The sequence below is a fragment of the Pocillopora verrucosa genome, chromosome 2 (genome assembly GCF_036669915.1).
Source record: "Pocillopora verrucosa isolate sample1 chromosome 2, ASM3666991v2, whole genome shotgun sequence".
In the NCBI taxonomy this organism is placed as follows: Eukaryota; Metazoa; Cnidaria; class Anthozoa; order Scleractinia; family Pocilloporidae; genus Pocillopora; species Pocillopora verrucosa.
Window position 1 is genome coordinate 15,164,756 of NC_089313.1, and position 113,414 is coordinate 15,278,169.

General features: G+C 38.1%; 11 protein-coding genes, 2 long non-coding RNA genes, 1 other non-coding gene and 1 pseudogene across 20 annotated transcripts in view; 6 read left to right on the forward strand and 9 right to left on the reverse strand.

Annotated features, from left to right (window-relative positions):
* LOC136279197 (uncharacterized) overlaps nucleotides 1-1,014 on the forward strand; it is a 1,896-nt gene extending 882 nt beyond the window's left edge. Inside the window, exons 2-3 of the mRNA XM_066162769.1 lie at nucleotides 1-3; nucleotides 844-1,014. The exon at nucleotides 1-3 is cut by the window's left edge and continues 105 nt beyond it. Coding sequence (XP_066018866.1) covers nucleotides 1-3; nucleotides 844-969 — 129 coding nt within the window. The 3' untranslated portion in view covers nucleotides 970-1,014. The remainder of the gene's footprint in view (nucleotides 4-843) is intronic.
* Nucleotides 1,015-16,832: 15,818 nt separating this feature from the next.
* Nucleotides 16,833-18,053, forward strand: LOC131798633 (uncharacterized). Its single transcript, XM_059116332.2, has 3 exons — nucleotides 16,833-17,002; nucleotides 17,383-17,499; nucleotides 17,758-18,053. Exons 1-3 carry the CDS (start codon nucleotides 16,877-16,879, stop codon nucleotides 17,911-17,913), a joined length of 399 nt encoding a protein of 132 aa, XP_058972315.2. The 5' UTR covers nucleotides 16,833-16,876; the 3' UTR covers nucleotides 17,914-18,053.
* Nucleotides 18,054-18,931: 878 nt separating this feature from the next.
* Nucleotides 18,932-20,470, forward strand: LOC131798634 (uncharacterized). Its single transcript, XM_059116333.2, has 3 exons — nucleotides 18,932-19,175; nucleotides 19,410-19,517; nucleotides 20,206-20,470. The coding sequence occupies exons 1-3, from the start codon at nucleotides 19,086-19,088 to the stop codon at nucleotides 20,362-20,364; spliced, it is 357 nt and encodes a 118-aa protein (XP_058972316.1). The 5' UTR covers nucleotides 18,932-19,085; the 3' UTR covers nucleotides 20,365-20,470.
* A 3,134-nt stretch (nucleotides 20,471-23,604) lies between these two features.
* Nucleotides 23,605-24,752, reverse strand: LOC131798622 (neuropeptide FF receptor 1-like). Its single transcript, XM_059116318.2, has one exon. It carries the CDS (start codon nucleotides 24,592-24,594, stop codon nucleotides 23,671-23,673), a length of 924 nt encoding a protein of 307 aa, XP_058972301.2. The 5' UTR covers nucleotides 24,595-24,752; the 3' UTR covers nucleotides 23,605-23,670.
* A 1,938-nt stretch (nucleotides 24,753-26,690) lies between these two features.
* LOC131798524 (uncharacterized) lies at nucleotides 26,691-57,405 on the forward strand. Of its 7 annotated transcripts, none has more exons than XR_010716719.1 (10): nucleotides 26,691-27,041; nucleotides 27,848-27,899; nucleotides 28,296-28,350; nucleotides 28,517-28,655; nucleotides 29,010-30,118; nucleotides 43,226-43,633; nucleotides 44,884-44,941; nucleotides 47,965-48,361; nucleotides 48,949-49,013; nucleotides 57,192-57,405. XR_010716719.1 is itself a non-coding variant. In XM_066162538.1 (5 exons), the coding sequence occupies exons 1-5, from the start codon at nucleotides 26,700-26,702 to the stop codon at nucleotides 29,490-29,492; spliced, it is 1,071 nt and encodes a 356-aa protein (XP_066018635.1). In that variant the 5' UTR covers nucleotides 26,691-26,699; the 3' UTR covers nucleotides 29,493-30,783. The 7 variants fall into 7 exon arrangements, 1 of the variants encoding a protein (XP_066018635.1); XR_010716718.1 differs by having other exon boundaries at nucleotides 47,965-48,230; XR_010716723.1 differs by having other exon boundaries at nucleotides 26,691-26,919; nucleotides 27,807-27,899; nucleotides 47,965-48,230.
* Nucleotides 33,806-36,720, forward strand: LOC131769959 (tripartite motif-containing protein 3-like). The gene has a single exon (XM_059085712.2). The coding sequence runs from the start codon at nucleotides 33,913-33,915 to the stop codon at nucleotides 36,220-36,222; it is 2,310 nt and encodes a 769-aa protein (XP_058941695.2). The 5' UTR covers nucleotides 33,806-33,912; the 3' UTR covers nucleotides 36,223-36,720.
* LOC131769859 (uncharacterized skeletal organic matrix protein 5-like) lies at nucleotides 56,915-61,366 on the reverse strand. Its single transcript, XM_066162539.1, has 5 exons — nucleotides 61,014-61,366; nucleotides 60,259-60,328; nucleotides 59,725-59,776; nucleotides 59,317-59,440; nucleotides 56,915-57,612 (listed from the first exon to the last, which is right to left on the reverse strand). The coding sequence occupies exons 1-5, from the start codon at nucleotides 61,101-61,103 to the stop codon at nucleotides 57,088-57,090; spliced, it is 861 nt and encodes a 286-aa protein (XP_066018636.1). The 5' UTR covers nucleotides 61,104-61,366; the 3' UTR covers nucleotides 56,915-57,087.
* A 2,470-nt stretch (nucleotides 61,367-63,836) lies between these two features.
* Nucleotides 63,837-65,014, reverse strand: LOC131798648 (uncharacterized). Its single transcript, XM_066162540.1, has 2 exons — nucleotides 64,889-65,014; nucleotides 63,837-64,352 (listed from the first exon to the last, which is right to left on the reverse strand). Exons 1-2 carry the CDS (start codon nucleotides 64,952-64,954, stop codon nucleotides 63,837-63,839), a joined length of 582 nt encoding a protein of 193 aa, XP_066018637.1. The 5' UTR covers nucleotides 64,955-65,014.
* Nucleotides 65,015-65,395: 381 nt separating this feature from the next.
* Nucleotides 65,396-66,799, reverse strand: LOC136279257 (uncharacterized). Its single transcript, XM_066162868.1, has 3 exons — nucleotides 66,449-66,799; nucleotides 65,779-65,863; nucleotides 65,396-65,460 (listed from the first exon to the last, which is right to left on the reverse strand). The coding sequence occupies exons 1-3, from the start codon at nucleotides 66,761-66,763 to the stop codon at nucleotides 65,396-65,398; spliced, it is 465 nt and encodes a 154-aa protein (XP_066018965.1). The 5' UTR covers nucleotides 66,764-66,799.
* A 608-nt stretch (nucleotides 66,800-67,407) lies between these two features.
* Nucleotides 67,408-74,494, reverse strand: LOC136279258 (uncharacterized). The gene is made up of 5 exons (XM_066162869.1): nucleotides 74,186-74,494; nucleotides 73,497-73,560; nucleotides 73,202-73,253; nucleotides 72,752-72,881; nucleotides 67,408-68,070 (listed from the first exon to the last, which is right to left on the reverse strand). Exons 1-5 carry the CDS (start codon nucleotides 74,492-74,494, stop codon nucleotides 67,576-67,578), a joined length of 1,050 nt encoding a protein of 349 aa, XP_066018966.1. The 3' UTR covers nucleotides 67,408-67,575.
* A 1,757-nt stretch (nucleotides 74,495-76,251) lies between these two features.
* LOC136279099 (uncharacterized) lies at nucleotides 76,252-79,015 on the reverse strand. The gene is made up of 5 exons (XR_010716725.1): nucleotides 78,954-79,015; nucleotides 78,487-78,538; nucleotides 78,086-78,209; nucleotides 76,863-77,101; nucleotides 76,252-76,356 (listed from the first exon to the last, which is right to left on the reverse strand). It is a non-coding gene; the product is annotated as an uncharacterized lncRNA (long non-coding RNA).
* Nucleotides 77,873-85,519, forward strand: LOC136279100 (uncharacterized). Its single transcript, XR_010716726.1, has 4 exons — nucleotides 77,873-77,950; nucleotides 78,458-78,565; nucleotides 82,672-83,089; nucleotides 85,329-85,519. It is a non-coding gene; the product is annotated as an uncharacterized lncRNA (long non-coding RNA).
* On the reverse strand, nucleotides 82,393-83,844 carry LOC131798552 (uncharacterized). Its single transcript, XR_010716724.1, has 2 exons — nucleotides 83,719-83,844; nucleotides 82,393-83,082 (listed from the first exon to the last, which is right to left on the reverse strand). It is a non-coding gene; the product is annotated as an uncharacterized protein (transcript).
* Nucleotides 85,520-86,389: 870 nt separating the features above from the next.
* On the reverse strand, nucleotides 86,390-95,599 carry LOC131798615 (uncharacterized; annotated as a pseudogene).
* Nucleotides 95,600-107,633: 12,034 nt separating this feature from the next.
* LOC131798583 (protein spire homolog 1) lies at nucleotides 107,634-110,637 on the reverse strand. The gene has a single exon (XM_059116247.2). It carries the CDS (start codon nucleotides 110,551-110,553, stop codon nucleotides 108,655-108,657), a length of 1,899 nt encoding a protein of 632 aa, XP_058972230.1. The 5' UTR covers nucleotides 110,554-110,637; the 3' UTR covers nucleotides 107,634-108,654.
* Nucleotides 110,638-113,414: the final 2,777 nt, after the last annotated feature.

Genomic DNA, 113,414 nt, shown 5'->3' on the forward strand with positions numbered 1-113,414 from the left:
TCTGTAAGTAGTGTTCGACTCCTTCAAGCCTAAATAGTCTTGCGGTGGTAGAGTTTGAAGTTCATCAGCTTTTGAATTTCCGATTTAGTGGTGCAGACTGTGTTTACGTCCCAGATATTTTATTTTCGAAATGACTGTTTATAGATTGAAATCTTAAAACTTGCCGCATATTGTAACTAGTCAAAACTGATAACAATAATCCACCTACAACACTTTACTATACCCCATCGAAATACGCTCTAAAACACACCTTAACCCTTTAACCCCTAAGAGTGACCAGCATCTAATTTCTCCTTACAATATCACCCCTGAATCAGACATTAGGGTCATGAGAAAAAGGAAAATGATCATCAACTAAAAGAAGCTCTTGATCGTGAAAAAAATTATCCTTGTCAACACTTAAGGAAATGTCTGGAGAACAGTATGGAGAATATACATTCTGATGTTACGGTGAAAGGGTCAAGAACAATGCCACCTTCCCGAAAAAAGGTTTTATGCTATTGGTGCTGATATGTTCAAATAAGCACCATAAACCGGTGTGCACCAATAAAATCAGACCCTACCCTCTCAGGCCTATTTAACACATTGGGTTGGTTACACGAGGTTCAATACAAACTGTGGTTTTACGCAAGCGGTGGACCTTATTTATTCTCTGTAAAAGGGTTGTTTTCATTTAAAAAATGTCCTTCGGCTGCCAGCTTTTGGCACTCTGAACACTGTTAACAAAAATATATGTTCAAATAAAAGATTCAGCTAGATTGAAGATAGTTTAGAACGCCATTTTGTTAAATAACGTCTAAACTTTGTTTGAATAACAAACTCAATTGTTTTACCTTGAAACAGAACTGCTTTTGGAAATGCCAGGAAGGATTGGAATGTAAAAAGAGTTTTGGAATTGGTCAGTTCAGTGTCTACAAATGCGCTCAACCAGAGGGTGCAGGTCCTGATCCTGATGATGTGGATATGTGAATTAACCATAGTGAAGAGAAACACGATTTTTGACTGTTCAAGAGATTGTAAGTTGTTCAGCGTTCATTAAACAGTCATGAATGCATGAATTGTGTACCTTCTCTTTATTCAAAAGGGCCGCACACGCAATACCGTGTGAGAAATTCATATCAGTGAGAATTGATTTGTGTCATTTCTCCTCGCCCTCAAAAAAGAATTCATGTCAGCTACGCATGCCATTCAAGTTTTGTAATGGCAATACGCATGCAGTCAACCCTCTGGAATTGGGCGTGTATAAATGGTAAATAAAATAGGGACATTTGTCAGTGATAGCAGCAAGTGATTCTGCCAATTTAACTTATTATCTTGGTATCTTTTAGTGCATCTTTCTGAATTGCTTATTCAATTCGAAACTCTTACATGGGAACTCTATAAACTGACAAGGTGACAACCAGTAAATTTGAGCAATACCAAGTGTTTGTTCACCTGCAAACATTGAATTCATTTTTGGTGGAATTTTTTTCAATATAACATGAAAAACAATATCGAGCAGGAAATGAAAGGTGCAATATGAACCGTTTGTTCTTTTTAGAGTTACCAATCTTTGGGGAAGAAATATGAAAAATTATATCCATTTAAAAGTGTAGAAACGGAAATGAAATCTACAATGCGAAATTACCTTGTGAATTTCTTACCGCCAAATGCGTCAGCCATCCAAATTAACTAAGACTATATCAGCAGCTGCAGCTATTCGTTTGCTGCTTTTGTTCTCAGGGGTGAAAGTCATCAACACAATTTCAATACATCATCACAGCACTGATGCGTTAAGCGTCGACAAAGTTATCTTGATATAAATTAAATTCTCTTTACCTACTTTCAAGGATTTGTGTATGACCAAGAGGGGAGAATCAATAGTTAGATAATTCGGGTTATGACATGCATTTGTAGAAATAAAGGCAAGGTAAGACCAAACCATATTTAAAAGAACTGAACTGAGACTTTGCATCCAAACTATGGACCCCGATCGCATGAACTCGCGATCAAATCAAAATCAATGACATGGTTGCTATCTCATAAAAGCTTTTCTTTGATCGGGAGTCTTGTAATAAGGGAAGAGCCAGATGACACGTCGTTTTTGTTCGTTGGTGTTTCATTGCGGGTGCGTCGTTTGGAGAGAGGTATCACATCATTTCTTCATCTATAGTGATCTCGTGTCAGAAACGATGACTTGAAATTTGACTTGTTTTTGCTTCTGTGCCCAGCGTTTGCCTCCTTAGTTTATTCGTCTGCGGAAGAAAACTTTCTGGAAGACGAGGTTCAAAATTATAGGCGCTTTTGATCTTTTAAAAAGAAGGTAAGTGCCCTCTGTTGGCAAAGTTTGACTGTAAAAGTAACTAACTAAAAGGTTTCGCTTCGGCTTGGTAACAAGAAGACAAATAATTTTTGTAACCATAGTCATATTTAAAAGTAAGTAAACTTGTCCTCTTAAGGAGGTTTTACACTCTGGATCACTTCTCAGCACAGTAATAAACTGTCATTTTCAACTCCTTCCAGTTGACGTCAAAGGTTTTGTGTTGATATAAAGAATTATCTTAAAACTACAAGGCCAACTCTTTATTAACCACAAAATTTAAACAGTGAAACTGTCCTAAGATATTGCTTGATATTCTAACCAACAAATACAGAGTTTCTAATAAAATTAACTATGTTAAATCCTACTCTTTCTAAATATGTGCTATTTACGAAAGCGATTTCATTACATGGTCTACATTGTGACTGGTGTATCGCCACCTGCTTCTGTTTATTGCATGGACATCATCCAGGACTAAACATGTCCTTGAATCTATTCTACTGTTTAATTTCCAGTGATGCAGACTGTTAGAAAGGGTGCTGTTTGAAAAGCTAGGTTTCTCCTGGTGCAGAGATAAGAAGAAAGAGGGCAGCCTCTGTCATCCTCGCTCTGTAAGTACAACTAAACCTTTGCAAACTTACATAATAAGTCAAGAGTGCGCACTACCGCGAACCAGTACTGTCGTACACACGTTATGTCTGAAGTGGATTCCGCCAGGAAAGAAAATCAAGAAGTTGAAGCATTGAACTGGTTTGACCAACAACAAGATATAGGAACCGATCACAATTTGGTGGTTGAGGTTTACAAAATAATCAATCGATAAGTGCGCCTTTTACTTTAATTATCCGGCAAGTCGAAGGTCACTCTACACGTCGCATGATAGGACTAAAATATGGTACATATGTTTTACTTTGCTTAGGGTTAGGGTTGGGGTTTCACTGGAAAACACGATTTTTATAATCAGTTGTGGGAAATACTTGTTGAAGAGACTTTGTGCGTGATTTTTTCTTCTTTTCCCTTAACCCAATGCTGTCTTTACGTGTAATTTATGTAAGTGTCGTATGTTCGTAATTACGCAGTAACACGTCAGAGTTTGTGAATTTTGCAAAAACTAACAGAATTTATTAGTTTCGTCAGTTTCAGTCTTTGTTAATCTACTTCAATCTTAGTCCTCTAGAGTGACAAGCATCTTATTTCTTCTTACAAACTCACTCCTGAATCACACATTGTGGTCAGGAGAGCAGAGATATCAATCCCCAACTTAAGATACTCTTACGAATTATTCTCGTCAGCATCCAAGGAATTGCATAGAGGACAGTTTGGAGAATATGCATTCTGATATATTGGTGCAAAGGGTCAGCCATCTTCGTTCCCTATTGGTTTATTTTTACTTCTCTTGTTTTCGTCTCAATTAGGAAAAGTGTTTTAGCCCTTTACACCCTATCATCATTATGCATTTTATCTTTACTGTTCTCTATACATTTCCCAAGGTGCTGACAAGGAGAATTTGTTGAACAATCAGGAGCTTCTTTAGTTGGTGATCATTTCCTTTATTCCCACGACCTCAATGTGTGATTCAAGGGGTGATATTGTAAGGAGAAATTAGACGCTAGTCGTTCTTAGTGGTTATAGGGTTAAGGTGTCCTTTTCAAAAGCAATAGCCTATTGCTCAAAACTTCGTGAGCTCACTTAGTAGAACTCATCACGCCTAATATCCTCAGAATTTTTCTAGGGGGAAAGGAAATTGATTTTACCCCTTCTGCATCATGTGCACCGGACATTCAAATGAAAAAGCGCAATAATAGGGTGTGTGTATATATGCTTGCAGTTGCAGATGACAGGCACTCGTCTAGTCGTGAGATAGGATTTAAAAGCTATCTTGAGGGAGCTGGAACAAAGCGAACTAACATTTTTTCCTAGCCCTAACAGTTCTACAAAATAGAACTGTGATACGACCGTGTTATTTTGTCTAAAAAAAAAGAGGATCTTTATGACTAGACGGAAATCTAGATAAATTTAAGGCCGGTAAAGAAAGATCTTTCGACGCCACATGCCCTGTTATTGGCCTTGGATGCGCCATTGCACATTGCATCAGTGAGGCAACCGCAACGTCATCCCTAACATGAATAAGATTTTGAAGAAAAGAAAAACGCCCTCAGCTGGCTCAGATGTGAATGCAACCTTTAAATATTATGAACACGTGAACAAAAACATATTGCCTTTTTCTGCTACAGGGATCGACTGCGAGTAGAATGATTCGGGAAGCGCTTTCTTAAATAGAACAGTGTGCTTTTTATACAGCTGATCAATTATAAAACAGAAATTCATTTTTGAGAAAAGGCAGTGGCTCGGCATCACTAAGGTGTAAGAACTATGTGCTGTACGACTAATTTGAAGAGTAGGGCTTGTCGTTATCTAGGAGGATTGATTAAGGAATAGCATTGATGAGAAAGCAAATATAGTAAACACTTTCCTTTATTACGTTTGATTTGAGCGAGTTGACATGGTAGGGGCCAGCTTAGACAGCTGTTGTTGCAATGAGTTGTTCAAGGTTAACTGCTCTTTGTTGTTTTCAATACAGTTTGGTTTATCAAGAAATCTGTATCTTTCCTCAGTCCCCGACGATCCCTAAATGAAAGTTTTCTGATGATTTTAACCTCAAGATGCGAAAAGTAAACAAGCAGTAGCAGCTGTCGCAGTCTCAGTCAATTCGGATGGGTAAGGCATCTTCTAATGTCGTGAAATGTTTACGTAACATTCGTGGGAAATTAAAGTAAACTAAAACATTCTATCCACTTGTTTATATTCCCATGGCTCACAAGAGAGGATATACTTTTAAATTTAGAGCTTGCAGGTGATTAAACATCCATTGAATGTTACTCTGTCTGGTCCATGAAGAAAATTGATGAGACGTGAGTGAATTGAGGCTTCATAACTTAAAAATAGTTTGCATGATCTTTGCAGAAACCGAACATAAACATCTAAGTCAAAACGACCGACGGTAAAGTCATAGTGTGGGTAGCGATAAAACTTTTGGAACTATCACAATGAAGAATTCTAGCTTGATCTTTTCTTTCCGGAGTATATTATTTTTATATTTCTGAGACATTAAAGGCAAGAAAAATAAAGCTCAAAATGAAAGTGGCTTCAGTCAAAGGGCTTTCATTAACAGGTCTGTAAATTTTATTCTATTGGGTGTCGACAGGTCTCTGGTTGATGTGCTCGAAAAAAATTCAAGGAGAACACATTCAAATGAATTAAAATTTGACAAAAATCTCCAAGAATCAACAACCTCCTAAAGTCTACGGCACGGCATGTAAGCAAAAAGTACCTGTACTTAAAACGAAAACTGGCGAATTGGAATCAGCTTTTTAAAAGGAACTCGAGTTCGAATAATATTCGTGGAAATATGAAATAAGCTGTAGTGATGCAAAATCTGATAGAGGCCTTAAGATTGGTTTAAGTCGCCCTTTTTCATTTTGAAATAATAATAAAAAGAACAATTACTGCTGGCAAATGCAAATCGTTTGTTACGCCTTCTGAATTGTGGCCAAACGAAAAATAAATTCGTTATTAATCTAACCGTGCCATGTTTACTTGCACATAAATCTTGATTTAGATAGGGCAGTTTAGGTAACAGCTAGTCTCCTTAAATAAGGCAAATATGATCTGATAAGTCAACAACAGCAAATTTAAATTTTATTCTGGAATTGTTATTTTTCTTCGGGTTAGAACTTAGGTCTGATCTGCTTGAAAAGTTCAGCATTTTTTAGTAATTTTTATCTCACCAACGTAAATGTTAGTGAATTAATTCAACTGGGTAGAGTGCAACAAATGACTTAGATATATTCAGCCATTCAATCCTCTGTAAAGAAAGGATCAAGCAGAAGTCATCCTCTTTAATAATTCCATCGAATAGCTTCGCCACGCACTAGGATTGAAACATCTATCATTTTGACTATGATTTCTCAAATCGTCTGTTGTTGCAAAGAGCATGCGATCTGTTATTATCTAAAAAAATTGTCCAAAACCGATTACAACTCTCTACAGGCTCCTCTATCGTCTAAGCTTTACTCGTGCTGAGTACCGTTTTTCCAGACGATCTCACAGGCTTAAAGTCAAACATGAGAGTTAAAAAACACCATTTGGTTATTTACTGGAGAACGATATTTGGCGTTTGGTAACCCTCAAACACTGAAATTAATTTCTAACAACTGACGACAAAGAAACTGAATTGCATTGATAAAATGGTTTGATTCTTTTTTTTTATTTGTAACCTTGTCTCTTGAATTTGTTACCACCTGAGTGCAATAGCTATCCAAAATAACTCGGGCTTTTCTATCGTTTTCCATGTTTATTTATTCGCTTTTCTTTACCACCGATCTAAAGCAGCTTAAAATACTTAACGGGCCGGTTTTAATTAAGTGATAATATGCATTTCGTGATCGGATCACATCTATAAGATAAGGGTTTTCCGCATCCCGGCCCTTATCGTTAAACTCTTTATCAAATAAAACTTAATTTAAGAGCGCTCCTGTCATATTTACTTTTTCATAAAACTATTCCTTGGCTGATCCTCATGAATAAAGGGAAAGTCAATAATTCAAAATTAATTGAAATAGCATTGATGAGAAAGCAAACATAGTAAACACTTTCCTTTATCACGTCTGATTTGAGCGAGTTGACATGGCAGGAGCCAGCTTAGACAGCTGTTGTTGCAATGAGGGGTTCAAGGTTAACTGCTCTTTGTTGTTTTTAATACAGTTTGGTTTATCAAGAAATCTGTACCTTTCCTCAGTCCCCAGCGATCCCTAAATTCAAGTTTTATGATGATTTTAACCTCAAGATGCGAAAAGTAAACAAGCCGTAGTAGCTGCCGCAGTCTCAGTCAATTCGGATGGGTAACGCATCTACTGATGTCGTGAAATATTTACGTGACATTAGTGATAAATTAAAGTAAACTTAAACATTCTATCCACTTGTTTATATTCCCATGGCTCACAAGAGAGGATATACTTTTAAATTTAGAGTTTTCAGGTGATTTAACATCCATTGAATGTTACTCTGTCTGGTCCATGAAGAAAATTGCTAAGACGTGTGTGAATTAAGGCTTCATAACTTAAAAATAGTTTGCATGGTCTTTGCAGAAACCGAACATAAACATCTAAGTCAAAACGACCGACGGTAAAGTCATAGTGTGGGTAGCGATAAAACTTTTGGAACTATCACAATGAAGAATTCTAGCTTGATCTTTTCTTTCCGGAGTATATTATTTTTATATTTCTGAGCCATTAAAGGCAAGAAAAATAAAGCTCAAAATGAAAGTGGCTTCAGTCAAAGGGCTTTCATTAACAGGTCTGTAAATTTTATCCTATTGGGTGTCGACAGGTCTCTGGTTGATGTGCTCCAAAAAAATTCAAGGAGAACACATTCAAATGAATTAAAATTTGACAAAAATCTCTAAGAATCAACAACCTCCTAAAATCTACGGCACGGCATGTAAGCAAAAAAGTACCTGTACTTAAAACGAAAACTGGCGAATTGGAATCAGCTTTTTTAAAAGGAACTTGAGTTCTAATAATATTCGTGGAAATATGAAATAAGCTGTAGTGATGCAAAATCTGATAGAGGCCTTAAGATTGGTTTAAGTCGCCCGTTTTTATTTTGAAATAATAATAAAAAGAACAATAACTGCTGGCAAATGCAAATCGTTTGTTACGCCTTCTGAATTGTGGCCAAACGAAAAATAAATTCGTTATTAATCTAACCGTGCCATGTTTGCTTGCACATAAATCTAGATTTAGATAGGGCACTTTAGGTAACAGCTAGTCTCCTTAAATAAGGGAAATATGATCTGATAAGTCAACAACAGCAAATTTAAATTTTATTCTGGAATTGTTATTTTTCTTCGGGTCAGAATTTAGGTCTGATCTGCTTGAAAAGTTCAGCATTTTTTATTAATTTTTATCTCACCAACGTAAATGTTAGTGAATTAATTCAACTGGGTAGAGTGCAACAAATGACTTAGATATATTCAGCCATTCAATCCTCTGTAAAGAAAGGATCAAGCAGAAGTCATCCTCTTTAATAATTCCATCGAATAGCTTCGCCACGCACTAGGATTGAAACATCTAGCATTTTGACTATGATTTCTCAAATCGTCTGTTGTTGCAAAGAGCATGCGATCTGTTATTATCTAAAAAAATTGTCCAAAACCGATTACTACTCTCTACAGGCTCCTCTATCGTCTAGGCTTTACTCGTGCCGAGTATCGTTTTTCCAGACGATCTCACAGGCTTAAAGTCAAACATGAGAGTTAAAAAACACCATTTGGTTATTTACTGGAGAACGATATTTGGCGTTTGGTAACCCTCAAACACTGAAATTAATTTCTAACAACTGACGACAAAGAAACTGAATTGCATTGATAAAATGGTTTGATTCTTTTTTTTTATTTGTAACCTTGTCTCTTGAATTTGTTACCACCTGAGTGCAATAGCTATCCAAAATAACTCGGGCTTTTCTATCGTTTTCCATGTTTATTTATTCGCTTTTCTTTACCACCGATCTAAAGCAGCTTAAAATACTTAACGGGCCGGTTTTAATTAAGTGATAATATGCATTTCGTGATCGGATCACATCTATAGGATAAGGGTTTTCCGCATCCCGGCCCTTATCGTTAAACTCTTAATCAAATAAAACTTAATTTAAGAGCGCTCCTGTCATATTTACTTTTTCATAAAACTATTCCTCGGCTGATCCTCGTGAATAAAGGGAAAGTCAATAATTCAAAATTAATTGAAATAGCATTGATGAGAAAGCAAACATAGTAAACACTTTCCTTTATCACGTCTGATTTGAGCGAGTTGACATGGCAGGAGCCAGCTTAGACAGCTGTTGTTGCAATGAGGGGTTCAAGGTTAACTGCCCTTTGTTGTTTTTAATACAGTTTGGTTTATCAAGAAATCTGTACCTTTCCTCAGTCCCCGACGATCCCTAAATTCAAGTTTTATGATGATTTTAACCTCAAGATGCGAAAAGTAAACAAGCCGTAGTAGCTGCCGCAGTCTCAGTCAATTCGGATGGGTAACGCATCTACTGGTGTCGTGAAATATTTACGTGACATTCGTGGTAAATTAAAGAAAACTAAAACATATGGTCCACTTGTTTATATTCCCATGGCTCACAAGAGAGGATATACTTTTAAATTTAGAGTTTTCAGGTGATTAAACATCCATTGAATGTTACTCTGTCTGGTCCATGAAGAAAATTGCTAAGACGTGTGTGAATTAAGGCTTCATAACTTAAAAATAGTTTGCATGGTCTTTGCAGAAACCGAACATAAACATCTAAGTCAAAACGACCGACGGTAAAGTCATAGTGTGGGTAGCGATAAAACTTTTGGAACTATCACAATGAAGAATTCTAGCTTGATCTTTTCTTTCCGGAGTATATTATTTTTATATTTCTGAGCCATTAAAGGCAAGAAAAATAAAGCTCAAAATGAAAGTGGCTTCAGTCAAAGGGCTTTCATTAACAGGTCTGTAAATTTTATTCTATTGGGTGTCGACAGGTCTCTGGTTGATGTGCTCCAAAAAAATTCAAAGAGAACACATTCAAATGAATTAAAATTTGACAAAAATCTCCAAGAATCAACAACCTCCTAAAGTCTACGGCACGGCATGTAAGCAAAAAGTACCTGTACTTAAAACGAAAACTGGCGAATTGGAATCAGCTTTTTTAAAAGGAACTCGAGTTCGAATAATATTCGTGGAAATATGAAATAAGCTGTAGTGATGCAAAATCTGATAGAGGCCTTAAGATTGGTTTAAGTCGCCCGTTTTTATTTTGAAATAATAATAAAAAGAACAATAACTGCCGGCAAATGCAAATCGTTTGTTACGCCTTCTGAATTGTGGCCAAACGAAAAATAAATTCGTTATTAATCTAAACGTGCCACATTTACTTGCACATAAATCTTGATTTAGATAGGGCAGTTTAGGTAACAGCTAGTCTCCTTAAATAAGGCAAATATGATCTGATAAGTCAACAACAGCAAATTTAAATTTTATTCTGGAATTGTTATTTTTCTTCGGGTTAGAACTTAGGTCTGATCTGCTTGAAAAGTTCAGCATTTTTTAGTAATTTTTATCTCACCAACGTAAATGTTAGTGAATTAATTCAACTGGGTAGAGTGCCACAAATGACTTAGATATATTCAGCCATTCAATCCTCTGTAAAGAAAGGATCAAGCAGAAGTCATCCTCTTTAATAATTCCATCGAATAGCTTCGCCACGCACTAGGATTGAAACATCTATCATTTTGACTATGATTTCTCAAATCGTCTGTTGTTGCAAAGAGCATGCGATCTGTTATTATCTAAAAAAATTGTCCAAAACCGATTACAACTCTCTACAGGCTCCTCTATCGTCTAAGCTTTACTCGTGCTGAGTACCGTTTTTCCAGACGATCTCACAGGCTTAAAGTCAAACATGAGAGTTAAAAAACACCATTTGGTTATTTACTGGAGAACGATATTTTGCGTTTGGTAACCCTCAAACACTGAAATTAATTTCTAACAACTGACGACAAAGAAACTGAATTGCATTGATAAAATGGTTTGATTCTTTTTTTTTATTTGTAACCTTGTCTCTTGAATTTGTTACCACCTGAGTGCAATAGCTATCCAAAATAACTCGGGCTTTTCTATCGTTTTCCATGTTTATTTATTCGCTTTTCTTTACTACCGATCTAAAGCAGCTTAAAATACTTAACGGGCCGGTTTTTATTAAGTGATAATATGCATTTCGTGATCGGATCACGTCTATAAGATAAGGGTTTTCCGCATCCCGGCCCTTATCGTTAAACTCTTTATCAAATAAAACTTAATTTAAGAGCGCTCCTGTCATACTCACTTTTTCATAAAACTATTCCTTGGCTGATCCTCATGAATAAAGGGAAAGTCAACAATTCAAAATTAATTGCATAACACATCGTTTTGACACATCGGTGATACCAAGCCACTTCATATTTCGTTAATGGTTTTTCGATTTCCAATTGATCAGCTGTGAAACAATAGAATATCAATAGTTGATATTCTCTTGCTTTAAAGGCAGTCAGGTCTATTTAAGGAAGGGCTTCGCACAATACCCTCACTCACAGTGATTCCTGCAACAGCAACTGAAAGCAACATGAAGCTCGCTTTGTCCTTGGTTCTTTGCCTGGCATTTGCATTCGTGGTTAATTCCTTGAGAGATGAAGATTTAAGTTTTCTGGAGGACGACTTTTTGAAAGATGAATCTGAAAATAACAAACGCTTTCTTTTCAAGGGGGTAAGTGTTATCTGTGAGCAACGTTCACTCTAGCAAGTCCAGGTAACATGTTATTAATTAGGTTAAAAAAGCGGGTGAAAGTTTTTTGAAAAGAAAAAAACGTTTATCACATCACATATAGACATATATGTTGAGGAGACTGCAGCAAGTTTTTTCAAGGTAGTTTACACAGTAACCATGGTAAACCCAGGCTAAACAGCCTTCTTTTGTCTTCTTGATATAAAGACTTGTGAGTTACAAAATTTAAAATGAACAAACGAGAAATTTGAGGGCCTCTGATAGGTGACTCGCTATTATAGTCCTTCAGCCTGAATGAAATAAAACGCCTCCTCCCATTAAGTATTTACTTCCCTTGAAAGGAAACCCGCTTGTTATTTTTGTTGATTCTCGTCGGTCTACAAGTTTTATAATACCCGCGAAAGCACGACAACTAACACAAGCTTTTCTTCGTTCAGCTTTTGTTTTCGCTTTTCGCTGTATGGAAAGTATTGTCTCAGTCAATATTTTTAAGAGCTGTGCCAGCTCCTGCTAATTATAATAACCCTCATAAAACCCTTGACGTCTGTTGATTTTTAGTGTTCCAAAGATGCAGACTGTTCGTCTGGTCAGTGCTGTTTCAAAAAGAGATTCGGTTCCAACAAGTGCTTGGGAAAAAAGGGACTGGGCAGGATCTGTCATCCATACTCTGTAAGTAGTGTTCGACTCCTTCAAGCCTAAATAGTCTTGCGGTGGTAGAGTTTGAAGTTCATCAGCTTTTGAATTTCCGATTTAGTGGTGCAGACTGTGTTTCGTCCCAGAGATTTTATTTTCGAAATGATTGTTTGTAGATTGAAATCTTAAAACTTGCCGCATATTGTAACTAGTCAAAACTGATAGTAATAATTCACCTACAACACTTTATTATACCCCATCGAAATGCGCTCTAAAACACACCTTAACCCTTTAACCCCTAAGATTGACCAGCATCTAATTTCTCCTTACAATATCACCCCTGAATCACACATTAAGGTCATGAGAAAAAGGAAAATGATCATCAACTAAAAAAGCTCTTGATCGTGAAAAAAATTCTCCTTGTCACCACCTAAGGAAATGTTTGGAGAACAGTATGGAGAATATGCATTCTGATGTTAGGGTGAAAAGGGTCAAGAACAATGCCACCTTCCCGAAAAAATTTTTATGCTATTGGTGCTGATATGTTCAAATAAGCACCATAAACCGGTGTGCACCTATAAAATCAGACCCTACCCTCTCAGGCCTATTTAACGCATTGGGCTGGTTACACGAGGTCTAATACAAACTGTGGTTTTACGCAAGCGGTGGGCCTTACTTATTCTCTGTAAGAGGGTTGTTTTCATTTAAAAAATGTCCTTTGGCTGCCAGCTTTTGGCGTTCTGAACACTGTTAACAAAAATATATGTTCAAATAAAAAATTCAGCTAAATTGAAGATAGTTTAGAACGCCATTTTGTTAAATAACGTCTAAACTTTGTTTGAATAACTGACTCAATTGTTTTACCTTGAAACAGAACTGCTCTTGGAAATGCCTGGAAGGATTGGTATGTAAAAAGAGTTTTGGAATTGGTCACTTCAATTTCTACAAATGCGCTCAACCATAGGGCAGGTCGTGATCCTGATGATGTGGATATGTGAATTAACCATAGTGAAGAGAAACACGACTTTTGACTGTTCAAGAGATTGTAAGTTGTTCAGCGTTAAATAAACAGTCATGAATGCATGAATTGTGTACCTTCTCTTTATTCAAAAGGGCCGCACACGCAATACCGTGTGGGAAATTCATGTCAGTGAGAATTGATTTGTGTCATTTCTCCTTGACCTCAAAAAAGAATTCATGTCAAGGTGACAACCAGTAAATTTAAGCAATACCAAGTGTTTGTTCACCTGCAAATTTTTTTTCAATATAACATGAAAACAATATCGAGCAGGAAATGAAAGGTGCAATATGAACCGTTTGTTCTTTTAAGAGTTACCAATCTTTGGGGAAGAAATATGAAAAAATATATCCATTTAAAAGTGTAGAAACGGAAATGAAATTTAAATGCGAAATTACCTTGTGAATTTCTTACCGCCAAATGCGTCAGCCATCCAAATTAACTGAGACTATATCAGCAGCTGTAGCTATTCGTTTGCTGCTTTTGTTCTCAGGGGTGAAAGTCATCAACACAATCTCAATACATCATCACAGCACTGATGCGTTAAGCGTCGACAAAGTTATCTTGATATAAATTAAATTCTCTTTACCTACTTACAAGGATTTGTGTATAACCAAGAGGGGGGAGTCAGTAGTTAAATATTTCGGGTTACACGGGTGCGAAGACCATGAAATACTTCAGGGATCTAGGAACCTTGGTATGCATTTGTCAAAATAAAGGCAAGGTAAGACCATATGATATTTGAAAGAACTGAACTGAGACTTTGCATCCAAACTATGGACCCCGATCGCATGAACTCGCGATCAAATCAAAATCAACGACATGGTTGCTATCTCATAAAAGCTGTTCTTTGATCGGGAGTCTTGTAATAAGGGAAGAGCCAGATGACAAGTCGTTTTTGCTCGTTAGTGTTTCATCGCGAGTGCGTCAGTTGGAGAGCGGTTTCGTGTCAGAAGCGACGACACGAAATTTGACTTGTTTTTGCTTCTGTGCCCAGCGTTTGCCTTCTTAGTTTATTTGTGTGCGGAAGAAAACTTTCTGGAAGACGAGGTTCAAAATTGTAAGCGCTTTTGATCTTTTAAAAAGAAGGTAAGTGCCCTCTGTTGGCAAAGTTTGGCTGTAAAAGTAACTAACTTAAAGGTTTCGCTTCGGCTTGGTAACAAGAAGACAAATAATTTTTGTAACCATAGTCATATTTAAAAGTAAGTAAACTTGTCCTCTTAAGGAGGTTTTACACTCTGGATCACTTCTCAGCACAGTAATAAACTGTCATTTTCAACTCCTTCCAGTTGACGTCAAAGGTTTTGTGTTGATATAAAGAATTATCTTAAAACTACAAGGCCGACTTTTTATTAACCACAAAATTTAAACAGTGAAACTGACCCAAGATATTGCTTGATATTCTAACCAACAAATACAGAGCTTCTAATAAAATTAACTATGTTAAATCCTACTCTTTTTATATATGTGCTATTTACGAAAGCGATTTCATTACATGGTCTACATTGTGACTGGTGTATCGCCACCTGCTTCTGTTTATTGCATGGACATCATCCAGGACTAAACATGTCCTTGAATCTATTCTACTGTTTAATTTCCAGCGATGTTCCAGCAATGCAGACTGTTAAAAAGGGTGCTGTTTTGAAAAGCTAGGTTTCTCCTGGTGCAGAGATAAGAAGAAAGAGACCAGCCTCTGTCATCCTCGCTCTGTAAGTACAACTAGACCCTTGCAAACTTCTATAATAAGTCAAGAGTACGCACTAACGCAAACCAGTACTGTCGTACACGCGTTATGTCTGAAGTGGATTCCGCCAGGAAAGAAAATCAAGAAGTTGAAGCATTGAACTGGTTTGACCAACAACAAGATATAGGAACCGATCACAATTTGGTGGTTGAGGTTTACAAAACAATCAATCGATAAGTGCGCCTTTTACTTTAATTATCCGGCAAGTCGAAGGTCACTCTGCACGTCGCATGATAGGACTAAAATATAGTACATATGTTTTACTTTGCTTAGGGTTTGGGTTTGGGTTTCGTGATTTTTATAATCAGTTGTGGGAAATACTCGTTGAAGAGACTTTGTGCGTGATTTTTTCTTCTTTTCCCTTAACCCAATGCTGTCTTTACGTGTGATTTATGTAAGTGTCGTATGTTCGTAATTACGCAGTAACACGTCAGAGTTTGTGAATTTTGCAAAAACTAACAGAATTTATTAGTTTCGTCAGTTTCAGTCCTTGTTAATCTACTTCAATCTAAATCCTCTAGAGTGACAGGCATCTTATTTCTTCTTAAAAACTCACTCCTGAATCACACATTGTGGTCAGGAGAGCAGAGATATCGATCACCAACTTAAGATACTCTTACGAATTCTCGTCATCAGCATCCAAGGAAATGCATAGAGGACAGTTTGGAGAATATGCATTCTGATATATTGGTGCAAAGGGTCAACCATCTTCGTTCCCTATTGGTTTATTTTTACTTCTCTTGTTTTCGTCTCAATTAGCAAAAGTGTTTTAGCCCTTTACACCCTATCATCATTATGCATTATCTCTTTACTGTTCTCAATACATTTTCTCAGGTGCTAACAAGGAGAATTTGTTGAACAATCAGGAGCTTCTTTAGTTGGTGATCATTTCCTTTATTCCCACGACCTCAATGTGTGATTCAAGGGGTGATATTGTAAGGAGAAATTAGACGCTGGTCATTCTTAGGGGTTATAGGGTTAAGGTGTCCTTTTCAAAAGCAATAGCCTATTGCTCAAAACCTCGTGAGCTCACTTAGTAGAGCTCATCACGCCTAATAACCTCAGAATTTTTCTAGGGGGAAAGGAAATTGATTTTACCCCTTCTGAATCATGTGCTTCCTCTGAAATTCGACCGTGTTATTTTGTCTAAAAGAAAAAAGAGAATCTTTATGACTAGACGGAAATCTAGATAAATTTAAGGCCGGTAAAGAAAGATCTTTCGACGCCACATGCCCTGTTATTGGCCTTGGATGCGCCATTGCACATTGCATCAGTGAGGCAACCGCAACGTCATCCCTAACATGAATAAGATTTTGAAGAAAAGAAAAACACCCTCAGCTGGCTCAGATGTGAATCCAACCTTTAAATATTCTGAACACGTGAACAAAAACACTTTTGTGCCCCTACGGGTCAGCTGATTAAAGGTCTTTTATAAAGTACTGAATTGAAGACGAAATCGAGAGGACAGCAAGCTTTTTTGAAATGCAACCGATGACATGATGTTACCTTTCTGGAGTACGTTCTCAAATTCTAACATAAATGAAATGCTGTGCATAATTTAAAATGGCTGTGCTCCTCTTTTTAATTCCGTTTTCCTCTATAATGATTCCGTTTTAATTAACTTTTTCAGTTAGATAAAACTAATGTTTGGCAGTGTTTGAATAAGATTGACGCTTCACTGTTTTGACAACTGGCTCTTTCTTTGCGAGCCAAGACGTTTGTTGTCTTTTTATTTGCGTTTGTGATAAAACAGCTTTAATCGAAGAAATAAAAACACACAGCTTAGTTTTAGGGTCTAACAGAAGCTTGTGATCCTTAACACGCTAACAACATGAAACTGTTGTTATTCTTAACGCTTTGCATGACTATCGTCTTTGTTGCAGCTGAACCCAGTTTTGTAGAAGATGAATATTTAGAAGACGCAGAGGAAAATTATGCGCGTCATCATTTGCGCCGCGTAAGTCATCAACTTAAAATGTACCAATCATTTTTTTCGTGCTTAATGCGATAAGCTATATATAACTCTTTGAAAAATGGAGGTGGAAAACAGATTTCTTTTTTTCATGTTCTTGTTACTTTGAGCGCATATCTCTTTGCCCTCAAGGCTTTTCGAACACCACTTTTCTCAAAAGTACACATCAAAACGAACTGTGAATACAATGATCATATTTATTTGGGACAGTCCAGTTCAAGTTCACTTGAAGCAAATGCACGAGTTCTCAAATTTACAAAGTATGGACCAGGTTCAATAGTTGCGAACCCTTCAATATATCGTTTCCAGTAAGCGAGTATGAAGTAGGTGTCACTAAGGGCCTAATGCCTTTCCTCCATATTCAGTGCCAAAAAAATGAAGACTGCAAAGCTGGAGAATGTTGCAGATTGTACTGGTACTGGTTTTGGAAACGCAGGTGCTTTAAACAGAGGACAGAAAATCAAACATGCCTTCTGAAAACTGTAAGTGTGTTTCACTTTTTTCGTCGATCATGATTGAAAGCTAATACTTCCACTACCAAATTTTTCTAACAGTCGATGAAAACACTTAGAACAAAAGAAATCTGAGGCAATAACAACAAAAATAAAATCCTTAAATGATTTTCCATTGCACTTGCAGCAAAGTAAATCATAGAAACTCTCTCAAGTTTCATAAAGACAACCAAATAAATATCACATAGTTTAATTCATTTCTGGCATCTTATTTTCCTTTTTCTTCAGTCTAGCGGAAACTGTCATTACGGTTGTGCAGATGGTCTGGAGTGTGTAAAATGTGGAGACCCTGATTTTCGTCATCCTCATCACTATAATTGGGGCAAGTGTATTCGTCCGCTCCCACCCACTGAGGAACCAGGCTCTGGGGATGTAGACGACTAAGGGAAGAATACCAGAAAATGCATGTGACACATGTTGTAATACAAGTCGAAATGATATAATTACAATTGAACATGTAGATTAGTAAACTGTCCGGACGATCAATAAAAAGTGTGTGAACTGACAAATGATGCATGGTGCTTGACATGATTGCGATGCGTGATATGATTTGCGAAATGTGTGAAGTGCGACTTTTGATTGTGCTTTTGAGGAATTTGTTCTAGAATGTGATTCCTGAAAACTGGAGTCCCAAACAAAGAAAGCATGACTCCGATTACACGTACCCAGGAATTCTCGCCCGCTCCATAAGCGAATCGATCTATTTATACTAGACTCACAATAACAAACAGTTACTGCACACGTTCATATCGCCCTCATTGGTATGCTTCCATTCAAAGAAGCTGTTTAACGACAGCAATTCAATAAAAAAGTACAGAGAAACTTTAGGAACATGTTTTCATCATTTACTCATGAAACAATACCGAAGAATATGAAGAACGCTTTGCATTGTCCAAGGCGAGATGCACGATGGTGAGATTTGATATGACAGAGAATAAGAATGAACTCAACGAATTTGCTAGCGTCATTAACTAATCAAAAGCCAGAAATCGAAAAGAAGCTTGTATCCACACCTGCCTCAGGTGCCAGTTTATCCATGAATAAAACAAAGGGCATGTTTAGACGTCTCTCAAAAATAGAACAAATCAGACTTTTGAAGAATGATTGAAGCAAAAATCTGAGATAATCACGCTAAATAATAAGCCAATACCAAAGTAGAGTGAGATGACAGTCAACCTACACAGACACTAAATTGCTCACAATGAACTTTTATTCAGTCGTCAGCTGTTTAAAGACCTTTAGAGCCCATTGAATGACCCTTAGTATTCTGTAGAAAGGGAAAGGGAGAAACAAATCTTTTTTTTGAATCAACAATCTAAATTAATAAACTTCTTGGAAGCACCAATGCCATTGTAGTTGTAAAATGGATCATTTGATTCAAATCATGACAGATATTTTGAATACTCCAAAGCCACCCTCCAAAGCTATTCTTTCTTTTCCATCAGTTTTGTTGAAAAGCTAAAGAGCTGGACTTAAATAGGAAATGCTATTGAGAATTGTTCTATCCTAGACAAAAACGTCAGTGTATCGACTCAGGATCCTGCCGTTTAAGCGAAATGAAGTCGGCAGTGTTGTTTGGTTTTTGTCTGGTGGTCGCTTTAGTTGTAGAATCTTTTGGAGAAGAAAATGACTATCGAATGCGCAAGGTATTTTTCAATTTTTTTAATTACGTTGTAAACATATTTTTGTCTATGATGAGGTAGTAAAACTCGAAAATTAAACGTAAAAATATACATAAGCCCTATGAGGGAAAAATGCTCGGAAAAAGTTTTATTCGATGAAGATTTCCAAATTGGAAAAAAAAGTTGTCGGAAGAATCTCTGTTCTAGATTGAAATCTCTCATAATTTACACTGACGACACAATGTTCTCACATCACAGTGTAAGAAAAAGTGTAAAGTTGGAGAATGCTGCAGGATAGTATGGTATTGGTATGAATGCTTTCAACAGAGAGGACTGGGACAGCCTTGTCGCAAGAAGCCGCCTGCTGTGAGTTCACGTATTTGTGCTCTTATTAAACGAAAGACCTTTACAATTTTCTCTAACCCTCAGCTACTATCTTCACGAGTTGAAAACAAAAACAACTATTTCTAGATTCTTTTTCATGCTTTTTTGTTTCTTTGATTGTGGCAACTAATTATATATAAGCGGGTTTGATCAAGAAAACTTCGCTGACCAACCCGAGTATAGCTGCTCCCAAGGGCTTCTTCCGGTTTTCTTGAAATGTAAATTTGATATTTAAGGCGTAAGACGAACAAAAGAGTAGCGACACCTTTCTTAGCCTAAGAGTTGATTTTTGGCTTTCTTATCCTCCCCGACTCATACCAATGTCCTCCGGTCTTTTGTCAGCAAATTAATGATCATTACAACAAAAGAAACAAACGAGCACATAATACTGGAAGAGGGTCTGAGGGAGAGGAGCAATTCTTTTTATGACGCAACGTACGCGTGTGGCTTAAAATTGTTACAGGCTAGGGGCAAACATAATACGGTAATGGTCATCTGGGTTTGTTGACAACGGGGCCGAATTTAAGATTAGTTTTTGAGATCTCCGTTACGAGGGTTCACCAAATCAAACAAATTAAACATGAAATTGGCAACAGCGATCAACTTTACGGCAATAACTTTGAGTGTGCGTCAGTACAACATGTTGTTGACATTGTATCTTCTATAATAGTATCTCTGTCACCACGGTTGTCGAGATGGACTGGTGTGTAAACGCGTCGGCCGTCCCACCCCGGCAGGGGAAAGACATCCTCATCACCGCAGGCGCTTCAAATGTGTCCGTCCACCTCCACCTACAGAGGAGCCTGGTTCTGGAGACCTTTACATGTAGTCTTACATAATGTACTCACATGAACGTCAGCCCAATCGGGCACCTTGAACCAACTTTTGTTGTTCGGAATCTGTCAAGATATTTAATAAAGGGTATTCAATACGAAGATATATTCTGAATTATTTATTCAATACCTTTTCACTGCGATGCAGTGATTTGATCCGCAGCTGTCATTGAGTTCCCGTTAAACAATTCGTGTCATTCGATGGCAGTTACATAAATCAGCCAGGGGTCTGAAGGAAAGAAGTCTCTTAGATTTTTTGTCCAAGATGAAGACCTGTTGATTATTGATGTTATTGACAATTCCCTTTATTTGCGTATTGTTTTTGCGTGAAACTGTCACTCATACATTCACATGGGAATAACTTAAACACGCTTATCACACTCTTCGCGTGGAAACGCAGGTTTTCTTTATTGTCAATTTTTCCTTCTACAAATATGAATCAATAAAAGGATCGTGGGGACCCATTCTGTGTTTGTAGGCTGTTGTAATGACCAGCCGGATCAATATCAGTATCTGGGCAACTGCCCACCTACCCACCCCCTCCCCTAACTCAACATTAATCTTAACTTGTTGTCAATTAACTGTTGTTTAGTTAGGGGGGGAGTGGGTAGGTGGGCAGTTGCCCAGATACTGATATTGACCCGACCAGCGTTTAGACTAAACATTTCGCTTTTCGCAAACACCTTGAAAACATTTCAGTACTAAATTAATGATGCAGACCTCTGTGACCGCAGAGGACTGTGTTTGTTTGGGTAAGTATTACAAATTCAATTTCTTAATTGAAATAATCATAAAAATATGAAACAACTTCACCTAAAAGATCCCCGTGTCAAGCAGAGACGAACAGTCACATTGCTACGATTTTTCTTCTATATAGGAATAAACCCCAGTGTATTGTTATTAACTATTTTACGATATAGGTACTTGCAAACGGCAAAACTGAACGAGATACAAAAGCGAGTGATAGAAATATATCGATCTATTTCATTGCAATCAAATATATAGGAGCTATTCACATTCTACTAGCATTCAACGATTTGGTCGATTCCCACGCAGCGTTAGTTTCCTCCAAAAACCGACTTCATTCGGGAAAAAATGCTCAGATTATTCCAGATAGTGTTCTTCCCTAATGTTATACACATTGCGACTAAAGCTGAGGAATATATATATTTGAAAATTGGGAAAATATGACACTTAAATGCTTCGTTTAAGCGACCAATTGTTGAAATGTTTTATAAAATGGTTTCTTTGTCTTCCGCTTTATTCAGACTTACCACCTGGTTAAATATATTTACAAAAGATGGGCGACAATCCACTTTGGAATACATGATGGTTGCGTTTTGTTTTTGTATGATAGCAATTGACGCAAAAGCGTTAATTTCATATAAATATTGGTTAGAGAAGCCTCTGCTGTTAAAGCTGACAAATTCACTTTATAAAACGCGTGTTTATCGTCATACACTATGATTTCGATAGAAAAGGAAAGTTCTACCTTAACGGAATGAGTTGAAATTTTTGGGCACGAACTGGAGGAGGTGGGTGAACATGTTTCATTTCAAAGGGTTATCTTGCCACTGAGGTGGAGAGGAATGAATTTGAAATGAAGCGAAGACTCCATCAACCTCCTTAAGAAACAATGATCATGAAGCGATACTTAAGCAGCACATACCTCTCACCAAACAAGCTTAAGGTTTGTACAAATAGTCACAGACGGACGGTTAGTTTCTTTATAGAGACGCACTTGCCCCCGCAAAAAGTGTAGGATGTGCAGATGTTGCTACGACATATGGTATTTAGAGGGGGCTGTGACAAGAAACTCCTGAAAAACTAAGACCAAGTCCCAAAACTAGTACAACATGTTATCATTGGCTCAGTATCCCTTTGTAGGATTGCTTCTTTCACCCAAGTTTTTGCGCAAACTATTTTCCTTCAATTGGGACATCGCTTGGATGAATATTGCTTGTTGCGAGCAACCCGTTGAGAAGTTTCTGAGCAATTTTCGCGTTTTTTCGATCACTGTCTTTTTTTAAGCGTTCTCCCTTCAATAGCGTTTATATTTTCCCATTCCTTTGTTTCCTTTAGACGATATTAAAGAGAGAATAACACTAAGGAAATAACTCAGAAAGCAGCTGATTCGAATGAATTCGCCTTCCACCCCTTTTTCCTTCTTCGTATTTTTTTCTGGAGAGAAGAATTTATTTTGAACTTCTACAAAATTAGGTTGAATCGAGGCTTTCAGTTGGACTTGAATGTAAGATTGGATGCATAAAAGCCATACCTGGCAAATCATTATGAATTTGCTTCATGTCAGAACAAGAACTGCTTTTCGTGACTGTGTGTTTAGATAATTTTATTATCCTATTGAATTTCCATATTTTCCTTGACGCTTGAATCATGCAATAAAGATCCGTCTATTTACATTGCTTAGTCCTGAGCTTGTCTTATTGAGAGTAACTAACACAAACGGTTCTTCTTTTACACTAATGGATTAATCAATCCTTAATAATTAGAGGAAACAAGAAAACTTCTCAACAAGAGTAAAGCACCTCTCTCAATCTTAAAGGCTTGTTTTTTACCTTTGCTGAAATGCGGTTGTAAAGTTTGGAAGATAGATACATTTATGTTACGACTGTTTTCTATTAACCGACGATAGCCTCGGAAGATTGTTGTTTTTGCTTAGAAACGGATCCTTTTTACGGACCATTTATGAAAAATAAACCTTAGCTAATAGCTAAATGTGTACACAGCTTCTCTTACTAGCTAAAGCTTTTTTAATGGCTAACTTTCAGCAACATTTTTGTTTGCAAATAGCCTATAGAGGATAGACCGTGAGCGAGTACCTATGACGCTTAGCGTACAATCAATTTTCACCACGTCAAAATTACGTATATTAAAGGTATAGCTTGGTAATAAATGCCGTGAAAATTTAATTTCAGCATCCTGTGTGCCGAGTGATCTCTGTCAAAAACGCATTATCCGCGTTTTTCTTTAATTCAAATTTGAATATTCAGCTGGCTAGCTCAAGAGGAACGTGCATTTTTAAATAGCGTACTTGTTATTTTTTTGAGGGCCTTTAACTTATAATTTTTTTTTTTTTTACACCTCCGTAAATTTTATTTGTCAAAACAGCGTAACGACATGTAAAAAAGCATTACACTATGCAGTTGTTCTTAAAAAGAGAGGTTTTTAATCTCGCCCTTTACTTTTTTTTATCTCGTTTTTTCACCTTTCATTCAAATTTTTTCCTTGTTTGTTTATACGATTAGACTTGGTTTAAACCTTCCCCTAGGTCTGATGTCCTGCTAATTTCCCCCACTTTTACGAAATAAATAAAGCAAACATCTGAAATATTCCTTGCGATACCGCGTGCTTAACAGGCAATAAATAATGGGATTGACGCAGGCGTGGAAATTATCCAGCACGTCTGAGAAATTAAGAAGAGTATCGATAGCCTTTTCCTGACTTTTTCCACCGTTGCCAAAGTCTGACAACAGCCAGGCTATTTGCCCAGGAAAAAAGCAAATGGCGAACAAAATGACAACGGCTGCTAATGTCCTGATGGCCTGATTTCTTCTCTTAATCCTTCTTGCCTCCGCCGCGCGCTGTTCCTCGGTTGCAAAACTATCGTTGCGCCTGAAGTCACCAAAATGAAGTAGGGAAAGTGCGATTCTAGCATACACGATGGTAATGATCACTAAGGGTATTAAATACTGTAAGAGGAAAAGTGCTAGGGTGTATGCCTGTCTGTGACGAGAGCTCGGCCAGTTTTCGTGGCATTTACCAGGTGGGACAGACGTTGTCACGATAGCAAGGGGTAAGACGATAATGAACGCTGCAAACCAAATGGCGGCCACCCAAGCAAACGCCTTTTGTTGCCTCAGTTTCGGCCGGTGAGGGAAGACAATCGAACGACAACGTTGAAGCGCCATGGAGGTGATAGTAAATATGCTCAGGAGGTAGAAGATTGTGTACATTGGCCAAAGAAATCGGCAGTAAACCTCGGACTTTGCGATAACCCCAAACAATTCGTAGGTTGTCAAAGGTAGAAGGGAGGCAAGGAAAAGAAAGTCTGATATCGCCAAGTTCAGGACTAATATCTGATATGCGGACATGTTCTGTCTCCGACGAATAATAACAATAATAGTAAGCAAGTTACCCAAAAATCCCACGATGAAAATCGCTGCATAGACTGCCACTCTGATATAAGTTTTGGCCTGCATTTCCATCGTCAGATATCAGGTCGTAACTAAGGCGGGTTGGCATAACCTCAGTAAAATCACATCTACACTCTCCTTCCAACGTTTGCGGATTAACTTAAGTGACTTTATTTTCTCGTCGTCTCTTCTCTACTTTTGTCGACCGACATTAGTTATTTTCAATTATAATCGTGCTGAGAAAAATTAAATTTTTGAGTGAAGGCTGATCAACAATTGTAAGAATATTCATTTTGAGAAACCTGATCTGTCATCTCACGTCAGTTGTCAAACCATGGCCACCGAACCAATAAGCACAAATTGAACTCGTATAATTCACGGAAAATAAATATTTTTCTTATACGCGAACCTATAACGCGGGCATAAGGTAACAATCAATAATTCTATGTGCAATGTTCCCGCCCAGGTAATTAGCCCTGGGGAGGCATTATACTCCCTCTTTTTAATTCCAAACAAGGGTCTGTTTGATGACGATGCGAAATACAAGCTTTCGTCATACAGACGTGGGAAGACCTTTTAATCGTATTCGAAGATCATGAACGCAGCAGGTTTTTATTTCTTTAAATATCCGAGGGTTTGTTGTATTTAAAATGATTTCTGATTGATACAGAATTTTCAGTGGCAAGTTGTTTACTTGACAAATGCTTCGCGCGCGCGACATTACAGTTTTTCACGTAAACTTGCGCTTCCGCGAAACCACCGATAGTTTTACGCCAAATTCAGAATTTCATCGGTGTTTAGAAAAATTTAATGAAAAAACGAGACTTTCCTTTGTTTACAAGGATTGGTGATTAGCATTTGTACAAGGTAATTACAAACAAAAATCTAAATGTCAGTTTGGCAGGTAAAACTCTTTGTTGTCGAGTAACTAATTAAAGAGAAATAAAACGAAACAGGCAAGCGACATTTCATATTAGGGGATGTCTAATTATTGAACAGAGTCAAGCATCTCTGAAATAAAGAGAACAAAACGTTCTTGTTCTTTTGCCACAATTCGATTCTCGACATCGTAATTTACCCTAAAAAAGAGATTAATTAGTCTGAATCTAAATCTTAATAAAATGAAAATCTTTGTTTGGTTTAAGGGAAAATAACCCATGTTCTCTATATCAATATCCTGACACGAATTTTATGTCTATAGTTCTACATCTAATAAGATTACTTTTCTTCCTTTCGAATATTTTTCGGAATAGCAGGAGGCTCAAAAACAGGAAGCCCAAAAGTTTTCTTTATGTAAATATGTTACGTGGAGAATTGTGCTTTTTCCTTCTCGGTGATCAGCAACTTTAACGCCTCTTCTGAGCACCTACAAGAAAGTAAGTTCTCCTCCTCAAGACCAAGAATCACTGAATGACGGTCACAATCCCGAAAAGTATATCACGTGGATAATCATCCGTGATTGGTACTTAGTGCGCTGACCGAGCTCAATCATTTTCCACTTCGCATGATAATCTTATACGCGATAACAAAAAGGTAAAAATCTTTCACTCAGTTATTGATATTAAAGCTATTAACTTCTCCACTTTGAGTGACACAAAAGCAATTACTTTAAAAGTGCCGAGTTTCCAATTACTCGGAAAAACGACGATAATCTTCACTTATTGGCATAAAGTCAGCAGAATGTCTAAAACCCTTTCAAATTGGAGAAAATTTGTACAATAATGCTTTAACTCAAAAAATGCTGTCAGAAATTTGAAATTAAAAATGACTTTGAACAAAACGGACGAGAATGAATCGCAGTTTTAGCCAAGGACTGGAATGTCTATCTCGTTGTTGTGCTATTCGATAAAATGCCATTTATTCGTCCACTTTCAATACTTTATCTTGTTTTATCCTTTCTGGCTTTATCTCTTCTTGTTCATATTCTTCACGCTATTAGAATACATTTCTTGGAAGGACTGTGCGATTAGTCTTTAAAAGGAAAACAGACATCAGAATTGTATCTACAACGAAATGTTTTTTTTTTACTTGTAGAAAAAGAGAACTGGGATGAGAAACCTTGTGCAAAAGCGATTAGACAGATATATAGTAATGATAAGATTCATAGGTTTCCCCAGGCAAACTGAAACTTGTTGGTTCAAAGAAGGATTCAAGTGGAAACAAAAAAATCGGCTAAGATGTCTGGAAATCCTCCGAAAACAACGATTGTTCACTTTCTTTTTGTTTACGTTTTCCTCATAACTTCGTTGGCGCTTGAAAGTAATCTGGAAGGAACTTCTTCGTATTTCTCGATAATCAGTGAAGCTTCTAAAGTAGACAGGTCACTCGAAGTGCATAGTTCTGTAGATGAGACGGAATGCATGGCTCTCTGTAACAGACGACGCGGCTGCTTGAAAGGTATTTATAACCAACAGAGTGGATCTTGCTTCTTAGAGATTGACGATTGCAGTCATAGCATAGTGAACAAACACCACGAAGATGTTATCCCAGGAGAAGGAAATTCTGTCTTTTTTACTAAGGTATACCGTAAAAATCTCTAATGCATGTCATTTTATGAAAGGGCTTTCTATGTGGGTTCGTTTTTTTTTTAGTCGTAAGTTTATGAATGAAACACATCCCCACGAGATGAAAACTCAGCTCTATGACAGCTAAGCTATAAGTATATTGATAGTAAGAAATTCACTTCTTATTTACTTTCTTTGACCTACAAGCTAGAATAATTTTGACCAAAGGTAGTGTCAGTTTTTTTCCTTCCGTAAATCAATCCTGAATTAAAGATATAACTGCGTTGTTAAAAATTTTTCTGACTGCATAATCAAAAATGAAGCAGGTAGAATCCTTTATTTCAACATTATGGAAACAAATGATAACAGGCTGATTTCCATCGAAGGGGATGCGTTGGTCTTTCTTCTAGAGAATTATTCACAGGGAAATGTGGTTTCTAAAAAGTTAAGGACAATCTAAAACAATTGTTGAGAAAGTGCAATACCCAAAAGAGTATTTCAAACGTCCTACAAAAACACAGACAGCCATTTTGTTCCATTCGACGGAATCCTCCCCCACAATTACCAAAGGAAGAAAAGCGGGGGGGGGGGGTCCAATCGTGAGAGGAAACTCCCTCTAGTATGACAATAATTGATAATGTAGATACCTCCCTGTGGCCCACTCCTTTCACTTACGCCCTAATGCCGTATGCAACTACAAGTACTTTGATTAACCGTAAAGAAACATTATATTATGTCGTTAGGAAAACTTCTTGCCTTGAATTTTTTTTCTTACAATAGTTATACAGCAAACATCTTATGACGTTTTCCTGATGTTTCAGCTTAGCCACAATTTCAATTTTGATGAACGAAAATTTGAAGAGGAACCCGCTGGTAAGCGTAACCTGTTTGAAAGGGTAATGTGGAAAGTGCCTACGCTATTTCAACGATCGTACCTCACCGAAATATGACTAAATTGTTTCCAAAAATGAGAACCATATGTAATAACCGTTTGTTTATTGGAAATCAGTTTGGGAAATGTCAAAAATTATGATAAAATAAGATATAAACCAAAGAATGGAAGTTAAATATTAGTATGTTTCACTAAATAAGTGCATCGTTTTACATCTAATTTTTTTGTCCTGTTAACGCCCTTTGCCGGAAAAATTTCAACCAGCTGGGTCTAGTAAAAACTTATGTAAATTAGTTTTAAGTCGACTGATTGATAAGTGAATAGTGTGTGTCTCAGAAGCTCTAAATTTGAAAATGTATTGGAAATTTACATTTCAGGCACATTCTATTACCCGCCTCCTCTTTCTTGCAAAGAAATCTACAACACTGGAAGGTAACACGATAAAAATATAGGTTGATAATGATTGTAGAGTATTCATCCAAGATTGCAATATACCATCTGCGCTAAGGTAAGAGTTTGACCAATGTCACATGCATTTAACGGCCTGTAGCTTGTAATCAGTTTAACTGTTTTTATCAGTACCTATCCTGTGCCATAGGTTGACGAAAAATGGCCGTTACTCCATTTTTCCGTTCGGAGAGACTGGCGCAGGCGAGGAGGTCTATTGTCATATGTCTGAAATTCCTACATGTGGAGTTGGGGGCTGGACACTAGTAATGAAGATTGATGGCACTAAGGTGATATAGAAGTATAAAAACACGCGAATAAACAGAAAACAGACAAGCAAACAAACAAACAAATGGGGAAAGGGAACTCTATTTCTGTTTTCTCAAACATCCTAGAAAAGGATTTTTGCTTTATACCTACATAGCATTGAGCCCTCAGAGGGGAAAAAAACGGACGAGTACCCCATTTAAGAAAAGAAGAAATTCTTTTACGATTGTGTCATATTAAAAAGTGATCATGCATCACAGCTGCCACATTGATCTCTCATCTAGACTCAGATCCTTCTCTCCTCATCGATTTTGAAGACAAAATTAATGGTTGTTCAAGTATTTTGTTAATAATTAAAAAATGATTTTGCCGCACAGGACACTTTCCGTTATGACTCTCCTTACTGGAGTAGTGTAAATTCATACGAACCGTCCTCAGCTCTTCAAGGACTGGATACCAATGAAGCTTTATCCTCAGCTTATTGGACCACTTCACTGACCAAGTTGTGTTTGGGCATGAAGACAGGAAAAGCAATAAGCTGGGTACTAGTTTATACCGGGCACGTGCATAGCCTCCACAGCTTGATCGCTGATGGTCAACCCAGGCACACGAACCTTACCCTAGAGAAGTGGCTGTCGTTGATGCCGAATTCGTCTCTGGAAAAATTTTGTCCGAAACAAGGATTCAATCCTAGCATAGGAAACCAAAGAGTCAGGGTCGGAGTGGTAGCAGGAAACTCATCGCTTTCAAGTCTAATCGGATTTGGTTCCACTGGAAATTATACATGTGGAAATTATAAAGGAAACGGTGTATTTGGAATAAAGTATCTTTCAGCATTTGGTTACATCTTTGTGCAGTGAAACAAGGGTGTAATCGAGAAGGAGTGGTTTGGGGTGGCGCCAAAGGTGCATGTGCATGTGCATTGTGTGGAAACGTTGTTATTGCTATAGGTGTAACATCCAAGCAAGTTCCTAAAATTCTAGTAAGACGCTATTGTAAGAATCCCCTGATAAAAATTATGTCGCAGTGCACATACCTTTATAAATGGTAGAATGATTCTAAGAAACGGTTTGGTCAGTCTGGTCACTCGCTCTCGCTATCTTCTTTGACAGCGAGTCACTCAGACCGTCTAACAGACAGAAGACGAAGGAGACTGGTACCATTTTTCGAACTCTTATCAACGTATCGAAGCCTTAGTCTTACATAACTATTTTGCAATTGTTACCTTCAAATTTGGTATTGATTTATTGCAAAAAGGGTTACTGTGACTTTTTTGCGTAACCCCGATCCCAGTCGCTCGGTAAATGAGATGTAAGAAAGGAACTAGGTCCGACAACATTACGCTGACCAATTGCATTACGCAGTCGCATTTCCTCTTCAGTCATTTGAAAAATGGCGCTCATGTGTTCTGGTAGAAAACAAGCTTGAGTTTCAAATAATCCCTTAGGAGCCGATCAAACAAGCCAGTGATCATCATTTCAGATAGGTATGTCGTACTTTTAAAATTATCTCCGTGTTATGATAGATCTCTTCCTTCCTTACACAAGACCTCATATTTTAAAATAGTGACGAGCACCACAAAATAGGTATTAAACACGTTGTAATGGGTTTATCTGTTTCAAACACATAGACGATTGTTAAAAGATTAACTATCATTTGTATTCATAACTTACTCGTTGACTCTATCGACAACTTTAGGAAAACGTTGCACAATTTTTCATGTGTCTCATTTGTATGGCTAGCCAATCACAATGCCAAAAAAGTCAGCTTAACAAATGATGAAGAAAAAAGCATGCAGATGATGTAATGAATGTCGATTAAATGCGTAATACGTATGACTAGCAAGCATATAATGAATTGTAACTAGACCTTTGACTGATCTTTTATTGGTACCTGTAATTTAGTTACAGTGTATTAGTTTTGCTTTTGGCATGTCTGCAAGAAATCCAAATTAGAGTCATGAGGAATATTAATCAATTATGATGACTATATGGTTTACAAGTGGGTATATGCATGGAATGTCTGTGATATGTATGCATGTGATCTTGAGTAATTAAAAAATGAGAGAATATCTTATCTTGAACTCCTGCTGCAACTCAGGAATATAAAATATGATAATGACAGTCTTATTAGTATTCTCTCCTGCCTTGCTGTTACTACATTGAGTGATTAAAAAGAGAGAGAATATCTTATCATGATTTCCTGCTGCAACTCAGGAACATAATATATGATATTGACAGTCTCATTAGTTTTCTCTTCTGCCTAGCTGTTACTGCATTGAGTGATTAAAAAGAGAGAGAATATCTTATCATGGTTTCCTGCTGCAACTCAGGAACATAATATATGATATTGACAGTCTCATTAGTTTTCTCTTCTGCCTAGCTGTTACTGAATATTCACAGTGGATTAATATGTATGTTAAAATAAGTAGATTGGGAGATGACTTGTTGACTAATTTATTTTTCAAAATTTAGTCTTATAGTATAAAAATAGTTTTTTTAATCTCTCTTGTGATATAAATGATGAATAGTTGATTATAGAGTTCTCACAATATATACTGGTGAGTAAGTAACTATTCAGAGCACCTTGTGATAGCTGGTTAAAAAATTTGTAAAGGATTTTTTTCCAGGAGTTCACATTTATCATAGTAGTAAAGAGTTCAAGATTTCTGTAGCTAGGAAAATTTTTTTGTAGAAATATGGTTGTTATTGATTGTGATTATATAGATAAATGAATGTTTTGATTGTCTTTCTCTTATATAGAGTCAAGCAATCAATTCGATTGATTGCAAGATTTTGTCTGCTCTTCTGCATTGAAAGGCAACAATGTTGAAAGTTTATGTGTTGCTATATATAGCACCTTAATTTGATTTGTTTTGGTGCACTGTCATCATTATTTCTTCATGGGTCTGTTTTCTCACCGATGGGCTGTTGGGCTCTTTGATTGTAGGCATCCATGCTTTGGGAATTGTAATTCTGCTGTCTCTATTGATGTTATTAAGATGAGGTGTTTCATGAAAGTTTTATAAGGTTTTTTGTTTTTGATGGTTGAATGTCAAGTTTGATTTTAATGGTCTACACATAGTGAATGTAAATTTGGTCCAAAAATTACTGTGGGTGATACTGACCATAATCGGTTGAAGCAAAAAGTAGTAAACCAAAGACATTTTTTTTGCTCTTGTAATTTCTTTATTCCAGGTAAATAAAAATTACAGAGAAAATCTGGCAAGAAGAGGTGATCTTGTTTGCTGTTTGCATGATTAATGCTTTGCACTTGCCTGCAAAACCCTCTCTTAAGGCCTAGTCACTATGGCTGACTGCAGCTTATTTTAATTAGGAAGATGTGTCTATTGAGAAACTGTTGCCAACATGTTATAAAAACTTACACAAAGAAATAAATGTGTTGTAGAACAGATGAAACATTCAGTTCATTGATATTATAACATAGTCATTACTCATACAGTTGCTGGCTGGAAGATGTAGCCTTGCAACACATACATTTCTGTTTGCTCACATGCATATGTTTTAAGTCACAAGTAAAGTTATTGATAGAATCTTGCGCTGTTTTATTACAAATTATATATATTGGGATATTGGTTTTGAGATATAATTCACTCCATCACTTCAAGTGGGTGACTAGAAATAAATTTCTCCAAACAATAGACTTATATTTTCAAGAAGGAAGGTGGTAAGAAGAAATTCAATGCTAAGTTATTAGAGCTAAATTATGTTTAAAGATATGTATGGCATATTATTCCAAAACTTCTTGTAGCAGTACAATGTTACAATTGTATTGGACACACGAAGTTGCCTTTTCTTTTTCATCTCTCAAACATTTTAAATTTTTCTCAATTTTTTTGTCTGCTTGCATAGCAGTAAGTGCTTGTAGAGAGTGCCTCTTTTCTAGCAATACAGTACGTGTACTACATTCATTTTTTTTTATATGATGTTGAAAGAATTCTGTTCATAATTCCCAGTTGCAAGAAATGTCAAAGGTTTGAACCTTTTCATCATTTTGATCTAACCCTGGTCAAGTTTTTTAAATGCAAGAAAATGATATGGCTCGTCTTTGCTTATGTGGTGTAAACTGTTTTTCTGGAAACAAGCACGAACATTTGCCAATTCATTTTCAAATAAGATTAGCTTGAGGTCAATCGGTGAACTCGATAAAATACCTGAGGGGGAGGTGTTGACTCGCAATTATTTTCCATCCCCCGTACCCCCTTGCACTGAACTGGTGGCTCTCTTTTCGCAACCAGTTTCCTCACGGTTCACTCTTCATGATAATCGATAATAAACTGGGAGATTTGAAAAACTGTGAACATCATTTACTGTCAGAACCATTCAATCTTAGGCTATTGTTTTTCTTTTGGAAGAAAGGAATGGCGGTTTTAAGCGTGGTTTACCTCGCGTGATTTCTTGGTTATGAATGTTCGTGACGGGAAATACTCGTCCAACATCTCACCCTTAATTGTTTTTTGATCGATATCTTTGCCGTGAGAAAAATGGCACTTCGTTAGTGCACTTTTCATTGTTTTCACTTTACGCTTGAGCAAGCCAGCTATTTAAGTAGATTTTGTTTTGTCTTGGGTTAATCGTGTGCGGAATTCAATAAAGCTAATCATTTCTGGAACGTTAAGAGTGGAAAGAGATTAGCATGTTGTCTGTTAAATGTCAACTTGGCGCCGCTCCAGTTTAGAAAACGCAAATTCAGCCCTGCCAAAAATAGATTATTTTTGTAAATATAAAAAAACTGTTTATGGCTGTTAGTTCGAGTGCAATGTTAGCTGACCACCCAAGGCGTTCTTGGCATTCGAGATGTTTCAACATCTTATCAAAATACGATTTGCTTCTTACTTTACACGACTTTTAAGTGATCATCTAAAATATTTGACAGCGGGACTGGCTTTAAACTGAATCAATCGATAATATACGAGGAAAATACAGTAAAATATTCATAATGTTATAGCTGTAAAATACCTCGCGGCAGTTTAACTAATATCGAACGTTTGTCGTAATGACTGGGGCGTGATAAAATTAGAAGTTCTCGTTTTGTTTTGTTTCATTACGTAAAATGTCGTTCAATGGAATATTATTTTTCTAAGGACATTTAAGTTTCCATTTTTATCAACAAAACCACCTTGACTGGTGCCAGAATGTCGAAAATAGACCACTCAAGATATGCAAAACCCCCAATAGCGCCTTATTCAAATGAACCATTTGTAAACTCAAGGCTTTTCCACTGTACTATTTACATAACACTGCATGTAGATTGCTTATAATGGCCTCGACAACATTAAGCGATTTCCTCTTGAATCTCAGAGGAAAGTTCACCTGTAATTATTGCAAGGGGTCGCTGAACAATCCAAAGATTTTACCATGTCTACATTCTATCTGCTGCGGTTGCCTCCGAAGGCTCGAGATGGAAAGCCTTGGGGTGGAACGAGCTAGTTGTCCTTCGTGCAGAGCCGAAATCGAGCTGCCGGAAGGATCTAATATTGAGAGTCTTCCTTCTCCGCTCTACCTGAATCGACTACAAGAAATGATCAGAATTCGAAACAACAACCCCGAGTTAGCTTGTGGGAGCTGTGATCGAAAAGCAGCTGCGGTGTCCTATTGTTTCGGTTGTAGATGCCTCGTTTGTGTCGGTTGTATTGAGGTACACGCACGAATAAAAGTGATGAAGTCTCACCGCATTGCCGAGCTGAAGGAGTTCTCATCGAAAGATCTCCCTGTGTTAATTCAAGCCCCGTTGTTGTGCCTTGAAGATGGACATAAGCATGAAGCGCTTGATCAATTCTGCAAGGATTGTGAGAGGCAAGTTTGTGAGAAGTGTATTAATTCCTCACATAAGGGCCACAAACTACTGCCGATCAGCCAAGCGAGTAGAGAAAGTAAGAAGCGTATTTTACATGCCATGGATGGTTTGCAGGACAAAATGTTGTCATGTCGAGGAGAGATAAAGCGAGTCGATCAGAGCTACAAAACTGTGGAAAGGAGGGTAATTACAGCACGGCAAGAAGTGTTGAAAAAAATTGAAGACTTGATCACTTTATTGCGAAAGCACGGAGATGAAATGCTAGCTGAACTAGAGAGTGTTTATAAAGATCAACAGCTTTCCATTATTAAACAGCGGAAGGAGCTTGAATTACAAATGGGGCAATTGCAAAAAACTCATGAATTTGCTAATGAAATGCTAGAGAGAGATATCGGGGGCGAGATTTTAGACATGGAAAGATCGATGAAAAGACGATTTCAGCAGCTTATAACCATGAATACCAAACCAGAGCCACATGCACAGAAAAGTATAAACGTTGATTATATTCCAGATCCAGAAGTACAGAAAACTCTCTCGCAGTCAGGTCTCGGGCGAATTTTTGTGAGTTTTACAGACCCCGCGACCTCGATCGCTGAGGGAAAACAAATGACCCAACTTCTCACAGGAACCGGCGAACGAATCGAATTCACGATTCAAACGAAAGATTCCGATCAGAAACCGAGTTACTCTGAGAACGATCGTGTTTCGGTCCGTATTCAATCAACCAAAGGTACGGTGATTCCCGCGAGAATCGACGACAGGAAAGACGGAAGTTACCTCGTCTCCTACACCCCGTTGAAACCGGGTGTGTACCAAATCGACGCAAGGGTTCGTGGCGAACCAATCAAAGGAAGCCCGTTCACAGTGCACGTGACTACTCGCGCAGAGTATCTTAAGGCGAGCCGGATAAGCTTGGAAAATGCTTCTAAACCCGACCAATATAAACCTGTCTCATATTTCGGCTGCGCTGCTCATGAAAAGTTCCAGATCAAAAGGCCTTGTGGTCTTGCAGTCAGTTCCTCGGGAGAGGTCGTCGTCGCAGACTCGTGGAATCGTCGGCTTCTGATCTTTCGTCAACGGAGCAAAGAGAAATTGCAGTTTGAGAGTAGAGTTCTGGAGGGTAGCGTGGATTTGACGAATCCAGTGGGAGTTGGGTTCAATTCTGAAGGAAACATCATAGTATCCGACAGTGACAACCAAATGATTCACGTGATCGATCGATGTGGCGTGACCATCAAGACATTCGGAAGTGACATTCTCGAATGCCCGTGGGGAGTTTGCGTGACGCGCGAGGGCAGAATTACCGTGTGTGACTGGGGGAGTGCTACTGTCAAAGAATTTTCCCAACAAGGAAAACTTCTCAAAGAGTTCGCCAGTCGATCCTCCGCCAAACCTTACTACATCGTTCATCACCATGAAAAATACTTCGTAACCTTTGATTCACACTGTGTTGAAGTGTTCGATAATGGAGGTAACTTCCTGTATAAAATTGGCGAGAAGGGTTCCGGTGAAGGTCAGCTAAGGGACCCGAGAGGAATGGCGATTGACAGCAAAGAAAATCTTGTCGTGTGTGATAGTGGGAATCATCGTCTCCAGCTATTCAGCACAGACGGAAGGGCTTTTGCGTTTGGAAGTCAGGGCAAAGAGGCGGGTCGATTTGACAAGCCTCAAGATGTTGTTGTCTCATCCAATGGCAGGTTATTTGTGACTGATTATTGTAATAATCGTGTGCAGGTACTGCAAAGGAGCAACAGTGAAGCGCTGATTAATTAGAATACGCAATAAAACCGCAGAGACAATGATTTATTGTTGAAAAGTACAAATGGTACTTCAGTTTTGAGTGTCCAAGAAATGTTGGCTCTGAACTCATACATTGACTTATTTGCACCACCATGGATTATAAATGATTCTTAGCGAACTGTCTCATTTATTCGCTTTTTGCTAAGTCGGTCATGATATTTTAACCATATTTACATCAGAGTTGCGATCACGTGAAAACTTGTCAAAATTATCTCTTATAGTTGTATTTCAAACAAAAATCCATAATCTCTTGATTTCAAAGAAATTATCTTCGATAAAAACTGTAGGGTTACTAGAATAAGTTCAAAGAGATTCAGTTGAAATGAATAAAGAAATGTATCTCTAGGATATACTTAGTCATACAATGGTCCGCTAAGCGGTTGAATTATTAATGTAAATAAAAGTATGTCTCCGAAGTATAGTGAACTCTATTATTCAAAGAAAATTGTCAACTTCAAAAGTTTTCATATCACTGCTCAAGTATTAAATACCTTTGCTAAAAACATTGTTTCACTCAGGGCTTCTAGGTTTAATTACGTTGTCCGAAGAATATTTATACTGCTTATCTGAGGCTTCTTTCTAGTTGACGTAATTAATTGTGTAAAGCGCATCAGTTATTGAACATAGACTGCGCAGGTAGCTGGGAATACTTTTTTGCTAAGGTCCTTATTCACATGTATTTCACCACAACTCACATCAGAATATCCCTGCAGACCAATACCAACGCCTCGCACTATATAAGGCGAGTTACAATTCGTGGTTTGGGACTGCACTCCAATCCGTGATTTCATAATCCCCTGTTGAGTGTCCCGGATGTTGAAGCCGCGGACCAAACAACTTGTGTTGATGTTTTGTGGGGTCCAAGGTTTGATGACAAAAGGACTTCCTGTCAAAGTTTTGCTAACACCCCCGTGCAACAGCGAGTAAAGCGAATTTGCACTGATGTTGACTTTCATGAGCATATTTATCTTGGCTCCTGTTTGAAACTTCATGGAAACGCAGAGTTTTCTGAAAGGATTGAGCCAATATCCAGGAAGTTTGTAATCTGTTCTATCTCCAATCACTTGGTAGGGAGTTTTTCTGTCCCACTGAGGAGAATCGTAAGTAAACGTGTTCTGAGAGTGAAGGAAAAAAATCTTTAGTCGAGTCAACTTGATCCTCATCGTGTCCTTAAGATTTTGACTAAAATGTGAACTAATTATCGTGAAAACCATTTCTCACATGTACAGTAGTATTTAAGTTAAGTGCGGGCCGCTGATGAAATTCACACGAGTATATATTCATATCCTAACTAGAAAGGAAATTGATGACAAACATTTCTCGCACAAAGTTGTTTTTTCCTGGGAGCTGCTCCCTTGTCATGGGAACTTAAGAACATTAAACGTCGACTCCAAGCCGATTTCGTTGTTGTGATGATTTTTCGCTCTATCTTTTTAGCACGTTCGTAAAGCATTGTTCATGCCATTTGAACAAATGTAGTTCAACTACATTTGCTCAAAATAAATATTTCGCACCGTCGAGTAATTTCTTATGTGTTGCAATCAAGAGAAGATCAAAAGTTGATAATTTCTTGGTTGCAATAAAATGCATCCTATTAATGCGCATTTTCTTTTGTCAGGAACAAGGAAATGCTGATTGTTTTAGCAAAGAGTTGATAGGTAAAACGGAGATAAAATTTTCATCGCTTGTTTTACGTAATAACCTAGAAAAGTTATTAAGCTGATTCACTTTTTCCTTTCGCCAGATCATGCGGTTTCTTTTGAAAAGTGTACCTTAGTCCTATGTACTTTCATCACCAGTGTCCAGGCTCTTTCTCCGCAGTCTTCTATACCGGTCATTCTACATCTTGTTCTCCACGTGTCATTACCAACAGTTATGTGGTAGAATCCGCTAGGGGCTTGACTATAAAGAAATAATAATAACAGGTCTTACTTCAGGTTAATTGTCTTATCTGTTGGGCCTGGATATCTCTCCTATCAAATACAAGCACAGTTTACATTGCTGGGCTGTGCTCTAACGAAGCTTAGATGCGACAGGCGACTAACTTATGCGTTTGGGAGACTTGAGTAACTTTCATTTTATTAAAGCCTTTAAGAGTTGGGTACCCTGGATTTCTGAGTTAAGAGACATGACTCAATTAGTGATTCGTTGATGAGCACAGTTTTGATTGCATTTCTTGTTTTTCCATGTAGAGTTACAACTTATTGCTCATCTTCATCATCACATGTGCCTGCAAAGTATTTTAACTAAACAAACTGCTTTTTTCGGAAAAACCTAATGTTAATCATGACGCTAGTGCAATTCAATGATATATATATCATTGAGGAGTTCATTTGGCGATGTAGTTTATGTAAGAAAATTTTTCAGTGGTTCCTGGTTACAGGACTTGCATGTCATGAAAGGCAACTTGTTATACACTACATTTTTTAACCTCTTGGCTCTATAAGGTAAACAGATGAGGGTTGCCAGTCTGTGCCCCACTAGAACAGAAAATCTAACTGTCAATTTTCACCGCCCTTATGTTGCGTTGAGCGGCTTAGAAATTCCGCAAGCCTCCATGTCCGCTAAATACCTGAAGGCTGCGGGTTTGTTACAAACTAATGTGGACTTTTGGAGAGGAATTAAGACCCGACTTAACCGGAAATGTATGTAAAATATTGTTTATTTTATACGTACTGAGATTTTCACTTCGAAATCTGTTGTCTCAAAACCCAGTTCACAGCTGTTTACAGCCAATCAAATCAGAGAAAAGACAATTTCACGTGTAGAGAAAACGTTTGGTCCAATCACGAAGAACCTTTCAGAAGTACTGGCTTTTCGCGCCTTCTCCTCTCTGCCCCGTCAGTTTACGTGAAACTTAGCTTCGTCGTTGGTTGTGTTAACATTTTGAAAAGGGGTTTGGAGTTCTGGGAGGGAAGGGCAACAAGCCAAACGCAGCAGAGACCATAACAGACGAGGAGGTCAGCATTCTATACATGAAAAACCTGCTTGGAATCACGAGTGCTGAGGCGTTGTTGAACACGTTGTGGTTTATGAACTCCATTCATTTCGCTCTATGAGAGGCTGCGACGAGCATCGACAAATGACTTGGGGAGATGTTCAACTTATCAGAGATGTGGACGGAACTGATTGTTTTGAATATTCCAAACGACAGACCAAAACACGAACTGGAGCGGAAATTCGAAATATCAGATCAGTCAAGCCTAAAGCTTTCGCTACTCAAGACGGGCCAGATGAGAGAAACCCCGTGTTTTTTTACAAAATTTATCGCGAGATAAAACCAAACTCAAGGCTGACCATCGGGGCCCCTTTCTATCTTAGTATCAACTATTCAAAGAATTCTTGTAGATGTTGTTTTAAGGCAAGTGCAATGGGGTAAACAAATTTAATTCGTTAATGAAAACTATGGTAAACAAAGCTGGACTCGACGAGAAGCGACAACTCACGAACCACAGCGCAAAAAAACGATGATACAGAAACTTAACGACAACAAAGTTCCCCCCACTCACATCACGCAGCTTTCAGGTCAGCGTAATATGCAAAGTGTAAACAACTACAGCTCTGTTTCTAAAGAGCAACAGAAGAATATGTCATTGATACTGAGCTCAAAGCCTTCAACATGCAACACCGCGAGCGACGCAAACAACAATGCTTCACGCACTGCTCAACTACCACTTTGACGACCGAAGCGGAGGCTTCGTCCATAAAAACCTCGATGGTTCCTGCAGCTGGTCCTGTCAGTGGAGCCGTAGTCCATGGTGGATGATTCAACATGAAGTAATCTATATATCTCGCACAGTAATTAGTCACCTACCTGTTCTTGAGTTGAATGTCGCCACAAGACGCTGGTTTGATAGAATTTAAAAAAAAAAAGGCAAAAGAGGGTTTCTCAGAGTGATAACAAGTTAATTATATGGACTTGTTTATGTCCCTTGGCGGGTTGCAAACACTTCAATTATGTGTTACCATAGCTGCTAGTAGCAGTATTATCTTAGTTCTCTGTTATTCTTCGTTTTTATTCGTTAAAAATACCAGAAAGTTAAAAAATAGTCGATTGACCAGAATACCTTCGACGGTGAGCCTCCTTCAAGTGAACAGCTAGTAAGTTATAAGTTACGTTAAATTTAGAACTAAAAGTTGCACGCTTTCTAGTTTAATAAGCTAGTTTTTCGCAATCTGTAGAAACTGTTTTTTTATTGCTGATAGCTTACCTTGGAAATTGCACTTGTTCGGTGAAGTACAGTGCGGATTGCTAACCTGAAAATAGGAAATGCGATCTCGTATAAATGGTCATGCAAACATAATATTTATGTGAGAAACTTCCGAAAAATGACGAATGTATTCCAGAAACTGGACGTCCGTCCTTTGAGAATAAGCACGTTTCCACCTTCGGTTTTTGTTTTCGAGTGCAACTCAGTCGTTCAGTATGAGCGGAGACTCTTGCATTTGGTAGCTAAGCTATTTAACTAGAACAGACACTCTGTATTCTGCATGATAAATTGGTTTAGTCAAGTGAGTCGCTCATGTAATTTTGCCACTTTAAAATGTTTCTCAAGCTGACGTTTCTTTTGCGGGTCAAAGGAATATCTGTGTATTTTTATATACATATTCGAAAATAAATTAAATTATGAAAGTGAAAAGTCTCCAGAGCGAACGTATTCTGCAAGGATTCACGAATGTGAAATGGTGTTGGTGATGTTGGTAGATTAAGCCTTAAAAACTTTTGCAGTAATTGACTCTGACATCTCCAGAGAAAGATTCATCTTTTAAAGGTGATCGCATGGTAGGAAATGGTCACTCTACCTTTTCCAGAATTACTGATGCGGTCTCAGTCTCTTGCTCGTGTTGGCTGTTTGGTTTGGCCTTTGTTCTTACTAGAGAACACTTTTTAGAAATGCCATCAAACACTGCATAACGACATCTTCTAGTAGAGCCGCACAGTGAAGCGCAACTATATTCATCATGAGCGTGCTCGACAGTAGAAATGTCTTGCTCCGTAAGCGTATCTGTTTGAGGTGAAATTTTGAAGTAGGATGACCGAAACAAGTGTATTTGGACGCACGGAGCTGCCACCAAAAAGATGACTTGAATTCGGATCAAAAATGACATTCTCAGTTTTAAACGGGACTTTCAAAATGAGCTCGAAGTGATGCTGAAAAAAAAATATGCCGAAATATTCATTATACCGGCTATGCAAACAGTAACTCGACGTATCATTGCGTATTGTTGACTTTAATTTACGAAGATATTGGCAACGCTCTATACTTGTTTACGTAGGGCCTGATGCAAGCAATGGAAAAGGTTAAAGATAATTATAAAAAATTTTGAGCCCTTTTCTCATCTCAACTTTCCCTTGTGTTTAAGCCGGTAAATGTAAATACAATGGCCATTTTATTTTTCATTGATATTTTTGTCATATGTATCGTCAAGAATAGCATGCTCCAAGGAGTTTAGTGGCCATATGTTTACACACTCATTTGATCACACTTAGAGTAAACAGGATTGCTAATGAAGGGAGACTTTAACGATTGCAAATAACGAATTTTGATTAGGTCTGGCTTCCCTTTGGAAACTTGTGTGTTATAGAACCATTCTCGAATGAAGAAGAGGCGAAATGACCTCACCCCTCTATTCTTTTACCCCCCCTCCCCCTCCTCCCCCCACAGGATCTCCCTATTAGAAGGGTCCACGCGTTCGCATTCTTTGTGGGCTCCGGTACAAAATGGACGCAGCCCAGATAAAATGGGAAGACAGCATATATATTTTGAGCGGGGGCATTTGAATGGCGTTGCTTAGCAGATGGTTTTATTCATGGCACGATACCACTGAACTTTTGCGTCTTTCTGCTGGTTTGCATAATACGTGTAAGCCGTGAGTCAGCCTTCTTTTTTCAAAACGCATGCTCAAGCGAGAAGCTAAAGAGACAAAATAAAGGTAGATTGGTTCTGAATATCAGCATTAATCGTCGAAGTTAGCTATCAAAAAAGCAGTACAATAAATCAGCTCAGTCGGGCCGGCCAGACGGTCATTTCTTTTGTCAGGCTGTTTGTTTGTTTTTTCGTCTGTCTGGTTTTCAGGGCGTCTATCTGTCTGTTTGTCTGAGTGTCTGGGCTTTGGCTGTGTGTGTGAATAAGATATTGGGCTGATATATGGTAGCACGAGTAATATATTTTCATGGTACTATAGTTATACCTTAAGTATAGGCACCGCACGAACTTAATATGATGAATTTATTGTTTTAAGGACTCGAATTTTAATCTTCAATATCGCCTTATGTAGATTGTGTGAAAAAGAAAGTCTCATATCCATTGTAAAACGTAGGTGTGACTAATGAATGTCTTTGCAGCCTGCATTTGGGCGCTCAAGAAGTGCCATTTGTTGGATGATTTGAAAACTGGAACAGAAGAAATGAACTTGCGGAAATAAATTCAAATAATATTTCCATCTAAAGAGACTTGAGTAAATGTCGAAGCAGCTGTTGTGTCAATAAAAAATTAATTTTTACTTGACTTTTTGGAATAGAGCAATAAATGCAACCAGCAAATGCATTTAATTTTTTCCATCATTCGACAGTTGAGCAGTTCTTCAATAGGCTGAAGATCTGTCAGATACGTAGCAAGCTTTATTATGTTGACAGCAATGAAATAAGAGGATTTTTCAAAATACACTCAAATTCATCCGAAAACTTTAAGAAGGTCCATGGTCTTTTTTTTCTTTTTAATGGTGGGCCGGGATGTTAAATGTGCAGTTGGCTTAGTATTAAAATAGAAAACGTTGTTTGAAAGTGTGCGATATGAAAACGATCAAGGATACTTGATATAAACGAACATTTTAATTACTCCACAAAAGCCGAGACCAGGTTGAGAATGTTTATTGCTACTGTATGTATATTCTGCAGAAACCTGGATATGTTTCAAAGGTCATTTGATTTTTAATAATGATATCACCGCATGTTATTGGCTTTCTGTCTTTATAGCTGATACCAAGACCACGCACCAGATATGGTAAGGAGCACTCCGGGGAGGACTGGGATACCAATCCAACGCGTGACTTGATCTGCCATGGGTGTGGTCCAAGCGTGTTGAGGCCTTTCACTAAGCAACGTTTGTTGATATTGGGTTGAGTCGTGATGTTGGACAAATCCGCTGGCCATGTCACATTAATTCCTCTGTGAAGGGCGCAGTAAAGAGACTGTGCAGGGTAATCCAACAAAATAGCTGTGTAGTTTGGGGCATACAGGTTCCCATGGTGATGGTCACACATATCTTGGTGGAATTACGGAGCCAATATCCAGGCAGTTTGAGTTCACCTCTTAAGTCTGTTTTTCCATAAGGAGCTTGGCTTGTCCATTCGTTGGAACTATAAAAAAAACTTGCTCTAAAAGGTGAAATGGATGATGTCAATTGTATCCTCTGCTCAGGCGGAAAACTCTTAAATGTAACTCTACGTGTCATTCCACATTCCACATTCCGACGGATTTGATAAAAAAAATGTTGGTTCCTTACCTAAACTTTTACACGAAGACACACCGACATGTTTTTGATAATTCAGGATATTTAAACAAAAAACTGCCCCGCTAAGGCGAAACTCTGCGCGTCATTTGACATTCTGACCGATGACCAAAATTCTGCCACGAAGACACAAATCATAAGCCAAGATATCCAAGGAAAAACTGCTCCATCAAAGTGAATCACTTAGATTTAAGGCCGGTTCAGGGTCCTGCAATTTCTTATCTTTATAATTGAATTCCGGATTTCTCAAACTTGGGGCAACTTTTTGGCGCTTCTGGTAACCGGCGATACCTTTCCTGTGTAATCCCGAATCCCGAACAATTCGAGATAGCCAGATTCCGCAGTTAAAGCCTCATTTGGATTTGTTGAAACACTGAATGATTACTTAATCAACTATTTCACCAACATTAGTTAAAAAATCCGGCATACCTTTCTGCCTTTGATCCTTATTATTAATTCCCATGGTCCCCTTCCGCATCCAGGAATACTTTTCATCCTACACCGTGTCTTCCACGTGATGTTACCAATTGTCATGCTGTAAAGGCCCCCGTGGCTTGAGCTGTGGTGGCAGGAAATGACATTGAGATCATATTTCGCTACAGATTCGACTTCAGAGAGTTTCATTATTAATCCACAAAAACCGTAAAATAGATCGTAAAAAGAAAAACAAAACCGTGATAGATCGTGATTATTCTTAGGGGAATGTAACGAAAACGAACCCTCGTCGAATTTACATCAATTGTTTAATTCACGATCCATTGGGCAAACAGTCGAGAAAGGAAGCAGTTACCATTGCACGTGTGAGGATCGAGGCCACATGCGTTATGTTAATGTATATAAAGACCTAATACACCAAATTTAACGAAAGTAGATAGAGTCTATTTTCCTTCCCATTATCTGGATATTGATAGGCCGATATACGACGGAAATAACAAAAGCGAAATTGAAGCATCGTTTTCATAATTGGAAGTAAGTCATGTCCGATCTCTGATGATAATAGAGTTAATGTGTATTGCGTCCGCTATAATAGGAATGGGGCTGTTCCTTTCTTTCAAAAGATAAGTTTCAGTGGCATTTATTTATTAGATGCTGTTGCAAGTAACAAATACCTGTTTCTTTTTAGGATGTCAGCACAGGAGGTTGGTGTGGTGTTCATTTGACCTTTTGCAATTAAAACGTGGGTAAGTAACTGAATGTATGATTGGTATAAAACGTCTCAGTTCAGTGAAGGAATCTTCACTTTAAAGATGGTGACAATTTGACTTTTAAAAATGCATGCTTTTCAGTTTTGTCAGACCGCCTTGATAAATAGTTAAGTAACTTTCGGCTGCTCTTCTGATCTAAGTGGATAATGGGAATCGGATGTGAAAAATGAGTATAGATTGAAACGGATACATTTTTCCGTTTGTCTTACAAAGATCGATGCCGTCAATTTTTTCTTCAAAAAATTAGGCGCATTTAGCTGTCAAAATGTTCGTTGCCGTTGTCAATTACCTGTTTTATCCTTTCCCTCGTCACCGTTTGACTCAGTGTGTAAACCAGGTTTGCTTTTTGACGACGTGGCCACCTATCCCAAAGAAAACCATACCACTATTTTTCCATTTGTTGCAAAAAACCATATTACAATTTCAACCATTTACCATGTGGGCTTCCTAATGGAATGGGTTATGGAATCTACGAGCTGCTTTCCTCACCCTATTTTTTTCCTGATTAAAACTCTGATTCTGCACCCTTTAACCCTTTAATCCCCCAAGACCTCATGGGTAATTCTCGTAATTGTCTGCCATATAATTCTTGTGATGTTAGTTCGGAGCATTTGGTAATGGATTAACTAATAATCCCGTGATTGATATTTTTTCCTTGCTCTCGTTACTCAGTTGTCTGCTTGATACTCTCTTGATATTGTAAGGAGAAATTCTGTCTTGGTCATTCATGGGAGTTAAAGGGTTAAGCGAGCTAAACTGAGTGACAGCTGCGTGTACATTAACGAATTTCCTTCAATAATTCTTTGTTTACTATCAGTCAGAAATTGAAAAAATAGTAGATAGACCACCATTACAAATTTTGAAAAGCTGAGGCTATGAGCCCGATGTCGAAACTCTAAACTTGAGCTCGAAACCTCTGTTTTCTTTTTGATTCGTCACGGCGGTCTATTTGCCCTTGTGAACCACTAGTTGGTGAGTGCAGAAAAATCTATATTCGTTACCTTTGTCTAATAGCGGATCGCAGGACTTGTCGAAGCAAAATTGTCAAGGCTGAAACCTGAATTGGGACACTTGGGGAGGATACTTGTCATGGGAAATTGTATAGGATTTGAGATGAATCCTTCTTTAGTTTGTTTTCCTCGACAATTTTCGCTAAAGTTTATTTGCTTAGGTATATTGCCAATAAGTTTTCATCAAGACGTTTACTTGTGAACAAAAACTTTCCATTTTGAACAAAGATTACTTTTTGCAGAAATATTGACAACGTTTCGTGCATGATAGATTAAGCTACAAAAAACGTACCTTTTCTAGAAATAGTTTCCTCTCGCTTTCGGTCTCGGACCCATGAGTGATTTGGTGGTTCAGTTTTGCGTTCTCTTTCAGTAAAGAACACTTCTTCAAATCTTTGTCAAACACCGCAAAATGACACTCTGAATTGGTGTTACAGGTGAGGGCGCAATGAAACCCATCGCGAACGCTTTTTGTGATGAAGACATCTTTCTCGGTGTGTAAATCTTTTTTAAGGAAAATTTTGAAAAAAGATGATCCAGACGTGTGAGTATGAACAAAATGAAGGCTTGCAAAGATAACAATATGGATTCGGATGAACGGATACATGGTAACCCAAGTTTTAAAGTAATCCTTGAACATAGGTCAGAGGAGGGGAGAGGTTGTGTGTCAGCTCGCTTCTCCTCAGGTATCGTTTAAGAATCACAAAAGGGCTGTCAAGGCGGTTACATTAGCACGTGTTTAGCAAGAATTTACATTTTAATAATCGCAGAACTGGTTGAAATAATAAAGTGTATCATTTACAATGATGCTTTTCACAAACTTCAAACACGAGGTCGTTGCGATGTTCTTAAACCTCACTTAGATCTCCAGAGTCATGAATCAACTCCAGAATAGCAGTCACTGATACCATTTCTTGTATTCTAGTGCCCAAAATTGTTTATAGCAATATTCTATAGACGCATATTTCCGCCGTTGCGTAAAAACCAGCTGGCTTTGGCGTGCCTGATAGAGAAAGAGACTCTGCCTGATTTGGTGAAACAAATCGATCCCGGAAAGGAGCAGCCTGTTAAGGACTCTGTACTATGCATTTGGGCTCTGAATTTAATATGTGGGTTGTACTCGGGTTTTCTGTGCGAACTCAATTTGGTTTTTTTTCTTGACATTTTTCTACTTCAGAACTGAATGCAAACCCATATCCTACCACAAGGGAGACGAAATTTGTATGACTCCATATAGCTAAGTTTTTTTCAACGTTTTCAGAGCACAAAGTTTAGCGTTGAAATTTTAAATTAAAGTAGACCCACTTATTGAGCTCAATTATAATTGGCAAGGACTGGCATATGAAAATCTAGATAACCAAACAGGTATAAGCTTAACACCGGGCTATATTTAGGAGAAGACAAAGATGAAAGGTCCATCTTAAATTGTATTGAATTAACTTTTCCTAGTACCGTCTCTATAAAATCAGGAAACACAAGAGACGCACAAAGCATGTGGCAGAGCTAGATGTGCACGATTTTTAGCCATATAACTTAATTTGCTCATGATATGTAAATCTCCTCTGAGTGACGTTATGGGATGAAATACCACGTGCACATTTCGCACTCCTCTCGAGCAGGGAAAGGAACTGAATTAGTGCGTCACAAAGAAAACTGTTTAATAAAAAGAACTCGCGGTGAGATTTACTAAAGAAACCATGTCACTGTTCTCCTAGATTTTCTTTTAACCTTTTCTCATAACAAATTCTTAATTGACTATTTAGATCACAGTATCACAACGTGCTGTTGGATGTCTTTAATACATACCACATTCGATCTTAGACTACGATTGAATGTAACTTTACAGCACTGCTTTCTGTAGCTCTTATTGCTTGAGATGTTACATTTACTGAATGTAGATTCTACAAAGAGAAGGAGACGTTTGTAGCGAATACTGGGGGGGTGGATTATTGTTTTTGCTTATGATCATATCACCACAACTGATTTCAGAGTGAAAACCAACACCACGCACTAAATATGGCAAGGAGCAGTTTGGAGACGATATGGACTCCAATCCAACTCGTGACATGATCTCCCATGACGGTGGGCCTTGCATGTTGAGACCTGGAACCAGGCAACTTTTGTCGATACCGGATGGAGTCGCGATGTGAGAAGAACCTATTGGCCGAGTCATCTTAATCCCCTGGTGCAGAGCGGAGTAAAGCGACTCCGCAGTGTAGTTCACCAGAATAGTTTTGTCAGGCTCTGCCCCAAAGGTGACACATATCTTGGTGAAATTTCTGAGCCAATATCCGGGAGTTTTGAGTTCGTATCCGTTTTCTATTGATCCATAGGAAGCTTGGCTGGTCCAGTGAGGAGAATTATATCTGAAAGTACTCTATAACGGGTACGAAATTTTTCCGTAAGAACACAAAACACTCATTGTCACAATGATTCAATACAAACACTAACATTTCTTCAAAGTGATTAATCCATGACTTAACTACCCTTGGACCTTTGATTCTCATAAGTAGTTCCCAGGTTCCATTTCCGCATCCGGGAATGCCTCTCATAGAACACCTTGTCTCCCACGTGATATTACCGAGTGTTATGTTGTAACGCTCACTTGGGCTCGAGCTGTAATGATAGGAAATGCATTTGTTATACGTTGTAATTTTTTTCAGTTGAAAACAAATTCTAAATGAAACCCGTTTAGAACTTTGCTTGATTCATGGACCTGGACTCGAAATGACTAAATGATCAGGGAGAGAGTTCACAAAGGTTTCTAAGAAGTGTAACGTAACTCCCTCCCCCCCTCCCTTCCTCCGCAGGTAAATCGAAAGGGTGGGGAGGGGGTGGGTGGAAGGGGAGTGGCTCTAATTGTTTTGGTAACCGAGACCATTACAGGGACACTTGCGGGGCCTTTCTTATTTTTCACTTAGATGCTTATATGAATGTTTTTTTTTTTTTTAATGTATACCTATTTCTTTGCAGGATGTCATGACAAGACTTCCAGACATTGACGTTTTGACCTTTTATGCAAGCAAAGAAAATAGAAGGTTAGTGATCTGTTTCGCAGTAAAAATTGTCGAATATTGATTTTCATCTACTGATGAAATTAAATTTGTACTTGACGAAGGGAGAGGATAACAGAGAATGAAATGAGGCGACAAGGTTAATCAATTGTCAATTAAGTCTTTCTTATGTCTCTTTTTTTTATATAATCATCAGACCGCCAAAAATAATCTGGAAAGCGAGGCACTTGACTGTACACCCTCTCCTTGATCGATACTGTTCTGTATTTTTTTCCTTCAACCACTTCCTTAAACCTGACCTGAGGAGAGCTGAAAAGAAGGATTCTGATTAATTAGGACCGTTATTTCCCTAGGTAATTTGGTTCTTCTATCAAATGAGTTGATAATGTAAATTGGCCACCGTAAAGAGTTGCAAAGCTGACGTTTCGGGCATTAGCCCTTCGTTAGAACTAATGGAGGAATTGTATGGAGCGAATCGCTCTGACGAAGGACTTACGCTAAAAACGTCAGCTTTGAAACTCTTTACGGTGGCCAATTTGCATCATGAAGTCAAGTTATCTGTTATACTCCTCCACCGACGCAGCACCACAGTTTCTTTAGAAAAGTACCCCCTTTATTGACCTAGTTACCGGTAGTCGTCTTATGTCCCCTCTTACCTCTAACAGCAGTTGTGTTCCCATTACTCTCGTTAGCGGCAGAATTATCGGATGACCCATGCTTGGTGTTCGCAACAATGGCCGCCTACATGAATACAGGAGCCGGGTTATTATTTTTTTCCTGAGAAAAATGGATGATATTGTTTCTCAAATATAATCTGTTTGCTTCTGATGAAATGAAGCTGTTCATTTTCCATGATCTCAATGCTTGTGGCAGCTGTCGCTCAAGCCAGTTACACTTACAGCCGTGCCACAGTTTTTATTTTTTTGCCTTTAAACCATGAGCGAGAGACAGAGATATTATTTTTCAAAGAAAAATGATTGCCAAACTGCCTTATACCATAATTTCAATTACAAACGTGAAGGCAGAATCTTCACAACATACGTTTTTATTATCTAATGCGATTCTACTCAAGTTACAGTATTTTATCTTGATTTTTCTCTATTTCTATATAGATACGTTGTTTTTTTATGTAGAAAATGTATGAAGTGCCTTAAAGCTGTAACTTGTTCCGAAATGGTGGCGATCTGCGATTTCATCTCACTCAGCTGGATGTAAACGATGTTAGAATTTGCAGGTGATTACACGAAAATAATGCAAACTTTCAGCTCACCTTTTCCAGAAGTATTTTCTCTCTTGGCTCAACGGTGTCCTGACTCTGAAAGTGCTCTTTTGCTCTCAGTAGAGAACACTTCTTTGAAATCCTGTCAAACAGCGCAGAATGACAATGGGTATTAGCATTGCATGTCGAAGCGCAACTTGTCTCATCTTGCACGGTTTTTGTGAAGAAGAAATCTTCTTTTGTTTTCATATCAGACTGTGATGAAATTTTGAAATAAGAAGATCGAAACATGTGCATTTGAACAGAATAAAGGCTCGCCCAAAAAATAAACTGGAATCGGATGGAGATCAACATTTTTGTTACTTTTAAAACTTGAAAAATTTTCTTCGATCCAGCAGGCGAGAAATATCATATGAATGGATTGGATTGCTGCACCTGTGACTTAAAGTATCTTATGTGTTTCAATGATCTTCCTGAGGGCTGTCGAATTACCTATTTTTCTTAATTGATGATCCCCAAATTTGCCATTTTAATGAATTGAAGCTGACAAATCTGTTCAACAAGATATGAAAAACTGCAATTGCGCTTAAGACCCTCTCAAGCAACACTAAAAGGCATTGTGATGAACCACTTAACAAGAGTTGAAAGGTTTTATTCTTTTTTGAGTGTCAATCTTTACCACGATAGTCAGGGGAATATACTTACACTAATAAGTATCAATCTCAAACAACACCCGGCGTGAAATATACATTTCACAAGCACATTTGATGTATCATAAGCACATCTCAGATGACCTTGGATTCCATACAAATTATGTATATCTTTTTCTGTGGTTAGGGAAGGGTTACTGGCTTTGATTTCCAGCTCTGATTGGCCAAGCATTGCTAAGCTCTTTTTTATCATTGTTTTTGCAATTCCCATCTCATACAACTGCATCTTATAATGGGATGTGATGGGACGTTGCTGCCGATTGCATAACTTCGAAGACAGTTTTGTACTTAATTCATTAAAGGGCTACCAGAGCATAAAGGGAACATATTTAAATTTTTTAAATTTATTTACATCAAGGTCGCATTAGGAGATTTCTCACGTTATTTTGCACTTTATTAAATTAAAACGCATGGACGTAAAGCTCTTATTTCACTTTGATTGGGTATAAGTTTTAAAACCCAGATGTTCGTAGGGCAGATAATGTTATCCAACGGATAAATCGCTATCCAGCGGATAAGTGTCGAAGTGCGAAGCAACCGAAGCGCAAGGCAGAAGAGCAAGACTTCGCTTCCACAAACAACGAAATTAAATACAGCTTTGCTTTTTAAATAACGTTTTTCAACTTCTTGTGTAGAAGCTATTTCGTCAATTTTCCGGTGAATTTCAGTCAATACAGGTAGAGACGTGCAAGGTAAAATTACGGATCAATATCAGTATCTGGGCAACTGCCCACCTACCCCTCCCCTAACCCAACATTAACCCTAACTTGTTAACCCTAACTTGGTAGCCCTAACTTGTTAGCCCTAAATTGTTATCAATTGATTGTTGTTGGGTTAGGGGAGGGGTAGATGGGCAGTTGCCCAGATACTGATATTGATCCAAAATTACGACTGCTAACCACAGTGAAATCGAATACAATCCAGACTTAAAACGCGGGGAAAACTGACAAATATGCATGGAGCTTGAAACTGAATATGTCTTTCTTACTACAAACAACAAGCACTACAAACTTTTTCAGCCAATTTTTCCGTTCCTAGGACATCTCACGGAGATGAGATTATAAAACTGCTGAAACTGAGCTGAAAAGTAAGGCACTTGACCATGGTTCCACTTCCTACATAATCTCAATCGATCTGTATTTCTTCTGCGCCTCCTACCTCAACTTCGTTGGAAAAGGAATGGGTTTGCATAAAAGATCACCTAGACAGGGCCATTGTTGGTTTTTGTTTCTGGTATTCATCACATCTTTTTACTAATTACTTCCAGCAGCATTTTAGAGCACCTTACCTTTGTTAGCTGAAGAATTACTAGATGAATCGTGCTCTTGGATCGTCAAATTGGCCACCTACACGAATGTAGCAATCGGTCGATAATTGTTGTACTGATCCCATGTGAAAAACGAAAGTGTTTTGGTGATTCCCCTCGCTAGTTGGAAGCGGTTACCGCCCGCTCTAATGCAAGTGTACACGTTTTGTCCTTTGGTTTTGTTTTGTTACGACTGCCAAAGGCAGACTTCTTTTCTAGAGTACAGCAATTCTTAAATTTCTGTTCATTTGCCTTTGTAGACCTCACCGTACAAATCTTGACGACTCTTGCCTGTGGAAGCTTTCTTTCAACTTAGTCGGCTCCTATGAAATATCGTATTCTGTACTTACTTGGTATATGACTGAGATACTGTTATTGAAAATATTTTACTTGAACTAAGATTGTACACTCGCTGTTACAATTTTAGGAGATGATCACGGGTCGTCAACGTCACAAACCTGTATACTTTGACCTTACTTTTCCAGAACTATCTTTCTGGTATCACCAGATTCATCTGTACCATGACGTTGCAGGATTCTTTTGGCTTTCAGTAAAGAACACTTTTTTGAATTTTGTCAAACAGCACAGAATGACAGTGGTTATTTGCGTTGCAGGTCGTAGTGCAACTTATGTCATCATGAACAGTTTTTGTGAGGAAGAAATCCTCCTCTGTAAACAGATCAGACTGCAATGTAATTTTGAAATACTAAGGAAAATCGTAACATGTGCATTTGAACAGAGAAAAGGCTTGCCATAAAAATGACAGGGATTCGGATTGATAACAACCGTGCTCTCATCTTTTTAAGCTAGAAAGTGATTTTTTGACCTACAGAACGGGAGACTTCAAATGGATAGATCCTATTTTTGCCCAAAGGTATCATATTCTGAAATGTTGACGTCAGTGATGAATGGAATATCTGTGGAACAGCTACTCTTAAGAGCTTCGACGAAACTTTTATGGTACTTGACATTCCCCAATTTCGCCATTTTAATGACTTGAGGCTTTAAAGGGCTCATATAAAAATTGTGAAAATTAACAAGTGCGATCATGCATTGACACTAAAAGGCTTTGTTACTCCTAATATGGTATCGATCTGCAACCCCGATATCCTTATTAAAAACAATTACATTAAAACCCATTTCCTAAGTAGTTTTTATTTGCTCTTCTTAAAGAAAATTAGGTGCCACGGAAATTCTGTTTCTCCTTGTTGTGATTTTTCTGTTTTTTTTTTCCTTACAATAGTGTAAATGGCTGTCTTTGTTGAAGGTAGCAGGAAAAACGTTCCTCTGTTTGTTGCCATTGCTGATGAGCCTAAAATGGCAAGTTTTCATTTGTAATTTTCTTTCAAAAACTCCCATCGCCAAATCAATCTTTATTCGATAGGTTTTTGTTATTGATTGCTTTACTGAAAAATATTCTTGATAAAGCTGTAGTTTTGCTTTCCAATACAGTTTTTTAATTGATTTAGGTTTATTTACAACACTATTCTTTAATTTCAGAAACTTACTTACAGCTCATTACTTGTAATCAAGGAAAGTTGTTAAGTGTCAAAAAGCAATTACTTTTTTTATCGAATGAGCTAGTCAGTATAAGGGTCTTTAGTAACTCACAAGGACATAGCTTCTCAAGCCTAGTTCAAACAAGCGATGCAAATACAAACGCAAACACAACTGCAAATGGAATGTGTTGTGTCAAATTTTGTAAATTAATAATGATTTCACCACAACTAATTTCTGTTGATAGTTTGGGGCAAATACCAACTCCGCACACCATATAGGACATAAGTGGGACACTCGAGAGACAACTGGGACTGTAATGCAATACGTGACCTTATTCCCCACGGGAATGACCCAGGCATATTGAGGCCTTTTACCAAACAGTCCTTGTTGAAACTGACAGGAGACTTGATTTTGGACAAATCAATTGGCTATGTTTTATTGATTTCTCCAGTCATGACGGAGTAGAGTGACTGGGCAGCGTGGCTCACCATTACAGTTGTGTTGTCAATTGAGGCCTATATCTTTGGTTAAGTTTCTGAGCCAATATCCAGGCAGTTTGAATTCACCTGCTGCCAGTGATTTTTAAGAAGCTTGACTGATCCAGTTGTGTGAATCATGCGTAAAATTTCTCTAACTTTCTTTTCTTCGTTAAATTCGCCGGAAGCTTGAGATAATGGAGATAATAATTCTATTGTCGCGAGTGCAGAAAAAGGTTGACGATCAAAAACGAAAAGTTCAGCACAGCATTTCTATACCCTGTGTAGCATTTTACAGCACCAAGGCTAGAAGAGCTGATCGAATCAGTGATACGAAACCAGGTTTAATAAAATCAACAGACAAATCAATTGGCTCTTTACAGTCGTGGCCTAGAATTCGAATTCGGGTTTACCGGGTCGCAAGTGTAGCACTTTAATTGCTCTATCTTTTTGCTTATCCCTATTTCATCAAAATTTTATAAATAGATACCTACAATCTTTTGATTTTCATCACTAGTTCCCATGCTGCGTCCCCCTTTCATCTTACAGCTCGTATTTCACGTAATTTTACCCGTTTTTACCTCGTATACACCACCTCGGATTGACCTGTGATAAGAGGACACGACTCAATTCGATTTCACGTTTTATTATGGACATATACAAATGATTTCTTTTTAATTAATGCGCCACATGCTTAAAGGATACTAGAACCGGTTAATCTAGTGAAGCTAATTGGTCGATCTTTGTATCCAAATAGACCTGAGAAAATGGAATTTTATTGACGGAAGTAGTTCAAACCATGAAGAGGGAAGCATTTGATTGATTATTTCCTCGTCTTTCAACTGCATAATCATGGCTCTGCAGGATGTCACGAGAAGACTTTTCATGTTGACTAAGAAAATTATAGGTCGGTGATCCGCCCTGTCGTTGAACTCTTTACAGAGAATTTTGGCCATCAGTTTAAGGTGGTACAATGATGAATGACAATAAAAGGAAACAAAGGAAGAAAGTGTAGCTGAATTTCTTCCACAAATCTCTGTAATTCTCTCAGTCAGACTCCTTACCTACGCGACAGAAGAAAATTCAATTGCTAAGAGCACTAAAGATGCTACTTTGTTTGGCGGAATACTTTTCAAAATTATATTAAAGTTCACACGGCAACCAGGTGGACAATCAGACATAGTTTGAAGCTACACTGGTTTGCAGATTTAATGAATGTAACCGAAGAAGTTACAATTCATAGACCCAACGTTTCGACACTCCTGTCTAGTGCCTTCATCAGGGGTGATCTAAACGCTGCAACAAGAGGTCCTTTTATATGATCACTAATTAGCGGCCTTTTTTCTGACGAGGTGTAAATAGGCGTCAGGAAGCAGACCGCCATCGTCACGATTTAAAGGAGCGTGGGCGGAGTTAATGTGCCAAGCCTCCAAACAAAGGCGCTGGTGGTAACGCCGATTAGTAGTGATAATTTTAGAATTATCCCACCCAATTGTATGGTTGGTTAGGCAAGTATGCTCCGATAAAGCTGAATTTTCCTTTTTGCAAAGAAAGACCGCTTTTTGGTGCTCCTTTAACCGTGTACCAAACTGGCGTTTGGTCTGTCCGATGTATTCGTTATCACAGTCATTGCAAGGAATAGAATAAATGGCGTCGGTTCGTTGTTCTTTCGTGACAGGATCCTTAGGTTTGGCGAAAATATGCCCCAAAGTCTGAAAAGGTTTTTGAGCAACTTTAACGTTGTGGCTATTCAAAATTCTCTTGATGGGTTCAGTAACACCCTGTATGTAAGGAATAACAGCAAAACCAGTCGCTGGTTCCCTTTCATCAAGAGCGTTACTATTTGTAACTGGTTTTTGGCAGTTACGGAGAAAAGTTTTTGTATAGCCATTTGCCTTTAGGACATTGGAAACATATTTCCTCTCCTCAGCCTTCGAAGGCCGCTAATTAGTGATCATATAAAAGGACCTCTTGTTGCAGCGTTTAGATCACCCCTGATGAAGGCACTAGACAGGAGTGTCGAAACGTTGGGTCTATGAATTGTAACTTCTTCGGTTACATTCATTAAATCTGCAAACCAGTGTAGCTTCAAACTATGTCTTTTCAAAATTAGTTGTCGCTTCTTTACAGGAGGTATATCTGTTTCATCATAAGGCGCAAGCCTACTCAGAATCATCGTGGAACTCTTCAAGGCCATAAGAGCCTTCTCTCGAATGTTGAAGAAATGAAAATGTAAAATAAGAAGATAAACGCTCTTGAAGATGGAAACAGCAGGCTCAATTGAGTGGAGTGATGGTAACGCTGATTAGCTTTGTCATACTTTTACAGTGCCACAATCCTTTTTTACTGCAGCTCTTGTTTGCGTGGTAATGGTGAACATAAGCGATAGCGACAGGGAACTGAATGGGTAGAGATTCTCTTTTTTGACTCCTCGATTTGATGGCTTAAAGACATAAAGGGTGCCTTTCGCCTTTTTCCTAAATTAGAAGAATTATTGATGACTTGTCCAGTTTTGTTTGATTAGGCAACTGGGGAGACTCTACACGAGGACCTCGGACTAGCCCTATGAGGTTTTAAATGTCAAGAATGATACATATATGTAAACACATCTTGCGCACCATAAAATGTGCATGTGCCCCGTATATTTAACATATAGTTTTATTACAATTAACTAACAAAGTGACCTTTTGATCAGCTGTTTTCACCGTGTTACATTCGTTTTGACATCAAAAAATTTTTTCACAAACTTTATGTACCTGAAACACCCTAGGTAACTCTCAATTGTTACAGCTACCTAGTATGAGAAAACCATCAATACTTTCTAACGTTGCAGCAATACATACTAAACTTCACTGCTCATCTTTTGCTCTACCTTTAGCTGTTACAGTTACTGAATGTAGATTTTGCAAATAGCTTGAAAAATTTTTGTAGAATATCGTGGTGGTGAATTATTGTTACTACTAATGATGATATCACCACAACTCGTTTTAGGTCGTTTACTCAAGCCGATACCAACACCACGCACCAAATATGGCAATTCTGGGCACGTAGAAGGTCGCTTAGTGGACTGAATTCCAATACGTGTCTCGATCACCCATGGGGAGGACCTTTGCATGTTGAGGCCTCTTACCAAACAATTTTTGTTGATACCTGGTGGAGTCGTGATGGTGGACGCACTCACTGGCCATGTCTTCGTAAAACTCTCATTCATTACAGAGTAAAGAGACTGCGCAGTGTAGTTTACCACCATAGTTGAATATTTGGTTGAGGCGTTTGCCCCAAAGGTCATGGCGACACATATTCTGGTGAAATTTCTGGGCCAATATCCAGGAAGTTTTAGGTCACCTTCCTCCTCTACTGATCCATATCGAGCTTGAGTGGTCCAGACAGGTGAGTCATAGTAGGAAAGATTCTAAGAGGTGAGAAAATTTTTTTGTTAATCACCATTTTAGCACAACAACTCAAAACTACTTGTCAAATGATAGTGTGTTACATTTTATAAGTTCACTACCACTAGTGTCACTAGTGACACGTTTTTGTTGGTGTTTTCGTTTTCTTGTTGTTGCTGTTGTTGTTTTATTTCGTAGGGCTGTAAGGGAGATTGCAATCACTGAGAGAATTTATAATAAAGTTTGGAAAAAACGAACATAGAGCAAGAGAGCTAAAGCTGTCACGCCAACTGCCAAATTGTACCTTGTCCGACCGGACTTCTCTCTGGCTTTTTTTCGTATATTGAGAGGGAAATTTCGGAATAAGCGGGTCGGCCAAGAGCAACAGAAAAACCAAACAAAGTTTTTTAAACATTTCAAGCGCCGTAATTGACGTTAGCAACGTAAGCAGAGACGAAAATCCTCAAACAGAAAACGAAATGGACAGTCCGAGTTTTGAAGTTTTTTACAATTAGCTGGATTGCAAGCTTACCTGCAGTAATAAAAATCAAACATAGCTAACACTCGTGTGATATATATAGTTTGTGTTTAAGAACAAAACAGAAAAAAACAAGAATGATGAAAAGTATAGCCAAACTGGCATAACTGTTAAAAATTCATACTAATCATAGCGGTGTCAGAGTGAATGCGATCATGCTGAAGTCCATCGCGGCCAGCCCATCATGACATATCCGGTCATCACAATGAAGCAAGCATCAGAATTTTTAATCGGCCGCCCTTCGAGTGAACTACTACGACAACTAAGAGCTCTGATATCCTTTCCGATGCTTTGAGTGGAAGACCACATCAGGCACAGCAGCCGAGTGAATTGGGTTGTCGTTCATTCATGAAACATACGCCTTGAGCAGTTTGTTTTCTAATTATCATATGATAAAACTCGCGTTTTTTCATGAGCTTCAATGCGGCCGGATTATTCTGAACATTTCAATTTTAGATTCTGTATAAGAGACTAAACAACTTCAAGCAAGTGTTTAATTCGACCTGTCGAACTATTTCAGTTTGTTAACTACTGCAGAATGTGAATTCTGATTTTACAAGGATTGTGACTGGCTTATTGTAACGTGCCCTACGAGAGTGTAGAACACGCTGACGACACTGCTGTTCGCTTTAAAAATAAAGTTTGTTTTGAAAATTGAAAGTAACGCGTAGGGAATTTAACGGATTCTTTGTTATGAAACAAATAGAGAAGCCACTCAAGAAGTGGGGAAAAACACTCGACTACGTCTCGTGTCTCTTCCTACACTTCTTTCTTTCGTGCTCTAGTCGCCTCCTGCGTGTTTTACAACAGAACAGAGCACATTAAAGGCTTCTCTATTTTTGAATTATTAATTCTTGTAAAAAAAACTTCTTTTCTTTTATTGTTTGGCGCTCTATCAAAACTAAGTTAGAAGTGAGAAAAAATTGTACAACTTCTCTGGAATCTAATCGTCAGAGGTTACGTAATTTTCAAACTTCTTCACGATATTAGGAACACTTTCTCAAGGAAAGTTCACTGTACAAGAAACTTTGCAGGCGTAAAGAAAATGCGACTAGCAGGTGGCATTTAAGTCATATTTTAAAGCGTGGACTAGAACTAAAATTCGGAACTTCTGTTTCGTAAGTCGAGTTTCTAACCTCCTGGCCTCATTGGTTATTGCTATTTCTTCAAAACAAATGCAAGCAAATACCTTTCCATTACTAACTTTCATTACCAGTTCCCATACTCCACCCCCACATTTAGAAAAGCCTCTACATCTTGTTTTCCACGTGATGTTACCGATATTGATCTTGTAGATGCCATTCCGGCTTGAGCTGTGATTACAGAAAATGAATTTAAGATGTGACCCGTTTTTCCAATGTAAATTTTAGTGAGTTAAGTGGAAAGTTGAGCAGTAGTAGTATTAGTAATTATTTACCCAGTGAGTATGTTCGATGATCCTTGTATTAAAAAAACTCGATGAAGTGGATTTGATGTGCCGAGGGTCGGTTATCGCGGGAAACCGAAGTGATAAAATAGGGCCTAACTTTGTGTTTGTTCACTTTAATACCTCTATTCTGTACTTTCAGTGGAAACTTCATATCCTTGAACTGCGTACCTATGTCTCCTAAATATGTCGCGACAAGACTTCCCTGCGGTGTAGTTTCGACCTTTCAAGAAAACAGAGAAAATGACAGGTTAGTGATTATTTTTTTTCCTTAGTATAACTCATCTACATATTACGTTGTATTACACAATAGATTTTAGGAAGGATTTCAGTAGAGAAGAAGATGAATACGAGACAGTTCACTTCAATTTTAATTACAAGGAAGTGTAGACGAAATTCTTGAGCAAATTTTTATAATTTGTCTTTTCAATATTTCTGAACCTCAGTTGTGCAGAGACGAATAATTATTTGAGAACTTTTTTCGTTCGCTCTAAGCCATGACGCTTGATTTCAACGCACTTGATTGTGTTCGTCCCGCAAATATCTCCATAGTGTTTTCCTTTGAGAGAGAAGGGGAATTAGTGGATAAGGTAACAGGACAGGGTTTGCTTATTAGGATAGCAGACTAACATGCTTAATTCTGCCTTAGTATTTTAAAAATTATTTTATTCGTCTTGGCACATTGTGTATTATTACCCTACATACCTTCCACGCTACTATTGTTAGTAAAGGAGGTACTGGATGACCCTTGGCCTTTGTTCGTCAATATTACGATCTGCAAGTACGTAAGGAGTGGTTATTAGTTATTGCCTGGAGACGGCGATGTCATGATAATTCCTGCCCTCCCCCCTGGTTCGTAGTTCCCCCCTAATACCGTTGCTTGTCTTCGTTTGATATTTATCGCAGTCTAGTCAATACTGCCTCGTGCAGTCTGAACAACGACTTATTTTAGAAGCACTTGAAAGTTTCTTTTTTTCAATGTGTTTTCAACTGGAAAACTTCATTTTACAGAAGGAACCTGTTATCTTGTCATACGAGCCTCTAATTTCCGTTTTTTTTACGACTTATCTCAAAGTATACTTTCGAAATTAAATTACTTTTTTTTTGTGGCAAAAGTCATCGATGTGTTTGTATAAGTTTGTGCACAAGTTGTTAATGAAATACACATTATTTTATTCTTTTGTCATAGGAAGTTGTCTAAAGTGAAAGTTTCTCCTCATTTGCTGCCGTCTATAATTCAACAGACGAAGTAATTAGCATCCATTGTTTTCCACTACTGTTTAATGTGCCTGAAACTCATTGCTATTTCCCACAGAATCAAAACTCAGCACCATTCAAGTTCGAGAGAGATATGTAGCTTAAAATTCTCAAAGAAACGAAAGACTTTTCTCACGAAAATACATTCATTTTAAGTGAGGAAAGTTGAAAATAGAAAAATTTATGTTCAAAAAATTTCTTACTTTTCTCATCGTCCAAATTCTTGACTTTTCCTCCTTTTCGTCCACGTCAGAACCTCTGGAACATTTCCCTTCTTTTGATACAAGGAGCATTTCTTCAAGGCGTTGTGAAATATGGCTCCTTCACAGGTGTCATCTCTGCTACAACGCAAGGCGCAAGCCAGCTCAGTACCGGCGTGGAACTCTCCAATGCTATGAAATCCTTCCCGAGGATGTTTTTGGAATGAAAATATGAAATAAGAACTGAAAAGCTCCTGAAGATGTGAACAGTAGGCACAACTGAGCAGAATAACGGAAATGCTGATTTTATTGGACATGCTTTTATCGTCTTATGGACATCTTTTCTGCCACACACACACACTCTGGTTTGCTGTGTAATTGTGAGCCGTAGGAAGAAGGTATTATGCCTTGGACTGTTTGACTTGATGTCACAAAGGGCGCCTTGTGTTGCGGTACCATGATTGACATATATGATAACACCTGACAAGTTGTTTTGATGTCATTTTCCATCATTGATATCTTTTCTCCTTCCATCGGATGTTAACACCACGAATTTTTATTTTTCATGACCCTCAAGTGCACTTATTGTTTTCGTTTTAATCTTAAATATAGTTTCATTAATAGGCCAGGTAACCTTAAGCGAGAACACTTCATTTAAGGACCACGGTATATTCATTTGAGATTTTGTTACTCTTGACAATACATCTGTAAAGACAAATTGGGACGGTGAAATTTAATGAAAATTAATTATTTTTTTTCAAGAAGTCGAAGTAGATTCTTGAATGAAAACGAAGGAAATTTATAGTGAGTGAATTGTTTAGGCGTATACATCGATTTCTAATGTACCACTCGATCAGTTTTAGGCTGGATTTTCGGTGGAAGAGGAAATTTCTCCCCAAATCCCAGTAATGTATCTTTTTCCTTGAATCTTGGGGTTTTTAAACGGATGGTCAATTTGTTATCAAGATAACTAGGGAACATTTTGGGCAAAATATTCTCCCAACGGATTCCTGGCGATGAAAAATACTACAATTGCTAAAAGTGAGCTTCAAAAACCAAGGCCCTAGTTGAGCTTTTGTCATTTTATACTTTTATTCTTCCTATAAATGCCTTCTTACTTTCTAAAACCTTCCTGCTTCCGTCGCTTTTTCCGGCAGTATATAGAGATACGGGATTCTTCCTCATTGTTCGTCAATTTTTTCATTTACATGTATAGGAACAGGTTACTATACAGTGCTTTTAGACAGTAACGTTATGATAACTGCCCCCTCCCCCTTTCTTAGTTTTGCACCTCTACCAATGCTGAAATAAGTTCGGTATTCATCACATGATAGTCAGTTCTGTCTCGTCAATGAACCCTGATTAACACTTCCTGTTAGTATCACTCGAAATTTTCATTTTCCCAATGTGTGTCGTGATCCGTAATTTTTTACTTGACAAGAAGCCTGTTATCTTGAAATCAATAAGCTTTTAATTTCCGGTTTTTTTTTTCAATTACTTTCTGAAGTTTGGCTTATGAAATTGATCTAAAATTTGTTTTTTATAACAAGAGCCATCCATGTGTTTGTTGAAGTTTATGCCTCCGTTCGTTAATGAAATACGCGTCGTTTTATCTTTTTGTCATCAGTATTCGTCTCGACAAATTAAAGTGTTTTCCTTAATGTCTGTCGTATGTAATTCATCAGACTTGGCAAATGACAGAAGCTGTTTTCACGCAATATTATGATTCTGATGCTTATTGCTTTATTTTGCAAGAGAATGATTGAGTAATATTTCATTTGAGGAGAAATGTTGAAAATGAAGTTTGCAAGGAAACAAATGACTTATATATGGTCTGAAATTGCATATTAGAGGGAAAATACTAGATCGTGTAATAGGAAACTAGCATTTTAACGACATTTCTTACTTTTATCATCGCCCAAATTCTTGTTTTTCGTCTTTTTCGTTTTCTCAATTTCACTGAAACGTATTTCTTTCTTTTGATACGTAGAGCACCCATTTAAGGCCTGGTAAAATAGCGCTTTGTAACAGCTGTTATCTCTGTCACACTGTTGGGTGCAAGCTAGCTCAGATTCAGCGTGGAACTTTCCGATGCCGCGTGAGCCTTCATTCGGATTTTTCATGAACGGAAATGTGAAATAAGAAGATAACGCTCCTGTAAATTGCAACGCTAGGCATAACTGAGCAGAATAATGGTAATAAGGATTGTCTTCGACAAGCTTTACGACCTTTATCGCTTTGCAGACATTTTTCCCGATTCACAGACGCTCTCGTTAACGCGGTAATGGGTGGATATAAGCGATATTGTATTTAAGTTGTAGACGGTCTCAATTTCAAGCCTTTGATGTGATTGGCTCAAAGACAAAAAAGGTGCCTTGGATCCCATTTTGTTCATTACTCAATGAGAGCGACTTTTCTTGTCAGTAAAGGGCCATTGTGTTTATATAATATACAAAATAATACGTGATCGCTTGTAGAAATGGAATATCTCTTCTCGAGTTGAGCACTCGAAGAAAACTGACTTCGTATCTACGCGTGCCCGTGTATTCTCTATATATTGCTTGATGTGTCTGTCTGGTTTGTTTTTATTTATGATAATGAAGAAGATGCTAGATGCTAGGGAAAATTTGCACAAAATTACCGATGATATTGTGGACAACCTTGTGTTAAGATCAACTTTAATTGTGATTAGCTTTCGGCTGTAAATATTAGCTCTCCTAGATGCAGCTCGCCGCTTCTATGGTTTGGGTGTTTGATATCTAACATTCGCGGATGACATTAATATCAACGCTTTTTTTTTTAATTTTTAACCTTGACTTGTCATTGTTACTGAATATAGATTCTGCAGAGAGCTGGAAATGATTGTAACAAATACTTTGGTGATAACTTTGTATTGTTACTTATGATGATTTCACCACAACTCATTTCAGGTACTTGCTGAGAGCCAATACCAATACCGCGCACCAAATACGGCATGGAGCATGGTGGGGACTCCTTGGACCTTACTCCAACGCGTGATTTGATCGGCCATGAAGCTGGCCCGTGCATGTTTAGGCCTTTTACCAAACAACCGCTGTCGATACCGAATGGAATCGTCATCTTGGGCAATTCCACTGGCAATATCTTAATCCCCTCGTGCAGAGCAGAGTGAAGTGATTGAGCAGGATAGTTTAGCAGAATACTTGTGTAGTTCGTGGAGGAGTTTGCTTCAAAATACATGGTGACACATATTTTGGTGAAATTTCTGAGCCAATATCCGGGAAGTTTGAATTCACCTCCCCCCTTTACTGATTGATATGAAGCTTGGCTGGTCCAGTGGTGAGAATCATAGCGCAAGATGCTCTAAAAGGTGAGACAGATCCTGTTAGTTCCCAGTTTAGCAGAAATCTTAACTCTTTTTGCCGTAATAGTTATTTCCAAATTTAATCCTCACATGCAAAAACGAAATGAAAAATAAAATTGAATCACTGCCGTGGGGTCTCATCTAAAGATAGGGATATCTCAATTTTTCTGTTATTTGGTTTCTAAGACAACGTTCCTGAGGAGTGGACTTCGTTATTTTACCATACATAGTTCGCATTATTGTTTGCACGTAGATGTCATACTGCAAAAAAACCATATTTATATGAACCACCCTTCGATAAAACGCCGCTCTCGAATAAGTACCTCCTTTCTAAACCTTATGGATCGATAGAGGCGCTTTAGGCGCCTATTCGAGGATCTACGGTAATATTCATATGTAATAAGCTGACCAGGATTTCTTATAATCTATCCAATCTGCAGAGTCAAGCCAGTTAGATAACTGGTGTCGGGTCCAGCATGACTCCCTCTTCTGTCATGCTGACCACTCTTTCCTTACTAATGATAGAAGTAAATACCTTTGAACTTTTGACTTTCATTATCAGTTCCCATACTCCAGGCCCGCATCCAGGAATTCCTCTCATCCTGCACTTTGTCTTCCACGTGAAATTACCAATGCTTATGTTGTAGGGGCCACTTGGGCTTGAACTGTAAAGACACGTAATGAATGAAATCTTTCATTCTACTATACATTTTTAATTTTAAGGACTTTAGTAACAACCTCACATATATCTTTGAGTTATATTTTAAATTGTTAAGATGTTAGATCTTTGTATCTAAAGAGAACTGTGAAAGAGGACTTAAATTGATGAGGGTGATCAAAGAACATTTGAAACTGGATATCGCTGCAGAATGTGGGCATATTTCTTTTCAGTAAGCTTTTTTAGCGCGGGAAGGATTTTTATAATGATTCAGAGTGCAGCCAATAGGAAGAAGAGGAAGCACTGCCAGGGGCTCCTTAGAACATGTAGCCATGTCTTTTTTTATTTTAGCAAATACCCATTACATAAATTATTTTTCCTTTTTTATTTTACTTGCCTATTTCTTTGTCGAATGTCATGACAAGACGTCCCTGTGGTGTAGTTTTGACCTTTAGTACAACAAAGGAAAGAGTATGTTGATAAAATGTTTTCACAGAAAAGTAACCAAATATTGATTATAAAATGATGATGATGCCATAAATTTCGTAAATAAATGTCGTAAATAAATGTCGTAAAGACTGTTACATGTATTGAAAGACTTCCATTGCGATATTTCGACTCACCAATATCGATGTTCTCCTGATTTAGAGGACGATAATCGCCAGTCGAAAGTCGTAATCCAAGTCTTTGTACGTTGTTCATCATTCCTTGCAGGAGTGTTCTGGACATAATTGAAATATTTTGTATCCCCCATACAGCCCCCTTACCTTCAACAGAATTTGTGTTACCGTTACCTCCATTAACGGCTGAACTACAAGACGAGATCAGCTTCTTATTTGTCAGATTGATCACCTGCATGTACACAGAAACCAGTGATTATTGTTTTTCTTTTGGTAGATGCGTCAAAATTCTTCATTTCCCCTTCCCATTCTCAGCGAACTTTATTACCACTACGTATGGCGATAACTAAATGATAATTGTATGCATCCTGACTCCTGATAGTAGCATTGAAATTTCTTTTTTACCCAATCAGCCTGTGCTAACACCATTTTGCATAATAAAACTCGTTATCTTTAAAACAGTCAACTTGTAATTTCCGTTTCTGTAATGGCCTATCTCTCCAAAGGTTTCTTAATTCAATTTTATTTTTTTTTTAATTACAAAGTTAGTGATGAGTTTGTTTCAATTTGTGCACTATTGGGCATTATACGCGCCATCTCGTCGTTTTGATATCAACAGTCGTCTGAAAAAATTATCGTTTTCCTGAACTAAACTTCATGAAACTCACCTCAACAGACGTGACAAATACAATTTTTTTTAGGTAATGTAACTGTCTGATGGTTGTTGCTGTATCAACTTGAGTCAAAATTTACCAAGATTTCATTTTAGGAGAAATGGAGAAAAATGGCGAAGTTGTATTTTTATTAAATTTCTTACTTTTGTCATCTTCCAAGATCTTGACTTCTCGTTTTCTTCGTCCACGTCAGGATCTCTGGAACATTTGTCCCTCTTGTGATGCAAAGAGCATTTCTTTGAGGCCATGTCAAATATCGCTTCATTACAACGGTTATCTCTATCACATCGTAATGCACACGCCAGTTCAGAACCAGCGCGGAACCCTTGAACGCCGAGAGAACCTCCAAGCGGATCTTTCAGGAACGAATATTTGAAGTAAGAAGATGAATGCTGCTTTGGATAGGAACAGCAGGCAAAAAAGAGTAAGATAATGGAAATACAAATTGTCATGTACATGCTTTCACCGCCCTAACAACACTTAACCGCTTTACAGACGCTGAGGTTTGCGTGGTAATAGGTGAAATGTGAGGGATAGCGGGAGGAAATTAAATTTGAAGGTTGACTTAATTGGGTGCCTAAATTTTATTGGCTGTATGACTCAAAGGTTGTTTATTGTTCCGTTACTACGATTGATAATCATCAAACACCTGGAAAATTGCTATAGTGGGAATTTTTATCGTGCATTTGTTCTCGCCTTCTTTCAGTGAAAGTATTATTTTAAGCGACCATTATTAATATTTTGTTTTTGGCAACTGCAATGAAATTTTTTTGCTATGTGCACGTGTTCATTGTCAACAGCTTTGATAAGAGGCCAGGTGAGCTTAGATAAAATAACATAAAGGTACACGGTAATATAAAGTCATCTGAGGAGAATTTGGTCTTAGATCAAGATAACAACTTCTGATACATCTGAGTATTCTCATTACCTGTTTGCTGGATAGTGCATGGATAAAGGGTTCATTGTAAGATTTTTCTATTTTGAGGATTCTCTCATCGTACTCGTTCATAGCCATAGTTTTAAGATGTCACACAATGGAACTAAAGTTTAAATTTATATTACGGTTGGCAGGATTCAAGAAATTCAACAATTAGAATGGCTGGGTTCACTGATTTCAACTTTTCATTCGGTATGGTTCTTTTTCTGTTTTATTTTTAATGAATCACCTTTTGCGCGACATTTTTTAATTGCCTGTTTCACGGCAGCTTGTTTCAACAGTGAGTGTCTCCATCATAAAATGTAGTAGACCTTCCAGATTCCCTCTCATTCGCTACTGAATGTATATTCTACAAAAAGCTGGATGAGTTTCTTTAAAATGGCCTCTTATAATGACATCACCACAACTTATTTGTGATTTACCCCTGAAACTGTAACCAATACCAACTCCTCGCACTAAATACGGTAAATTGCACCAATGCACAGGCTGAGACTCTACTCCAACACGCGACTTTATGTTCCATGGGTGTGGCCCGAGCATGTTGAAGCCTTGGATGAGACAGCTTTTGTCGATACTAAGTGGGATGTTTGAGGTAGCGTCATGTCCTACGTGCCATGACATCTTAATTCCCTTCTCAAGGGCGGTGTAAAGCGACTGTTCAGTGTAGTTCACTAGTATAGCCGCGTTCTGGGAATAAAGAGGTGTAAACTCCATGGTGATGCATATCTTCGTAAAATTGCTGAGCCAGTATCCTGGAGTCTTGATCTCTGTTCCTTTTTCAGCCGAGGCTTGGCTGGTCCAGTAATGCGAGTCATAAAGGAACGTGTTCTGAGACGTAAAACGGTAGCAATTAGGAAGATTGAATTTCTGCATTTAAGAGAGTGTCTCTGTAAGAGCGGTCCGGTCGATTTTGCTTGAGACACGGATTTCGCTCGTTTCTCGTGTGTTGTAAGACATTCATGTACCTATACTAAAAACCACAATCAGTTTGATCGAATCTCTCTATTTTTCAGAGTTTTACGGAAATTAAATTTCACTCGAGCGAAGTCTTGTCGTGACACTTTTCAAGACTTTAATTTCATACAACTTTGGAGGACTATTTACAAAAAACTACGGAACTCAGCAAAAAACAAATACCACAGCCATGTATATTAACTCTATCTTATCTATCGAGGCGACTTTCGTAAACATCACGGGTCAATCAAGGAAACAGGAAGACTTGAATGACACCTTATCGGTTCGCCTAAATCACACACGCCAAAACCGATCAAATTCAAGGTAAATTTTTGAAAAAGTGAGGCGTTCTTAACTGATCCAACTAACATAGCTAGGAGGTAGGTACCATAGAAAAGGTAACTACAGAAAAAAACTTTGCGGCCCGACCTTTACGAGAACTTTATAACTCCGTGAACTTACCTAATTTTCGGCAATCTCCAAGTTTGGCCGCCATTTTGAGGGACTTGTCAACATGAAGCGTAGCCGATATAAATCAAGCAGGTAGATCTAAAACCGTCAGAAATACATACGAAAGCAATTCAAATGAAGTTTACTTTCAATTCAAGGGGCAAAATTTGAAATTGTTCGTTAAACTTACATCCCCATGCGACCATTTAGTCCAACAATTCAAACACTACAACTTTCTGAATTCCCCTCGTCGATTCCACCGCAAGAAATAACCTGTGCCATCCAAGCTTCGACTCGAATGTGAAGTACGAATCAAATAACATAACTGCTTCATCTTCGCCGCAATATCACGCTGGTATTTTGATTTTCCGATCGACAAGAACGGTGATCAAGAATCGATCGATTTGTTTACCTCATAAACGTGACCGCAGACCAGCTGCTGAGTGAAAAACAGTACGGTTCAGTGGCGAGGGGCGGGGTGAGGGGTGGGTGCGGGCAGATTATCAGAAGATTTTTGGGAACATTCGAACATATGCATTAAAGTATTATGATAAACATTAGGATTCTCAGTCTTAATGCGAAGGCATGCTTCGTGTTGCAGACAACTTTTATTTTACTTAGTATTCTTTTTTATTTCAAATACATTTCGTTCCAAATCGGACAAGCATCAGTTCATAGATTTAAAAACAAATCTTTACCACGTAAACAAATGTGTTTAGATAATCGAGATAACCATTGAACCTCTTGTATCGCACCGGAAATAACGTGTCTTGTCTTTGCCCAACTCTGAGAGCGTGGAGCGGCAAAGACGCGAGATACGAGTCTCGCGTCTCGCGGCTTCTCCATGCTCACAGGATACGCGTGACCTCACTATCTTTAAGAAAAATAAGAGACTGCTCGAAGTCTGTATTCCGTTCAACCATTTCATAAGAGTGACGCGAGTCTTTCAATTGAGTGAGAAAGTCACAAACCCATTCTTTACCTCACGAGCGTAACCACTGACCACTCACGAATTACAATAGGCTTCTCCTTTGACGCGGAAATTGAAATCGTATCGAATATACAAAGTTATAGTGAGTTCCTTTAGATCTCCCGAACTTGTTTCGCGTTGGAAACAATTACAAGTACAGGAAGAAGTCGTTCATTAGCGAGACGTTCACTATGTCTCAGGACTCCTTTTTGAATAGCAAAGATGGAAAAAACTTTGGTTCATCGTGTGGCTTAAGTGGTTTGGTACGACTGTCTGAATGCAATGACGAAGTAAAACATCATTTGATAAGCTGCCACCTGTCTAAAGAGGTTTTTAAGTGAAAATGAGCTAATCTTGGCAAAGATTGGCCTATTTTACGTCGCTCAGGAGGATAAACAAAAAAATGTGGATTTGCTATAGGCATCGCCACACTCTGGGGAAGTTTTGGAGAAGTGCAAAGGTAACATGTCAGTATCCTGATCATGATGGTGTCAGGAAGCGTATCCAAGGCAGAGATATAATTACCTTGCATATGTCTCAGGACATTCAAAAGTTGTTTGGAGTTATTATTTCAGTTGAATCAGTTAGTCTTCAGTAACATTTTCTGTCATCTATTTTTGTCACGTGACATATCTGCTCGAAAAGAGAAGAAATTCTTTATTAGATGAAGGGTACTTAAGTACACATCACGTTGGAAAAAAATAGATCTATGTGTAAGTGCTTTTAATTACAGATGGAAATATGTACAATGTTGCTCGGTTGATAATCAATAATGTTTTTGTAGAAGATCAAATCACCTGACAATGCAATATACTTACTCATGCGTACGGTTCACAATTATTTGCGGTCAGTTTTCCTCAGTTTGTATGATTCTCATTAACCAGTATGATTAAATTTGCAGACTAAAACACCCCTTATTTGATTAAGAATAATGAAAGTAAACAGTGCATGCTGGTTTTTAATTCCTGATGGATGCTACTGGGCTTTACTTAAACTGAGAAATTTGCAATCGCTTACCTCAGCTCTCTGTGTCTCATGCCGTAAGAAGCACAAGAAAAAAGTTGATGATAGTGAGTCTTGGCTGAGACAAGAAGAATCAGAAAAGAATCTACGATCCCAAGAAACGCCACTTTTAAACACGAGACAACTAAGGTAAATTGAATTAAGTGTTATTTGTTTTATTTAAAGCTATCGTTCAGATTATGATACGCGAAAAACTCTCCCCACCGATTTTTTCTTACATTCTGTTAATCAAAGTTTCAATTATAAAGGCTTTCTTGTTGATCGTCTTAATAGTAACAGTTTCCAGGATCCAAGGGGAGCAAAAGAGAGAACAATTTTCTGTGTAGCTAGGTAAGGCGACATGCCGGCTTTATACTTCTTCCGGCGTGATAACGATAATGATGACAACAATGGGCAAAAAGCACCGTCCGCTAATGATGACGATTATCATAGTTCTTAACAAATCTCAGTTATAGTACTGAAAAAAATCTCAGGGGGTCCTTTGAACAATCCACTTAATCTCGCCAGAGGTCAAAGTTGCCTACACTCATTCTAAGGTTCGTGCGATTTTACGACGAATTTTCAATTCCGGTGTGTTGCATGCGCGACTTTTAATAGAAAAAACCTGCACGCGCCATAACTTAAAACAACGTGTCAGCGGAATGAATCAAATCTCTATATACATTCCTGGGAACAGAAAAAATTACTTAGAGCAAATATTCTAAGTATAGTGTTCATTCCGTGTAATGGGGCATAAATAAAAGGTTCTGGTGGAGAAGGCACCTTATTTTATACCACAGATGACATGCAAAAAGGATTATATGGGTACCCGGTTAAAAATATATTGATAACTCTATTAATTAATACCAGTTCCAATTTAAAGGAGAAAGTTATGAGAATAAAATGAAAGTTGTCTGTACCACGAAGCATGCCTTCACTGTTTATACTGATAGTCCTAGAGCTTTTTGAGCACGTATTCGAATATCTTATGACGATAAGCCCGCCACCCACCCCACCCCGCGCTATGCTGTTTTCACTTAGCGACTGGTCAGCGGTCACGTTTATGAGGTAAACAAACCGATCGATTCCTGATCACCGTTCTTGTCGATCGGAAAATCAAAATACAAGCGTGATATTGCCGAGAAGATGAAGCAGTTATGTTACTTGATTCGTACTTAACATTCGAGTCGAAGCTTGGGTGTCACAGGTTATTTCTTGCGGTGGAATCGACGAGGGGAATTCGAACACTAGTTGTAGTGTTTGAATTGTTGAAAGAAATGGTCCCATGGGGATGGTAAGTTTGACGAACAATTTCAAATTTTGCCGCTTGAATCGAAAGTAAACTTCATTTGAATTGCTTTCGTATGTATTTCTGACGGTTTTAGATCTACCTGCTTGATTTATATCGGCTACGCTTCATGTTGACAAGTCCCTCAAAATGGCGGCCAAACTTGGAGATTGCCGAAAATTAGGTAAGTTCACGGAGTTATAAAGTTCTCGTAAAGGTCGGGCCGCAAAGTTTTTTTCTGTAGTTACCTTTTCTATGGTACCTACCTCCTAGCTATGTTAGTTGGATCAGTTAAGAACGCCTCACTTTTTCAAAAATTTACCTTGAATTTGATCGGTTTTGACGTGTGTGATTTAGGCGAACCGATAAGGTGTCATTCAAGTCTTCCTGTTTCCTTGATTGACCCGTGATGTTTACGAAAGTCGCCTCGATAGATAAGATAGAGTTAATATACATGGCTGTGGTATTTGTTTTTTGCTGAGTTCCGTAGTTTTTTGTAAATAGTCCTCCAAAGTTGTATGAAATTAAAGTCTTGAAAAGTGTCACGACAAGCCTTCGCTCGAGTGAAATTTAATTTCCGTAAAACTCTGAAAAATAAAGAGATCCGATCAAACTGATTGTGGTTTTAGTATAGGTACATGAATGTCTTACAACACACGAGAAACTAGCGAAATCCGTGTCTCAAGCAAAATCGACCGGACCGCTCTTACAGAGACACTCTCTTAAGAGCTCGCCGTACAAGTCAAGCGTCGCGTTGCCGATAGATGACATTGACGCAACAGTGCTGCAAAGGAACGCGATCTCATTTAAGACCGACGATTTTGCAAAGATTGGTGACAACATACCCTGGAGCCATTGAGTCCCATTGCTAATGCCCAGACTCCCTTTCCACATCCGGGAATGCCCTTCATTCTACAGTGAGTCTTCCACGTGACGTTTCCAGTTCTTATATAGTAATGGCCACTTTCACTTGAGCTGTGGTGACAAGAATTAAAGCCATCTTCGTCGTTAATCCACAGGTCCATCCATTATTTTTAAGTGTACCATTTTTACACGCTTTGATTTTGTTTGTTTGTCTGTTGTTGTTTTTTTTTTCATGTTTTTCCAGCAAGTTTTTGATTTGAACTTGCTGAATTCTCGTTTACTTCAAAAATGGTTTAACTTGTTTTTTTTTCGGATCAATCGCGTTCGGCTGGTAAAACAGGGATACGCCAGGGAGTAGGTTTACAGTTAGATGTACAGATTAACGAAAGCACCTAAATTGTCTTTACTTTTTTTTAACGGTAACCGCATACCTGTTTCTTTGCAGAATGTCGTGACATGACGTCCAAGTGGTTCTATGTCGACCTTCGAAAAAATCAGAGTGAGTATTGTACTGCTTATGTCAGAAAACGTTCCACTCTTGATACATTTTGGGGCTTGTTTTTTGTGAAATCATCAATCACATTGAAATTCAGGAGACGAGAGTAAACTAAAATTTCATAAAACTTTTTACTGATTACAAGCATTTCTCTTTTCCCTTTTCTTCGCTACCATCAAATCCATAACCTTGCCGTTTTCATCTATGCGCCCTTCTTTTTACCTTCTTACCTGTAATGTCGTTGCCTTTGTTATAACAGTCTGACTTCCGCTTGTTTTTTGCTGGATTAAACACCTTTATGCGCAAAAAATGATAACAGATATTATTACTCAACTTACTATTATTTTACAGAATTACACCTCAACAAACCAGTATTGAATACTGTCAAGCTGAATTGGCAGAGATCCATCCTAACTAATTATGTGTTTTTTGATATTCGTTGCTATTCACTGCCTTGATTGATTTGTCCTCTTATTGCTAAAATAATCGAGCATTTTCGGCTTTGAATCCAGTTTGTTGCAGAAAATATATTTGTTCTGTGTTGGTCTCCTCCCTTTCTTCTTTTATATAAAAGTGGTTCAAAAATGTTCTTGCACTTCCATTCTTCTCATGAGGCATTGAGGTGAAACGATAACATATCTGCTCTGAGGGCTTTTAATTAGCTGTAGTATCTGTGACATAATCTTTCTTCATTTTAATGTTTTCACCCAAGTAGGGATCTTCGGAAAATTGATTGTTTTGATACCAAGAACATTTCTTAAATATTGTTTCCTTTACTTGTTCGGTATATTTTACTGTTGCACTGCGATACAATTCCTAAAAATATTTTACTTGCACCGAAATTGTATCGATTAACTGGGACAATTTTAGGAGAAGAAACGGGTCGTCAACTCCACAAAACTACATGCCTTCACCTTACCTTTTCCAGAACTATCTTTCCTGTAGCGCCAGACTCATCTGTGTTGTGATGGTGCAGGAGTTTTTTGGCTTTTATCAGAGAACATTTTCTCGAGTCTTTGTCAAAGAGCGCTGATTGACAATGGGTATTCGCGTTGCAGTTCGAAGCGCAACTTAACTCATCACGAACAGTTGTTGTGAGCAAGAAATCCTTCTCTGTGTACGGATCAGGCTTCGATGAAACTTTAAAATAAGAAGATCGAAACATGTGCATTTGAACAGAGTAAAGGCTCACCAAGAAAATGACTGGGATTCGGATTATTGCAGACATTCTTCTTATCTTTTCAAGCTAGATAATGATTTTGTGATCTATAGAGCGGAGACATCAAATGGAAATATCTTATTTTTACAGCTGGGCCTTAAAATCTCTTCCGTTATTTTGACGTCAGTGATTGAATGGGACATCTATGGAGGATATGTTCTTAAGAGCCTTCGACGAAACTTTATTAGTAAGTGACATTCCCCGGCATCTTGCCATTTTAATGACTTGAGGCGTACAGGGGCTAAATTACTAATTGTAAAAAGGGCAATCATATATTGAAACTAAGAGGCTTCCCTGTAACATTTGATTTAGTTTAAAAGGGTTACCTGTAAAGAAGTATCGATCTGCACCTCTGGGATCCGGATGAAAACAAATACCTTGGAGCCCATTTGCTAAGTCGCTATTTGCTCTACTCAAAGTAAACTAGGTGCCACGGAAATGATCTTTCTTCCTATTAAGATTTTTCAGTTTTTAGAAAGAGAGTATAGATGATTGTATCTGCTGGAGGAAAGCAGGAAACAGTTCCACCATTGCTTGCTATTTCTGATTCGCAAGGTATCATTAGCATTTTTGTCTCAAAAAATCTGGTCGCCAAACCAATCTTCGTTTGGTAGGGTTTTATTATTGATTGCTACACTGATAAATCTTCTTTATAAAGCTCCATTTGCTTTCCATTACAGTTTTTGTGTTAATTGATATAGGGTTATTTGCAACACTATCCTATACTTACCGCAACTTAGTGACACTTATGAAAATTAAATATTGCTTCTTCACAGCTGGTATATCTGTTGCATCATAAGGTGCAAGCCAGCTCAGAATCATCGCGTAACTCTCCAAGGCCATAAGAGCCTCCTCTGGAATGTTAAAGAAACGAAAATGTAAAATAAGAAGATAAGATAAGATAAACAGCTGGCACAACTGAGAAGAATGACGGTGATGCTGATTATCATTGACATACTTTTATAGCGCTACAATGCTTTTTTACTGCAGCTCTTGTTTGCGTGGTAATGGTTAACATAGGCTATGGCGACAGGGAATTGAATATGTAGACATTCTCCCTTTTGACGCCTCGATTGGCTAAAAGACATAAACTCGCCATTTTCATAAATTTCAGGAATTACCGATGACGTGTCCAGTTTTGTTTGAATAGGCAATCTCGGATTAGCCCTCTGAGGTTTTAAATGTCAAGAATGATGCATATATGTAAAGACAATAGGGAGAGATAATTTTGCTTGCGTACCATAAAATGTACGTGTGCCCCGTAAATATACCATATGTTTAATACAATAAACTAACAGAAAGTGATTTTTTTGATAAGCTGTTTTTACTTGTGTTACATTTGTTTTAACAGCTCGAGGATGTGACATCAAAAAAATTTTTCCACTCACTCCTTATACCTGAAGCACCTTAGGTAACTCAGTTGTTACAAGTTACTTAATCTAAGCAAACCATCAATTCTATTTGACTTTGCAGCAATACATACCAAACTTCGCTGCCCGTCTTTTGCTTTACCTTTAGCTATTACACTTACTGAATGTAGATTCTGCAATAAGCTGAAAAGGTTTGAATCAAATGTCGTGGTGGTGGATTATTGTTGCGACTACTGATAATGATATCACCACAATTCACTCAAGGTCGTTGCTTCGACTTCCAACACCACGCACCAAATATGGCAAAGTTGGGCAGTCAGAATAACCACTCAGTGGACTGAATTCCAATACGTGTCTTGATCATCCATAGGGAGGACCCTGGCATATTGAGGCCTTTTACCAGAGACTTTTTGTTGATACCTGGTGGAGTCGAGATGAAGGACGCACCCACTGGCCACGTGTTGTTAAAACCCTCGCTCATTTTGTTTTTATTTCGGAGAGCTGTAAGGGAGATTGCAATCACTAAGAGAAATTATAATGAAGTTCAGATATATCGTGCGCTGCCATAGGTTGAAACAGCGTGCTCTTTCAGAATATAGAACATAGAGCAAGAGAGCTAAAGCTGTCAGGCCATCTACCAAATTGTCAGACCATTTCCCGGACAACTCTAGCTTTTTTTCTTTAATTGAAAGTGAAATTTCGGAACAAGCGAGTCGGTAAATAGCAACAGAAGAACCAAACGAAGGTAAGTAAACATGTCAAGCGCCGTAATTTACGTAATTACAACGTGAGTAGAGACGAAAATCCTCAAACAGATAACTAAATGGACACTCCGAGTTTTGAAGGTTTTCACAATGAGTTAGATTGCAAGCTTACGTACAGTGATAAAAATCGAACACAACTAACACTCGTGTGGTATATATAGTTTCGTGTTAAAAGACAAAACAAAACGAAACAGTAATGATGAAAAGTATAGCCAAACTGGCATAACTGTTAAAAGTTCATACCAATCATGGCGGTGTCAGAACGACTGCGATCAAGCTGAAGTCCATCGCGGCTAGCTCATCATGACAATCTCCGGTCATCGCAATGAAGCAAGCCTCAGAATTTTCATCGGCCGCCCTTCGGGTGAACAACTACGACAACTAAGAGCTTGCCCTGATATCCTTTCCGATGCGTTGAGTGGAAGGCCACATTAGTCACAGAAGCCGAGTTTTACGCTGTCATCCCGGGAATCTTTATATTCCTGTGAATTCGGTTGTTGTTCATTCATAAAACACACGCCTTGAGCAGTTTGTTTTCTAATTATCATCTGATAAAACTCGCGATTTTTTATGAGTTTCAATCCGGCCGGATTTCACTGAACGTTTCACTTTCAGATTCTGTATTAGAGACTAAAAAACTTCAAGCAAGTGTTAATTCGACTTGCCGGACTATTTTAATTAGTTAACCACTACAGATTGTGAACTTTGATGGTTTGGCATTTTTGAGAGCGTTAGTCTTGTTCAACCAATCAGATTATTTGAACCATTTTAAAAGGATTCTGGTTGGCTTATTGTAGCGTGCTTTATGAGAGAATAGAGCATGCCTACGATACTGCTGTTCGCTTAAGAAATAAAGTTTGTTTTGAAAATTGAAAGCAATGCGTAGGGAATTAAACGGATCCTTTGTTATAAAACAAATAGAGAAGCCTTGACTGTGCGCTGTTCTGTTGTAAAGCACCTAGAAAGCAGCTAAAGCACTCAGGAAGTGGGAGAAACACTCCACTATGTCTCGTGTCTCTCCCTACACTTCTTTCGTGCTCTAGCCACTTCCTGCGTGCTTTACAACAGAAGAGAGAACAGTCAAGACTTCTCTATTTGTTATGAATTCTTGTAAAATAACTTCTTTTCTTTCAATGTTTGGCGTTAAAACGCTCTATCAAAACTAAGCAAGAGGCGAGAAATACTAGGCAAGAGAAAAAATTGTACAATTTCTTTGGAGTCTAATCGTCTGAGGTTACAAAATTTTCAAACTTCTTTTCGATCTTAGGAAAACTTTCTCAAGGAAAGCTCACTGTACATGAAACTTTGCAAGCATAAAGAATTAGCGACTGGTAGGTGGCATTCAAGTCATATTTAAAAGCGTGGACTAAAACTAAAATTCGGAACTTGTGTTTCGTAAGGCGAGCTTCTAACCGTTTAGCCTCATTGCTTATTGCTATTTCTTCAAAACGAATGCAAGCAAATACCTCCACATTTTAGACTACCATTACCAGTCCCCATACTCCATCCCCACATTCAGAAAAGCCTCTACATCTTATTTTCCATGTGATGTTACCGATATTGATCTTGTAGATGCCATTCCGGCTTGAGCTGTGATTACAGAAAATGACTCGAGATGTGACCCGTATTACCAATGTAAATTTTAGTGAGTTTAGTGGAAAGTTGAGTAGTAGTATTATTAGTAATTATTTACCTAGTGAATATGTTCATTGATCCTTGTATTCAAAAAGACTCAATGAACTAGATTTGATGTGACGGGGGTCGGTTATCGCAGGAAACCGAAGTAATAAAAATAGGGCCTAACTTTGTGGTTAAACACCCCTACTCTGTACTTTCAGAGGAAACTTCGTATCCCTGAACTGCGTACCTATCTCTCCTAAATATGTCGCGACACGACTTCCCTGTGGTGCAGTTTCGACCTTTCAAGAAAACAAAGAAAATGACAGGTTAGTGATCATTTTTTCCTTAGTAAAACTCATCTACCTGTTACGTTGTATTACACAATAGATTTTAGGAAGGATTTCAGTTGAGAAGGGGATGAACACGAGAGAGTTCACTTCAATTTTAAGTACAAGGAAGTGTAGACGAAATTCTTGAGCAAATGTTTATAATTTGTCTTTTCAATATTTCTGAACGCTTGATTTGACTTGATTGTGTTCTTCCCACAAATATCTCCATACTGTTTTCCTTTCAGGGGGAAGGGGAGTTAGGGGATGAGGTATCAAGACAGGGTTTCGTGATAAGAGATTGCAGACTAACGTGCTTAATTCTGCCTTAGTATTTTAAAAATTATTTTATTCGTCTCGGTACGTTGTGTTTTATTACCCTTCATACCTTCCACACTACTATTACATTTCCACACTATCATTACAGGATGGCCCTTGGCCTTTGTTCGTCAATTTTGCGATCTGCAAGTACGTAAGCAGTGGTTATTAGTTATTGCCTGGAGACGGCGATGTCATGAAAGTTCCTCCCCTCCCCCCCCCCTGGTTCGTAGTTCCCCCTAATACCGTTGCCTGTCTTCGTTTGATATTCATCACAGTCTAGTCAATACTGCCTCGTGTAGTCTGAACAACGACTTATTTTAGAAGAAGTTGAAAGTTTCGTTTTTCCAATGTGTTTTCCACTGGAAAAACTTCATTCTACAGTAGGAACCTGTTATCTTGTCATAAGAGCTTCTAATTTTTTTTCTTTACGACTTATCTCAAGGTTTACTTTCGAAACTAAATTACTTTTTTTTCTGTGGCGAAAGTCATCGATGTGTTTGTATGAGTTTGTGCCTAAGTTATCAATGAAATACACATTATTTTATCCTTTTGTCATAAGAAGTTGTCTAAACAAAGTGAAAGTTTCTCCTCATTTGCTGCCGGCTGTAATTCAACAGACGAAGTAATTGGCATGAATTGTTTTCCACTAATGTTTAATGTGCCTGAAACTCAGCTAATTTCCACAGAATCAAAACTCAGCAGTATTTAGGAGATATGTAGGTTAAAATTCTCAAAGAAACGAAAGACTCTTCTAACGAAAATACAGTCATTTTAAGTGACGAAAGTTCAAGATTTTGAAAATAGAAAAACGTATGTTCAAAAAATTTCTTACTTTTCTCATCGTCCAAATTTTCGACTTTTCCTCCTTTTCGTCCACGTTAGAACCTCTGGAACATTTTCCCTTCTTTTGATACAAGGCGCATTTCTTCAAGGCGTTGTGAAATATGGCTCCTTCACAGGTGTCATCTCTGCTACAACGCAAGGCGCAAGCCAGCTCAGTACTGGCGTGGAACTCTCCAATGCTATGAAATCCTCCCCGAGGATGTTTTTGGGACGAAAATAAGAAATAAGAACTGAAAAGCTCCTGAAGATGTGAACAGTAGGCACAACTGAGCAGAATAACGGAAATGCTGATTTTATTGGACATGCTTTTATCGTCTTATGGACATCTTTTCTGCCACACACACACACACACTCTGGTTTGCTGTGTAATTGTGAGCCGTAGTAAGAAGGTATTATGCCTTGGACTGTTTGTCTTGATGTCACAAAGGGCGCCTTGTGTTGCGGTACCATCATTGACATATATGGTAACACCTGACAATTTGTTTTGATGTCATTTTCTACCATTGATATCTTTTCTCCTTCCATCAGATGTTAACACCACGAATTTTTATTTTTCATGACCCTCAAGCGCACTTATTGTTTTCGTTTTAATCTTAAATATAGTTTCATTAATAGGCCAGGTAGCCTTAAGCGAGAACACTTCATTTAAGGACCACGGTATAGTCATTTGAGATTTTGTTACTCTTGACAAAACATCTGTAAAGACAAATTGGGACGGTAAAATTTAATGGAAATTTTTTTTTTCAAGAAGTCGAAGTAGATTTTTCAATGAAAACGAAGGAAATTTATAGGGAGTGAATTGTTTAGGCGTATACACATCGATTTCTAATGTACCACTCGCTCAGTTTTAGGCTGGATTTTCGGTGGAAGAGGAAATTACTCCCCAAATCCCAGCAATGGCTCTTTTTCCTTGAATTATGGGGTTTTTAAACGGATGGTCAATTTGTTGTTAAGATAACTAGGGAACATTTTGGGCAAAATATTCTCCCAACGGATTCCTGGCGATGAAAAATACTACAGTTGCTAAAAGTGAGCCTCAAAAAACCAAGGCCCCAGTTGAGCTTTTGTCATTTTATACTTTTATTCTTCCTATTAATGCCTTCTTACTTTCTAAAAATTTCCTGCTTCCGTCGCTTTTTCCGGCAGTAGAGATACGAGATTCTTCCTCGTTGTTCGTCGATTTTTTCATTTACATATATAGGAACAGGTTTAATATACAGAGCTTTTAGACAGTAACGTTATGATAACTGTCCCCTCCCCCTTTCTTAGTTTTGCACCTCTACCAATGCTGAAATAAGTTCTGTATTCATCACATGATAGTCAGTTCTGTCTCGTCAGTGAACCCTGATTAACACTTCCTGTTAGTATCTCTCGAAATTTTCATTTTCCCAATGTGTGTCGTGATCTGTCATTTTTTACTTGACAAGAAGCCTGTTATCTTGAAATCAATAGGCTTTTAATTTCCGGTTTTTTTTTCAATTACGTTTTGAAGTATGGCCGATGAAATTGATCTAAAATTTGTTTTTTATAGCAAGAGCCATCCATGTGTTTGTTGAAGTTTATGCCTCCGTTCGTTAATGAAATACGCGTCGTTTTATCTTTTTGTCATCAGTATTCGTCTCGACAAATTAAAGTGTTTTCCTTAATGTCTGTCACAATATTATGATTCTGATGCTTATTGCTTTATTTTGCAAGAGAATGATTGAGTAATATTTTATTTGAGGCGAAATGTTGAAAATGAAATTCGCAAGGAAACAAATGACTTATTTATGGTCTGAAATCGCATATTAGAGGAAAATACTAGATCGTGTAATAGGAAACTAGTATTTTAACGACATTTCTTACTTTTATCATCGCCCAAATTCTTGTTTTTCGTCCTTTTTCGTTTCCTCAGTTTCACTGAAACGTATTTCTTTCTTTTGACACGTAGAGCATCCATTTAAGGCCTGGTAAAATAGCGCTTTGTAACAGCTGTTATCTCTGTCACACTGTTGGGTGCAAGCTAGCTCAGATTCAGCGTGGAACTTTCCGATGCCGCGTGAGCCTTCATTCGGATCTTTCAGGAACGGAAATGTGAAATAAGAAGATAACGCTCCTGTTGATTGCAACGACAGGCATAACTGAGCAGAATAATGGTAATACGGATTGTCTTCGACTTGCTCTACGACCTTTATCGCTTTGCAGACATTTTTCCCGATTCACAGACGCTCTCGTTTACGCGGTAATGGGTGGATATAAGCGATATTGTATTAAAGTTATAGACCGGTCTCAATTTCAAGCCTTTGATGTGATTGGCTCAAAGACAAAAAGGGTGCCTTGGATCCCATTTTGTTCATTACTCAATGAGAGCGACTTTTCTTGTCAGTAAAGGGCCATTGTGTTTATATAATATACAAAATAATACGTGATCGCTTGTAGAAATGGAATATCTCTTATCGAGTTGAGCACTCTTAGAAAACTGACTTCATATCTACGCGTGCCCGTGTATTCTCTATATATTGCTTTATGTGCCTGTCTGGTTTGTTTTTATTTACGGTAATGAAGAAGATGCTAGATGCTAGGGAAAATTTGCACAAAATTACCGATGATATTGTGGACAACCTTGTGTTAAGATCAACTTTAATTGTGATTAACTTTCGGCTGTAAATATTAGCTCTCCTAGATGTAGCTCGTCGCTTCTATGGTTTGGGTGTTTGATATCTAACATTCGCGGATGACATTAATATCAACGCTTTTTTTTTTTTAATTTTTAACCTTGACTTGTCATTGTTACTGAAAATAGATTCTGTAGAGAGCTGGAAATGATTGTAACAAATACTTTAGTGGTGATTTGTTATTGTTACTGAATATAGATCCTGCAGAGAGCTGGAAATGATTGTAACATATACTTTGGTTGTGACTTGGTACGTTACTTATGATGATTTCACCACAACTCATTTCAGGTTCTTGCTGAGAGCCAATACCAACACCGCGCACCAAATACGGCATGGAGCACGATGGGGACTCATTGGACCTTACTCAACGCGTGATTTGATCTGCCATGAAGCTGGCCCGTGCATGTTTAGGCCTTTTACCAAACAACCACTGTCGATACCGAATGCAATCGTCATTTTGGACAATTCCACTGGCAACATCTTAATCCCCTCGTGCAGAGCGGAGTGAAGTGATTGAGCAGGATAGTTTAGCAGAATACTTGTGTAGTTCGTGGAGGAGTTTGCTTCAAAATGCATGGTGACACATATTTTGGTGAAATTTCTGAGCCAATATCCGGGAAGTTTGAATTCACCTCCCCCCTTTACTGATCGATATGAAGTTTGGCTGGTCCAGTGGTGAGAATCATAGCGCAAGATGCTCTAAAAGGTGAGACAGATCCTGTTAGTTCCCAGTTTAGCAGAAATCTTAACTCTTTTTGCCGTAATAGTTATTTCCAAATTTAATCCTCACATGCAAAAACGAAATGAAAAATAAAATTGAATCACTGCCGTGGGGTCTCATCTAAAAATAGGGATATCTCAATTTTCCTGTTATTTGGTCGCTAAGACAACGTTCCTGATGAGTGGACTTCGTTATTTTATCATACATAGTTCGTATTATTGTTTGCACGTAGATGTCATACTGCAAAAAAACCATATTTATATGAACCACCCTTCGATAAAACGCCGTTCTCGAATAAGTACTTCCTTTCTAAACCTTATGGATCGATAGAGGCGCTTTAGGCGCCTATTCGAGGATCTACGGTATATTCATATGTAATAAGCTAGCCAGGATTTCTCATAGCTTTTTGGGGAAAATTTCTACTTCATAAAGGTTCATTGTGCCGAAATATATTCTCAACCTAAGCCATGAAAGAAACAATTCAATGAAACATACCAAGAGAAAATTCCAATCTGCAGAGTCAAGCCAGTTAGATAACTGGTGTCGGGTCCAGCATGACTCCCTCTTCTGTCATGCTGACCACTCTTTCCTTAATAATGATAGAAATTAATTACCTTTGAACTTTTGACTTTCATTATCAGTTCCCATACTCTAGGTCCGCATCCACTAATTCCTTTCATCCTGCACCTTGTCTTCCACGTGAAATTACCAATGCTTATGTGGTAGGGGCCACTTGGGCTTGAACTGTAAAGACAGGTAATGAAAGAAATCTTTCATTCTACTGTACATTTTGAATTCTAAGGACTTTAGCAATCTCACATATATCTTTGAGTTATCTTTTAAATTGTTAAGATGTTAGATCTTTGTATCTAAAGAGAACTGTGAAAGAGGACTTAAATTGATGAGGGTGATCAAAGAATATGTGAAACTGGATATCGCTGCAGAATGTGGGCATATTTCTTTTCAGTAAGCTTTTTAGCGCGATTTGGGAAGGATTTTTGTAATGATTCAGAGTGCAGCCAATAGGAAGAAGAGGAAGCACTGCCAGGGGCTCCTTAGAACATGTAGCCATGTCTTTTTTATTTTAGCAAATACCCATTACATAAATTATTTTTCCTTTTTATTTTACTTGCCTATTTCTTTGTAGAATGTCATGACAAGACGTCCCTGTGGTGTGGTTTTGACCTTTAGTGCAACAAAGGAAAGAGTATGTTGGATAAAATGTTTTAACAGAAAAGTAACCAAATAATTGATTATAAAATGATGATGATGCCATAATTTTCGTAAATAAATGTCGTAAATAAATGTCGTTTAAAGACTGTTACATGTATTGAAAGACTTCATTGCGATATTTCGACTCACAATATCGATGTTCTCCTGATTTAGAGGACGGTAAGTCGCCAAGTCGAAAGTCGTAATCCAAGTCTTTGTACGTTGTTCATCATTCCTTGCAGGAGTGTTCTGGACATAATTGAAATATTTTGTATCCCCCATACAGCCCCCTTACCTTCAACAGAATTTGTGTTACCGTTACCTCCATTAACGGCTGAACTACAAGACGAGATCAGCTTCTTATTTGTCAGATTGATCACCTGCATGTACACAGAAACCAGTGATTATTGTTTTTCTTTTGGTAGATGCGTCAAAATTCTTCATTTCCCCTTCCCATTCTCAGCGAACTTTATTACCACTACGTATGGCGATAACTAAATGATAATTGCATGCATCCTGACTCCTGATAGAAGCATTGAAATTTCTTTTTTACCCAATCAGCCTGTGCTAACACCATTTTGCATAATAAAACTCGTTATCTTTAAAACAGTCAACTTGTAATTTCCGTTTCTGTAATGGCTTATCTCTCCAAAGGTTTCTTAATGAATTTTATTTTTTTTAATTACAAAGTTAGTGATGAGTTTGTTTCAATTTGTGCACTATTGGGCATTATACGCGCCATCTCGTCGTTTTGATATCAACAGGTCGTCTGAAAAAATTATCGTTTTCCTGAACTAAACTAGTCATGAAACTCACCTCAACAGACGTTACAAATACGATTTTTTTAGGTAATGTAACTGTCTGATGGTTGTTGCTGTATCAACTTGAATCAAAATTACCAAGATTTCATTTTAGGAGAAATGGAGAAAAATGGCGAAGTTGTATTTTGATTAAAGTTCTTACTTTGTCATCTTCCAAAATCTTGACTTCTCGTTTTCTTCGTCCACGTCAGGATCTCTGGAACATTTGTCCCTCTTGTGATGCAAAGAGCATTTCTTTGAGGCCATGTCAAATATCGCTTCATTACAACGGTTATCTCTATCACATCGTAATGCACACGCCAGTTCAGAACCAGCGCGGAACCCTTGAACGCCGAGAGAACCTCCAAGCGGATCTTTCAGGAACGAAAATTTGAAGTAAGAAGATGAATGCTGCTTTGGATAGGAACAGCAGGCAAAAAGAATAAGATAATGGAAATACCAATTGTCATGCACATGCTTTCACCGCCCTAACAACACTTAACCGCTTACAGACGCTGAGGTTGCGTGGTAATGGGTGAAATGTGAGGGATAGCGGGAGGAAATTAAATTGTACGTTGACTTAATTGGGTGCCCTAGAATTTTATTGGGGATGTAGAACTTCATAAGGTTGTTTATTGTTCGGTACTACGATGGGAAAACATCAACACCTGGAAAATGCTATAGTGGGACTTTTTATGCGTGTATTTGTTCTGACCATCTTTCAGTGAAAGTATTATTTTAAGCGACCTATATTCAAATGTTGTTTTCGGCAACTAAAATGAATTTTTGTGCTTTATTGCACGTGTTCATTGTCAACAGCTTTGAGAATAGGCCGGTGAGGCTAAGATAAAATAACATAAAGGTATGACACGGTGATATAAGTCATCTGAGCTCTATACTCGTGGTAGCAACATTCTGTGAAGAGATTCTTCATGAACGCACGACTGTGATTTAACCCCTTGATTGTTAATTCTCCCCTTTACCTGTTACACATTTCCTTGTAAATTAGTCAGGAGAATTTGGCCTTAGATCAAGATAGCAACTTCTGATACATCTGAGTATTCTCATCACCTGTTTGCTGGATAGTGCATGGATAAAGGGTTAATTGTAAGATTTTCTTCTATTTTTAAGATTCTTCTCTCATCATACTCGTTCATAGTCATAGTTTTAAGATGTCAGACAATGGAACTAAAGTTTACATTTATATTATAGCTGGCAGAATTCAAGAAATTCAACAATTAGAATGGCTGGGTTCACTGATTTCAACTTTTCATCAGGTATGGTTCTTGTTCTATTTTATATTTTCAATGAATCACCCTTTGCGCAGCAGCTTGTTTCAACAGGAGTGTCTCCATCATAAAATGCAGTAGACCTTCCTTCCAGATTCCCTCTCAGTCGCTACTGATGTATATTCTACAAAAAGCTGGATGAGTTTCTCTCTCAAAATGGCCTCTTATAATGACATCGCCACAACTTATTTGTGATTTGCCCCTGAAACTGAAACCAATACCAACTCCTCGCACCAAATATGGTAAATTGCACCATGGCACATGCTGAGACTCTACTCCAACACGTGACTTTATGTTCCATGGGTGTGGCCCAAGCATGTTGAAGCCTTGGATGAGACAGCCTTTATCGATACTAGGTGGGGTGTTTGAGGTAGCGTCATGTCCTGCGTGCCATGTCATCTTCATTCCCTTCTCAAGGGCGGTGTAAAGCGACTGTTCGGTGTAGTTCACCAGTATAGCTGCGTTCTGGGAATAAAGAGGTGTAAACTCCATTGTGATACATATCTTTGTAAAATTGCTCAGCCAGTATCCAGGTTTCTTGATCTCTGTTCCTTTTTCAGTCGAGGCTTGGCTGGTCCAGTAATGCGAGTCATAAAGGAACGTGTTCTGAGATGTAAAACAGTTTCTATTAGGAAGATTAAATTTCTGCATTTAAGAGCTCGCCGTACAAGTCAAGCGTCGTGCTACCGAAAGGAATGTGATCTTACTTAAGACCGATGTTTTTTGCAAAAAATTGGTGACAACATACCCTGGAGCCATTGAGTCTCATTACTAATTCCCAGACTCCCTTTCCACATCCGGGAATGCCCTTCATTTCTACAGTGAGTCTTCCACGTGACGTTTCCGGTTCTTATATAGTAATGGCCACTTTCACTTGAGCTGTGGTGACAAGAAATGAAGCCATCTTCCTCGTTAATCAACATGTCCATCCATTATTATAAGTGAACCATTTTTTTGCTTTAATTTTGTTTATTTGTTTGTTTGTTTGTTTGTTTTTCAGAAAGTTTACGATTTGAATTCGCTGAAATCTCGTCTCTTCAAAATGTTTAACTAAGTTCAACTAAGTTGATGTATAGATTAACAAAAGCACCTAAATTCTCTTTACTCAGGTGTGCGTTTTAGAGTTTTTAATTGTTGTTGTTGTTGTTTTTTTTTAATAATAACCACATACCTGTTTCTTTTGCAGAATGTCGTGACATGACGCCCAAGTGGTTCTGTGGCGACCTTCGGAAAAAGTCACAGTGAGTAATGTACTGCTAATGTCAGATAACTTTAAACTCTTGAAATATATTGGGGCTTTTTTGTAATAGAATCATCAGTCACATTGCAATTCAGGAGACTATATTGAACCAAAAATTCAAAAAACTTATTACTGATTACAAGCATTTTTCCTTTCCTTTTTTTTATTTTTTTTTTCCGCTACAATCAACTTCATTTCCTTGTGGTGTTGGTCATCTATGTGCCCTTCTGTTTTCCTTCTTACCTGTATTCTTGTTGTCTTTGTTATAACAGTCTGACTTCCGCTTGTTTTTTGTTGGATTGAACACCTTTATGCGCAAAAAATAACAGACATCAATATTCAACTTACAATTTTTTTTTACGGAATTTCGTACAAATTCTCACACAACGTATCTTAATGAAATTTGCAAAAGCATCGAAGAAAATATATTGGGGATGATCAAGGGAGGCAGTTTGGAAAACAACGAAATCTGCTAAATTTTCAAAACTTCGCTTGGTTACGAGTCAACAAATTTCCAAAATTCGTTAGTTGCTTTTGTGAAAATCGCGAAATTTGTTTATTTAATAGTTACTTTATTCCAAAAGTTATTTTACATTTGAGAAAAAGCGTCTGCTTTTAACGAAATAATTATTCTTGCCTATGACAACTCTGCGACAGTCTTAAACAACAGAACCTGCATATATCTCTCAAAACGTGGAAGTTATATAACATGCATTAAAACCCCGTGAAAAGAAGAGTTTAAAAACTTTTAAAAGGAAGCATGCTGTGAAGTAGAAATGTGCAGCTTTGAAAGCTACCCAAAAAGCCTCGTAAAAGTCGGGAGATCAATCTGATGTTCTTTTTCACCGTTAACAAAGTTTGATATAGGGTAAACTTTTAACCTCATTTTGATCGCACATGATATAAAGATAGCACTTGAACAGTGTCCAAGTTACTTTTACAGCAATAGAGATGGGTTGTGAAAAATGAAAAAGGTCTGTCTTTACTTAAGTGTCGATAACAATCAACAGCTCTTCGTTTTCGTTTTGCTTTGTGTGAAGTCAAGGTGTTCTGTCCCGTTGTTTTAATACCTTTTTGACACTTAGATATAAATTAAAGTTTATTTTGAAATAATAGAGGTACTGTTTACTTTAATTTGAGGAGACAGTTCCCTTTAAAAACTGATTTACTTTATTTTGTTATCGCTGCAGTTATCGCTTAAACCAAATGTAATCGTCAAAGACAACTACACCTCAACAAATTAGTATTGAGTACTGTCAATATGAATTGACAGAGATGCATCTTAGGTACTAATGTGTTTTTTGATATTCGTTTTTATTCACTACTATGATTGATTTGTCCTCTTATTGCTTACATGATTAAAGCATTTTCGGCTTTGAATCCAGTGTGTTGCAAAAAATATATTTGTTCTTTGTCAGTGTCCTCTCTTCCAGTCTTTTTTATAAAAGTGGTTCATATAAGGGCTCACACCTCCGTTGTTGGAGGAGGGCATTGAGGTGAAAACAAAATACTTTTGATTTCCATATTTGCCGTGAGAAATTTGACTTGTGTGTAGTATCTGTGACATAATCTAAATCAAGTCGAGGCTTTGGACAACGAATTGATATCAGTTCGGGTCATTTTGTTTCATTCCATGCCATTAAACAATATTTTACTGGCGCCAGTGTCAGTTATTACCTTTGTGGGGATATTTAGGTTCGGTTAGAAGAGTTTCGTAGCGTGGAAGTTCTTGAGGGCTATAATGCTAAAAATAAACGATTTTTCAGTTGTTTAAATTTACGGTGAAGGTCATTTCGTACCTTTGTTATCGTTAGAGCTCTTGCTTTCTAATTTTCATGTTTTCACCCAAGTTGGGATCTTTGGAGCACTGATCGCTTTGATACCAAAACATTTTTTAGAGGCTTTTGAAATATCGCTTTGTTGCAGTGTTGCCACGCGGCTGCATCGTAAGGGCACATGCTAGCTCACTATCCGCGTAGAAACCTACAATGTTATGAGGAATTTACACCGTAGTTTTTCTCTCATACGAAAAGGGTAAAATATGAAGATAACCGCTCTTGAAGATGGCAACTGGAGACGAAACTGAACAGAATGATAACAAAACGGAAGATCCTGAAATTTCTCTTTATATCTCCAATACTTACAAAATACTTAGTTCAGCTTACGTTAGTGGCGCACATTGAATGCGTAGCGGGCTTCATTATCACTTGGTAAATAGATTGGCAACGGGAACGTTGTGGAGTATCTCAATACTTATCGTTTGACATGCAGGTGTCGCAAATTGCTCGTGCGTCTCCGTTTTTTTTTTAATTTATGCAATGAAATGGAAAATAAGAAAGTTTGGTATTACAGATGGGGGATGTTAACGTGATTGAGTTGTAAAATTTTTCCTCCATTTCTCTGATTTAATAGCACTTGAGAACCAACTCGAACTATTGATGAGATTTCTATAGGGGTTAGACTAACTCCTCTTTACATCAAACCGGTATTCGTTATCGAAAAGATTCTCTTTTCCTTACCTAAAAGAAATGTTTTACATCATTTGATCTCAAGACGAGTATTCTGTGTTGTGCTGTACCTAGCTTTTTAATAACTTACGTCTACAGAAAAATTTTAGTCCAATCATTCCGTTAGGTCGCATTGGCCTTGACATTACTTATCCTGTACATCATGCACGGTGATCAGTTCGAAAGTTTCAAATGTCACCAACCCTTGCAACCCCACGGTCATTTGACCGTCGTGGTGCCCGAGGGAGTGCGGATTTTGAACCTTGCCTGGGTGGAGTGGGGCATTTGAAACCAGAAGTGTCAAGTACTTTGCAGCATAACACACGTATTTTATGGATGAGTTTAACGGTAAAAAGTTTGCTGTCGTGAGCTGTGGGATGGCTTCGAGAGAACACTTAATCGTCATCTTAGATACGATTTAAAAACAAGAAAAAACCTATTAGCCAGTACCAAAAACTAATACGGGACTTTTGCTAAATTCTACAACAATTCGTTGATCACACAAAGATGCTGAACCCAAGCTTTGGCCTGGGGTTGGGGGGTGGAAGTACAAGGAACTTGAACAAGCCAATTGCCAGATGGGGGATGGCGAACTTTTTCGAATTGATCAACGCACAGCGCTTTGCTTAAAAAAGGTTAATCTATTCTTTCCTTATGATCTAGTTATCATTTTCCGTCTATTGTGTTTCAATACATTTCTTATACATTTATCCCCGCTGAGGAATTTGATGTTGAGTAAAGTGATATCCCAAGTTGATTATTTCTTTCCTTCTCAACATCATGGCGCTGTCACAATGTGTTTGATAGAGTATTAGTAAGGTTAAAGTTCCTTTTTTGTCACCAACAGGGAATGAAAAGAGTTAATGGGATTTACTTCACGGGGTTCACTTTGGTTTCGTTTTTCCTTCGCTTTTGAAATCGATCTTGAGAAATCGCACCATCATCTCGACCAATCAGATTGCAAAACTATAAAACCTGGCATGAGTTGGTCACTCACGTTTTTCAAAACTGAAGCACCGCAGTTTGAGTTCTAATCAACTCCCTGTCAATATTTACATTTGTTCCGAAATCGTAAGTAGTGAATCTAACACTGATTTTGGTTTTACAATACGCAATCGAAAAACTGCTTTACTTTACATCACTACTGAACGTAGATTCTACAGGGAAAGAAAGCTGCATAAGTCTGTATATTAGGTTGTAGGTCTAATAATATGCTCCGCAACTAATCTTAGTATTTATCAGATTGGTGGTGCTGATATCCAAAACCAAAACCTCTGTACCAAATATGGAAAGGAACAGATTTGTGTCTGGGTCTGTATTTCCAACTTGTGTGTTTGACTTTCGTTAATGGTAGCTTAGAAGACAGGCTGAAGCCCTCCTCCAAACAGCTGGTATTTATACTGGGTGAGATCCAGGGAGGTTGTGTCATGGTGGACATTTACTTCCTCTCCAGTTCTTTGGTCGTTCCCCCGTTTAAAGCTGCGTGAAGTGAGCTGTCGGTTATGGGTTTTAACAACAGGCTGACCTTTTTATTCCAGTGGATGAAAATTTCATGGTGCAACATATTCTGCTGAAAGAGCTAAGCCAGTACCCAGGAAGTTTGGCTTCTACCAATTTGTCAACAGGTTTGAATAAGGAGATCTTGTGGCCCACTGAGGGGAATCATAGGCAAAGGTCTTCTAGAAGGTAAGAAGTTCTCTGTTAGACACTATATTCAATTTGACACGCTGTGTTCCTCTGTCCTAATAGAGATGTCAGGGTCTAAGTCTGAACGGGCACCCCCCGTGACCCCTGGTTCATTGAGTTGAATTCCTAAGCCAAAAATTCTAAAGCTCAGAATAAAATGGTTCTAAAATGGCTCCAAGGGGCTTCTTTTGTTTATATGAAACTCTTACTGATCACCTTTGGGAGTGAGTCAGGCAGTAAGTTGGGTTGCTATTTGAGAGTCGGTAGGAAACCATTTTTTAACTTCGCTCAGTGATTGGTGCCATAAAACTTGCGCTTGTAATCTCAACCAATCACATTCAAAACTTTGGCCAAAATGGTTTGGTCACGAGCGGTTTTTCTCCGACGCGTTCTACTCGTTTACAGCACTTTACTGGTTTTTACTTTGAATTCTCATGGCTAATGAGGTTGTAACCTTCTCATCCGCTGGCTGTTGTGTTTGTATTACTTTTTGGTTTTGGTTTTGTTAATCTCAACTTAAAATAACTGCTTCAATCAGTTATTCTGTCAAACAGCTAACAAAGCACGAATAGAACATTCTAGGGCGACCATTAAATTTATAAACAAACCTGTTGATCCATTGATTCGCATTACTAGTGTCCAGCCATCCTCCTTCTCCACATCCAGGAATTCTCCCACATTTTGCAATATGTTTTCCACGTATTTCTCCACCAGTTGTATGTTGTAAAAACCACTTGGGCTTGAGCTTTGGTATAAGATTTGAATTTTAAAGAAGCGCTCTCAGCAGTGATGTTTATGAAATAAATGATTATTACCAGCGCGCCCTGATTTGTTTAAAAAACCTATCGTTGTGTTGCAAACCACGATAAAAACATAAGAAAGTGTGGTCTGATCAGCCTGAAATTAGCTATGAATTTTGCACCGAAGACAGTGTAGTTTCAATTTTAAAGTGAACTTTTGCATAGTTTTTTGCACATGATTTCTTCCCCTTTTAATTCTCAAAGTCAGAAGCCAACGATCAAATGTTACAGTGTGTCTACAACAGATGGTGGATGATGCTTTTTGTTATTTGACATTTCTTTTGGCAATATTTTCTAAAAAGTAATTTGGACAAATAAGTCAACTTTCGTGTCATGCAGAGCCATTCAAACGGTCAATACATGTAGATGATTTGAATCGGATTCGTGTAATATTCTTTACAAAACTATTGTAGGTGTTTTTTTTGCTCCAACCCCCGCACCTTCGATTGAGAAACAAAACGCCGTATAATTTCTGTTCTGTAAAGATCTGTCTTCAAAATGAAGAGCGACAATGAACACTCGTCATTACGAAATAATCCTCAAAGCTGAAAGGGGCACAGTTTGATAATAAGTTCAGAAAATTTCAAGAGGGTGCAACTTAGATGGCTGTAAAAATGAAAAATTATTTTTTGTTCTATTCAGAGACGATTTGAAAAAATTTTATAGCTAGTATCGTTTATGAAAGAGAGGCATGAGCGCTAACTTTGCAATCAGATAATGTAAAAGTAATTATGAAATAGGCTGACTTGACTTTTCATATTCCTTAAAACTGGAAATGCACCCACCTATTTTGTTGTAAGATATCGCTACACGAAGCCCTCATCGTTGTTTGATCGTCTGTTATCGTTGAAGAGACGGAACCACGGTTATCATCATTGTTGTCAATACCATAAGGACAGCTTCCTTCCAGATCTTCGCTCACTGGAAGAATCGGAACCTTTTGAGGAAACGAAAAATAAGTTTTTATTTCATATTTTTCGAGTAGTTTGGCACTCATAGCGTGTTTTGTTTGTCATTTTTTGTACTTACTAATGTTCAAAAAGTTAGCAGAATTTTTCTTGTAAAGTGTATTTGTGTGAAAACTGACAGGCTATAGCTTTTAAAGAAGGAAGGACGCGTAACATGAAGGCTTGTAAGATGGAAAGCTTGTAACATTGAATGCTTGTAGCAAGGAAAGCTTGCAACCTGGAACCTTTACAGGAATCAAAATATAAAATACCGGAAAAATCATGGTCCAACAGCAGCGGTTGACGAGCTGAGTCCAATTTAAAAAAAAGATCGAAAGAAGTACCCTTGAAATATTCACTCAGGCAAATATGTCTTTTGAAAAAAGAGAGACGTCACGCGTAAAATTGAACCTCTTGATTGGTGTTAAAATAGAATCTTGCAATTAACTGATTGATTAGCTTTACGAAAGCCACCATCTCGAAGCCGATGGAAGATCGATTTCAAAATTGACTGATACATCCTCGTAGTAAGTTATAACATATCGTATGCTGAATGAATGAAATGTTTATATTATTTGGACGCAATCAATTGGCAACTTCGAAAAAAGTGTTTTGTTGCCACAAATCTGACGGATACATAAAAGATTTCAATTTTCAGTTTTTTTGTGTGTATGTTTGGGCTGCTTGAGTAGTTTCTGTCATGCGATGGGAAGTCTGATAGCGGGTCTGAGTGTTTTGAAGTGACAGCTTCATTGGGCTGTACAAACACAAGAAGTCAAATAATTCTTTATTTAAACATCTTCATGGTCATTTCAACGACATGGTTGATTAAAGAAAATTACCATGAATTTTCTTTGTTTTTTTTTATAAACTACTTACACAATGCGGCGGAAAAAGGAGCAAAAGAGAGTATATTATTTAAAGCGAACGTGCAAAACCTTAACTGCGAAATTATCTTCTTCTCTTAGACGTTTCTCAAACTAAGCTGATTTGGTACGAATTTTAATGCTAAAAATGTGGTTTTAAATATGCTTAGAAATTATAGACTGTAAATTATCGCGAGTAAAAGTGTATTTGTCTAATAGAAGCCATTTCCGAGAGAAAAGAAACAAAGAAACAAAGAAAAAGAAGAAAGAAAGAAAGAAAGAAAGAAAGAAAGGGAAAAAAAGTAAGCTTTTGTTTTTCTCGAGCGTGTCCTCTACAAGGAAATGAACCCCAGACCGTGGAATTTCGTGCTTCGATGCCCTACTACTAAGTTTAGTATGCTATTATGGATCTTTCTTCATTTGTGAAAACCCTCTTTAATATAGCTTGGTTCAGTAATATCGAAAGATTCGTGCGAGTAAAACGGAATGGCAAAAAAATGAACTCGGTCATGAAATGAAGACAGACTCGTCTTGAGACTTGAGACTTGACTCGTTTTGTTATGGGTGTAAGGTAAAGAAGAATCTGGATCTCTCACGAGGAAAACGTTTCTTCTTTTAGATTGATTTACAGAGCATTTCAAGATTGCAAACGTTGAAACTTATGTTAGACTTGTCAGTGTAAGACATATTTTTCAAAGAGACCTTCGCCTGCACTCAACATTGATAAGAACTGAATGAGCATTTTAAGCATTTTCCAAACTTGAAAAGCTTATAGCCGCACAGAAAAGGTATCTATTTACTAGATGTCTTACCTTTCTCAGGGTCACAATTTTTAACTTTGGATCTACGTCGCTGGCATGGATATCAGTGGAATCTTTTCCCTTGTTTTGATAAAGAGAGCATCTCTTAGTGTCTCTGTCAAAGGTCGCCTTATCGCAGTGGCTTCTCGTGTTGCATCTTAATGCGCAAGCTATCGAAGTTGCAGAGATGAACTCAGCAGTTTTTATTGTGTCTTTCAGCGACTGTTTTTGCGGCCAGTGTGAAAAAGTGAAGTACGATGAACAGAGGTTTTGTAGATAGACGCCTGAAATATAGGCAGATAAAATGATGCCAATTCGAAATAAGGCGATCATGGTTTTTGCGGCGAGATGAAGTGTTTATTTACTTGGATAAGTCTTACGTTTCCTTATTATAGAGCTGTAGGGGATTGGAAACGATACTTACTCTGATTGGTTTTTCTCTTTTGGGTCACATGATATTTAGCGCCCGGATTCACTTTAACACTTTTTGACGTGTTGTTGGTGTAAATTTTCATTTGGAAGTCTTCTTGTGCTCCTTGTCTTAGAGTGCTTTTCAACAATACGCAAACTCTTACAAAAACAATTATACAAAAATTTCTATAGCGCCCTATTCTAGAGCTCTAAAGCGCTTTACAATAAAAGGTTTAAAGCAGTAACTCAGTAAATGATAAATTCGAAAAATACTAGAGCAAAACTACAAATTAAAAAGATAAGTTTTAAGGTTGCTCCTAAAAGATGTACGATTTAAACTACATTTTATATGCTCTGGAGGATTATTGCAAAGTTTAGGGACGCAGACCGAAAAAGCACGATCACCATAAAATTTTAAGGTGTCACTAACAAGTTCAGGTTGATGATCGTAAATTCCTAGATGGCTTGTGAGTTTTCAACAAATCACGAATATAGCTAGGACCTAAATCATTTAAAGATTTAAAAGTCAACGGTAGGATTTTGAAAACAACCCTCTGCTCCACAGGAAGCCAGTGTAGTTCTTTCAGTTAAGGAGTATTACGGTCATATTTAGAACCACATAAGATTAGACGCGCCGCACAGTTCTAAACTAACTGAAGTCTATGAATAAAGTATTTCGGAAGTCCATACAACAGAGAGTTACAGTTGTCCAGTCTACACATTACGAAGGCATGCACCAACATTTTGGTGGACAAATTGACTCCAACCAGCCAGGTAGGATTTGAACCACGCAAGGACCCTTCCCTTGATACGCATCTTCAATCCGTGGAGTAGTACGCTGTGGTCAACAGTGTCAAAAGCTGCAGATAAATCAAGCCGTAACAAAACGACGGTGCCACCATTGTCCTCAGCTCGCGATATGTCGTCCTGTCCTTTCAAAAGGGCGGTCTCAGTACTATGCAATTTCTTATAAGCAGATTGTACTTTCTCATTGAGATTGTTCTTATCAATATGCTGCACAAGCAGGTAAACTTTCCCTCATAAGTCGTATCTTGTCGGCAAAGAAGGAGTTGAACTGTTCATCTACAGCAGAGTCAGAACTTGCAGAAGGAAACGCACGAGAGGTTTTCTGTATAACAAAGTATTAATCACTTGAAACAACATTTGCTGGTTCCCATGATTGGCCTCAATTATTGATGAGTAGTAGGCCTCTTTCGCATTTCGAGTCAAGTCATTTACAACACGACACTGAGATAAAAGACAAACTACTTGAAAATTTGTGTTCCATGTTACCGTTACTCATTATCGTAACGGACAACAATGGATACATTAACTGCAACACAGGAAAGACGCTTTTGCAGCCGCCTGACCTGCAACTTAACCCTTTGACCCTTAAGAGTGACTGGGATCTAATTTCTCCTTACAATATCACCCCTAAATCAAACATTTAGGTCATGAGAAAAAGGAAAATGATCGCAAACTAAAGAACCTCGTGATTATCAAACAAATTCTCCGTGTCAGTACCATAGGATAAGAATAAGGAGCAGTAGGGAGTATTTACATATTGACGCGAGGCTATAGGGGTTAAAACATGATTGGCATATCTTTTTAGCATGCCATTTACTCCTAGGATATGTCTAATTTCCACTTACATCCATTCCTGTAGCTGCGGTTTTCCCAGCTAAATGCTCATGTTAACTAAAATTAGCGCTTCGTTTGTCTGCTAAGCTTTGTTTTTCGATATTTTTTATTTTAAAAGTTGTCGATGACGACTGAATACAACAGAGCAGCTCAAGAATCAATAAACCTGCCGTCTGATGATTCAGGAAAGGTGGACCAAGGAAAGCACCGAAGAAAACAAACCATAGAGAGAAGGAGAGTTATAGAAAGCGGAAACGAAACGAGAGTGACACAAAACGATCAAATTGAAATGAGAAGAGAAGAAGAAGAGAGACAAGACAAAAATGAACAGGTGGAGGAAGGTACTCAAGTAAAGTTGAACAAACTTGAATGATTTTTTTTCGATAAATTTCATCTTTTTTTTTTTCAGTCTTCAAAGTTTTTCTGTAAGGAAAGCGTTACATTTAGTAGGAAATAGAAACGTAGAAAGTCAAAGGACTGGAAGGTGGAATAAAAAGTACAGCAAATTAAGATAGATTTCTTGGAAAATGTGGGCTCGAATTTTTTTAGCCTAATTCCTTAGGTTACTGTAGTTGCCATTAAAGAACTTAAATGTTAAGTGTGGAGTCTATAACTTGTGAAAATTAGAAACGTAATAAATAAACTGGTCAACTTACCTTCTTTAGGGAAAGGTTGAGATCAATTCTGGTTTTGTTTTCTTGTTCTTTTGTTTGTTTGCTGCGAGTCGGGCTTTGAGATTCCCTAAGCTTATTGTTTAAGTTTGACCAAAAAGTGACGACATTAAAAAATGGGACAATTTTCCCCTAAGTATCGAGAAAAATTTGTGATTACACTGGTTTTCCTTCACACCCTGTGATTGGTCTGGAAAACTCGCGCCACCTTTCCGAAAGATCAGGTGGGGGAAGAGGGCGGAAGGGTTGGCTCTTTCTAATTTGATATCTCATTGGCTGCTTGTAGTACTTTCTTTCGCTCTGATTAGCCGTTTTTATTACTTTCACTCTGGGGTGGGGGGGGGGGGTGCCTCAGGCACCAACCATCCCCACCCATCCTTAGTCTCCCTGCGCCTTTCATCTTTGTCGGAGATGATTGCAAGACAACGATCCCTGTTGTCTAACAACATGCTTGTTAGGCAACAGGGATTACTAAAAGTGTGGCGAGGATTTACCCTTTTCCTAAATTCTTGAATTAGGGACATGCATCGAAATGCTCCTAAATCGGAACGTTATTAAATCAAACAACAATTTTTATGCAGGAAACTCATTTTAGAGCCAAATATTTAATGTTCCATGGAATGTATGTGCACTTGATCCATGCAGTATGTACTCCTCTTGTTCCACATAATCTTAAAATTTACTTTCCATTGATGGCGAGTTCCCCGCACCTCAGTAAATAGAGCATTATACCGCGAAAGCGGTCCCAGTCGGGATGCAGATCCTGTTCCGGGGAACTTGCCGTTTTATATCTAATTTCTTTTTTTTTTAATTTTTCTTTTTGGAAGGTTCTTTTCTTTTTCGAGTGTGTGAAAATCAAAAATAACATGAAGAGTCCTTGTATACCCGTCATTTTACTTCATTACATCAACGAAGGTTTTCTTCCATTTAATGACAAGTTTACCCTTTTCCTACACTCTTGAATCAGGGACATCCATCGAAGTGCTCCTAAATCGGGACGTTATTAAATCAATCAACAATTTTTTTTGCAGGAAACTCATTTTAGAGTCCAACCACTCAGCGTTCCACGGAATGTTTGTACGCTTGATTTATGCAGTATGTACTCCTCTTGTCCCATATAGTGGGTAGAGCATTGTACCGCGAAAGCGGTCCCAGTCAGGATGGAGATCCTGTTCCGGGGAACTTGCCGTTTTTTGTTGGATTTTTTTTCTATATATTTTTCTTTTGAAAGGTTCTTTTCTTTTCCGAGTTTGTACGAAAATCAAAGATAATATGAAGAATCCTTGTATACCCGTCATTTTACCTGATTACATTAGCAAAGGTTTTCTTCCGCTTACTGACAAACTTACCCTTTTCCTATACTCTGAAATTAGGGACTGTCATCGGAATGCTGCTAAATCGGAACGTTGTTAAATCAAACAACCTTTTTTTGTGGGAAACTTATCTTAGGGCCCAAACTCTCGGCGTTCCATGGAATCAAGTTGTGCAAATGATCTATGCAGTATGTGCTCCTCTTGTTCTATATAGTCATAAAATTTACATTCCATTCATGGCAAGTTCCCCGCAGCTCAGTGGGTAGAGCATTGTACCGTGAAAGCAGTCCCAGTCAGGATGGAGATCCTGTTCCGGGGAACTTGCCGTTTTTTTTAATTATTATTTATTTTTTTTTTTTTTTTTAACATTCTTTTTGGAAGATTCTTTTCTTTTCCGAGTTGATACGTAAATAAAAAATAATGGAAAGTGTCTCCGTATACCCTTATTTTTCACTTCATTACATTAGCGAAGGTTTTCTTCCACTTACTGGCAAGTTTACCATTTTCCTACTCTCTTGAATTAGGGACATGCATCGGAATGCTGCTAATTCGGAACGTTATTAAATCAAACAACATTTTTTTGTAGGGAAATCGTTTTATAGTCCAACCACTCAGCGTTCCATTGAATGTTTGTGCACTTGATCCATGCAGTATGTTCTCCTCTTTCTCTATATATAGTCTTAAAATTTACTTTTTATTCATGGCAAGTTCCCCGCAGCTCAGTGGGTAGAGCATTGTACCGCGAAAGCGGTCCCAGTCAGGATGGAGATCCTGTTCCGGGGAACTTGCCGTTTTTTGGTTTTTATTTTTATAGTTTTTTTTTAACGTTCTTTTTGGAAGGTTCTTTTCTTTTCCGAGTTTGTACGAAAATTAAAAATAATATAAAGTGTCTCCGTATACCCGTCTTTTTCACTTCGTTACATTAGCGAAGGTTTTCTTCCACTTACTGGCAAGTTTACCCTTTTTCTACACTCTTGAATTAGGGACATGCATCGGAATGCTCCTAAATCGGAACGTTATTAAATCAAACAACATTTTTTTTTTTAATGAAACTCATCTTAGGGCCCAAATACTCAGCGTTCCATGGAATATTTGTGCACGTGATCCATGCAATATGTGCTCCTCTTGTTCCATATAGTCTTAAAATTTACCCTCCACTTATGGCAAGTTCCCCGCAGCTCAGTGGGTAGAGCATTGTACCGCGAAAGCGGTCCCAGTCAGGATGGAGATCCTGTTCCGGGGAACTTGCTTTTTTTGTTTTTTATTTTCATAGTTTTTTTTAATGTTATTTTTGGAAGGTTCTTTTCTTTTCCGAGTTTGTACGAAAATTAAAAACAATGTAAAGTGTCTGCGTATACCCGTCTTTTTACTTCATTACATTAGCGAAGGTTTTCTTCCACTTACTGGCAAGTTTACCCTTTTTCTACACTCTTGAACTAGGGACATGCATCGGAATGCTCCTAAATCGGAACGTTATTCAATCAAACAACATTTTTTTTTGAAGGAAACTCATCTTAGGGCCCAAATACTCAGTGTTCCATGGAATATTTGTGTACGTGATTCATGCAATATGAGCTCCTCTTGTTCCATATAGTCTTAAAATTTACCCTCCACTTATGGCAAGTTCCCCGCAGCTCAGTGGGTAGAGCATTGTACCGCGAAAGCGGTCCCAGTCAGGATGGAGATCCTGTTCCGGGGAACTTGCCGTTTTTTGTTTTTTTTTTATTTTTAAAGTTTTTTTAACGTACTTTTAGGAAGGTTCTTTTCTTTTCCGAGTTTGTATGAAAATCAAAAATAATGTAAAGTGTCTCCGTTTACTCCCGTCTTTTTACTTCATTACATTAGCGAAGGTTTTCTTCCACTTACTGACAAGTTTACCCTTTTCCTACTTTCCTAAATTAAGGACAGTAATCGGAATGCTACTAAATCGGAACGTCATTAAACAACACTTTTTTTGTAGGGAAATAGTTTTATAGTCCAACCACTCAGCGTTCCACGGAATGTTTGTGCACTTGATCCATGCAGTATGTTTTCCTCTCGTTCCATATAGTCTTAAGATTTTATTCATGGCAAGTTCCCCGCAGCTCAGTGGGTAGAGCATTGTACCGCGAAAGCGGTCCCACTCAGGATGGAGATCCTGTTCCGGGGAACTTGCCGTTTTTTGTTTTTGTTTTTGTTTTTTTTTTATAGTTTTTTTTTAATGTTCTTTTTGGAAGGTTCTTTTCTTTTCCGAGTTTGTACTAAAGTAAAAAAAAAATGCAATGTGTCTACCTATACCCTTCTTTTTCACTTCATTACATTAGCGAATGTTTTCTTCCACTTACTGGCAAGTTTACCCTTTTCCTGCACTCTTAAATAAAGGAAATGCATCGGAATGCTCCTAAATCGGAACGTTTTAAATCAAACTTTTTTTTAAAGGAAACTCATCTTAAGGCCCAAATACTCAGCGTTCCATGGAATATTTGTTTACGTGATCCATGCAGTATGTGCTCCTCTTGTTCCATATAGTCTTAAAATTTATTCTCTACTTATGGCAAGTTCCCCGCAGCTCAGTGGGTAGAGCATTGTACCGCGAAAGCGGTCCCAGTCGGGATGCAGATCCTGTTCCGGGGAACTTGCCGTTTTTTGTTTTTTTTTTTTTTATTTTTATAGTTTTTTTAACGTACTTTTAGGAAAGTTCTTTTCTTTTCCGAGTTTGTATGAAAATCAAAAATAGTATAAAGTGTCTCCTTAAACCCGTCTTTTCACTTCATTACATTAGCAAAGGTTTTCTTCCACTAACTGGCAAGTTTACCCTTTTCCTACTTTCCAAAATTAGGGACAGTAATTGGAATGAGACTAAATCGGAACGTTATTAAACAACATTTTTTTTTTGTAGGAAAATCGTTTTATAGCCCAACCACTCAGCGTTCCACGGAATGTTTGTGCACTTGATCCATGCAGTATGTTCTCCTCTTGTTCCATATAGTCTTAAAATTAACACGGAAAGTTCATTCACGGAAAGTTTCCCGCAGCTCAGTGGGTAGAGCATTGTACCGCGAAAGCGGTCCCAGTCAGGATGGAGATCCTGCTCCGGGAACTTGCCGTTTTTTGTTTTTGTTTTTGTTTTTTTGTTTTTTTTATAGTTTTTTTTTTATGTTCTTTTTGGAAGGTTCTTTTCTTTTCCGAGTTTGTACGAAAATCAAAAATAATGTAAAGTGTCTCCGTATACCCGTCTTTTTACTTCATTACATTAGCAAAGGTTTTCTTTCACTTACTGGCAAGTTTATCCTTTTCATACACTTCTAAATTAGGGACATGCATCGGAATGCTGCTAAATCGGAATTTTTATTAAACTAAACATTTTTTTTTTGTAGGAAAATCGTTTTATAGTCCAACCACTCAGCGTTCCACGGAATGTTTGTGCACGTGATCCATGCAATATGTTCTACTCTCGTTCTATATAGTCTTAAAATTTTATCTCTATTTATGGCAAGTTCCCCGCAGCTCAGTGGGTAGAGCATTGTACCACGCAAGCGGTCCCAGTCAGGATGGAGATCCTGTTCCGGGGAACTTGCTGTTTTTATTGGATTTTTTTCTCTATATGTTTTTCTTTTTGTACGGTTCTTTTCTTACCGAGTTTGTACGTAAATCAAAAATTAATATGAAGTGTCCTTTGTATACCCGTCTTTTTACTTCATTACATTAGCGTAGGTTCTCTTCCACTTACTGGCAAGTTTACCCTTTTCCTACACTCCTAAATTAGGGACAGTAATCGGAATGCTGCTAAATCGGAACGTTATTAAATTAAACATCGCCTTTTTTTGTAGGAAAATCGTTTTATAGTCCAACCACTCAGCGTTCCATGGAATGTTCGTGCACTTGATCCATGCAGTATGTACTCCTCTCGTTCCATATAGTCTTAAAATTTAATCACCAATCATGACAAGTTCCCCGCGGCTCAGTGGGTAGAGCGTCGTACCGCGAAAGCAGTCCCAGTCAGGATGGAGATCCTGTTCCGGGGAACTTGCCGTTTTTTGTTTTGTTTGTTTTTTTTTTTACCTTTTTTTCCATTTTTTACGATACTCAAAAGTAACGCGAAGTCTCCTTGTATACACCTCTATCATTTCAGAAAGAAAGCCAACACTGTAGCGCAATAAACCAACGAGATCCGTTTATGGTTTCTTACCTTTGATTGTTTTCTACCGCTTTTAGCGCTTTCATCCAAGGAATCTTGTTTCTTGCGCAGGACCAAAGCGTACAATCCAAAGCGTGCAAGATAGTGCCCGCTAGTGCCCGCTCAGGTTGCCAATCTTTGCAGTATCCGCATATTGCCCACGAGCACTGCAGGCGATTTAGCAAACACACTTAGTTAGTGCATTTTAAACAAGTGAAGCTTTATTTTTCAATTAAAAAGATAGATAACATGACAACTGATCAGTTTGATCAAGGAGGAACAAGAAGATTAAAATATTCGCACCAGAGCTTTAATTCCCCTGTTTCTTTATTGATTTCATTCTTAGTTTTTGCCAAATGACAACGAAACCAAAAAGGGTGCAGACAACGCATTATTGTTTCGTGTTTGACCCAAGGCTCCAAACTTCATTGCATATGCATAAGCTACATTGCGACTTCGCGGTGAAACAAACGATAACACTTCATTACAAGTATACTGGCTACGATTAAGAAGCACAATTCTTTCAATGATATTCACGTGGAATTGAAGAGATGCGAAGGACTAGCAGGGAGCGAAGAAGCTCGCAGATGACATCGAACGTGGACTGTTAACTTGTTCACGAAAAGAAGTTTCTTCCCTTGACGGCCTCTGCTTAATAGGCGCACCACGCAGTTTAAGTTCAAGGTGGGCGTCAAATTATTTCGTAGTTTGTTTTGACACACATGTATTGAGAGTTTCGGTGTTGTAAAAATTTACTGTATTCACTGTGAATATATCTAAAGACATCCGAAGAGAAAAATTTGAGAAAACTAAACAAAGCAGATTTTCTGGGCAGCCCCATACGTAATTATGCATAGAATTCTCTGAGAAAGAAAACAATGGCGAAAAAAAAGATTGCCTTGGAGACTACGGCTTTGTTGTGTGGAACTTTTCCCTCGACCACAAGATCCAAAATAGCTGTTAGAGTTGCATTCCTTTACACTCACTCAGGTGACGATGCGTGAACATGGGAAAAATAGGCCCGTTCTGCGTAGCAACTTACAGGGTTGGTAACACGTAACCAGATGTTGGCTTCACGAGCCCTTAAATGAAATCTATACGTTGATATTTCATTTACGACAGCTTAGCAGCAACCATATCGGCTTCCACCTCAGATTCTAGCAAAATTTGCAGGAACTTTTCAAACTGAAACGCTAATCTACCATTCCAGTAACCTTTAAAACTAATAGTTGAAATGAAAAAGTCTCTGAGGTTTCCTTTTTTGTGTCGGAGTAGCTCTCCCTCCCCTCCTGTCCCCTCCCCTTTCCGCCGCCTCCACCATTGGCTAATTACTGCAAATGCGCACTTTTAGAATAGAAAACAAGAGTAACGTATCAATTTTCCTTTCATAAAACATACTCGTACTAAACACGTCATTTGTTCAGTTTGTAAGGTCGCTTCTGGAATGCGCGCTTTTTAGAAGCCAGACATTTCATTTCATTTCATACGTGCCCCTACTGCAGGAATGTAAGGGTTTACAAGAGTAAACATTACATTCTTGTTTTACAAGAATGTAAGGGTTTACTGTGCCTCAAGTGGCTAAATTAAACTTGACATTAAGAAGACAATGGCGTGTGGAAATCATAAATACGAGTACAAATAAAAAGCGTCAAATTAGAAAAAGCAACAACATTATTCAAGTGTAAAAACGCCTCGGAGGTCAAGATCAAGTGGTTGAATTAGCATCATAATAAACTACAAAAGTTGCAGATGTCGTCAGGGCTTTCCAAAAAAATCGCTAAGTCAGCAAAATATTGCTTAATTTTTTACTGTGTAAAGAAAAGTCACTCCGTTTGCATATACAGCAATCTTGTATAAGTAGCAACGTGTAACAGAAAATGTAAATTCTGATAAACCTGTTTATGTGTTAATTCATAGGGACAAATGTGTCAACAATCCCTCGTGGTTCGTCAGTAAAAGGCCAAAAATGTGAGCATTTTTCCTCTCTTTTTTTACACTAAAATATAGAGAAAACATGCCATCTTTTAGTTTTAGTGTGAACTACGTTGAAAAAAGTATATATTGCCAGCGAAACAGGATCCAACCTGTTCTCATGAGCGTGATCACCATATTATCTTGAACTTTTTTTGTCACAGTACGTTCGTAAGACCATCACTAAACACCTAATGCATACCTCTAATGATGTCTTTGAGAGGAGCACGGCGGCTTTCCTTAAAAGTTTCCCAGTAAATTGTTTACTCGTAAACTGGATCCAGAAAACACTCTTGCTCTCTACTCAATTAAAGAGCAGATCTCAAGCATTCCGCAATCATGGTGTTACATCCAATTGATTGTCACAAGGTGAACAGGCCTTTACACTTAGGTCAATGACGAAGATGTATGTGCTTTGGATTCTGAGAGCATCGGGAGCTATCAGTTTTACAGAAAAAAGTTAGTCTGGACAGAAATGAGATTACTGGATTATTTTCCGACTCCTGTTTCGTGATAGTTACCACTCCTATGGCCGATTTACCGAAAGGGGCCGAGATCATAATCGTCCCTGATTTCCGTAAGAACCAGGTTCCATTTGCAGTCTTAACAGACGAAGGAGGCAAGAAGCCAACAGAACCATTCAGAATCCGACTAATTCCCTCTCTGACGACTCTAAAGCTCATTCAGGAAAGTCCTCCAGGCTATCATCGTCAGACTGGAGCACAGATAGTAGGTGATCCTGAGGCTGACGGGGTACTGTACAATGGTCGACGTAAGATTATACCACCATTACCATGCACACGAAGAGAGGCTAACCTGGTTGGAAGACTTCTCGGCATGACGCCCTTGATAGGAGATCGCGCAAAAAAGCAGGCTGTACGCCAAACAATAGGGTCAGTGAGTCTAATACATATTGCTGCACATGGCAATGCTGAAAGGGGAGAGAGTATTTTCTCTTCTAATATTCCCCCTAACTTCACTCCACAAGAACTACTTTCTTTTGGCGATGTTTGACATCTCAAGAATTCATGTTGTTGATTAGAGTCGAGGAAGTTATTGGAATCGCCCGAGCGTTCTTAGGATCCGGTGCCCGCTCAGTGTTAGTGACACGGTAGGCCCCGGAAGGCACAATCACAAAGCAGCCCATAACTTGTTTTTACGAACACATGTTCCGCGGTGAAAGTGCCAGTGAATCCTTACACAAGACCAGGATGTGGATAAGAAACAACGGCTTTGACTGAGGATGTGAGGATGGGCGATAACGTGGCCCTCAATTTTGGAAATTGGCCAAAGTCAAGTACAACCGAATAGTTGTAGGTTGTGACGGAGTGTACTGGACTAGAGCTCGAAACTGTCTATTGTTTCCCTCTAGGGATAGAACCCTAAATGCAAAAAAACAAGATTGATCAGTACAGCAAACACGTTATGTGTTTTCGTCTAAGACAGGACATTTGTAATGAACTGCACACCCAATTTGAGAAAGTTGAGGGAAGTTTACGTTCTTTGTACAAGATTATTTGTCAAACCAAGCAGACGTAGACTTTTTTTTCAGAAACTGTTCACTTAAGTGATTTTATCTGCAAAGATGCATTTTTAAAGGTGGAAAAAAATTTAACTTTTTCTGCTAACTTCTGACAGGAAATTTAGCTTTAAATACGCTACAAAAGACGCTCTGTGACAGTATATTGAAATTGGTATGAAATTCTTCATTCGCTTTTTTTCAAGACGGAAACTCAAATTATTTTTTATAAGACATGAAACCCTCCTTTTTCAGTGGGTTTAAAATTAAGATACTAACTAACTACGACGATACTAGTCAAGCGTCGAGCAGTTTATAAATTTGAAAGCACAATTGTAAGAGTCCTAAAAGGACGCACATAACAGTTTTAAAAGATGATTATCATACTTTTGATTTAAAAACATGTTTTTGCTAAGAATAAACAGTTTCTCTCAGTTTCTCCACATAGTGTTCTGAGTGTTCCATGCTACTGATAACAATACTCCCAGCCAAAAACTTTAATCCCAACCATTATGCACGATAAACGCTTACCAGAAGGACTCTTCTCCCCCTCCCACCCCTCCTCCCTCTTCTTTCACCCCCTCCCCCTGTCCCTTGAATACAGAGATAGAGCTTATTTTTTCTATTAATTTGGCTATGGGGTGACCAATAACTAATACCAGACGAGCCAAAGGAAGGCATACTCTGTAGAATTCTTTTATTCACATCTCGCTCAAGTGCGGAGCTCTCGGCCATCATCGCCAATTGTGTCTGTATCTTACACAATACTATAATACATTATTTGCATCTTAAATTAATGGAATACGACCACACGGTGTGCTCTCTAACAAAAAATAAATATCGTACTTAATTGTTAAGTAACTGGTTAATCTTACCCTTTCACAACAAGAGAACTGTTCTCTTGTCCATGGTTTATGTAATTATTTCTTTTTCAATCGTGATTGCATGAAATATTGATTGCTTTCAGAATTGATGCACAATTTTTTATAAATTGAAAACGATATTCTTCCGTGTGGAGTAATATTCACACCTTTAATCAATTCTATCTATAATTAAAGAATTAACATTCGAACAGACTGCCACAAATTTACATATTGCGTCTTCATGCACTATTCTTGCGTTTCAACCACTCTCTGTAAAGTTCCGATCGACATTTTTACAAAATTTAACCTTGCGGATAATCCTTTACAAACTCTTTATCAAGTTTACACATTTCATTTTGTTTTCCTTTTAGTTCAAATGTCAATTACAAAACTGAGACTTTTTCTTTGTACGCTCGGGATGGCGAAGACAATTGGATATTTCATGGAAAGCAATCTTCCACCAAGTGTTCAAGAAAATCACTCAACATGCAGAATGCAGTGTTGGCGTATCTTTCTTAACGAACAGAAAACTTATAAGTGCAATTTCAATGTATTACTAACATAAAATTAACTTTTATGGTTAGAAATATCCAAGAGATAACTGCTTATTTGGTTCTAGCGAGATTTACATCCATTTTTCGTCTATCAATTGCGAGACTCCTTGACAAAATGAAAGCTCAAAGCATTAACTACGTCGTCGAATTCCAATTTTTCTCTACAGTTTTTCAGATATTTAAATATTTTATAACGAGGTCAAAATAAACATTTTAAATTACCCTGTCGCGAATCTAGTAATCTCTAGATAATACTATGTCACCAGGTTTCCTTATACAACCCTTAAGTTTTAGAATCAAATAATTAGCAATGCATATTTATGAATCGTTTGCAAGCAAGGCAAACCTTGCGCGATTTTCCGTTGTCAGACTCTCCGCCTAAGCTTAGGTAACCAACAAATGGCCAGGACATGTCAGCGATTCCGGAATCTCTTTGGTTCAAATTTACCTCTTCTTGGAAAATATAGCTGGATGAAGATTCCATGACATGAATGCAAGAGTCACAGACCTTACGTTCGCAGATTTCACAAACACGCGACCACTTTCCAAATAAGGAGAATTTCCTGGACTGACAGCAAAAACACAGCCTCCCATGAGCTAAGTCTTTGTAGAGCTTTTCTTCGGGGTCCAGGGCACCCAAATCTAACGAAGCTAACGTCTTACGTACGTGCTTCACTTCCTTGAGGGTCATGTAGATCTTAGACGTAATGGCGAGGTTACGGAGGTTGTAGAGAGACGGTGGAAACACTGGTTCACATTCGGGGTCGCTCATTTCAAAGCTGGCGAAACTTCTGTTCTTGATGCAGTCCTCGTCATCGAGCGACAAAAAGCTAGAATCACTCGAGTTACTAACCCTCCTGGTCACGTTTCCAAAAATCTCTTCGGGTTTGCTTAGGAAGTTGTCTTCGTTGATATCTTCCTCATCAGCTATTGTGACTTGTGGTGTTTCCGATCGGCTGATGGTCGGTGATGGGTCTATCTCCACAGTAGACGAGGAATCCCAGCGATTGATCAACTCTGTCAGTTTGATTGTTGGTTTGAGGCATTTGCGTTTGGGTGGTGCTACATCCGTCTCGTTTAAGGGAACGCCAGTTTTCTCTTCAAAGTAGATTTCTCTCACGCTCTTTAGGGCTGGTCGAGGTGCGGGCCTCAACTTCGGCTTTGATCGGATCTCATTTAATAACTTATCAAAAGGGCTCGGACTTTTCTTCGGATATTGCTTCATCTTACGAAGGCTCACCTTCGATAACGGCGGTCTGGACCGAATGAACTCCAGAATGACATCGTGGGCGTCTTTTTTCACCATGGCATTGATGTCGACGTGGTTCAAAGTGTGGCGTTTGTTCCGAATGTCCTGAAGGAGAATCTCGTAAGGCGACAGCTCGTATGTGACGAGCGGTAATTTGGCTTGATCAACACGCCGTAAGCTCACCCCCTGTCGCAGCTCTTTCATGACTTGCAGCCATAACTGGGCCCACTCTGCCGCTTGTAAGCTTTGTAAGAAAGCCCAATTTGTCGGTCCTACTCCACGTCCCCATGTTTGAGCGACAAGAGCGCGTCCATTGCAGAGTTGGTGAAGAAATGCTGACAATTCCACTGCTTCGCTGACGAGCGCTCGACTCACTGCGCGGAAATGTTCACCTGGGTCGATAATGTCCTTAGGCAGGTGGTTAGCACAGCGATTCAAAACAGCATCCAGCGTGATATCACAGCTCATGATTTCTTGAACCTTTTCGGAGCAATCACTTTCATTTTTCGATATCAACCTTCCGCGAGGGCTCGGTAGATCAAAGCTCAAGTTGTCTGGAATCAAAACCCCTTCACCAATGTGATCACAGTTGGTCATGTCCACAATGAGTTTTTCGAGTTCTTCATCGAGTTCACGCTCTACAAACGCCTCCATACCGTAGTCTAGGCACTCATAAACAACGCTTCCCAAGTCGAAAAGGACAGCAGACTCTCGTTGAACCGTGTTCGATTCGTCTATCTTAGTGAAGAAAACACTACCGTCTTTGCGAATTTCAATCGTCGACAGTTGAATGTCGATTTTTTGCTGTCTCAATGCCCCAAAGCTCTCTTTCTGAATGGCGATCAGCTCCTTAGTGCTTTGATAACACACAGCCCAAGCTTGTTCTTCACTCAAAGGCGCTCGAAAGCACTTGAGAATATCGGAGAGAATCATTTCTTCTCTCTGAGATGACATTTCACCGAAACACCTTTCGAGATGGATAACGAAGGCAAAATTGTGAGGGTGAGAACTAGAAATTTTTCCGAGTTATGTGGGTGACTGCCGGTGTGGTTTCATTATGAATTCACACAGCGCTCACGGGCATTTGTTCTTCTTCTATCTTATTGGCTGTCGGAGAGAAGTGACATCAATAAATATTTCATAACTGGCGGGAATTAAATTTACTCCATTAACAGAAGCAGCATAAGATGTGTTTTCTGAAGTGCAAAAAACCGACAGAATTTTCCATGACCACCTTTCATTAATTGGCTGTTTGTTATTCGTTGTAAAAATTTGTTTTAGCACAGGTCATGTCTAAGAGAAGACGTTTTTCTCGGGCTTATTTTCATTCGACACCTCAGTGGCCGGAGATAACTTTCAGATTGTGAATACGTAATGCTGCGAATTTGTTTTCAAAGCATTTATCATCTTAAATGTTTATGACATTTCCCATCCAACTTGCATGTTGACTCCCCATCTTAAAGAAACTATCTCAGAGAGCTTTCACTCAATTTCCAAGTGTTATTTGCAAATAGTCTATGAGAAATTTCCTCTTATCAGTGCCATGTTACTATGAGTAAGCTTTATTTTTGGATTCCAGATAAACGATGATGGGGCGAAAAAATTACCTTTTAAATTGTGACGACGGAAAACAATCGGCCAAAAACTTAAAATAAAGGCTCTGTTATTTTTTGCCAAGATTTTATAATTTCTATGCAAATTCCTCGCCTACACAGCTTTTAGGTCTCCATGTTTTAGTCAGTTTATCCGGTCAATTAAGATTGCTTTCTCCTTTGGGGTGATTTGACTGCATTGAAATTCAAATCTGTCAGAAGAAAAGCGAAATGAATGATCATAATACGACGTCTAGGTGTTTCTGTTTATGAAAATACCTTTTCGCTCTGAAGAAAGATAAAGACGGTCAATTTTTTTCGTTTTCATCTACACGACTTTTTTTTGCAAAAAAAGTTGTGTGATAAAAAAAATTATACTTCTTATCGGTGAAGGTTTATCAGGATTTAAGCAAAAAAAATATATTCAATTGGTCAAAGATAATCAAGTGAGCTATGATCTCATGGCATTTGAAGGCAGTTAAATCTATATCCTGCTGACCTGAAAGGCGCTGACACGTCCGTCAAATTGTTTTAATGGAGGATCCGCAAATCCCGTCAGAACTTAATGATTGAATCACTTCTCTCGTCCTTGTTATCATTTTACTTTTTTTTCAGTAAAATTCAACTACACAACCCTTCCATAGGCGTCATTTTACTTTTTTCACATTTTTCCTGTCTTTTTCGGCGTGGGAATCGAGACGCGAGGTTATGTTCTCCCACACTGTGCTTGATCTCAAATGAAACCATCGTGAATGCTATCATGATAAAGCGAAAGAGAGAAATTGGAATCACTTTTGAAAAATTGACCAAAAGATACACAATTGTCATCAAGCATAACCGATATTGCACATCAGCTGCAAGTGACAGTACCAAAAATTTGCGAATTTTTTTTGGTCGTTCTCAAATTCCTCTCAAATTAAATTTTGTTAAAAATTTTGTAACGCTTTATTAAATTTTGGAATAAAAAATCTACCGACATTTGTTGAAAGAAAAACAGCTTTTCGTTGACTGTAAACACTCCTCGAGACTTCAACTCTCTCTTGATTTCTATCATTGTCTGAGCTCTGCAATAAGTCCAGTTGAAATATTTTTAATTCATAACATCAGGAAACTAAAAAAGCTGAGGGGCACGTAGTTATGTTCATTTAAAGGCTGACAATTAACTGAAAAAAAGTTTTATGGGTGTTGTAGTGTCGCTTAATTAAAATAAAAAATAATGATTTTCTCGATTGGTCCTATATAAGGGGAATCGAAAATTAAAAGAAAAAAATCAGCGCGCCTTATTTTTTTTTTTCGCTTTAAAATCACCCTACTCGATCGCCTGCACAGCTTTTCTCTCTCGGAAATCTCAATTAAATCAACTTGAAATGAAGAAAATTAGCGTTATGTTCTTATTGTTACTGTAAGCCCACGCTTGCCGGAATTCAATCTAAATGTCTAGAAATTGTTTTAATTGAACAACGTAAAAAAGAACTCAGACATGACAACTAAGTAAGTAAGTAAGACGATTTAAGAAAATAAAAATAACCCCCAAAAAAATCAAGTATGTGTATGTAGTGCTGAAGTCACCATTTTGACATCTTCACTGCAAAGGAGAACTTGATCATGGAAACTTGTTAGGGAAAAATTGATGGTTTAAGAAAAGGATTTAGAGGATAGCAAACATAATACCAAAAGGGATAAAAACCTCATCTTTTCAAAAGTTCTTCCTAGCTGTTAGTACACGATAATCGATCGAAAACAGAGGCATGCTTGGTCATCATCGACCCTTATTCTGGTTTTATAGACCTCATTAATCGTCATAACTGTTTACAAACTAATCATTGCCCTCAACCCGCCTTCTTTGCAGCCGTCGTTTGCGGAGCTCGACACTCCTTCCCCTCCCACCTATCTACACGTCTCACATGTGAAACATCTGTAGGCGCGTAAAGGAGGAAGGAAACGCTAAAATATAAGAAATTCCTCTCATTTTTTACTTCTCAAAGTCCCTAGTGCCTCGCACTCCTCCCTCAGAGCGGACGCCTGAGCTGAAATGCTGCCTTCCCAGTAACTACCGCATAAACACAACCCTTTGGTTAAATATGTTTTTTTTTTGTTTGCTTTTTTGTTTTTTGTTTTTGTTTTTTTTTTGGGGGGGGGGGGGGTAATTGGGTCAATTTTTGCGGGGTATTTGCCGCTGGCCTCTAAAAACCCCTACCACATTAAAGTCTATTTTGTGGCCAA

Excerpts from the sequence above, each read along its gene's own strand:
- LOC131769959 (XM_059085712.2), top strand. The coding sequence starts at position 33,913 with ATGGCCTCGACAACATTAAGCGATTTCCTCTTGAATCTCAGAGGAAAG.
- LOC131798583 (XM_059116247.2), bottom strand. The coding sequence starts at position 110,553 with ATGTCATCTCAGAGAGAAGAAATGATTCTCTCCGATATTCTCAAGTGC.
- LOC131798524 (XM_066162538.1), top strand. The coding sequence starts at position 26,700 with ATGTCTGGAAATCCTCCGAAAACAACGATTGTTCACTTTCTTTTTGTT. Across the intron at positions 28,351-28,516 it reads GAAATCTACAACACTGGAAG|GTTGACGAAAAATGGCCGTT; the intron begins GTAACACGATAA and ends CCTGTGCCATAG. Across the intron at positions 28,656-29,009 it reads TGAAGATTGATGGCACTAAG|GACACTTTCCGTTATGACTC; the intron begins GTGATATAGAAG and ends TTTGCCGCACAG.
- LOC131798648 (XM_066162540.1), bottom strand. The coding sequence starts at position 64,954 with ATGAGAGGAATTCCTGGATGCGGGCCTGGAGTATGGGAACTGATAATG. Across the intron at positions 64,353-64,888 it reads TGAAAGTCAAAAGTTCAAAG|AGCATCTTGCGCTATGATTC; the intron begins GTATTTACTTCT and ends CTCACCTTTTAG.
- LOC131798634 (XM_059116333.2), top strand. The coding sequence starts at position 19,086 with ATGAAGTCGGCAGTGTTGTTTGGTTTTTGTCTGGTGGTCGCTTTAGTT. Across the intron at positions 19,176-19,409 it reads ATGACTATCGAATGCGCAAG|TGTAAGAAAAAGTGTAAAGT; the intron begins GTATTTTTCAAT and ends CTCACATCACAG. Across the intron at positions 19,518-20,205 it reads GTCGCAAGAAGCCGCCTGCT|TATCTCTGTCACCACGGTTG; the intron begins GTGAGTTCACGT and ends CTTCTATAATAG.
- LOC136279258 (XM_066162869.1), bottom strand. The coding sequence starts at position 74,494 with ATGTCTGCAATAATCCGAATCCCAGTCATTTTCTTGGTGAGCCTTTAC. Across the intron at positions 73,254-73,496 it reads CAAAGGCAACGACATTACAG|GTCGACATAGAACCACTTGG; the intron begins GTAAGAAGGTAA and ends ATTTTTTCGAAG. Across the intron at positions 68,071-72,751 it reads TGGGACTCAATGGCTCCAGG|AACACGTTCCTTTATGACTC; the intron begins GTATGTTGTCAC and ends TTTACGTCTCAG.
- LOC136279257 (XM_066162868.1), bottom strand. The coding sequence starts at position 66,763 with ATGTACATGACAATTTGTATTTCCATTATCTTACTCTTTTTTGCCTGC. Across the intron at positions 65,864-66,448 it reads GATCTTGGAAGATGACAAAA|GTGATCAATCTGACAAATAA; the intron begins GTAAGAAATTTA and ends GTGTACATGCAG. Across the intron at positions 65,461-65,778 it reads TAACACAAATTCTGTTGAAG|GTCAAAACTACACCACAGGG; the intron begins GTAAGGGGGCTG and ends GTTGTACTAAAG.
- LOC131769859 (XM_066162539.1), bottom strand. The coding sequence starts at position 61,103 with ATGCTCCTTGTATCAAAAGAAGGGAAATGTTCCAGAGGTTCTGACGTG. Across the intron at positions 60,329-61,013 it reads GAATTTGGACGATGAGAAAA|ATCGTAATATTGACGAACAA; the intron begins GTAAGAAATTTT and ends ACGTACTTGCAG. Across the intron at positions 59,777-60,258 it reads TAACAATAGTAGCGTGGAAG|GTCGAAACTACACCGCAGGG; the intron begins GTATGTAGGGTA and ends TTTTCTTGAAAG.
- LOC131798622 (XM_059116318.2), bottom strand. The coding sequence starts at position 24,594 with ATGGAAATGCAGGCCAAAACTTATATCAGAGTGGCAGTCTATGCAGCG.
- LOC131798633 (XM_059116332.2), top strand. The coding sequence starts at position 16,877 with ATGAAACTGTTGTTATTCTTAACGCTTTGCATGACTATCGTCTTTGTT. Across the intron at positions 17,003-17,382 it reads CGCGTCATCATTTGCGCCGC|TGCCAAAAAAATGAAGACTG; the intron begins GTAAGTCATCAA and ends CTCCATATTCAG. Across the intron at positions 17,500-17,757 it reads AAACATGCCTTCTGAAAACT|TCTAGCGGAAACTGTCATTA; the intron begins GTAAGTGTGTTT and ends CTTTTTCTTCAG.